Source organism: Natrix helvetica (assembly GCF_964273705.1).
Source record: "Natrix helvetica genome assembly, chromosome: 6".
Classification (NCBI taxonomy): Eukaryota; Metazoa; Chordata; class Lepidosauria; order Squamata; family Natricidae; genus Natrix; species Natrix helvetica.
Genome location: NC_138553.1, coordinates 28,333,040 through 28,477,218, shown reverse-complemented (window position 1 = coordinate 28,477,218; position 144,179 = coordinate 28,333,040). Strand labels below are relative to the sequence as shown.

The window sequence follows — 144,179 nt, the reverse complement described above, 5'->3', positions numbered from 1 at the left end:
ATCACATTTCCACTCTTGGCTTAGCTTTATAAGATGATAAATGTCCTTTGCAGCACACCAAAAAATAATGGGAATGGGTTTCAATTATTTTTCTGAAAAAAGAAACCCTTTGAATCTTAGAATTAAACCAACGTTGATACTGTGTAATAAATACAAATAGTTTTAGTAATGTGAAAAAATAAAGTGGGTGGGTAGGAGGAGCTAATTAGGATCTCACAGCTGCCATTCGCACAAAACAGCTCTTTGTTTTTGGGAAGAAAACTTCCAAATGTGTCCATGGAGCTGTCCTCTTGGTTTAATTAAACGCTTCATGGAAGATGGAATTGTAGCAGGGCTGGAAGTGTTTACACTCCCCTCCCTTTACCGATATGACTCTCCCCCCTGTTTTACTTATTTGAATCTCCTTGACTAGGAATGACAAAGAAGGAAAAGCTTATTGGTTCAGCCATGTTGCCCTCCCAGAGGCTTAAGTTACCCCTCTCCTTTCCCATTCAGAGTGTAAATCTCATTTATTTATAAACATTTAGAAATAACTATAGCAGTGGCGATAAACTACACATAGCCTCTAGTACTGAATTGGAGTAAAATAAATCAATATGATGACCATGGCCACATCTCTTTTTTCATGTTTCATTCAAACACTTATAAATATAGATAAAGGTAAAGGTTCCCCTCGCACATATGTGCTAGTTGCTCCTGACTCTAGGGAGTGGTGCTCATCTCGGTTTCAAAGCTGAAGAGCCAGCGCTGTCTGAAGATGCCTCCGTGGTCATGTGGCCGGCATCACTAAACACCGAAGGTGCACGGAACACTGTTACCTTCCCATCAAAGGTGGTCCCTATTTTTCTACTTGCAGTTTTATGTGCTTTCGAACTGCTAGGTTGGCAGAAGCTGGGACAAGTCACGGGAGCTCACTCCATTACGCGGCGCTAGGGATTCGATCTGTCGAACTGCCAACCTTTCTGATTGACAAGCTCAGTGTCTTAGCCACTGGCTTCAATTGCATTGTTGTAACTGACAGCTTGGTTTTGTGATACACCCCTTCCAGATACCCCTGGTTATTCCACTATAAGCCATTCATAGCATTTGTAAAATGGTATATGTTGTTACATTTTCTCCATCTCTCTTGTGAAATTATGTGACTCAACATCTCACTGCCAATGCTGTTGAAAGTATTAAGTATTAAGATAAAGAAGCAGTGGAAAGAGGAGAGAGGAGAAGGAGAGAGGAAGGGGAAGTAGAGAGCAGAAGGATGACAGAGGGAAGAAAGGAGGTAGGGAGGAGGAGTGAGGGAGAAGCAAGTGATGGATAGGGTATGAATATGCTGTATGGAGAGCAGAAGAGCCAATAATAGTTCTTGGGGGGTTGATGGTAAAGCGAATTGACATAAATATTTAATAATACAAAATAGTGTTGGGTATGTAACAGTATACATGCGGTTATTTGTATGAAAATGAAAAAAATGAAAAACTTTATTATATAAAAAAAGAAAGTATTAAGTTCTCTTTTTTTCAGGAGCAGTATAATTTTTGCTGGGATCCTGTTGTCCACTTCTGGCAATTAACACTTTATGAACTGATTAATCAATTACCTACAAATTATATTACAACATGGGGATGCATGAGAAAATGCCACCAAAAGAGGTTGGGAGGCTGTCATTTTCTGCCACTTCTTTCTCCCTGCTTCCAGGCAGAGGGAACACTTTTTAAAAAATGTAGCATAAGGAAGATTGGAAGACTGATTTTCAGTCTTCCCATCCCATGTGCCTGAAGTGATAGAGATGACATTCCTAGAAAGGCTCTATTTTTACTAAGCCATTCTAGGTTTTAATCTCACTCTGAGGAGAGTTAACAAACACACACAGAGAGAGATCAGTGAGTAGGGCACTTATTGCAACCCAATTAGGACTAAATCTAACCCCTTCAGGATTAGCTGACTGGCTTAATTGGAGTTCCCATAACAAACTTTCTTCCCCAGTGACCTTATTAAGTGTGTCATGGAAACAAGGCGGCTGAATCACAAATTACCTAACCGCATTATATCTTAGACAATGATTGTGTGAACCAAGCTTATCTATAGAAAGTCTTTATCCCACTTGCTCAGTTTAAAAATAGGCTTATAGCTGACACTTTAGAGAATGAGAGTCTGAAACCAAAGCACAATCATTTGAACGAAAGGAATCAAAAATTGCAATAACCAGCTTCTACAATGAACAGAATATGTAGCAAAAAGGGAAAGTTTTAGCCAATTTAACTAAAGCTTACAAAAGGGGCTAGCAGACACACTTTATCTGAGGGATTGCTCCCAGAATTTAAAACCATTGCAAGGCAGGCCCATGTTTTAATCCTTACAGTACAATACTCAGTGACCTTAAGAGTTGTGGAAAGACATTTAGGAAGAGATGCTTCTTCAGATAACATGAGACTTGTGCCCTTGTGGTTTTAAATGGAGAAACCAGCCCTTTGAATCAGACCCTGAAAACAGGCTGGCAATGAAGATGAGAGTCAACATTATAGGTCATATTGTCCATAGGAGTTGTTCTGCAAATACCGTAATAATCAAGTGTTCACACAGATGTAGAGACAGGGAAGGAGAAGGAGTAATGAGAGTGTCAGAAGCATCCCCAAACCATAAATGTGCTCTTTGCTGCTATTGATTTATATTGTGCCAACCAAAAATAATTCCCACACAGGTGAGAGATCCCAGGGATAAGGTAAGAGTTTTAGTTTGATCTGGAGAAAGCTTAGACCACAGTGATGAAATAAAGGAGCCCTCTAGGGGACAGGGGTGCCCTCTGCTGGCCGCTTCTAGGCTGCTGTGACCTTCCATTGGAATGCAACGATGATTCCCCATCAGGCTGGTTCACCATGATCCTGGCATCTAATCAGCAATAGCTCCACTGATCCATTAACCTCTTTGCCCCTCCGTACTTTCTCCGCCTGGCTTGCAATCCAAGTTTGTGTCCTGAGGTTTAATGTCCTGACAACTGGTAATTATCTGCTGAATACATACTTGGCCCAAGCTCTGGTTCCCTTCCTTCCTTCCTTCCTTCCTTCCTTCCTTCCTTCCTTCCTTCCTTCCTTCCTTCCTTCCTTCCTTCTCTTGAAATACCGACATGAATGCCCCTCCACCACTCCCTCGTTCTCTCAACTGTTATTCTTTTACCCATCGTTCCTTTTTTTTAAAAAAAAGAATCCTTTTCGTGCCTCAGAGCATTTTTCTACCTCTTTTTATGTTCAACTTTTTCTGCGGGGGAGAACGAGATTAAAAGGAGAGTAGAAAGGAGAGGGGAGGAGGAGGAGGTCCCAGCCCACTAGAAACACACACAAAGGCAGTTTATCTATTGCACAGTTTTTAATTGGTGGCTTTCTGACAGATCAGCCATTTTCCTGCTGATGAAATGGAGTTTGGCTGCTCCTTTACAAAACCTGCCTTAGGTTCTGATGAGAGGTGAGGAGGTGATTAAATGGAAAGCTGCAGAACTTTCACCCCTGCTAGTAGCTTGCTGGGAAGCAGTGTGTGTGTGTGTGTGTGTTGTGTTGTGTGTGATTTATTTGTTTATTTAATCAATTTATATAGCCATCGATCTCGCCTACATGACTCTAGGCAGCTTATAATAAAAAAGATATGACATATATCCAGTACAGTAGAAAAAATAAAAATACAAACCAGACAAACATTGAAAGACAAAGACCAACATAGCCAGGGGAAATAGCCTCTGTAACACATGGGGTTGCAAGTGTGTCATAGTCTCCAGTTATTTGTATTTGCCCATCACGAGTAACAGACCTACCCACACCATGGTGGGTCTCTTTTTGGCTGAATGGGCGCAGAAGTCTTGAACCATTTTACTCAACCTGGTGAGGATCATATATTTATACTGCTTTGGTGAGAACACACTTGAAATACTGATCCAGTTTTGGTCACCACAAAAAAGATGTTGAGACTCTGGAAAAAGTGCAGAGAAGAGCAACAAAGATGATTACGGGGACTGGAGAATAAATGCAATAACCGTTTCAGGATCTGGGTATGTCTAGTCTAAACAGAGAATAGGCCTATGGGAGACTTCATAGCAGTCTTCCAATATTTGAGTGTCACAGAGAGAAGAGGGTAAACCTATTCTCCAGAACAAGCAAGAACAAGAAGTAATGGATAGAAGTTTAATAAAGAGAAGTCCAACCTAGAATTAAGGAGAAATTTCCTGACAATGAGAACAATTAATCGGTGGAACGGCTTTCTTCCAGAAGTTGTAAGTGCTCCAACACTGGAGGTTTTTAAGAAGAGATTGGACTGCCATTTGTCTGGAATAGTATAGGACCGTGATGGCAAACCTATGGCATGCGGAGCCGTTTGTCAGGGCACGCGAGGCGCTGCCCTGTCAGCTGGCAAGCGCGCATGCGTGCGCTGGCCAGCTGAGTTCACCTTTTTAAAAGCTATTTTTCACCTTCTCCAGGCTCCAGAGGCTTTATAGGAGCCTGGGGAGGGCGAAAACAGCCTCCCCCGCCCCCCTGGAGGCTTCAGGGACCGTCCCTGAAGCCTTTGGAACGCTTAAAACCACCCTCCGAGCAAACCGGAAGTGACTTCCGGGTTGCTCGGAGGGTGGTTTTAAGCGCTCCGAAGGCTTCAGGGAAGCCTCTGGACAGTCCCTGAAGCCTCCGGAGGGCCTCCGGGGGGTCGGGGGAGGCTCTTTTCGCCCTCCCCAGGCTCCTATAAAGCCCCTGGAGCATGGGGAGGGCAAAAAAAACATGTAAAAATGGGGGGTCGCGCGTTTTGCGTGCATGCGCACTGGGGAATCGTGCGTTGCATTATGGGTGTGGCACGCCTGCACTCGACCCCCCTGTGCTCCCCCCACTTGTGGCACGCGAGCCAAAAAAGGTTCGCCATCATTGGTATAGGATCTCCTGCCTGAAGACCTCCAAAGTCACTTCCACCTCTGTTATTCTGTATTCTATTCTGGAGGGATTGTAGCTGCCCTCACTCCAAGCATAAATGACCTTGTTATGATATGCATGCATTTACCATTTTGTATGTTTGTGTGTTTCCTTTATCTAGAGACCTCTGAAATTTACCAATGTCTTCCTTTGGGAAAGACAGAGGGACAAAGGTGCAGAATGCTATGTATCCAGAGGTGGGCTGCTGGAAGTTTGCACAGGTTCGGGTGATCCTCTAGCTAGGATTTTGCCCAGTTCGATGAACCCCCAAATGCCACCCCTGACTCGCCCCTCTCGCCCCTCCAGGAAACTCCCTGTAGCCCATTCATCATGCCAGGAAAGTGCAGGACATGGAGGCTCAGGGAGTGGGGGAAATGGGCCAACCGGAGGTTCTGGAAGTCCAGAAATGGGCATGTTTCCAGCCTCTGAAGGGCCTCTGGAGCCCAGGGGAAGCAGTTTTTGCCCTTCTGGAGGCTCGAAAAAAGCCTCTGGAGCCTGGGGAGGGCAAAAACCCCTGACTAGCTCACGCCCACCCAGTAACGGGGCAGTGAACCCATTGCTGCAATTTTTGAAGCCCACCCCTGTACATAGCCCTCCATTCGACAACCTTTCACCCTCAGTCACTTGACCAGAGAGGTCCATAATATTATTAAGGAGGTAAGATAAATTCCAGGATTCAGGCGGTAAATGCTTGCTACCTTGTTTTATTTTCGTCTGTTGGTTGACCCAAACTGGATAAAGAATGGGATTTGGAAATATCTGTTCCCTCTGATTTATCATATTATCTATCTCTGAAAACAGCACAAGAAGGCTGGCATTTTCAACTTAGTCTATTTCTTCCAAGTAAAGCGTAGAATGTCAATTGGTATACGTTGTGGAGACACCTACTCTAACTCACTCAATGCAAGATCAGGTACACTACCCCTGAGAGATGGTCAGCCACCCTCTGATTAAATAACGTCAGGAATTATGTAGTCCAAAGCTGAACTTCAATGTGGCAGTCTAAACTGTGACTTAGAAAGTGATTTCTGGGATATCCGCCTGTTAAAAGGATAGCGTCATTACAACAGACAGTTCAACGGGCCTGGATTGATGAACAGACTATTTGTGATAGACTACTTTGACCTGTGTTTTTTGCAGTGGATTGTGCACTCTGAAAACAAACAAAACACTGAAAAGAAGAAGCAGTGGGGTGAATTTTTGATGTCTCGGTGATTGTTATAAAACCATCTGCAATCCTTGAAAGAGGGTTTTTTTTGTATTTTTACTCATTTGTGCTGTCTATGTGTGAAATGGTTGAGTCTGAGAATTTCACACCAAAGCAGTCACATTGTTCTTCTGTCTATCTAGGAGCAATGTGGGAAGGTGGGTTTCTTTCTTGCAGAACTCATTTCAGCCAGTGACTCTGTAGCATGCTGGGCTGGCTGCCAGGAGGCTGCATACATTATTCCTTCATTGGGGGGAGGGGGGTGTCATTTGTGTAGCCAACAGCAACCAAAGCTCTGTTTTTCATGTTGGAAGAGAAAGTTGATCACTTTCTCTGGAATTTTGGAATTGGACTTTCTTCCATGTGGATAGGCAAGTGGCCATTTTCCATGTAGATAGGCAAGTGTTAACAATATTTGAGATGCTGTTACAGAGAGGAGGGGGGGTCATGCTATTTTCCAAAGGACCTGAAGGCCAGACAAAGGAATAATGGCTGGAAATTGATCAAGGAGAGATTCTACTTAGAAATAAGGAGAAACTTTCTGACAGTGAGAACAATCAACCAACGGAACAGCTTTCCTACAGAAGTTGTGGGAGCTTCATCACTGGAAGCTTTCAAGAAGAGACTGGACTGTCACCTGTCAGAAATGAGCAGGGGTTTGGACTCGATGACTTACAAGGTCCTTTCCAGTTCTGTTATTCTATTCTATTCAAGTATAATTCTGGTCCATATGCATATTTAAGACTTCTAGTAAATGAAAGCTAAAACAGCACAATTATTACCATTGGTGGTAGCAATATTGCAGTCAGTGGTGGGCTTCAAAAATTTTAGCAACAGGTTTTTTGCCTGGTAGCTGGGTGGGCATGGCCTAGTTGGCCTCCTGCACTATGGCAGGGGGAGAGCTTTTGCCTCCCCCGGGCTCCGGAGGCCTTCTGGGAAGCCCCTTTTTCCCCCTCCCCAAGCCTCCGTACTGGCCCTGCACTTACCTCGCATCCAAAACAGGCTGTGTGGAGACTCCTGGGAGGGGAGGGGAGGGGTGGGCAGGGCCAGCCATAGAAGAATTTGGAAGTTCTCCGAACTAGCCATAATGTTAGCTACGGGTTCTCCTGAACCTAGGCGAACCTGTAGCATCCCACCCCTGATTGCACCCCTGATTAATAGCAAGAAGACTGAAGTAAGAAGATGACAAGGGTGCCATTAGGCAACATATGATATTCACAAATGGGGTTCTTTTGATAAGATACTCAGAGCAAGAACACCTAATTGATATAACTTCACAAAACCTTACACACAGATCACATTCTCCATATTTTTCCAATTATTCTTTTCAGGGGTACAACTGGGGAAATCCTTTTTAAAGGCAGCTGTTCCTGGGAGTAAGAAATCCTTGATGTTCTAATTAAAATTATCCAGCAGTTTACAGTAGACCTTTGGCTACGTTCTGCTTGAGTGAAAATGCTGCCTTATCCTAAATGGAGAAATTACATTTGGATAAATTACATGTTTCCAAAAGTCAATCAATCATATTTCCAATTTCTCAGATTCTCTCCCCCTCTCCCAATTCCCATGCTTTGTATAACCATAATTTGTCAAAGATCGTTTTGGGAAATAATTCACTGTCATATTAACATGTTTAAAATTTAGGGGTTTCCTCATAATTCTATCTATTGAAATGCCATTCCAAAAAGGTACCAACCACTCACCATTTCAGATTATAGGAGTCAATGACCCCTGAATTTGTTTACATGTCCAACAAAAAACATTCAATCTCCGTCTTTTCAAATATTTTACACTCTTTGGGAAGACTAGTAAACACAAAACACAACTTGAATCACTTATAGTCTGAAATCCAATACCACTTTAAAGTCTTTGTGATTGATATATATCATTAGCATCTACTTTTGAAATGTTAACTTTTGCTAAATATACAATACTGTGTTTCCCCCAAAATAAGACCCGGTCTTATTTTTTGGGGGGGGACTCTAAAATAAGCACTAGGGCTTATTTTCTGGGGATGTCTTATTTTTCCCCATGTACACAGAGGCAGTTTTTCTGCTTCGTCACAGCACAATAGGACAGGAGGCCACAAAAAATGCCAATGCTGCTGCTGTGAAGTGTGGGGAAGCTGCCCCATGCACCTTGCACTGACTTACCGCATGGCCCTGCACCTAGGGCATCCATGCCCCAACACCTGCCTTGCCTTGTGGTGGCAGCTCCAGCAGCCCCATCAAGCAGGGTCCCACATGGCCGCTAGTCCACTTCTTCTCCTTGCTCATGGCCACAACAGAGCAGGCAAGCTGAGAGCTAGTGGGATGAAGTAGGTGGCTGGTTACAGGAGGCTCATCTTTGTATGGTGGCACTCACAGCAGACAGAGATAGAGGTGCGGGGAGGAAGGCATACAATCTGGACATGCCATGTGGGTCGCAGGCAAGTTGAGAGATGGTGGGACAAGGTGGGCGGCCAGCCACAGGAGACTTGTCTTCACCCTTCTTTTTTTTAATAAATATTTTTTTAAATTTTTGAATAAACACAAACAGACAAAACCCACAAAAAAACCCACAAAACCATCTTCCATTACAAATTGTAGAAAGTGTGTTGATTGGTTACAAAAACCTCCACAGTCATCACTTCATTTTATACATAATGCTCTAAATTTAACTAAATTTGACTTAATTGTTTATTATAACCTTTCATTACATCAACCTGTGTCTTTCCAGCAATAGTGCAGTCTTATGTCTCTTGCCATTTGTGGCATTAGTATTCTGGTTATTTCCTTAGTAAGTTTTGTATGGACTTCTCTTCACAACTTATTGCTTATTGCATATCTTGTATAAGCTCGAAACCCTCCATCTGCTTCGTCAATCAGCTTGTCTTTGGTTATCACTAGTGCTTCTGACAAAATTTCTCTTCTTAGTTCCATCAATTCTTCTCTTTTTTTTTCTTCTATACTTTGAAATCTGGGGTAGAGCTCCAGTCCATCTATCTCCCCTTTCCATATTCCACTCTTTCCATTTCCAACCACACTCAGTTCACTGTCAGTATCAACAATTTTCTTGTCTCTTTGTTTATTTTTTCCTTCAGTTTTTAGAACTCTGATCTCCACTTTCTTCATTTGATGAACATCCTCAATTTTTCCATCAAATTTTACTGTTCTACGATCTATGTTCTCCAATCTCTTTTCAATTTTCTCTGTTGCTTCTAATAATTTTTGAATTTCAAACACAATCTTTTGCAAAGTGAAGGTTTCTTTTTCATGTTGCACCATTCTTCCAACTTGTAAACACTGCCACTCTGGCATTCAAAAATTTTATTAAATTTAAAGCAAGTTCATTTATAATCTTTCAAGACAAGACTTTGTTTTCACTCCACTCCAGCTGCCAATAAAGCTCCTGAAGAGCACCTCTATAAACAACCCATGCTCTTCTCACTATCACTCTCTGTAAACAAGCTGAGGAACCTTGAAATACAAAGTCAAATGATCAAAGAGAAAAAAAAAGAAAAGACAATATTTCCAAGCCTTCCAAGCAAAAACAAACAAACAAACAAAAAACCATCCAATCCAGCATTATAAAATAAGGAAAAAGATTTTAATCCATAGGTATAAAAAAAGAATATAAAAAGTAGAAGAAGAAAAACTAATTCATTCAATTTAAAGAATAGGAAACATTTGCAAAAGTTCCATCCGTAAAAGAATTTTTTTAAAAAAGGATAACACATTGTCTAATGTAGCTTAATTTCGCCACTTGTTCTCTTCTGTTTTCAAATTTAATTTAGCTTTAATTTTTTTGGGGGTAGTCTCTTTTATAATAATATTTCCTCACCAGATGGACACACTTTCTCTTTCTGTTTTCCTCCCAATCCAGAGCTGGCCTAACTTCAGCAGCTTCAATGGCTGAACTTCTGTCGCCGACAAAAAGATTCTCCTGAATCAATCAGGGACCTGAGATCAGCAGGACACACTCTTCCCTGTCACCGTCTCTTCAGGATGGTTTAGGTCCAAAAGAACCATCCAGTGCCAAAAGTATCAACTGCAATTTTGGAGCTCCAAGATCGCATGTCATAACGTTGCGACGTCAGCTCCTCCTTCCCTAGTCTTCACCCTTCTTGGCTTGCTTGCAGCCTGCATGGATCATCAGGATAGCCTGTCTTCCCCCCTGCACCTCTGCCTCCATCTGCTGCCAGTGCCACTATGGGAGATGAGCCTCTGTGGCTGGCTGCCTTCTCTGACCCATCAACTCTCAGCTTTCCCACGGTTCTCTCAGCACGGCTGGATTGCCTGCCTCCCCCTGCCTCTGCCTTCCCTTGCTGCTTGCATAGGCAATCAATTCACCTGTGTCAGCCCCCAGTGCCCTTGCTCACTTTGATGGTGGACATGTCCCCCAGGCTGATGGCAATCTTCACTGGGGCTTATTTTGGGGATGTGGCTTATATTAGGTGCATGCTTAAAAAATCAGGGTAGGTCTTATTTCGGGGAATTAAGAAGCCACCTCAATTACCTCTGAAGTGGCAAAGACATCTGACTCATATTGGAAGACTGATCTAATACAGTCACATTTCAAATACTGAGAATATGAAATGTGGAATTTAAATCTGATATTTGCAAAATATTCATTTAGTTAGGAAATATAGGAAATTCACCCAATAAATTTCAGACAAGACAAAAACTAGGATTATGGAAGAAGTAAATATTTAATATAGTAAACATATATTTTTAATTAATTAAATGCTAATTTACATAAATTACATGTCCCAAATCTCCATAAAGGTCAAGGGCCTGGTACTTGAAAGAAGCAAGGCAATTTCTTTTAAAGAGGAATAGAAACATAAAGATAGAAACATAGAAAATTCATGGCAGAAAAAGACCCAGTGGTCCATCAAGTCTGCCCTTTGATTTTTTATTTTATTTTTTATCTTAATAATTTATAATTTAATAATTATATAATAATTGAACAATTCTTTTAATAATACTTAGAATTCAACAATCAGGTAGGGAAGCTTTCGTTCTCTTTTTCCCATTACGTTTGAGACTGTGGCATATTTCATGTTGTAGTAACTCACCACAATCAAAATAAATAAAAACATAAATGAGCTCATGATGTGTACACATTCCAAGTTGAAGAGAGACACACACAGGTACTAAATTAATACAGTGCAACCAGATTGACAGTTCTGGTGGCTTATCCTTTGCTAGCTCTTTCTGCCCAAAGGAGAAGGAACCATGTTCTTCTGTTTTCTTCCCTTTGCCTTGCAATCATTTGAGCAGAGAAAGGGTGCTGCTGATGCTCCTCCTTCTCTTCTTTCTACTCATCCTCATCCTCCTTCTTCCACCTCTACCCCCCCCCTCTCTTTTGCATGTTAGAGGTAAAGCAAAGCCCATTTTGTCTTCTTATCTCTTGATGCTATTATTGATGTAGCTACCCAACCTGTTGCCTTTTTCAAGCAGGGCTGCAGCATCAGGTGCAGTGCTTTTCCACCAGGCTCTCACAAATATATACTTGTTTTCCCTTTTAATGTACCTTACATCACTTAGTCACAAGCAAATTTATTATGGCATCTGATTTCACTGGCTCAAAGCTCTCCTGGGTATATTGTTTTGAAGTGAACTGTAGAATTTTAATGCATGTAAAATGCTTAGAGACATGGTATTTGTATAAGAGACAGGGGAGGGGGAAAGAAAGAGAGAGCGGGGTGGGGGGGAGAGATGAAGAGAGAGAGGAAGGGAAGGAATGAATACACCAAAGAAAATCTAACCATTTAGGCCATTGGTATAGGATTTCATGGCTGGTATCTGTTGGGCTGTGTTGGGCTTCAGGCAGAGGTGAGCTGTAAATCCTGGCGCTACTGGTTCGCTCATGCTCCTGTGTGTATTTGCTCATACGATGCTTCTGCACATGTGCGGAAGCGTCCGGGCGGGTGGGCGGTGCCACTACCGGTTCGCCCGATCTGGGCCGAACCGGGAGCAACCCATCTCTGGCTTCAAGGTTTCAGAGAACTTTAAGATCTCTCTTTATGCATGTAAAAGGCTTACAAACACCATAATATATAAGTGTGTAAGAAAGAAGGTGGGAATGTATGAATGAACCAAGAGAAATCTAACCATTTATACCATCAAACTAATATAGGCTTTCACTGCTAGTATCTGTTGTTAACTAGAAATTGTTGTGTAGACCATGGTTGCTAAACCCTGTTTATGAATGGTAAAGAATGTCTGGCCGTCATAAAATATGAGTTCTTATGACCATAGTGCATGCTTAATGATTGTGGTGATGCACTTAATAACCGCCACAAAAATGACATAAAATTGGGTCACTTGGGTGCCTCAATTTACAGTTCTAATGTCTTACTAACAGTCATAAGTTGAAGAATTATTGCATCAGAACTCTCATCTCTATAACACTAGACTACAGTTTCATAATTACTAATCAATATGACAAATGGATATATTGGTTGGAAATTTCACTCCCATTGTCTTTTACTTGTTTGGGAATAGCACCAGAGGTGTGTTCCTACCAGTTCGGACCAGTTCAGCCGAGTAGGTAGTAACTTGGTCTGCCACGCCCCCGAACTGGTTCTATTGGCAATGGCGCCATTTTGATTTTTGGTTCTGCGCATGCACAGAACAATCTTCATTGCAAAAATGTAATTCCCCCCTTTTCCTAACGTTGTGCGCATGCACAGACCTTTTTTAGCTGCAAATGTGCACGCGCCCCGAACCGGTAGTAATGCTGGCAGCAACCAACCCCTGAATAGCACATCATTCTGACCGAGCTACTATTTTCTGATAAATCAGCCTTAGGCTTATGCTGGTTATGTGAACTCATCCACTCTGTAGGTTTGTATGTTATATGAAGGGTATACAGCAGGTACTATTGTAAGGCAGGAAGAAGAGTAAGTAGTAGGGATATGATGAAAGCAAATATGTCTTAACAGATGTTCCTATCAATTTGGTGCAATTAGAGAAGGCCATGAGATGTATATACACATGCACGTGAGCCAATTAGAAAGGGTGTGTGTGTGAATCCAATACCCCTGCTCAGCATCAGTTATTCCGTTGTGCAGCCTCCTTCCTCTCCTGATATTCAGCCACCCGTCCCCTGCAGCCACCGTGCTCTCTAATGATCAAGGACGGTGACAGATAACAACCTCTGCATATCAATTCCTCCACACCAGAACACACTTCTCCCCCTTCTTCCCCAATTCCTGCTCTTTCTTAGTTGCCATAGTAGCTGACAGAATTACTGGGTCCTGCCTTCCTTCGGGACCACAACAATTCCAGCAGTAGAGAAATGTTTTCTAGCGTCATAAAGCTCCCCTGTACTTTGCTACTATAAGACACCCCTCAGACCAAGCTTAGCACTATGCCAGGCGTTACTTTCCCATCTTTCCTTTTCTCTGCAACACATGCTATCTAATACAAGGAGATTGAGAGGTTCAAATTCTACAGAGCTTTGCTGGAACTTGGGTGCGATGAAGAATCCATTGCATTGCATAGCACTTTTCTAGAATTTGGAGCTCTTGTGATTTCCATGTGTCCAATCATAGTTACAGGCTGGCCAGCACTAATTTTCATATACTGCGGATGGGAGGACTGAGACTAAGAGAGCACAGAACTTTAAGCTTCATAAAAAAAATGCTGCTGAAAGATTTCTAGTATACATGTGCTCCTTCAAAGGATAAAACTATATGGTGCAAACTTTAAAGAAATAGATGTTGCCCCAGGACAAACGTAACGATGTAAGATTTTAGACAGTGAAACAGATTGCTTTGTAGCGTAAAAGGTTATCTTAATTGGGCAAGAAGAGTTATCTGCATCCAAAATCCAATGAAGTATCTGAAATCTGCAATGCATGTTTTTTTTTAGTAACAAGTAAATCATGTTAACATTATTTGTTGCATATCATAAGTCTACCAATCAGCAATACAGATTCATTTGTAATTGCTAAGCTCCTGAGTGGACAAGGAATGCCTATGATATTCTCATATGAGTTCTCTTTTATTCTTAGAATTTGTCCATTTCTTTCTCTCAGAAGGAAATTAAAAAAAAACACACACATATATGTCTACCTTCCAATATCATTAGGAGCAGTTGAACACAGGGACTGCCCACTAGGTTGGTTTGGGGTATAACTAAATAATAATAAAAAACATTGCAGTTTAATTTTGGAATAAATTCCGTTAACAAAAAATTGCGTAGCATACCAGTCCATGAATTTCACATGTGGCATGGACCATTTATATGAGCATCTGTAGCTTACCTACTCTTACTATATAAACACTCATCATCTTGACTATGTGCTAGACTGCAAAACCAATGGCACTTCTAACAGAATGGAATAATAGAATAACAGAGTTGGAAGGGACCTTGGAGGTCTTCTAGTCCAACCCCCTGCTCAGGCAGGAAACCCTATACCATTTCAGGCAAAGGGTTGTTCAATCTTTTCTTAAAACCCTTCAGTGTTGGAGCACCCACAACTTCTGGAGGCAAGTCGAATTCCACTGATTAATTGTTCTAGCTGTCAGGAAATTTCTCCTTAGTTCTAGGTTGGTTCTCACCTTGATTAGTTTCCTGTTCTGACCCCCCTTCCTCCTTCGCCCACACAGAACACGCTCCGGAACAATACGAATGAACAGTGTTTATTTCACAGACAGACAGAAAGTTCTGTGGCAGTAAACCACCACGACAAAGCTCACAAACACAAGACAGGAAAGCAGCTATCCAGCTTGCTACGTTTTCAAGACCAAAACTTCTTGCAGGAGTTCTTTGTTGACTGCTGCAAAGGGCGTATGCTCAGTCAACCCTTTTATAACCTGAAGAGGAGTCTACTGATCAGCAGCTGAGAGCCCTTACCGCCGATAATTGCGCCCTTGCTCCTTGCGTCTATGGGCGCGGTGATAACGGGCAACCAAGAACTCCCTGCTGATCTCTGATTCACTGTCTCGTGACTCCTCCCCACTGCTCCAAGGCATGGCATCAGGAGCCCCCCTCCTCTGGCTCTCACCGCTGCTCCATGCCTCAGGCGCCTCCTGGTGGCCAACCAGACTGTCCAATCCCTGTCCAGGGTCCTCCACATCCTCCTGAGCCGACTCATAGGGACCCTCACTCTCGGAGTCTGGTGGCAGCTGCAACGGCTCCTGCTGGACCATAACAGTTTCCGTCCCTTGCTTCTTGTCCTTCCTTCTGTACACTGACCTCTCTCTTTGGGATCCATTCTGAGGCATTTCTCTGTTCCTTGCCTCTTGAAGCGCTTCTCAATTAAGTGAAATCAAGTCATGATCGCATTTTGTTCTTTAAGAAAATTATCTTCCTAAAACAGCCTTCATATGATGAAGCAGAAATCCTCCTCAATGGAGCAAAGGTTTTCAAGCACATGCTCATATAGCTAGAGCTGCTGTACAGGAACACGATGGTGATGTTGAGAATGTATCAGCCGAGTAAAAGAGTCTATAACCAGCAGGAAGAATCTCTGCAAATCATGTTGCATCTGCTGTCCACTGTATATTACATATTTGCTCTCTCTAAACCATCTGAGGCAAACAACTCGCCTCCTTGACAACTTGCTTTAATGAACACATATGGACCAGCTAGCAAAAGCCAGAATTTGATTTAACCTGGGGATACTGAATGCCAAGCAAATTGATATTTCGTTATAGTAAAAGCTATAAATCTGCTTAGCTTTAAAGTGCTGCGACTCCGATATCCAAAGTATTTTCTAGAGTTATGCAAAGCTTTGTATGAAAAAAGCAGCTTCCGCATATACTCAGAAACCCTTTTTTCAGATACAAGTTAGCCTGTCAGGACAGATTAGCCCCTATTTCATACTTTTAATTAAGGTATTGAGGCGAACTGCAGAACTTCCAGGGAGCAAAACACATTGGCAGAATCTACCTACCTGTGCAGGTCTAAGCATTTCCTATGGCAAATGCAAGCAGGCAGAATCATGTTGAATCTTTGTCCAGGTTTCTAGAATGTTTCTAGTTATCTCCATACCAGAGGTGGGTTGCTGCCGGTTTGGCCCAGATTGGCTGAACCGATAGTAGTGGCGGCAGGAGACTCCACCCACCCAACCGGATGCTTCTGCGCATACGCAGAAGCATCACATGAGCACACCCAGACCACTCACCTCTGCTCCGTACTAAGATGTGATCTTTCTCTGCTGCTGAATTCCTCATACATACATACATACATACATACATACATACATACATACATGTTGTATTTGTGCTGATAAATAAATAAAGGGAGACTAGTATAGATCTATTTCAAGCTATTTAGCTCTCATCAGCTAGCCATACCCTTACTGGGATTCAAACCAGGGCTGTATTACATATTAGGCAGTTGTATTAGCCACTAAGCCACAGGCTCTCCTCCTTATCAGCTGAGCCAGGGAAATAGGTACGTATTTGTGTTACAACCCCTGGTATGCCCAAATATGGGAGGGAGCTCACTACTCCCTCTTTCTGTCCTTCGGCTCATTACAGAAGACCATCCAGGCAGAAAACCATATTTAGTGGCTAATACAACTGCCTAATATGTAATACAGCCCTGGTTCGAATCCCAGTAAGGGTATGGCTAGCGGATGAGAGCTAAATAGCTTGAAATAGATCTATACTAGTCTCCCTTTATTTATTTATCAGCACAAATACAACACAAATATAAAAAGGCAACATTAAAAATAAAAATATGGTTTTCTGCCTGGATGGTCTTCTGTAATGAGCCGAAGGACAGAAAGAGGGAGTAGTGAGCTCCCTCCCATATAGGTTGGACATCCCTGACCTACATTGTTTTGGATAATTCAAAACTGGAACTCAACATCCCTGCACGTTCAGCTACAGAATTCCCCTTTTAACCCATTTCCTTTTGCCATAAGTAGTGAAGCGTGTTCTTGGAAGAGAGAAATCATAGAAGAGAGTTTTGCAATGGTTTTCTGAAACTTGCTTAAGTACAGATCCCCACAGATCATAATTGCATCCACTCTTATGGCACTCTTACTGAGCAACACTTACATTATGTCATCATGTCAGAACTAATAGGTCATAGAGCCATGAACCCCAAAATATTAGCTGATGGGGAATTTTCTTTTCTAAGCTCTGATGCCTCCTCATTCCAAACACTCAAGATCCTCAATAGTTTCCTATCCATTCGGTTAATGAAACAGCATCCTGATCTATTTGCATACCATCTGCCTGATTAAAAACGGTCAACCAGGCCAAGAGAATTGCACCATAATTGTAATTACCAAAATTATAAGTTTTCCATCATTGTTCAGTCCCCAGTTCTTTTGATTATATGGAAATCGCCAAAAAAATATATATGCAAAAGGTGAAAGATTATAGAAATCAATGGAACCCAAGAGATTAAAGTTTCACTGGTTTCATCTTCTCCCAAAAAGACACAAAGCTAAATTATAATGAGAAGCAAGGATTAAAATATAAAGCAAGTATTATTGTTGCTATTTTGTGGAGTTCTAAACTTTTTCTATCCATTTTGTGGCAATTGTTAGGTGTCAATAGATGGCCTGCCAATGTTCAGACTTGTGCATGTCACATTGCTCTTGGCAATACATCCAACAATCCTGCATAATGGGATTTCATTTCTGAATTTTTGATTATTGAAAGATTAAAGACAAAAATAGGTACTTTTTTAAATCTCCAAGAGCATGTCCATTTCCACTGTTCCTTTAATGATCTTGCTTTAATGTTTCTATGAATTTTTGGCAGTGCAATCTCACAGTGCTCTGGTTATACAAATTGGAAACTAGTGGCCCCATGGGGGTTTGCGGTGGGTTATTACTGAAGCAAGGCTTCTTTTCTGGCAATTGCTGCAGGCTGAATTAGAGCATCATCCACATGGTGCAGGCTATGGTTATGGCTAGTTATGTGGTATAGCCAAAATGGATATAAGCAGAGGTGGTATCCAGCAGGTTCTGACCAGTCCTGGAGAACCGGTAGCGGAAATTTTGAGTAGTTCGGAGAACCAGTAAATACCACCTCTGACTGGCCCCCTCCCCCATCTATTCTTTGCCTCCCAAGTCCCAGCTGATCAGGAGGAAATGGGGATTTTGCAGCATCCTTCCCCTGCCATGCCCATCAAGCCATGCCCATCAAGCCATGCCCATACCACGCCCACCAAGCAATGTCCACAGAACCGGTAGTAAAAATATTTGAATCCCACCATTGGACCTAAGAAGCAAGGTCAAAGGCTCTGTACACAATGAAGAACGTGTACATTGAATGGACTTCTGAAATATGACCTGAAAGACGTGAAGCAAATGGAAGTTGGATGGGATGGAAGAAGAATGTTCCATATTGGACACTGTATAGAAGGATTTCTAATTGTAAAACTTTGTTTCTACTTTTACATCTGATATACAGAGGTTGCTTGCAAAGTCTTCTAGAGTGGACTGGGTTCACTTCTGAAGATGTGCGGTAGAAGGAGAGAAGGTGAGAGACAGGATTAAGGGAAGAAAAGGGATGAGAGAATGGCAGGAAAAGGCAGATGAGAAAAGGGAAGAAGGAACAATTATTTACATGCATCATATTCAAGCAGAACCTGTTGGCTCCTCCCCATCTTTAGGGAGAAGGTTCATTTTTGCTGATTAGAATTTATTATAAAATAAAAACCCTTTAATTGAAAGCAACCACAAGCTATTTGTATTAATAATGGAAGAAATTATCAAACAATGGAATAGTTTAAAACCTATTAGTTTGCTCCATGTGAGAGAAGAAAGGGCTGATTATTTGCCATACATTGCAATGAATAGCGAGCTCAACTTTCTAGACCCAAGTGCAGATTAAATATATAATTTATTGAAGCAATTTATTTTCTAGTGCAAATTGTCTTTCTCTTGGTGTGTGGGGGAAGGATTAAAAAAATATGATTACGGCTGCAATCAAGAGTCAGATTCTTAATTCACTGACCTGCCTCTTATCTGGCTTGTTTCAATCTTAAGGAATGTATAATTTCTTAGCTGGTTAATAAAACTGCAGGAAAAAACAGGGAGGTTGATGGGAGTGCAGATGTGCTCCAAAATGAGGCCCCTTACTTACCTCTCTAGATTTGTACCATTAGCTACAGCAACTGCAAATCTTGCATCAATGCAATCAGGATGTAGGAACATTGATGTTTATATCAACATCTTGGATACGTTTGAGGAAATAACACAGTTCTAGGCTGCATAAATAGAGGGATAGAATCAAGATCACGTGAAGTGTTAATACCACTATACCACTATACCACTTCCCCTAATCATCTTTGTTGCTCTTCTCTGCACTCTTTCTAGAGTCTCCACATCTTTTTTACATCGTGGCGACCAGAACTGAATGCAGTATTCCAAGTGTGGCTTTACCAAGGCATTATAAAATGCCTTGATAAGGCCACACTTGGAATACTGCATTCAGTTCTGGTCGCCACGATGTAAAAAAGATGTGGAGACTCTAGAAAGAGTGCAGAGAAGAGCAACAAAGATGATTAGGGGACTGGAGACTAAAACATATGAAGAACGGTTGCAGGAACTGGGTATGTTTAGCTTAAGAGAAAGAAGGACTAGGGGAGACATGATAGCATTGTTCCAATATCTCAGGGGTTGCCACAAAGAAGAGGGAGTCAAACTATTCTCCAAGGCACCTGAGGGTAGAACAAGAAGCAATGGGTGGAAACTAATCAAGGAGAGAAGCAACTTAGGAGAAATTTCCTGACAGTTAGAACAATTAATCAGTGGAACAGCTTGCCTCCAGAAGTTGTGAATGCCCCAACACTGGAAGTCTTTAAGAAGATGTTGGATAGCATCTGCCTGAAACGGTATAGGGTTTCGTGCCTAGGCAGGGGGTTGGACTAGAAGACCTCCAAGGTCCCTTCCAACTCTACTATTATATTGTATTGTATTGTAAATATAAAATTGTAGCTAATATCTGTCAGCCAGCGCTACTAGGTTAACCTATGGCTACTTGCTTTGCTCCTTTGCATTTAGTGCTTCTTCTCTGAGACTTATATTCCTCTGTTTCATTAAGTGTACTTTGCTGAACCCAGGCCAGGTCTCAAAGGCCAGCTGGAGGCTTCAGCCGGTGAAATACATACATATATCCTGACAGCAGCAAGTCATAGTGATCTAATTAATAGCTTCAGATTCTACTTTTCTAATTCTAATGGGAGGCTGGAGTCAGCTTAATCAAAGACAGTGATTAACAAGTGAAATGCCTGCTTAAATAAAGAACTTCCAGTCATTTCAGGAAAAACCTGGTTATACAAGAGTCAGCAGATTCTCTAGGGCAATGAATCTGAAGACTGGATTGAAGAAAGGCCTGGTGCACTTCATTACAACTGGATGTCTTTGATGGGACAGTGAGACAGAAGCTGACCTTCGGGTGATCTAAGTAGACAGCAAATATATTGCTTTACAAAGCCTAACTTCCATACAGAGCATTGAAGGTGATTGTCTCTTGGGATCTTGCATATAAAAACAGTGGTTGCAGTTTTTATCTGCATTGGATCTCTCTGTGACCCCCAGGACAGTTCAAGGACTGAAAAAGTCCAGTCCCTGTTTACATTCACCCAGCACAGTTGTGGCCTACTGACAACTACATTTTACCTTCATTTTATCTCACCCTATGGCTAAGGCTGCCCAGTGATCATTTCTCTCCTAGCATTTACTGTCTTCATTGATAGTTGGTTTCCCAAGTCCTTTGGATACCACACAACCCTTTTAATTATGTATTATTGTACCAATGATGTCATCAGTTCCAAAAAGAATCTATGAGCCAGTGGTAGGATTTAAAATTTTTACTACTGGTTCTGTGGGCGTGGCTTGGTGGGCGTGGCAGGGGAAAGATACTGTAAAATCTCCATTCCCTTATCATGGGGGTACTTAGGTGCTCCCATGTTACACCCCTTTTAGGCAGCCTGCACTGGTTGCCGGTTGTTTTCCGGGTGCAATTCAAGGTATTAATTATGACCTTTAAAGCGCTCCATGGCTTAGGCCCAGGGTACCTGCGAGACCACCTACTGCCACCAGTAGCCTCCCACCATCCAGTACGATCCCACAGAGTTGGCCTTCTCAGGGTGCCGTCGGCCAGACAGTGTCGGCTGGTGACCCCCAGGGGGAGAGCCTTCTCTGTGGGAGCACCTTCCCTCTGGAATGAGCTGCCCCCGGAGCTTCACATAATCCCTGACCTCCGGTCCTTCTGATGTGCCCTAAAAAGTTGGCTTTTCCAGCCAAAAAGTTGGCTTTTCCAGCAAGCCGGCCTGGCCTGTTAATTTTATTTCATTTTTTAAATGTTATTGTCCTATTAATTGGGTTTGTTTTTTGGATATGTATCTAATTTCTTTTTAACTGTCATGATATGTGTTTTTTAATGTTGTACGCTGCCCTGAGTCCTTTGGGAGAAGGGCGGCATATAAATCCAATAAAACAAACAAACAAACTCCAGGGGAAGGATACTGCAAAATCCCCATTTCCTCCCAATCAGATAGAACTCAGGAGGCAGAGAATAGAAGAGGCCAGTCAGAGGTGGTATTTACCAGTTCTCTGAACTACTCAAAATTTCTGCTACTGGTTCTCCAGAACTGGTCACCACCTGCTGAATACCACCTTTGCTATGAGCCCTACAAATACAAAAACAATCTTATAAAAATAATGAATTCCCCAGCTCAGCAACAATTGGTATTCCAAGGGAAATAATCACACTAGCAACTATAATTTTTTTGTAGGGAGGTGACCCACTGCATTTTCCAAAGGATACGCCTAACTAAAAAAGTGCATGATATAGTGGTCCCTAGTGATAGTAATCCTTCAAGGAAGGAATGTGAAAGGTGATTACTCCAGTAGATATTAAGAGGTGGATAGAAAACACTGGGGAAAAAGAATGACACAAATCTCAAGGCCCTGGATCATGTAGATCAGAGGTGGAGAATTATGCCAAGGGGGCATAGTACCCCACCCCTATATAGAGTTCTAAAGGTGAAAGTCCAACACCATGAATTACACCCAAAAGCCAACTGGAATCAATACAGGTCTTGCAGTAGTAATATTACTCAGGCAAGTAAGGAAGTGTCCTTAGCTAATCAAGCTGCTTCATTCTTTAGCCTCCAGGTAGTCTTTAAGAGCAGTTCTCTGTAAGATGAGTTGAAATGTGACTAAGATATAAATGACTGTAAGCACTGCGTGGTAATCCATGATTGATTTTAATTGGTTCACAAGATGGAATTACACAAAGCCCTTCCAGCTACAAATGCAATATTCTTCCTCAAGCAGGAATTGTGAATCCAAGAGGCCCCCTAAGTTATAGACTCATTCAGTCTGGGAAGTGTGCGACCCCATCTAGAACTAAAGAATGATGATTACAGGCAGGTCTTACTTGATGTCCATACCTTTAGTATTGGTAGGATTGAGCCTGAATCTGCTTTTCCCTGTCCAGACCAGCACAGTCTTCAGGCATTGGGATCACTTCAACTTGGAAGGTCCCAAAAGTGCTTTTTCAAAAGGATTTCATTTTTCCTTCCTTCTTGTATGAGAACTTTTGTTTCTCATACAAGAAGCTTCTTCAGCTGTGACTGAATGGTGGAGGATGGGAAGATTTATATTTCTTGCAGTCACCTGGTCATTAGCACTCTTTCTGAGAGTCGTTAAGGCCACTTGGAAGCTTATCTGTGCCCTCAGAGTCACCTGAATAGTGCAAATGTGGAACCTTCTTGGAACTGCTAAAAGGACTACCATATTTTTCAGAGTATGAGACGCAACCCCCCCCCCCCACAAAGAGGCTGAAAATTTGACTGCATCTTATACTTCGAATGCAGCTTTTTTGAAGCTTTTTTTAGCCCTAATGAGGCACTAACAAGTGAAGCGATCTTCCAGCTTTGCCTGCTTTTCTCAATGCTGCTCCCTCTGACAATCAGCTGTTCTTTAGAAGCTGGTTTTTATCTCCAACAAGGGGATAAAAAGCATGTGTGCACTCAAAACCAGCAAACTTATCTGCTGAAGCTGACTAAGGACGCTAGCCAGATGAATACCTGGTAGGCAGAATTTTTTCCCCTATTTTCCTCCCCCAAAACTAAGGTGCGTCTTATACTCTGAAAATATGGTAATACTGTAAACAGGAGATAGGTGGTGTCATATCCCTCCCCTCTGTTGAGAGAGGGCTGTTCAGTCTTAATGTAGATGGGCTCTTTCACCCCTCTTTCAAATCCTTCCATCCTCCACCATTGTCTCAGATATGTTTTTGTTCTGGTTTGGTTTGGTTTGGTTATCAGAATGCTGCCTGGGTAGACTCACATTCTTAGCTGGGTGAGCATATAATCTGAATGAATAAAGATACTCCACAAACTATTTTTAAATATCTCTCCATTGTCAATCCACTGCAAAAGTAGCTTAAAGCTGTTCCAATATTAAATTTTCTCTTCTCCTAACACAATCTTTTCTTTTACCATGGATGCAATCTACAACATTTCCTTAACAATGTGGTTAATGATTTGATCTTCCTGACTCACACTGGACACTTTAGGTAGCTGCAAACATAACCTTCCAATTACTGAGCAGTTCCCTCTTTGATCTGTGCCCTGTCCAAAATACATGTCCCAAAATAGTTTGGGTGTCTGGTCTCAGAAATAGCAGTAGAGTAGCAATGAGTATCAAGGGCACTGGCTTCTGATTCACCCAGTGCCTCTCCACCATATCCGTGACCTGACATCTGTGCTCCATTTAAACACAGATCTTATGGTGAGCCACAGGGATGATCTTGAAGAAATTACATGATGACAGTTACAAAAAAAGTTTTAAGACTTGGAAATTAAGAAAGAAGCTCTGCCTTCATTCTTTGGAAGGAAAGAAACTCACAGCCAAGATTTAAAGATTCTGTTACTTTGGCCTAAATCAATAAAATAGAATTCTAGAATTCTCATGGAGTTTCCTGACTTGAATACTTCAAAGGATTTTTAGGTCTAGCACTCTTCTAAGTGCTAAATCCTTGTTCAAAAATACTTGGTTCCATTTTCCCTGCATCCTAATAGAAACTGAAAAGTAGATAAAACTTCCATCCCACCCAGACACCACCTACATTCACCCAACCTTCTCAACTGTACATTATTGAGAGTGATCAGTGGCGGTTATTCTCACCAATAATTTCATTTATTAAAAGGGTGGTGAAAACAACTATAACAAGTGTGTCAACTCATGAAGCTTTCCTGACCTGCTCCTGAGTTGCCATAGGCAGGGTGTGTGAAAATCACACCTTGCCAGCTGCACTGAGAAATTTGCACCTCAGTCAAAACAAAACACATCCTAGCTGGCTGAAGTCAAGGCCATCTCCACAGAGACCCACAACGGCCAGAGGGAGTGACTTCTACGACCTGCAAAATTGCTTTGATGGAGAATGTGACTGGTGACCCACCTTAAGGGGAGGGGGAAACAGGGTCAGAGGCAAGGTGTGAACTGGGTGAAGTCAGAGCTGGCTTCACTTGGTTCGTGCCGATATGGCACTGCTAATAAACAACTGTTGTTTTTTTCTGGAAAAATGGCTTGAGGCTCCTGCTTTTATAAGGGCATCGGTCGGAACCCTGACAGCAAGCTAGCTCTCCCAAAATTAATAAAGAACGACCTGGATTCCTGAGCCCCGGACTTTCCACTTTCTCTCCGATACCTGGGTTGCGTGGAGAGAAACTCAGGCCACCATAGCAGAGGGTGGAATCTCTGAAGATTGTCTGATCCTGGCAAGCCAGAAGGAGGCAGTTTCCAACACACACACACACACCCCAGGGAACTCGAGGAACTAGTAGTCCAATCGAAACCCAAGTGCAGCCATCTCTGATCATGGAAACCAAGACATCCGGGATGCCCACCTCACTGACCGAAGCAGAAAGGGATGAGAATTGGTGGGGAAAAGTCCCTAAAGCGGTCCAGGAGCTGGACTCCCCTACCCTAGCTCCCCTTGTTTGGGGCAACCCATAAGTGAACTAGGAAGACTAGCGTTTGGCAATAGAGCAATACTAATGATTGTGCCATTATACACAATGTTTTTGCTTGTGCTCCCCAGCTGAAATAAATAAATAGCTAGGCCATAAATAGCTAAGAAACTATGCAGCCTTTTGTGAACAAATGTAGCCAGCAACATAAGAAACTAGGTTTAATTCATGGAAAGTATTCATATCCATCCATTTGAGATACATTGACAGAATTAACCCAAGAACCAAAACCAATGTCTAACTGCCTACAGGCAATGATGGAAAAGTCTGTGTTCACATAATTCTATGTGCACAAAACATAACTGTGCCTCTGCTTTCTGTTCATTAATGCGACCCCTTTCCTCCCTTGGAAGTCACTTATTAAAACCTCCATATTTCTTCCCTGGATCTTTCTCGCCCTCCCCTGCCTCACAAGAAGAGAGGAAGCTTTGGTGAAGCTAGACTTCCTGGAAGAAAACCACCCAATTTAGTTGGAGCGGAGGAGGACGTCCCAGCTTTAAGCTCCGCCGAGAATCAGCAGGTCTCTGCTTGTACCTTGCAAAGGGTTTGGTGCGAAGTGATAAACTAAAAGGCCTCGCATTTGAGGAATAAATGAGCAGCCCTGTATATTAATTGCGCCTCACGCTGGGAGTGCTATACAAAGTCCAGTTGAAACAGTCCCACAAAGAGGTGAGTTACCTGCCTGCCACTTTCGGTGCCTTTTATGGCTGCCTGACTCAAGGCAGCTGAGCGCAGCTGGGCTCAACAGCCTCTGTTCTTTGCAGCCATTGTCGTTCTGTCATTTGCTTTGCCCCCTGTAGGCTGTAAGGGGAGGGGGAGAAGGGTGTGTGGGAGCAGAGAGGGCAAAAAGCACATCCCCCCCCCTTAGATTTCTTCTCCTAGATTTCCATCCTGTGGTTTCTTTCTTTCTTTTTTTTGTAATTTATAATATCATAGTGATTAAGGCCTTTCAAAAGCAGCCGTATGTGGGAGGGGGTACTTGCATTCTTTATTTGCATGCCAATCAGGGATCGGCATGGAGTCACTGGCACAAAAGGAAAAATGCTCAAGGCTGGAAGTGAGAGAGGCCTTTTCTTCTTTTGCCACGCATCACATCCTGATTGGTGATAGAACCTGAATCTATGTTTTCTTCTTTAAGGCTTATGATTGCAGTTTTCCTCTTTATTATTCTAATTGAAGTGCCTGAGCAAAGAAGGTAAGACAATGTTTGAGACAGACCCAAAGTGAATCCCCTTTTTACAGAGCAGAGATAGGTAACAGAAAGGAGGCGGAACGACGCTTAATTCAGAAGTCTGAACAGAACTAATATTTTCTGATCATTGTGTTTTCCACGAAATTATTTAATTTATGACATTTATGACTCCCACAGCTCTAGGAAGCAAAGGAAAGCTTAAGTAAAACCACAAGTGCAGTCACAGTTTCACTTGGTGACTGCTTTGCTTAATGACCAAGTTTCCGGTCCCAATTGTGGTCGCTAAATTGTAGTTTGCTCAACCTTGGGAATAGAACTGCACTATTTGCTTAAACAAATGCAAGATCCTAAATGGTTCAGCAGACAATTTGCTATTCCATGGCCTTCTTAGCTTCACCTTCAATTTTGGGAGATCCAACTGGAATCCAAGATGTCAGATATTTGCTCCCTGCCAGATATTTACAAGATGCTAGCTATTTTTACCAAATAATAGACATTATGAGCTCTGTAAATTTGGGTGACCTCATACATATTATCTCATCCAGCTAGATATTAATCTTCAAAGCAGAAGACAAAAGTAATAGATTTGTACAAAATTAGCTTATGCTACTAGGTATGCACATGTTCAATTAGGGCAGAAGTCAGCAACCCACAGCTCTGGGGCCACATGTGGTTCTTTCATCCCTCTGCTGCGGCTTCCTGTTGCTCAAAATATGCGTCACAACCGCCGATATGTGGCACCCGCTGGCACATGATTTACTGAGCTTTTCAGCCTCCAGCATGCCAACCATAGTTAAATCCAAGGAAAGAAAAGTTTCAGAAGAAAACAGAATGTTTAATTCAACTACATATACTTGTTTTGTGGCCACTCAGGAAATAGTCAGGCACGGGAAGGGTTTTGTGTCTCCCGGTGTTTTCTTTTCTGTGGGAAACGGGTCTAAAAGTCTCTTTGTGTGTTTAAGGTTGCTGACCCCTGAGCTAGGGCAAGCAACACAATGCCCATAATATTCTTATAAGGATTTTTCAGCCCACCAAACTTCAATAAAATGAATGTGTATACACGAAAAAATTAAACTTGGTTAAAGTTGATACATCCCATGAGGTTTCAGTTTTATTACATGAGATTGTTGGAAGAAATGTCCTTCTGGGTTCGGCTCCAAGTGGGGAAAAAGACATTGGAGACCTGGAGGCTGCTTGGAAAGATGGTTTTAATGGTGGACAGGACCACATGGCTTGAGTCCTGAACAGAAAAGGTGATCACATGCTTCAATGTTGGGGAGAAAAAGAGAAGGAAAGGGAAGTGGCTGAAGAAGGGCTTGCAGGGCTTTTTATAATCTGTTCGGCCCCACCTATCTGTTTCCTGTTCCTGTGTAAGAAATGTATTCTGATTGGTTGTCAGACTCACGTGGGCCCATACAAGGGCAACCCTCTAGGCTGAGTTTTGAATCCAGGTTTGGTTGAGTTCAGATGCCATGTGGTCAGTTGAGTAAAGGCTTATATTATCATGCCTTCATTCCCATCCCCCCTGGAGCTGATGGGGAGAAATCTTTTATTATGTAAAGGGACTGGCTCAGGCTTTAATGGCTCATGGACAAAAGGTGGGGGCAGGAAGCTGCAGGGAGAGTTACCTTGTCTTTTTGAAACATGTTTCATTTCACATCCAGAGAAATATTCTGCCTTTTTCAATATTTCCTAGGATATTTCATTTTTCTGGGAGAGGGCTGGGTGATAACTTCCTACAAGATCTTACAAGGTTTTAGATGTTAGACATTAACATCTCAGATGGGAATGCCGAAATCCCAGCAGATTTTGAATTCAATCTATAATACATAATATGCCTGTCATATGTTTAAGTTTATACAAACCTTGTATACATGGATTCCAATTCAGTAGCCATATTTAAATGTTACAATAATTCACTATTTTTTCCCGGCTAAAAAGAGGAAACGTCTGATATTACTCAGAACAAAATTTTAATTTTATGATCCTTCCTGCTATATGGAAAAAGAGACCACATTTCCAAAATAACAATGAACTAAGGTTTGGGTTGTTGTTGGTTTTTTTAAAAAAAGGAAAGATCACAAACTCTGACTTACTGCTCCTCTTCTTTGCTCATTTTTGTTATCTGGTTAAATATAAATTTTAAAAAGAGTAATTTTAATATGATATCTTGCAAGCCTTGGAGCCAAGCAGATATTGCTTAGACAAGGACTTTTCACAAATGTGGCTAAGTGAAAAATGTATGTCATTGAGATATCAAAGGACAATTCCAGTCTGTAAGCATTTAAATCCAAAGCCTAGAACCTAGAAAAAAATATATGTGTTTACCCTGATTATTTTCCTTTACTTTTAATGTGATCTATTTTACTAAAAATAGCTGTCATGTTATTCTCTTTCATGGTAAGCAATGTTATGCAAAATACTGAGAATATATAACAGGTATTAAGGGAAAGAAATTGGCAGCAGAAAGTAAGAGAAAAGAAGATCTAAGTAAATCCATTTAGTGTATTTCTCTGTAACTTTTTAATCCACACATACCATCCTTCCTTCTATTACATCCAGACACTGAATTATATAATGCTTTTTGTTCTTTAAACTTCTCATCTCTTGCTTTATGGAATATCTCATCAAATCCACCGAACCATAAATTTCTTTGTTTTCCCTTTTCTCTCAATATGTTCATTCTTTTGTATACCTGTATTTATTTTCCAATTTAATCTTTAGTCATTCTCTTTATAAGACAGTTACCTCAATATAACTTTTTCATACTCATTCCCACATTTCCCTGAATCCAGCATCCTCTCATCCCTTTCTCTTTTTGGAAACTTTATTTTCTTATTTTATCACATATACTGGTTAAGTAACCAAGTCCCTTTGACTGCCCTTAACTGCAAATTTCTCTTGATATGCACAATTATTACTGTCATATATAGACATTTCTTTCTTTGCAACAGACCACATATACTATCTCCTACATTTTTAACATTGCACGTCTTGAAATTTCTCCATCAATTTTTCCATCTTTAGGGATCATTCTACTAAGGTATACAAATTTGTCTACGTGTTCTATTTTTTCACCACTTATGAATAGCTTGCAGCTGTTCACTCCATTCCCCTGTCAAATACAAGTACCTGAACCTTCAATATACATTAATTTTCAATTCCTTGTTGCATTGTATAAATTATCTGGCATTCACAAGAAATTATAAAGCTGCTTTTTTTCATGAATTGCTTTTTTGCCATGGGTTTGAAAGTTTGCATAAAATTGGATAAAAGTGGTTTTTCTTTGGGTATCGACACATAAACCTCTTACCCAATCACAAGAGGGATGCTTAAGTTGTCTTAAGGTGTTTTATCTACATCATATATAAAGGACTTTCTGATAAGCAGTTTGAGGTACAAAGAAAAGTTTGTGAAGCACCGCACTCTATGCTACTTATCATCTTTTCATTTTGCATATTTTTATTTATTATGACATTGCTGTGCCACTGCATTTCAAATGACTGAGCAGCACACAATACAAATAAGGATTGAAAATAGAAGAAGAAATTGAGAATAATATAAACTATTAAGGCACAATCCATTATAGTGATAGATCTCCAGTAGTGGCAGATCTCAAATGTTGCATTCTGTAAATGGTCCTACCCAGCCTTTCACTTTTCTGCAAAAGCTCATTGGGGACACGGGACTTCAGGAAAAGCTATGGTCAATTAAGACAGCTTCATTTTTCATATAGCCAATGAATGCAATGGAAAGTGAGTTAGTGAAGGAACCAGTTCCCAGAATCCATTTCCAGAGGAAGGAGATGACTTGGGATCACCCAGAATGCTCCTTAATGGACACTCTCTGGGATGAAACCACAAGTCAATGGTGGGATTCAGCCAGTTCGCACCCATTCGAGAGAACCAGTTGTTAACTTTCTAAGCAGTTCGGAGAATCGGTTGTTGGAAGAAATCTCATTTTGCTTTTTTCCACTTTACAGGGCTAATCCTGTCAGGAAGGCAGGAAGGAAACATTCTGCTGTTGTTTCTAGCCTAATCTTTATTGCTCTGCATTGTAACAGCTAAGGCGAAGTGCCCATCAACGTGAGTGATATTGAGTTGGCCACGGCCACCCAGTCACATGACCACCGAGTCCCGCCTACCCAGCTGGTCATTAGAGCAGAGAACTGGTTGTTAAATTATTTGAATCCCACCACTGCCACAAGTGCAGCGATCTGTGGCAGGTTTTAGAGGTCTGAGAGACAGAGAGACGGTTTTAGCCAAACCATTGTCAGGAGACATTCAAATGGATGCCTATTTCACCTCTTAAACTATTTTTATTGGAAATGGCTTATACATTGGGTTTTTTTAGACATTAAAAGCCTCCAGGAGGACATGTTTCATTATACTAGATGATTTTCCTCCAATCCTAACTGAAAGAAGATTTATGTAATTTTAAAGCTTAAAGAAAAATTGTTTTTATTTGGAAATAAGCAGAAAAAAGGGTGATTGGAATGTTGATTTAGGATTTTTTTTAAATGGACTAGGGGGCTAGATTGTGTGGAAGTGAGAACTTTGAAAAAAGTTAGAAAAATACTTCCTGAAGTTGTTTAAAATCTAATTAAAAGTATATGAAGGAGTTTAAGCATAAAAAATCTCTCCCTGACAATATGTTCTGGATGAGAGACAAGCATGGTAAGATGTTGGTTACTAGAGGCAACCAGAAAGAATTAAAAATTATAATTAGAAGACAATTCCCACTAATACTGTATAAAGAAAAATAAAAGAAGAGGAGGAGGAGGAGGAGGAGGAGGAGGAGGAGGAGGAGGAGGAGGAAGAAGAAGAAGAAGAAGAAGAAGAAGAAGAAGAAGAAGAAGAAGAAGAAGAAGAAGAAGAAGAAGAAGAAGAAGAAGCTATTCTTTTAAGCTGCTGCTTCTCCTCCTTCTCTTTTTCCTTTTTCTCCTTTTCCTTTTCCTTCTCCTTCTCCTTCTCTTTCGGCTATGGATTTAAAATTGATAGAATGTGAGAATGATTTGAAGACCTGCATATGACACTGACTGAAGTTTAATAGTTAAAAGGAACACACAAATAACAAATTAAACAAAATAACTTGGATATGTTAATTTTAATTCGAAAGAGTGACTTGGACAATTTTTCTCATTTTGTATTTACAAAAGAGATATGTTATACTTGTGAAAAAAATTCCTGAGAAAGGGAAAAGAGAGAAGCAATCAGCTTCTGGGATATTACCTAAAAGGAATAATCAAAACCTTTAATACTAAAAGAGAAGTATATATGGTTGGCTTATTTGATCAAGGTTAAACTGAATATGATCCTCCTTTTCCTAACAGCTTTTAACAGATTTTTTTATTTACTAGTACTGAATGATGCTTAAAGACTTTTTTAAAAAAAATATTAAATTTCAATAAAAGCTAAAATAGAACAAAACAGAAAAATAGGATTTAGAAAAAGAAAAGGTCAGGAAAAAAAACAAAATTAGGGGGAAATAGAAAAAAAAATAGCTTTCAATTTTATTCAGTACAGATACACATATAAAATACATTAATATCTTACTCTAAAATCAAAAATACTACACAATGTTTCTATAGCCATAAACAGTTGTACTAATGTTCAACAAGAGTTTCATTTCTTTCAAGCAACAGTGGTTTCCAGGTAGAAACAAAGCTAGACAAACTATTTTCTTTGATCAAAGTAATACATTTTGCCATCTTAGTCAATTCTATTAAGTTCATCATCCATTTTTCCATTGTAGGAATTTGTAGGTCTTTCCACCTCTGCAAATACAAATATCTTGCTGCCGTTATTTATGTATGTATGCATGCATGCATGCATGCATGCATGCATGTATGTATGTATGTATGTATATTTTCCCATGTTTTCTTGCAATATGTTTATTTATCAAGCCTAAAATGAAAGAATCTGTCTTGAATTGTACATTTTAATCTCTGGATTAAAATACATATCCGATCCCAGTATTTCTTAGCCTTCTTACATCTCCAACAAAGATGATAAGGCTTTAAAGATTTGTTTATAGATTTATAATTTATAGCTGTTTATAGATAGATAAGATACAAGAAGACGAGTGTATTGTTATATTTTTAGAGACTCGGAGGAGATGAAGAGAAGATGATAAGAAATTAATTTACGGAACATCTTTTGAAGGGATTAAAGATTAATATTTTTTTAATTTGTTGTTTCTATTAGCTCTTAATGGGATTTTTCTTGATTAAGTTTGAATGATGAGGTTTTAAAGTTTTGTTCATACATATGAGATAAGACATGGGAAGAAGACATTCTTGCCTTTATCTTTTTAGAGAAAATGATCCCCAGGCTGCAACCCACTACCTGACCTTAAGCATTTGGTACCAGACTGTGGAAGTGGCAGGTGAGCGCAAGCATCCCCACTTGTGCGTCTGGTGGGCACACATGCCCTCTGCTTGTGGAAATGGAGCTGCATGCATGAACACGCTTGCCCATCACTTGTGCAGAACCTCTCCCACCTTTCACCAATCTGCAAAGGTTGGGGAGCTGTGGTGTAAAGGAAAGGAAGAAACATAAAATTGTTTCACAAAAAAAGTTGAGATATGGATAAAGAGACTTTTGACTAAAATATTAGAAAAGATGTTGATCTATAGAAAATGTTTGTATGTCTCTTGATGAAGAGGGAAAGTAATTTCTTTCTATATTTCTTTTTTCTTTCTCCCTATCATATCTCTATCTCTCTATCTGTCTATTTCCCTTTCCCCCTCCCTTTTTTCCTTTTTGTACTTTCTATTTTTCCCTCTTTTTAATATTCTTTTTAGTTTGTATAGTATTTATAAACTTCAATCAAAATATTATAAAAGAAATCTCATTGGGGACATGCCTTGTATGCATAGAAATAGATGGGGAGTGTAGCTTGTGATATACTATTGAATTTTTTATATGTATCTTTCACTGCAGTAAAGATATTTGATATGTAAATTGTGTATTTCACAGAAGAGATGCCACAGTTCAGAAGGCCATGTTGTGGCAATTTAAGAAGTAACCTATTTTCTAAAGTTATGTACATACTCAGTTCCCTCAAAGGAGTTAATTTTCAGTTCCCTATCATCCAGTTTATCTGAATTTCTTTTAAAACATAACTGGATCTGGACACAAGGTTTAACTAATTATGCTTTTGCTTGAGATGTGATCTAGGCTATTCATTGTCTTCCAGACCTTGTTGTACTTGAATTCTTCATCTAAGATTTTAAGAACTTTAGTTAATATTTGACAAGTAAGTTTTATTGGTTTTATTCAAAATAAAAGAAACAGGGGGAAAATGTATGTACGGTTTCTCAAGCAAGGCAAAATGCTAATTGGCGATAAGAGAACACACAGTCATTCACTTTCTAGTTTCTTCAATAAAGTAAAAAATTGTCCCGCCAGAAAATTTGGAGAAGATTCTTTGGGTGAGTTGCATTATGCAAGGCCATGTGGAAGCAACTACTGGTCTGATTCTGAATCTGGGTCTGTCTGTCACAATATAGGTCTGAGAGATCCTACGTAAGTGCCAGATGACTAGAATAGGGGAATTGTATTCCTCTCTTCAAAAAGAGGAAAATTGGTGATTCATAAAACTAGAAATCATGCCAGAATGATTTCCAGAATGCTGACAGATTAGTGACGTGCAGGCCAGATGGCATAAGAATCAAGTGGGATCACAGCTGGCCATTAATACTCCTTAAAGGTTCCTTATCAAATTGGAGTTTGTGATTGGATTGGAGGCAACAAGGTTCAGTTTTAGAATCTGTAGTCTTCCACATTTGTATTAATAATTTGGATGAAGAAGTGGAGGAATGCTAATTTCCAGAGATATGACATCATATGGAATGTAGATAGTCTTCAACTTACAATCACAATTGGCAGCAGAACTTCCATTGCTAAGTGATACGGTCATTGAGTTGCATCCAATTTTATGACTTTTTTGCCATAGTCATAAAGCAAATATATAATCAGTAAATGAATCCAGCTTTCCTCATTGACTTCACTTGTTAGACGCCCCCTGGGAATTTCACCGATATCGATCGTGTGATGGTGGTTGCCAAGCACCTGAATTTTGATGGTGGGGATGTTACGATGGTTGTAAGTGTGAGGACCAGGTCATAAGTCAATTTTGATGACTTCCTGGACAAGTCTCTGCAGTTTCCTTGGCATGATTATTTGGAAGTGATTTGCCAATGCCTACCTCCTAGAGCTGAAAGAGAGCGATTGGCCCAAGTCATCCAGCTGGCTTTGTGCATAAGGTGGGAATAAAACTCACATTTTTCCAGATTCTTGTCTGTTGTGTTAACCACTAAACCAATCTGGCTCTAATTAAGGCACTAGAAGACACTATTTTTAACAAAAAAGATATTGATAAATTAGTGAAATGGGCTGAAAACAACCCAATGACATTTGAGAAACAAATCTAAATTTCTTTACTTGGGAAATGGAAATCAAATACAAAGAATAGACTAAGCCTAGGCATACCAGTGGTTAATTAGTTAGATCCCCGTAGAAAGTTGACAAGCAAACCTGAGGATAATAACATCACTGGCTAGTTCTCAGAAACTAATATTTATAAGCCGGCTATCCCCAGTTCTAAAGCTAGTGTATAGCCAGCCTAGCAAAACAACCCAATGACATTTGAGAAACAAATCTAAATTTCTTTACTTGGGAAATGGAAATCAAATACAAAGAATAGACTAAGCCTAGGCATACCAGTGGTTAATTAGTTAGATCCCCGTAGAAAGTTGACAAGCAAACCTGAGGATAATAACATCACTGGCTAGTTCTCAGAAACTAATATTTATAAGCCGGCTATCCCCAGTTCTAAAGCTAGTGTATAGCCAGCCTAGCAAAGCTGTTTCCTTTAAGAAGTCAGTAGTAGCAGAAACATTCTTTCGGCCATCTTCTCATGAGACTCAATTTTTAAACTAATTGAGGGAATGGAATCCAAAATAAAGGTGATTTTCTGCTCTGATCAAATATCCTGAGGTCTTGTATTCCCTCCTGATGCCAAAGCCACCACTCTGACAGCCTATTAAGTGGGTTTCAGAAAGGCCTTGACTCAAGAGCACACACAATTCTCCATCTAGTTCCAGAGCAGAAGTGAGTGACAGTTCCTCTGATTGAAAATGCATCAAAGATTGTTCAGCAGTAGAGACCCACTGTTCAAGATCCAGGGGAGCCATCTGCTGCCCAGAACTCAGATTGAGATAAGAGATTCACAAGAGATTCAGTGGTAGTTAGCAGATGGTGGATCCTAAGGAATTTTCTCACAAAGTAATGAAGTGATGCACAGATCATTTGTATTTCCCATTTGGGTTGAGTAGTGAATGAATACCTGCACTATCTGTCTCTATGATCATCTTATTAAGCAATGATTGATAGCAAAGTGAACCTAGCATATCAGTTTGACAGTAGTAGCATGAGAAGTGATGTAATTAGGGACTTTACCCCAGGGTTCATATATACATGAATTGCAAGTGAAGTTCTTGGCAACTGCGGGGTCTCAAACGCAGAATTTTATTAGGGTAACCTCATCTTGCATTTGACATCTTCCCAAATTTTACATCATTTCACCCATCTTTGCTTCTTTCTACAAAAAGTAATTGTTAAAAGGAAAATAAATAAATATCAGCATAACATATCTGAATAATAGTAATAGAACCCATCTTCCTGGTGTCTTTGAATCATGGAACTATGTATATACAATACATATTCTGATATGTATGGTATATGCACTCATACACAATATAGGCAACCGTACATTGTAAATGTACATATTACCCATTGTAATTCATACTTCTGCAGTAGTATTACAGCTAGCCCTCAACTTACAATCACAATTGAGCCCCACATTTTTGTTGCTAAGTGAGACAGTTAAATTGTGCCCCATTTTATGACCTTTCATGCCACAGCTGTGAATCACTGCACTTGTTAAGTTAGTAGCAATAGCAAAAGCACTTAGACTTATATATCTACAGTGTTTTGCAACCCTCTCTAAGAGTCATCATATTGCCCCCAACAATTTGGGTCCTCATTTTACCCACCTCGGAAGGATGGAAGGCTGAGTCAACCTTGAGCCTGGTGAGATTTGAACTGCTGAACTAACTGCAGGCAGCCGGCAGGCAGCAGAAGTAACCTGCAGTACTGCACTCTAACCACTGCGCAACCCGCAACTCATATAAAATTAACACAGCTGCCTTTCCCATTGACATTGTCAGAAAGTCACAAAAGGTCTATAACATGGCCCCAGGACACTGTAACCGTCATAAATATGAACCAGATGCCAAGTGTCCGGATTTTGATCTTGTGACCAGGGGGATGCTACAACAGTCATAAGTGTGAAAAATGTTCATAAGTCACTTTTTTCAGTGCCCTTTTAGCTTCAAACAGTCACTAAAGAAATGGCTGTAATTAGAGTTACTACCTGTATTCCTAAAGATAAGGTACAAATCAGCTAAAATATATAACCTTATATAGGACTCATTGTAGTAACACGATGAACTTCATTGTGCAAGTATGTTCACTGCATTAAATAAAAGGACAACACAAATTCTGCACCAAGAGAAAGCTAAACTATGCAATCTATGCATTGTGGAAATTGGCCATATTTGCTTCTTTCTGTCGTATTGTTTACCTTTATCTTTATCTCGCATCCTTTATGTTTTGCTATTGATAACAGTAACACTGATTGCTTAGAATAGGCTGTTGCTATTATTTTGCTTTAAAGAGATGGCTAATTAGTGGCTGGGACTTAATTAAAAAATGTTAATTTCCTCAGTAATCGGTCCATAATTCTCAGTAAAAGCCGTAAATTCTATGAAGGATTGTGACCAATAGCCTCTACTAGTTTAATTTCTTTCTCTTTTTAACTGAATTTTTATTTTCCTTATCTGATTAAGAGTCCTTGGGAACTTGAAAGCCCACAACTCCTGCATAAATGTTCAATTAGCCTTTTAAACTATTACCTTAGGAAAAAAACTTTAGTATTTTTCCGCAATTTTCAGCTTTTTAATCTTTCCAACTCCAGAAATAAATTATGTAAGGGGGCCTCTATCCATTTGTCTGTCTGTTAGCAGAATAACTCTCTGAAAACGGAATACAAGGTCAAATTTGGCATGGTGGGAGAAGCCGCAAAAGAAAGTTAGAGTTTGAAAATGGGCCAGATCCAGTTGTGAAGGAGACTATTTCAAAAAATATTTTTCCAATGCATCCCTTGGAAAGGGAGTTGGACAGTGGCTCAAAAGCCCTCGATGTCTATGGAAATTCTCAGTCACCTGGATCATGGTTGTCCCCAAAGTGCTTTTCTTCAAAACGTACCTGAACTTTTTGGATTTTCCTTGAAACATTTTTGCTTCTCATCCAGTAAGTCTTCCTATTAAGATTCTTGAGAAAATATTTGGAATAGAAGAGTATATAAGAATATGTCAGTTAAAGTTAAGGAAAATAGATATAAAGTGATATGGGGGTGGTACCTAACACCACGTAAATTAAATCAAATAGATGGTAAATATACAAGTATTTGTTGGAGGGACAAGAAAGAGGTTGGAACATATAAACATATGTGGTGGGACATGGCGTTTACAGAAATTAGAGCACTTTTGAATGTAAATTTAGACATGTCACTGAGAATTACTGCATTACTATTGCTGGTGGAAAAGCAGGATATAAATGAAACAATAAAAGAATTGATTGTAAATTTGATAATGGCAGCTAGATTAGTGCTGGCTAAATATTGGAGACAAAATTGGGATATTCAAAGAAATGAGTGGTATAATGAAATTTGACGTATGGCAACAAATGACAAATTAACAACAGAAATTACATTTTAAAAAGGGATGATCAAAGCAAATAATTATAATGAAATATGGGGGGATTTTATAAAATCAGTGTTGGTGGAAGGAAAATGGAATAAACCTACTCAAAAATATATGTTGTTTTGGAAGGGATAAGGGCACAATTGGAATATATTGTATATCTTTTAGTTTTTATAGATGAAGAAATATAAAGGGGAAAAGGGATCTCCAGGGCATGGGGGTGCACTGTAATATTTTAGTTCCCCCCCCTTTTTTTGTATTTAGATGTATATGCACTATATTTGTATTATTTGTAGGTAAAAAAATAATAATAAAAAATACTTTTCCTCTCTTCCCTCCCTGTCATGTGATTCAGACCAAAGCCTAATGATTCACAGAGCACACCCATTACAAATATAGAAAGGAGAACAAGTGGGAAGAGCAGAAACATTAAAGTTGCAAGACATTTCTCTGTTGCACAGAGGAAAACATAGGGGCCTTGTATGACCACTGCTGGTGAAGAGAATGGAAGGAATTCCAGATATCATGATATGTAGACTTTCCCTATCTGTTTATTCTTTCCAACCCAGGAGAATGATAGAAATTATATGAAATGGATCAGATTGCAAACCATCTATCCATCAGAAAATTAGCAGAATGGGCACAAATGCAATGATAGAGGAGATGTCAGCCCAGAAAAGGCTACATTGCAAGATCCAATCTGGGTTGGCCACTGGGACCAGAGGTTTAGTCTTCCGAGCTTTTAGATTCTTGCTGGAGCCCATCTTCAGGAAGCTTTTCTCTTGACCAATGAAGAATTTTATTCTGTTCTGTTCTGCTCTGCTCTTCTTCTATTCTTCTTCTATTCTTATATTCCAGTAGAGAGAAGTTCCCTAAGGATGGGCTCCAGCACAAGCCCCAAAGCTCAGAAGACTGGGACCACTGGGTCTGGTCCCAGTGACATTATCCTGGGATACAAATATTTGCCTTCTGTCAGGCATGCCTCCATCAATAACCAAGAAAGAAAACTCTCAACTCCATTGTTAGTGAAATTAAAATACTTTTACTGGTTATGAAAAGATAGCAGCAAAAGTAAAGCACAATCTGAGCCAGAAAAGCGTGAACAAGTACATATCAAATGATAACCCAGCCCCATCCCTCCAACGACCCCACCCCAGTGTCCAATCTGCAATCCCCTTAGGTGTCATGTAGGATGCATCTCCAAAAGGCATCATCATGTTGGAGTGCAGGACGGTTGGCCTTGACCAAGTCCAAGCACCACCATGCGCAGAAGATGGTGAGAAGAAAACTCCCTTTTCCATATTACTTCCTGTACCATTTATTTCAATCCCAAATACCATGCCCCCACCCTCCCTGTTTCTATGGCAGCTGATAGCAAGTAAGCGAAGCAGAGGCTGACACCTTCATTTTTTTAGTGTAGCCTTGGCTTGGGGCTGCCAAGAAAAAAAGGGGAAAAAAACCAAGAAAATTCCCACTGCATCCTATAAGAAGGGGTAATAGTTCAGAACATTGCCAATTCCTCCATTCAAAGATTCTTTTCCTGGTCGTGTGACAAACATTAAAACTACAATTAAGGCTGGAAAGAACTCTAGAAGCCATCCTTTGTGTGTGATCCCCTACCTTGCTGTTCTTTCCATCCCAACAGAATATGGGAAAGAAATTATGTGAAGGACATCAGGTTTTTCTCTGTCTGTTGTCCATGAGCAGGGTAGTTCTCCAAAAACTGAAGAAACCAGGACTAAAGTCAACAAAAGAAAGTGTGAGTGGGGAAATAGGCTGTATCAGACTGGAGGCATCTCTATGGGCAGGGCTCAGGATCTTGGCGGTTCTATTTTAAACCTCCTCCTTTTTGCTTCCTGGGAATATGATCTAGGACAGAATTCATGGTGCTTCACCAGTGCTTTCCAGGATATACACACTTAGATGTACAACACTAGCAGTGGTGGGTTATGTCTGGTCTGCCCTGGTAAGGGCGTACCGGTGCCTGCCGGGAGCACTGGGTACCATTCCGGTACAGTGCTCCAGAGGGCCCGTCCACCCGTTACCTGTATTTGAGCTCTTTGGGGCTTCCGCGCACATGCACAGAGTGTACAGCGCCTGTGCAATGCTCCACCAAAGAGCTGGAGCATCACAGATGGTAAGTGTGCGTGCACACATTGCGCATTGGTGCGCACATGCTGGGTGCGTTCATATGGTGGACGCCGGGCCCCATTGCACCGTACCAGTTGCAATGGGATCCAGAACCCACCACTGAACACTAGGGAAGGACAGAAACATACACGTATAATACATTTTTTTATTCCACAAAAGAATACTTCCTGCAATGATGGCAAAGGGATTGGGACGACTTTGCGAAGATCTTACTCTGCTTGCTTTCCCTATTGCTAGTCTTTTTTTAAAGTGCATATGGGAAAGTCCACTTTAATCCACATCAACAATTGTAAGCATAAGATGCTGGAGCTGGGGTGGGGGTCAGGTAGGGTGTGTTTCAGGGCACCTGAAATAAAAATCCATGACCTGAATTCATAAGATTCTATTCTCGCTTTACAAATGCACGAATGTAGCATAAACTGTCAAAACTAAAAATCGAACAATGCAGATATGATTTATTGTGGAAATATTAAATCTTATAAAAACCTCGTATAAATGTTTCTCATAAAAAAGATCCCAAGAATCCCAATGCCTTCAAGTTTAGACTTTTATTGGAAGAAGTGAAATTAAGTCATTTCTCTGACAAGTCCACACACATTCAACCCTAACTGATGTTTATTTTTTGCTGTATGCAGCATCTACCAACAATGCAAAAAAAGTATGACCTGAATGGAAGCAACATGGAACTGTATTCCTGGAGTGACTATAACTGGAAATGCTAAGTGGCAACCTGAAAAATCTATTAATGGAATATTAAATGATTATTAGTCTAAATAAGATTGGTTGCAGGAAGGTTTGCCATAATGAACAATAGTAAATACTTGGAACCAATTCTTGGGATATACAAGGACAGTTATATAGAAAATTAATATACACAAATAATTTAATTATTTCTTGCACTGGCCTATCTAGCATAGCATTCTGATTGGCTGCGTATCTCCAGGTTCTTTATCATCATCATCATCATCATCATCATCATCATCATCATCATCATCCTTCATTTATTAAACATGAAGCTCAGTCAACTGAACATTCAAAAATGTATCAAAAATACCATTGACTGGTGTCAATGGTTGATACGGTTTGCTGCCAGCATCCTAGGTATCAACCAAGTACCTTCTTAAAATATACGATGGTCCGAGTAGCACAGTTTTTTGCAGTTCCACTGGTGTTATTGCAGGAAGCTGCAATTTGTTGATGTACAGTATCTTATAAAATTCTTGGACATGGTACCAAGTGCCCCGATGACAATTATAATAATAATAATAATTATTATTATTATTTAGGAAGCTCTAAATTTTGGACTATAGCCTCCTTTTAGATGCCAGCTTTATTCACTTCACAATATGGTAAGCTGGCTTTTCTGCATTTGACACCATTGCTGTTCTTTCTGCTATTTAAAGGACTTATCTCCAAAGACCTGTCCCCATTTATCAGTTGCCTGAATTTTGGGGGCTGGAGATGCCAGAATTTGGGCTTCAGCATGCAAGCATGTATCCTAATGTTCAGTTTTTGGCTGGCAGAGTGGTGCTGGAGGCTGTGGAGGCCTAACACGGGCCATGCGGGAGCCTCGTGGTGCCTTCGTGTGCCCTGTTTTTGGCCGACAGAGTGCTTCAGGAGGCCATGGAGGCCAAAAATGGGCCACGGGGTGGCTACATGGGCTTCCCCCGGCCCATTTTGGCCAGCAGAGGCACCGTGGGCCAGTCCTTTGCTATTTCCAGGCCAATCCCATGGGCCAGATTTAAGCACTCCATGGGCTGAATCTGGCCCATGGACCTTGAGTTTGACACCCGTGATATATGTGGAATGGACCATAGCTGAGCATTACAACACAAGCTTCCATGTTGAAGTCCAAATTCTGGCATCTCTAGCCCCCTCCAATTGAGCTAGTAATAAAAATGCTTAAATCTAATGATTCCAAAGACTGATCTCTCAACCACTCTGTACATGATTAGTAAGGTTTTTTTAAATTATTTGAAACAGAGATGGCCAGCTGGCAGTCTAAAGTGTAATTGTGTCCAAACTGAATTTTATTTATCCTTTGGTGAATATACCAAATTTTAATCAGTACATGATTTTAAAAAATAATAATTTAGCTTCATCTGTAGGGAAAGCTGGATGGAAGAAATACTGATAAGAGATTTGTCACATCTTCTGCTCTTGGAGTTATGAAAGAAGTTGTATGTCAAGCCCCAATCATATCTATGTATATGTGCTCTAAAATTATGAACCTCTTTTCTGGTAGATTATTACTTTCTTATGACCCAAATTATGAAGACATCAAACAGCAGTAAAAAATAGTTGGACTAGTGTATGAAAAACTGAAATAATGTCTGAATATTTTTTAAAAATGGTTTTGACAGTATTATGCCCCCATAGCTCTGGACTACATCAACCAGTACTCATAGGATGTAAGCCATGATGTAGTCCACTATACATGGAGAAAACTGCATTGGGAAGGCAGTTATATAATAATAATAGCAAGCCACACACTGTGAATTTTCTACAGCTAAAATGTTACAATCTGCAGACAAGGAAAAGTCAATTGTTAAATAGATCAATGATGCCCGAGCTTGCTTGGGGGACATGAGATATCCAATTAAAGCTGAGATAGACAACAGAAAGGAAGTTGGATTCACATTGCATCTGACTTATTATGTTTTTCCTGACATGCCGAACGTTCACCTCTACGTCACAAAATTGGCAGCAGCATACTCTTAAACACAATCATTATCACTTATTTGACAAACCACTCATTAGTTGCAATAAATCACATACAATAGTACCTCTTACTTTTCTACCAGCATTTTGACATCTTAAATTCTTTTTCATCTATTTTCCTATCTTTTATACATTCCTCCAGTTGCTCTATCTTTATTTTAACATTATGTATAACTTGGTATTGATCTCCAATTTCCCTGTCAAACACAACCACCTCAGTTTTGAATAAATTAATTGTTGGACCCGTGCTCTTCTTTGCCATATAAACCCTACTGAACCTGTGTTCAAAACCAATTGCGTTCTTATCTAGGAACTCAGCATTGAAGGAGAATCAGGGAGGGGAATCACTTAAAACTCCTAACTCAAATACCTAGGGAAAACAAAGCACTGGCTCAGCTACATGGTATTAAATTGGACAAATACTTCATCACAGAAGCACCTTCCCAGGTAAATCAAAACTCTCAGTTCAGGCATAAAATATTTAGAAGCCAAAGGAATGCTGATAAGCTGGGAAAAGCTACTGGCAAGTGAGTAGAATTGTGGGAAAATAAATAAAGAATACTTCCAAAAAATGGGAATGGATATTAACAGCTGGGAAACTTTGACCCCTGATCATTCAGTTTGGAGGCTAAACACACAGCATGGCCTCCTCCAATTCGAAGAGACACTTGTTCGGCAGGCTGAAGCAAAGAGGCAGCCCTGGAACTAGTGAAATCTGCTGATGGGCAGGGGACAAAATGCATCTGCCCTCAGTGTGAAAGGGATTGCCCCTCTCGAATTGGCCTTTTTAGCCACACCAGATGCTGCTTTAGGACCTCTTTCCAGAGCACAATACCATAGTCTTTTGAGACTGAAGAATGCCAATGCCAACTTCCAAAAAAACCCTGTGTTCACAGAATACTGCCTCTTTGTTCCCTATTGTCTTTGGAGTTATGCCCCATTGCTTCATAGTTACACCCTAATGGTTTTCCTGACCTTATCAGATATCAGCCTCACCTGCAGAGATAAGATTCTCCCTCCCCATGCTCTGACACTCTTTCATAAGGTTCTGAAGAGATGGTTCAGCCAATGGGCTTGTGGATCCCAGAGCGATACAGAGCCCATCAAATGGCTAGTCTGATTGTTGAGGAGGTGGGAAGATGTTGATTTTATATTGAGGTTATATCCTTTTAAGCCACCTGGAGTCACTGGAGTTTGTCACCCATCTACATTTTCTTAATGAATAGATAAATAAATATGATGTGTTATATTCAATGAAATACATGGCTATTCTCATTTATGTACAGCCAAGGACGGTAATAACCCAGCTCTTCTTAGCCTGTCTCTGCCTTATTTCTGTCAATAAACCATTTTCCCTTCCAATATAATGTGTCCTGGCCTCTGGTTTAAATGAATCCCTTTCAATGCCAAAACTGGAAGCTGTTCATGCGATAAAAATATTGTCATCAGGTTCATGGTGGAAAGCTTTCAGAAGAGCAGTTCATCTAATTGGGAAAACTTTGGCATCTATTTCTCTCTCTGTTTGTGTATGTGTGTGTTGCAAGCAACACTCATTAAAAAAAAGTTGGCAATCCTATTCTATTTCTTCCCAAAAACTAAAGGAACCTGTTTCTACAAGAAATAATATGTGTAAAAAATATTTTTACAAAAGAAATTAATCAAATGGATGTAATTTAAATGACAATTAACCTGGGTTTGCTTTAATTAAACTCCAATTACTTCTAAATGAATAGATTAGTTTTAGACAAATTTTAATGACTAAAATGTGAATCAATCTATATTTATATTTCAGTTTCTTTATGCCTTTAAATGCTATGGACTAGTATACCAATTTGCCTTTCCTCCAAAGGGAAACTGTTCATTGAGAGAACAAACATGGAAAATAAACAGGAATTTGCCAGTATAATTTTACAAAAGGAAGAAACTAGGAAAAGGGACGGAATAAAGAAACTGTACGTTCTAAGAAACTTGTGTGCTCAGCTTTGAGGACTAAAAAGGTCATCTTCTGAATAGCTGCTGATTGCAAATTGTCTGTCTACTGACTTCTTCCTATTGAGAAAAGGAGAAGTAGAGTAGACCATAGAGGAGCAGAGCATAGTAGGAACATAAAGCATTGCAGTCCCAGGAAGTTTGCAAATTGGAGATTGTGGGAGGAATATGGAGTGGTTTTCCCTTTAATTCAAGAGTTTGTTCTTGGCTAACCTGAAAATCTAAGATGAAACTAATGACAAATGAAACTCTTTCTACTGATGGTGCCCTGAGAAGAAAAAGTGATGATGGATGAACAAGAGTATGCAATTATGAGATATTTGTGTTCCTGCCTGGAAACAACCTGTCACATGTACAGTAAGCAGCAAATGCAAATTCACAAGAGTCCTTAAAAACAAGACAAAAGATTTGAGCAGCAAATGGCCACACTTCAGCTGTGGGGAAAGATAGCTCAAAGAAAAGAGACTGTACAACAGAAACTGATAGTTTAAACAATAATGTATAAGAAATAAACTCAAATCAGAACAAGCCAAGTGGGTAGAAAAAATGTCTGAAAACAAGAGACACAGAGGATATTCTGCAGTGCTTGAATTCAGAGGTGATTTTTCCAGATGAACAGGAGCAAGGGAAGTAGAAGAAACATTGCAGAATTGGTGGGTCCTTAAGTGTCAGAGAGGATACAATTATGTCGTATAAGAAGACAAACAGAAGAGTCATACTAACATATAGTCATTATTATGAAGAACTGAAACAAACAGGGGTGGATTAGGGATATAGTTCGTGAAGACATGAATCTCATAGAAATAATTCTGTACCATATTGTAGAGGTGTTGCTCAAATTATTAAACCACAAAGTGAAAATCACACTGGGTCACAGAGTCCATTGTCTTCACCATCTATATGCTAGATCTCAGGGCATAAGAATAAAAATGATAGTCTTGAGCTCTTAATCCAGAAGGATACATCTAGAGGGATGACTGATATGACTAAAATACGGCAATTGAATAACTTTTTTCACTTATCCCAAAATCCAGATTAATGAACTACTTAGCAAAGCTGTAAAAAATGGTTGATTATGTGCCATAAATTTGGTGCCGACTTTTAGCAAACACATAGATTTTGTCCATGTCGACCTTGTCCTTCAGATCATCCAATCTTTCACTATAACTGCATCCATCCACATCGCATATAACGTTGTACAAAACGTCAGGTCTTCACATAATGTGTCTGAGAATACTCCACAGACCTTCTAATTTAAAATAAGCGAAGGAATAAATAAAAGCAATGTTCTTTTATTTTCAATTATTCTTCATCCAACCATGGAGAAGAAGTGGATGATGCCTATCTTTCAAAGAGACAAAGTTCTCTGTCATTCTTTCATACCTTCAGCACTGGAAGATAAAACCATCCACTTGTGTCCGCCACTTGCACAAATGGTATGTGCTCTTACCCGCTGCTTTTGTGGCCTGGTAGTGGGCCGAGGCACAGAGATTGGGGATCCCTGCTCTAGGGGGTTGGAGATGAGGACGTCAATTATATAGTTTACCCAGGCAAACAAGTTACAGAGAAGTCAGCTAGAGAAACCAATACAACTATTATTTTTTATTTTTTATTTGTCAAGCATATATAAGATAATAGATATAAGTGTAAACATGACTATGAACACATGAAATGGATACGAATAAATGGGGACATTAGGACAGGGGCGGTAGACTCTTTGGTGCGCTTATGCAAGACTCTTACAGATCTCTTAAGAATGGGGTGAAGTCAACAGTAGACAGTCTAAGGTTAAAGTTTTGGGGGTTTGGGGAAGAAACCACATAGTCAGGTAGTGCATTCCAGGCATTGACCACTCTGTTGCTGAAGTCGAATTTTCTGAAATCAAGTTTGGAGCAGTTTAATAGTAATTGTATATTAATTACTATTAATAGTAATTCTTGGTTTAATAATAATCAGTTTACAAGGCTGAAATGAGGAAATGAGCATTGCAGGGACACTGGGGGGAAGTAATATGTAACTAACATTGAAGTTCTTGATTTTAACAGAAACTGAAGTAAATCGTAATATTTAACTTTGACTAAAAAAATCAGATAGATTCTGACAAAATAGGATCCCAGGGAAGGATAAATTAATCAGAAAATGAGCTCAGATTGAATGGGAATTTCTGAATAAGGGATATTGACTTGCAAATAATTCATAAGGGGAAAAAAGGAAGAACAGAAGAAGGAGCTGAAATGGTGATATAGCTTAGAAAAGTTCTTGTAAGTGTATGTGAGAGAGAGAATATATGGAGGGAATGAAAAGGCCAGATCACAAAAGATGAATACAGACAGGTAGCCTGGAACTGTAAAGCTGGTGCCAGAAAAGCAAATGCTCAGAAAGAGGTGAAGTTAGCAAAGGGGGCAAAATGTGACAAAAAGGCTTATTTAGATATGTTTAAAATAAAAGGCATAGAAAAGAATCAGTATAGCGACTGGTGAATGAAAACAATCAAGTGCTAACAGATAACAAGGAAAGAGCAGAGGTACTCATCTCCTATTTCAGTTCAATCTTCTCTAACAAAAGCCATGTATTGCACCAGAAAATTTTGATGAGCTGAAGACAGGGAAGATGGATGAAATTGAAAAATCTTAAAGGGATTTCTCGTCACTCTGAGTGAGCTACAGGATCAGATAAATTAAATCCTGGAGTACTGAAGCAACTAGGTGATTCTCTGGCTGAAACATGATGTATTTATCTTGGAGAAATCCCGGAAAACTGATGAATTACCAAATGACTGGAGGTAGGCAAATGTTGTTCCTATCTTCAAAAGGGAGAAAGAAAGATCAATATCAGTTAGTCTGACATTGATATCTGGAAAGATTCTAGAGTAGCTCATGAATCAATCGATATGTAAGCACCTTGAAAAAATGTGGTAGTTATTAGAAGTCACCATGGATGTTTCAAAAACAATTTTTATGCCCGATTAATTTTATATAATTGTTTTGATCAAATAGGTTTAAGAATAAATTGTGAAAATACTGTAGAAATACTATATCATGACTTCAGCAAAGTATATAAAAAGCACCCCTAACACTCTAATTAACAAGAATAAGTTAAATAAGATGTGACAAAGCTAGCTCAAGTATGTAGTTATAAAGTGTGATGATCCTTCATAAAAATAGAGGTAGGTATCCAGTATTGTGCCATAGAACTTAGTCTTGGGTCTTATAGTCTTCAATATTTGTTGTCAATGATTTGGTGAAAAGATAGAGGAAAAGCTTATCAAATTTGCAGTTAAAAAGAGTGGCAGAGCTAATACTCTAGGCAAGCCGAAATAATATTGAAAATGAACTTGATTAGGTAAAAAGTAACAGAATGAAATTTATCAGAGACAAACCCTTTGCTTAGGCAACAGGAAGCAAATGCACGAAGAGAGACTGGAGCATACTTCACTTGGTAAGTAATACAGGCAAAAATGGTATTCTAATCATAGCTGAATGAAACTAAATTCAAGCCAAGCAGGACGTTGCAATTTCCAAATCACAGGAAGTTATCATTTCACTTTATTTTGCTTTGATCAGATTTCATGTCAAGTTTCAGGTTCCATACTTCAAGAAATATGAAGTAACTATAAAAGGTTCAGAGAAGGGCAATGAAGATAATTAGAAAATTAAAAGCTTAATTCTACAAAGAAAAAGAAAAGCTTTAAAAAAAAGAAAGAGAAAGGTAAGATACTCATTAGGATCACATTCTTCTAATATCAGCAGGGATATCACAAAGAAGAAGGTCAAGACCTATCTATCATTCTAGAATTCAGGACACATAGAATAATCGATTTAAATTAAGGAAAGCTGTTTCCAATGAAATACTAGATTATACCTCTTAACAGAAAGATCAGTCTGATAACAGATCCAGTTAACCAGAGATGTACTCACTGGAATGATTCAAAAGAAGGCTAAACTACAATGTGACATCAATGCTTTAACCTGGATCCCTTCCCTGAACAGAGATTCAATTCATTAGATTGAATGGTACTTTCCAGACCTGTGATTCTGAGGGCCATTTTTGCCCATTTCGTATTATGCCACATTGTTTCCTCTCATTCTTTCTGCTTTTCATTTGCTGAAATAAGTGGAACTTTAATTCATATTGAATGAAGGATGTGCCCAAGGATAATATGTGGAAAAACAGGTATTGATATTAATAAAGCTTCAGGTATATTGTGTTGGTTGCAATGTAGTAGTCTAGCTATACATATATTCCAGAAGTCTAACATTGAACTGTATTGTGAGACCATATCACCTTCACCCTGACCTTATCAAACATGGTTTCATGTACTTGCATATTTGGCAAAATTCTTGCAGGACCATGGAGAGATCTTGAGATTACCCATATGTTTTCCATACAGCTGCATTTCGATGAATAGAGTGGTCTCTTGTGATCAGCTAGCAGTTAACAGGATTCCATTAAGCTGAGAGCCATTAATATAGTCTTTTTTATTGACCCACGTTTCAGCCAATCCTCATCTTTTTAAAATCACTTTGGATTTTATCTCCCTCCCTCTTATCTACATACTATTAAAACTCTGGTTCCTATAACTCCTTTAACTGGGAGAAATGGTGCATTATAAGCAAAAGCTTTTTGAACCAAGTTATCTCAAATGGGGTAAATTTACAGAATGATTATGGTTATTCTTGATAATGTTTAATTGGGTATAAGGGAAATAATTTGTAAAGTTGTTGTTTTTGATATATGAACAATGTGTTTCTGTTTTCTGATGATATTTAATGAGAGGTTTTTTTTATAGGAGTAAGATGTTGGGCTATGTTTGGTAATGTTTAATTGGGGTTTTTTTCTGACTGGGATTGAATTTTGATTATCTGAAGACAGGGATAAGGAATGTGTCTCAACAGAAATGGAGATATAAATATTTAAATATTTATTTATGATAGCTTTTCTGGACTTTTGCTGATTAATAAGGAGAGTTGCAAATTTAGAGATGCACTTATAGAAAATGGGATGAGGTATAGAAAGAAGAAATGTTTGGTTGCATTTTAAGAGACAAGTGATAAATTGTTCTGTTGTTGACGTGCTGTCGATAAAGAGGGAAGCTTCTTTTTAATTTCCCCCTTTTTTTCTTCCTCTTTTCCTTTTGCTTTGTTATTCTTCTGCACTTTTTATTATTAATTTTGTTAATTCAGAAAAAGTATTTTAGTATATTTCTGTATTATGCCATCACACTAGATGTACTTAATATGATTCTTAATAAATTTATTGAAAAATAATAGAATTATATAGTGAATACTTAATCATTCTTTTAATAAAGCATTTTGTAGATGGCTTTGCTATGGTCTAACAATAGCAATAGCACTTAGACTTATATGCTGCTTTGTAGCCTTCTCTAAGCGGTTTACAAAGTCAGCATATTGGCCCCCAAATAATCTGGGTCTTTATTTTACCAATTTCTAGGTGCAAATATAGCTGTAGCATTTCCCTGATCTGCTAAGCTAGTAACTCTATTAAAGAAGGAAATAAGATTAGTCTGGCACAATTTATTCACAACAAACCTGCGCTGACTCCTATTAATTACAGCATGTATCACAAACATGCTGATTAATAATCTGTTCAAACATTTTGCATAGCATAGACACTAAACAGACAGTCCTGTCATTTCCCAGTTCTTTTTTCTTTCTGTTATTGAAGATGGGGATAATTTTTGCTCTCTCCTATCTTCAGGGACCTTCTCTATTCCTTTCAATACCCTAATATGTACTCTGGAGATTTGAATTCATTTACGTTAGCTAAGTGTTGTTTTTTTACTCTCTCCTTGTCAGTCCTTAACTGCCGCTTTCACCTTCTCCTGGTGACATGACCAACATAGACTCTCCTTCCCTTCTAGGATAAAACAAATGCAAATAGGCTTAAGAAGTTCTCCTTTCTTACCATCTATCATCAGTTCACTATTTTTTTCTTTGCAGTAGACCTATATCCTATAAGAGCCATGATGGCGCCATGGTTAGAATGCAGTGCTGCAGGCTAATTCTCCCTGACTGCCAGCTGCCAGGAATTCGGCAGTTCGAGCCTCATCGGTCTCAAGGTTGATTCAGCCTTCCATCCTTCCAAGGTCGGTAAAATGAGGGTCCAGATTGTTGGGGGCAAGATGCTGACTTTGTAAACTGCTTAGAGAGGGCTGTAAAGCACTATGAAGAGGTATATAAGTCTAACTGCTATTGTAGGGCTATCCTCTTTGGCTTCCTTATTTTTTCTAAGGCATCCAGAAAACTCATTTTTGTGGGGGGTTTTGGTACTTTTTACAAGCCTCCAATTGTTTGATTGCAATTTTGTATCTCATTTTGTTGGATTTCCTATCCTTCCTAAACACTTTTCTCTTTCAGGACATAAAGGGATTAGAACTAATCTATCTTCCCTCACAGTTCATCAAAAACTGTTTTTCTGAAACCAAAGATAGACATTTGACTCTTCTCAGATTCTTCTTTCCTGGATATCAGGAATTCAAAAATAGCATGATCACTTTTCCCCAACGTACATGTCACCTTCGCTTCAAGGTACACCTCACCTTCAGTTCCTCCCTATTGGTGAGAATTAGGTTTCGGATAGCCAACCTACCTTGTTCTTTATTCCAATATCTGATAAATGAAATTGTCCTCAAACGTGGATACAAATGCTTTGGATTTCTGACTCTTCAAAGGGTTGGATTCCCAGCTGGATAATTGAAAGCTCTGAGTGACTTATCATCTGATGCAGAAAGGCCTCACACATATCTTCTATCTAGACAGTTCATAATAATCTTCCCCAAAGAAGAATGTTTGTCGCTCGCTTATCTTACAGAAATGCTTTTAATAAAATTTCCATGCTCCAATTCCAGAATTACTGTGCAAATATATTTTATTATTTGCACAGAGTGCAACACCCCTACATAGTCTTATAGGTCTATGACGGCTGTGCTTATTTTGAATAAGTTGTAATCTTCCAAACTATGTGGCAATCATGAGTAGTATTTCACCATGTTTCATTGTTGCCCATCCTATCATAACAGTTGGAATCTCTAGTTGTTTCCTGTACCTTGGTTCAGGAACATCTAAAATGTTTATCACCTAAAGACTTTTTCTGCGAAATTCAGTCTTATAAGTAAGCAACTGCTCCTTGCCTTTCAAAAGTTAACTAGAAAGGTTAAGAACACATTTGCCCAGTATATATTTTTTCTCTTCTTAACTACTGTTATAGAATAACAGAATGACAGCGTTTGGAAGGGACCTTGGAGGTCTTCTAGTCCAACCCCTTCGCTTAGGCAGGAGGCCATATACCATTTCAGACAAATGGTTGCTCAATCTTTTCTTTAAATCTTCCAGTGTTGGAGCATCCACAATTTCTGGAGGCAGATTGTTCCATTGATTTATTGTTCTATCAGGAAGTTTCTCCTTAATTCTAAATTGTTTCTCTCCTTGATTCGTTTCCATCCATTGCTTCTTGTCCTGCCTTCAGGTCCTTTGGAAAATAGGTTTACTCTCTCTTCTTTGTGGCAACCCCTGAGATATTGGAATACTGCTATCATGTCACCCCTAGTCCTTCTTTTCATTAAACTAGAGGTACCCAATTCCAGCAACTGTTCTTTATATGTTTTGTTGCTCTTCTCTGCACTTTCTTGAGTATCCACATCTTTTTAACATTGTTGTTACCCACACTGGATGCAGTATTCAAAGTGTGGCCTTATCAAAGCATTATAAAGTGGTATTAACACGTCACTTGAGCTTGATCCTATCCCTCTGTTAATGCAGCCTAGAACTGTGTTGGCTTTTTGGGCAGCTGCTGGGCAGCTGCAGCACAGTTACTTTTCCCACTACATTCAAAGAGAATTCATCCCAATAGGCTTTCTCAGTGGTAGCTTTATTGTCACCAATAAGGAGTAGTCTTGCCCTTCAAGGTTGGCAAATTTCTGTTTCCCTTTGTGTCCCATCTCAGAGCTCTTACATCTTATAGATGTAATGTAAGTTCCAGTCCAGTCCTCATCAGACAGCGCTACAATTTTCTACATGCATATTGTCTCCTGGCCTATTCTTTAGTTTTTGACTATGAAAGTTTTTTTCCCCCTCTTTCAGAACCTTCTCATTTTTTAATAGTAATCCTGATGAATGGGGCCTTGCTGGGAATGCAAAAATGATGTGGCATATCATTTAAATGCCAGAACAGGAGTTGAGTGGTATTTTTTCAAGGCTGTCTCTGCAGATACACACACATACACACACACACACACACACACAAAACCTCTTGTTATGATGGAATATGGGAATGACCTTGAAAGACTGAGTAAAGAGATACTGCAAAGGGAACAGTCAGATACAATACAGCAGAGCCTCAGAAGAGTACGTACGTATTCATTCATTCATTCATAAATTCATTCATTCATTCATTCATTTATTGGCTGCCTATGAGGTAACTCTGGCCTGCTTACAGATATAAAAATGCATGCGCATTAAAACCTAAATAAAGTGAAAACAAAGATTAAAATCAGCGACACGTAGGAAAGGTGGGAGTAGAATGTGGGGGGGAGGAGTGGGATCTATTGTTACTTGATCAACCACATCCACTGTGCTGTTTCCCCCATTGGGGCCCAGACGAACTAGTAGAGCCATGTCTTTAGGCCCTTATGAAAGGATAGGTAGGTTGGAGCCGACCTCCCTACTCTCTTGGGCTGTGAAGGAGACAGGATGAAGGGAGAGTATTGTATTTTCAGACCTGCAGGATCCCGTCAATGTAGCTTTGCAATAAGGTAGAGTTAGCTCATCTCGTTGTGATTCCTACCTTGTTTATTTTGGGAGGCTAAACCCAGACAACATCTGCTGTTTCTTTGCAGATAGCTTGCCAAGCAAGGGAACTCTCACACTAGTTACACAGGAGGTGTTTGACAATGTGGTTCTTCTGTTCCCCTCAGAGACAAAACGAGGGGTACAGGAGACTTTTCCCAACCTGTACAATTCTGGCATGTGATCAGCTCCCTTCCAAGTCAAACATTGGCATGCAGCCTTATTGGTTTTCTTATTTTCATCTGTTGCTGAATCACTAGAAAGTAACAGGCTTTTTAGTCTTATCTGCTTAGTCCTGTCCAGTGACGTGCGGTGAGGTTTATGGTTGGTGAGGCTGGTGACGTCATCAGCGTGAGCCGCGGTCCCCTTCATGTTTTCTCAGGAAGGCGGGGAATGGGACCACATGTGCAGGAGGCTGAAGCTGCCTCAGCCTCCTGCACACGTGGTCCCATTCCCCTCCTTCCTGACTCCTGAGTCAACATGAAGGGGACCACGGAGTGCGCTCCGCGGGACTGCGGCTCACGCTCCGCGGTCCCTTTCATGTTGACTCAGGAAGGTGGGGAATGGGACCATGTGTGCAGGAGGGAAGTTGAGGCTAGAGGAGCCTCCTGCACATGTGGTCCCATTCCCGGCCCACGTGTGCAGAAGGCTCCTCAGCGCCTTTTCCCTTTTCCCTTTTTTTATTTTCATGATGAGAGTGGTGAGGCTCTGCCTCCCCTGCCTCCCCTGACCGCACGTCCCTGGTCCTGTCTTTAATCTGTAGTACGTTCTTCGTTTCTGGAATTTACTGATTTGGGATAAGCTATCAGTTCCTTTCTGGGCAAACTGTCCTCAAGAATCCTTTCTAACTTCTGAGTCTGAGATCTGGCAATGAAAGAAGATTCTGTGATTGAATAAGGATGTGCAAATCTACCAGCATTTGTCTTGATACGGATACTATTATTTTCATAACAGTTTGCTTGTTTTGTAATCAAGCACATACTAAAATGTGTATGTATTTTGTGTGACTATTTATTTGGGCATAGAGTACACATATTTGTTTTTTGCCGATAGTATTCACCTAATAAAATGCATTTTATATCTTTAAAAAGTATATGTGTCTTTGGTATAGACTTTTCTCTCTGATATGCTGCACATAGTTTTCTAAGTGGCAACTACTTATTACAAAATTATGTGTGTGTATATATATGCACAACTCTGGAATGCCTCGAGCAATTTCAACCAAACTTGGTACACAGATGATTTACTCTCTGGATAAAAATACTGTGGGGGAAGACACCCCTAACACCCCTCGGGGTGTGTGTTCTGTTAAGATACAGCCTGTTGTGCCGTACTGCTGTATTGGCTTCTACTGTACAGCGGAATTGCCATGGTAATGGCTTCACAGTACTCCACAAGGGGGCTCTCTCTGGTAAGGGGAGAAATTATGTTTGGTCTGGACATTTTCCCCCTATGAATAAATACCCAGGCAACATTGAGTTATTGACAAATGTGAAATAACATTTTAGATTGGTTCAAGAAAAGTGACAGTGGAAGTTGCATTCAAATCTGAATACAAGATTCCTTGGCTGAATCCTGGCAGAAATTAAGACTTGCATTTCAGAAAGTTGGAAATGACTTTCCAAAACTATGATTCAGGGAATGAGGAGTGAGCAATTTGGAGATGTCAAATTTTCAAGCCATGGTTCTTGATTTTGGTGGTAGGACAATTACATTTCCCACTAGTTTACCTCTGACTTTCTGAAAAGCAATATGTTTATATAATACAAGAAGTAGCCTTTTGTTGGACCTTTGGCCATCACCATATTGCCTGGCAGTCATTCTGGAGGTGCCTTTCCAAATTGTGCTTGAAGATGCTGGAAAACATGATTTTCTAACCCAAAGATGGGCCCTAACTTTGAACTATCGTTCTATCAACAGCAGCTATAAGGCTGACGGTGGAACTACATTGCTAACAACTTTGTGCCCTCTTCTCTGAAGCTTTACGTTGCTCTTTTTTCTCCTTCCTTGGTATGAATATTAAAGATCTACAATGAGGTGTGTTTAGATTGGCCCTATTCTATCAATATGCAGGGACACTGACTAGAAATAATTTGCTGAGGCTACTATAGCTGCTTTTCCTTCTCACTGAGGGGGACTGCTCTCTGGTATCAAGGAGCGCATCAATGTGTTTAAAGTAGTATCAAAAAAGCTGTCATTAAAAAAAGATTGTGTGCAAAGTGGCTGCCTGCATACCAAATCAGATCAACTGGTCCTCAAAGACGTTTTAGCAGAACAGAAGTGCCATCATGTGGTTTCTTTGAGTACTGATTGGAGGGAGGAGACTGCTGAACCCTTCAGGGCTCATACTCCAGGGTGTATTTGAAGAGAGGGAAGTATCACGAAGTTAGTTTGTTAGAAGAAAAAAAATATTAGGAATCTTATTCTGCACAGAAGCTAACAGACTGCTGCATGGGTTTCTAAATGGATTAAAACCCATTTCATTTGAGGCAGTGGGCTCTAGTCCGGGAATTGCTTACACCACTAAAATTCTATTAATCTTTATTAGGCCACTAAACTTTTTGTTGCTCTAATTATAATTGACAACAGAGCTATCTGAGAAGCAGAAGGAGGTTTGAAAGATGTTCTTCATTAAATTGTTTCAGAGTGAGCAAACTGCAAATTATGTCCTTATATAACAACCAGGATATGCTGTGGGGCATCTCCTTCTACATAAAATGATTAGAAACATGGAAAGTTATCTGTAAAATAGGAGGCAGGCTGGATAAGAGTTGGCAATTCAAAAAAATGGCATCCAAGAAGGGCTTGCAGCTAATGGATTGGAAAGTTATTAATTCATACCCCACAGAAACAAGGAATTCAAGGAAAATAAAAGCATCTATACTCAGATGGAGGCAGGCAGGCATCTAATCTTGCAATTCTACTGCAACATATTGAGAATGGGTCACTAATGAGCTTAGAAATAGGTTACGGAAAGTTTTGCACTTCCATACATAGTTGGAGAAGCCAGCTGTGCAAAATATTCATGACCCTTTTTTGTTTGTTTCTCTGTTCCTAATCATGAAAATACAGAAGTGACGAAATGTGCTGTACTCTTTCACACCATACTGTAATGTGTGTACATTTATAAAGGGTGGAGTTTACATTGCCACATTGTGACACACATGTTATCACTTTTCCTTCCCTCTCACCTGAGCATGCATACATAATGCATACTAAAGTATAATTTGCTTCCGTTTGCTTGCATTTTCTACGAGTTAGAGAGTTATAGAGGTTTCAGTTATTACTGGACAAGGAGAAAGTTATATTCGAGATGAATATCAAATGCATTGTCAAATTTCACCTGACTTAGTCTTTTTCAACTGGACCCCCTCTAATAGATCATATATAGCTCTAAGCTGGGACTGATACAAAATAATTGAACATATTGACAGAGCACCAGGTTAAATGAATTGTCTTAGGCAATAGGCAGATGGAAATCTGGTGCTAGCTGTGCTTAATGAGACTGAAAAAGAGTGTCCATAAAAGTGATTTCCACACTATGCTCTATTTGTATTAAACAAAGTTAACTCAACACTACTTATTTTAAAGCAAGATGGGGTTCAACTGATTATGTGATGTTTCAGGTCACAAGAGAATCTGTGAAAGAAAATGAAATATATAGTAAAGAGATGAGAAGACCCTAAAAAACATGCCAGCCTTATCAAGAACTACACATTTTAAAGGAATTGTTATGTTTTGTGTCGTTGCTCATGTATAAATTATGCTAATGTCGAGGTTGAAGGTATGATTTTAAGGCCACATCTCATCCCCAGACCATATGAAGCAGCGAAAAAGTGAACATTTGACTAAAGACATAAGAGTACTTTTTGTCCATTTGCTGAATGGTGATAATATTTAAAATTTATAAGAATATCATTGAGGATTATTTCAACAATGTTCCTTACAATTCTGTAAGGTAAATCAATCTTAACTATCCCTTAACTTCTGGAGCCCTATATTTGGTTGGATATGAAATGGGATACAAGTTTAATGTTGGTGCTATAAGAATGTCATCTACTGCAATGGTAGTAGCATCTGCGTCTTCCAATGCTTCTAGCGCTCCCTGACATTTGCATTGGGAGCCAGAATCAATGGTCTGATTCAGACCAATGGTAGGACCAGTGCTTCTTGAATGCAACTCAAGACACATGATGTTTGAGGAAAGAATTCAATAGTTCACAGATAAAGTATCTTGGCCATTGTATTAAACATGCTCTCGAAAAACCAGCAGTCACTATGTTACACCAGTCTTCATGAGTCATACACTGACAACAATAATCAGTTATCCCAGACTAGATTTTCATGCTTTAAGGAATGTTCTTTCATCCTCAGCAGGTTTCATCTTCAAAAATGAAGCATCAGTGCTTCATTTCTCTTAGTTCATGATTCAGATTCTTTCCGGCACAATTCTCTTTTGTTTTATTGATCTGACAAGCATGCTACAAACAATGGTTTCTTGAAGTACCTGCTGCAAAAAATAACCATTCTTCTCTCATGACACATAATCATAGTGCTTCAACAAACTTTTTTTTTAAAAAAAACCGATAAAATGTGATCATCATGATGGGGCTTGTCCTTGGGATAGATTTCAAATGAAACAATGACAGAAAGGTAGCAGACCTTCCATTTTGGTGACATTCTCCAATCTGATGCTGATCAAATGAACTGGACTATATCAAATATTGCTCAGAATTGAATGCCACTATGTTTCCAATAAATGACATTGCTTAATCGAAGGAACCCACGGTGTATCAATCCTGCCAGATCCATCTGGCTAGGTAGATTCTACGGGAGATAGATGATCCTTCAAGAAGCTGAGCCCTATGACATGTAAGGCTTTATAGGAAGTGAGTGACCAGGATCACACCCAGAAGCAAACTGACAAGCAATGTAGCTTGCAAAGATGGGTGTTATAGGCATGCCCATCACTATTCATGCCACTGTTTCCTGGACCACCTAAAGCTTCTAAAATCTAGATGATCTACAAGGCAGCCCCATGCATCACAATAGCCAAGCTTTAAGGTGACTAGGCATGAGTGACTGCCTGAAGGGCTGTTCAAACTAGATTAATTGTACTATCCAGTTCTATGTATCTATCTCATTATGTTCAGTGCTACTTATCCATCGCTTTAGAGCCCTCTCTGGTTTTTTTTTTAAAATGGATCTCTATTTCTAATGGCAACAACTTTGGATAGTAAGATGAACAATATAATAAACAAGCAAACAAATCATATATCAGTGCCTCTGCTGCCATTGTAAAAGTAAGCACTCAGAAAGACTGAGATAATACATCCCATCTAGCCAAAATTGTTCTTTTAACCCAGTGGTGAAATTCAATTTTTTTTAAACTACCAGTTCTGTGGGCGTGGCTTGGTGGGCATAGCAGGGGAAGGATATTGCAAAATCTCCATTCCCTCCCCACTCTGGGGCCAGCCCAGGGGTGGTATTTGCTGGTTCTCTAAACTACTCAAAATTTCCGCTATTGGTTCTCCAGAACCTGTCAGAACCTGCTGGATTTCACTCCTGTTTTAACCTTAGCTTTCTGCTTTTATCCAGCCGCTATATTTGGAAATAACAGCTTATTGCTTGGTATGATGTGGAAATCTAAACAATAAACCTTGAATAAATGTGGCCTTCTCCAGCCTGTGGCCTCTAACAGCAAGTTGCCTCCCGTATTCAGAATTCCCAGACTGTACGGCCATTATTGAGAATTGGGAGACTGGAGTTCAGACATTTGGATTGGGACGGTCTGGCTTAATGGAGTGTGTGAACATAGTGACTATGATTATCTTAAGTGAAAGTACCCATAAATCAGGAAAGGTTCTAATATTAAAATTAAGTCAGCCTTTCCTAACCTAGTGCTCTCCACAGCATAGAATGTTGATGGAGAACTATGACATGTGCAACGCAGGTGACACATCATGTTATTTTCGGTGACATGTTGGAATGTCCATTTTTGCTCAGTTTTCTGAGGTTGTGGAGGCTACACAAGAATGTGGTGTGCTCTCAAGCAGACTCCAGTCCCACTGGAAGTCATGTGACAGGGCTGTGCTCTTGTGGCCTCCAAATAGTACACAAGAATGGACCACACTTTCCCTCTCTTTTCAAAGGCTGCAAAGTTCCCAAAGTGAAGGCCTCATGTGTCCCATAGCTGCCTCAGATAGCTTCCTATCCCACCTGAGATTGGGGCAAAATGTTCATTTGACGAAGTATTGTACCATTTCAAACCATAATGAATTCTTCAGAAGTAATCATTTCAAACAATAATGTATTATTTCAAGCCCAATTAACAGTGGGCATCCTGTATTGCTTTCTCGGTTGTAAGTCACTCTCTTTTCTTTCAGATTTTCACACTTTATTCTTCGGAATAACTCCAGTTTTCCTTCTGCTCGATTAATATGATGTTTTAATATGAACTCATTTAATCATGAATCTGCTTTTTAATTATTATTTTGCAAGTGTTTGAGTTTGTTTTATTCATGTTTCATTTTTGTAATCGTTTAATATTTCTCTAGGTAATGTATAATATCTACGATTTGACTGTATTTTTCTTAAATAAATGAATATGTAAAGAATTGTTTCTCCTTTGTAAGGTCTGTTTGGGTGTGTGCGAGACACACCATAGAGTCAAGTTAGGCATTTTCTGAATTTTTGACATACTAAACTCAAAAAGTCCACCACCATTACTACAGGGTATCTTTAAACAAGCAAGAATATACATTCAATAGACTTCCAATTTACAGAATTCATACACTGACTGTGAATTTGACAAATTAAAGGCAGCACAAATGGGGGCTACTCTGTTAGAGAATGCTACACTAATGCTACTTGTACCTGAATTGGAGGATGGGGTTTTGGGCACTAAAGAATGTATTACAAATTTTCATTCCATGTCATCACATAAAACTTAAGGGGGTCATATTGCCTTTATTTTATTTATCATTTTTCATATTTCCCATTCTTGCTTTCCTGCTTCTTACCCTGGCCCTTCTCTGTCCCACTGTGAAGCAGACAAAAGTTCACAGTGTCCATTTTGTTGGATATCTGATTGTCCTCCTTTATATTTAATGTCAAATGCTGAAGCTTTCAGAAGTGAGAAGAAGAAGAAAAACTACTTCTCACCTTCTCATGTTCTAAATGGAAAGAGACATACTGCAGAAGGAGTTCTTTTTATGCAAAATATTCTTGTATTTTTCAGGCAGGAAACTGAAGAGAAAGTTTTAGAGGAGGGAAGCTATGAGATGGTACCCTTTCAGTGGTGGGATTCAAATTATTTTACTACCGGTTCTGTGGCCGTGGCTTGGTGGACGTGGCAGGGGAAGGATACTGTAAAAATCTGCATTCCCTCCCCATTCCAGGGGAAGGTTACTGCAAAATCCCCATTTCCTCCTGATCAGCTGGGACTCGGGAGGCAGAGAATAGATGGGGCGGTGCCAGTCAGAGGTGGTATTTAGCGGTTCCAAGAACTACTCAAAATTTCCGCTACCGGTTCTCCAGAACTGATTAGAACCTGCTGAATACCACCTCTGTACCTATCTCTAGTGCTGTAGAGCCCGTAATGCTCTGCGGGCAGGAAGGGTGCAGAAACCTTTCAAGCATTTTGTCATTTTCAATTTAAATTTCATATTGATGGCCATTGCTTTAACTCCTTTCCACTTTTTCACTCTCTTACCTTTCTACAATTTCAGTTTGCTTCTTATCCTCTGTTTAATTTGCTCTATTTTTGTTTTTGAAAGCAACAGCTACTGCTCATCCATTCAGAAGCTACATGCCCCCCGGAATCCTATCCTTCCTTGGGAAGGGTCATGCCAGGGACCTAGCACCAGCTTTTCAGGCAAATGTCTCTGGTTCACAGGGTGGCATCTTCAGGCAAGGCTGAGTAAAACACCTGCTCCAAAGCCTAGAAATCTCCTTGGGGTCAGTAAGGGTTATATACTGTCAGATTCATATGTTTATCTCTCTGTAGCATTACCATCCTGGTCTAATATGTTTATATGTACAGCATTAAGAGTTGTATATTTAATTTTGTGAAGCTTTCTTTCTGGAAACATTGTATTGCTAACTAGGGCTTATAAAAATTATGCTAGACCAATCTTAGAGTATTGTTCAATTGTTTGGAATCCCCATCATATATCTGACATCAGTACAAGCGGTTCAGAAGTATTTCACAAGAAAAACTTTGCACTTTTCTGTACACAATATAATTCACTATGCTACTAGGCTCAAAATTCTCGGTTTGGATAACTTAGAACTGTGTTGCTTGCAGTCAGACCTAGGTATTGCATACAAAATTATACATAGTACCGATAATGCTTTACCTGTAAATGACCTTTTTTTGTTTTAATCGCAATAATACGTGTGCGAACAACCGCTTTAAACTCAATGTGTATCGTTCTAAACTTGACTGTAAAAATATGATTTCTGTAATAGTTGTCAAAATCTGGAATGCTCTACCTGATCCAGATGTCTGAGCTACAAATTTTCATAGTTTCAGTCGCAGATTGACTCCTGTGGACCTTACTTCATACTTAAGTTGGTCAGTAGAGGGGACATGCATAAGTGCACATCGTACCTATTGTCCTTGCCATTGTATTTTTTTTTAATTCTTGTTCTCATTTTTTGTTTGACAAATTCTAATAAATAAAATAAATAAATATGTATACATATATGTACATACATGGATGTGGATGTAGATGATGCAGAGGTAGAAATAAAGGTATATGTAGATGGAGTGCGATGGCTCAGAGGTCAGAAGATGAGCAACAGGGTGAACTCCCATTCTTGCCCCACCTCCTGCCCACCTAGTGGCTTGAAAGCATGCCAATGTAAGTAGATAAATAGGTACCACTTCGGTGGGAAGGTCACAATGCTCCATGTGCCTCGGTGTGTAGTCCATGGTCCACATGACCATGGAAATGTCTTTGGACAACTCCCTCAACTAAGAAAGGGAGATGGTCACCAGCTCCTAAAGTCAGACACAACTGGACAGGGGAAACCTTTACCTTTATATGTATATATCAAATAATTTTAACAAAGTTAAAAGATAAACACAAAAAATGAAAATAAACAAGAAAAATAGAAAAATATTGAAAACAATAGAATGTGGGGAAATAAAAAGGAAATCAAATACTTAAAAATGCAACATCCAATCTTCTTTACCACAGTTGTGGACATAGTGAATGCCCCATTCAAAACTACAGAACAGAGTTCCCTTCTCCCATGTGCATCTCCATTTTTTAATTAGTGAATCCAAAAATCACCAAATTATTTGTATCCATTTTCAGCCAAAAGTCCATAAAAGGTTTCCCAGTCTTTTATCAAAGTAGTTATCATTCCCTCCAACAAGTCATTTCGGCTATTACCACCATGATCTAATACATTTATCAATTCATAAGAGAAATAATAGTGTTCTTGTTTTCTTTTTATCTGCTTTTTGGCAAGATCACATGCCTAAGCCCCAACATATCCCCCCTAACTATATACTTCATCTTTGGAAATACCTTCTCCTGTCAGCTGCACTCTAAGGTGCACATTAATCATAAGGGAAGACATCCTTCTTCACTGGAAAAAATACCTTTAGAAAAACATAACTGATCTGTCATAGCTTTCCTCCCCAGGTGCAATTTGCAAAAGAGCAGATGGAAGCTATGAACCCTTCTATAGTACCGTCAATCCTAGCCAAGCTTAATTGAACATCTCTTTGATGTCAGTAGGACACTGGATAAAATTAGACTGAGGTAAATAAGGAAAGGATTAGTGACCCACTCCCCTCCAGAAAATATTACATCAGAAATCAGACATAAGCAACTTACAAATCTAGGGCATCTTACTGTCATTGGATAATTAAAAAAAACTTTAAAAAGAATCATAGGTCAAAAGAATTTGACCTCTGGAAAAAGTTATCTGTCTTTTCTTAGACACTACATTGTGTGAAAAGGATCATAGTAGAGCTGCAGAAAAGTATTATTTGAGGAAATAACATTGAGACAAGTATTCTGTTAGCTGCTCGTTTCCACCACCCTTCTTGTCTTCTCATGTGACTAATTGTTCCGGGAGTTTGACAGGTCATCTTTCTCATCCTTGCTTTTACACCTTATCTCGGTTATTTACACTACCCATGGCTAGCGGTGAAGGTCATGTCTTCCATTTTTAGACTGTAAACAATTTATGCAGTGAGAAGTTATAAAAGACAGACGGATCCCAGGGATACCTTTTTTTGAACCTCACTGTACATTAAGCTTGGGAAGCTACTCACCTGTCATAGATCCAACCTCCTGCTCAGCTATGCTTCTCAGGAAAAAAGGAATGTAAGATTACTTTTCCATCACTATGAATAGTCAAGGTAAAGTAATATGTTCATCTTACTCATGGAGACATTATTAAGCATCCATTAAGAATCTGTCTGCACAGCTATGCATTATACTTACCTACCTTGATTATACTTGATTACTTTTTTTTAACTAATAAAGGGTTCTCTCTCTTCTGCAAATGGTAGGATTAATTCATGATGAATTTCTGGGCATATATGTGCATCTGTTCTCCTACTCATAAATCTGATTCCTAAAAATCCAGATCTAAAATACTTTATCTGTTCATGTTAACAGCAAGGGTAATCACTGAAGGCATCAGAAAACTCTCTTCAAAAATGAGAAGCCATCAGGGTGCTTTTAGGCCAATCATTCTTTCTCTCAGCCCAACCTACCTAGCAGGGTTGTTGTCATGGGTAAAATAGGAGGAGGAAACAGCATTATGTATGTTTGTTGCCTTGACTTACATATAAGTAGCAAAGTATAATAATGAAGCCAAGTCAGAGTGAAGGTAACAATGTATTCTAGCACAGGATCCCCCTGGGCTGCAGTCCGGCACCAGTCTGTGGCCTGCCAAGAACCGGGCCGTGCATGCGAGTGAAGCCTCATCTGCGCATGTGCGGGATCCAGGTGGTGTGAGAAACCACACTGACCTGTGGAAAAACTGCCCTCCATGGAACTGGTCCCTGGTGCCCAAAAGGGATGCTACTCTACCATATTCTGAGTAAAACAAGAACAAAGGAACAAATCTGACACTATTCCATAGTTGATGCTATAGAAAATTACAGTCTGCAGCACTGAAATGGAGGAGCGGTGTGCTTTATTTCAGGGTGGAAAAATAATGGGATTGTATTTTGATTTAGCATTAGGCACACCTTAAAAACCCATTTCCCAAAGCTAATTGAATTATTTGCATGTGGGAAAACATATTTGCAGATACACCAGGAAGTTTACAACATCACTGATATCCCTGCAAACACATTCTTTAGATTGCAGGAGAGGCAAGTTGGTTAAGGTACTTAGACAAGATAAGCCAAGAAAATGAGTTCTAGTCCCATCTTTGGCATGAAAGCCAGCTGGGTGATTTGGGGGCCAGTCACTCTCTCTCAGTCCAGCTCACTTCACTTCACAGAACTGTTGTTGTGGGAAAAACAGGAAGAAGAAGAAGGAATATTAGGTATGAGTTATTTATAAAAGTAATAAAAGTGGGGTTTAAAAAACTCTAAAAAAAAGAGGAGCTTCCTATTAGTACTTCTTCTAAACCAGGGGTGTCCAAACTTGGGAACTTTAAGACTTGTGGACTTCAACTCCCAGAATTCCCCAGCCAGCATGGCTGGCTGGGGAATTCTGGGAGTTGAAGTCCACAAGTCTTAAAGTTCCCAAGTTTGGACACCCCTGTTCTAAACTGTTGTATTCCTCAACCTACGACCGGGGATTCCCTGGCTGTCAGCTAGCAACAGCCAAGCCCCGTCTGATTGGCCAAGATGCAGCTTGGCTGAAGAGCGGGCTGTTCCTTCCTTCTGATTGGTTTCCCTGCTTGACAGCTCCGTATAAATAGCTGTCAAGCAGGGGAACGCGCACTTCTCTCCTGTACTGCTGTTGTTGCTGCTTGTTACAATAAATCGTTAAATTCACCTCAGCTGTGTCCAGCCTCATCCTTCGCCCACATTTAATATAAACAGTTAATAAGCTTTTGGCCCAAAAAGGATAATTCAGACAGAAGCAATAGGGAATAGAACCGAAGCAGTGAAACCTCTGAAATATGAAGAAGATTCATTTTTTCACACAGAGCCGACAGCCATCAGATCTGATAGTGTGGAACAATCTTGCCCCTTGGTTCTGATTCATCTTAGACCATTATTTAAAAAAAGAAACTGTTATCAACAAATGTGCTAGCCTCACTTGTCTTCAGAGGTGGGCTGGTTCACCTAAGTAGGTAGCAACTGGGCCTGCCACGCCCCCGAACCGGTTCTACAGCCACCGCCGCCATCTTGATATTTGGTTTTGCACATGCACAGAACAATTTTCATTGCAGAAATTTATTTTTTTCCTCTCTTCTAAGGTTGTGCGTGTGCACAGTCCTTTTTAGATGCAAATGTGCACACCGAACTGTCAGAAATGCTGGCAGCAACCCACCCCTGCTTGTGTTTCCTTGATACAAACAGTCATTGTGATGTCTGGTTACCGGTAAATATTACTGTATTAACAGGATCAAAACCAGTGTTGGCAGAGAAGACATGAGTAGATAGCTGTGGCATCCTCACTAGTGGCTCCTTTCTTCATATTAGGATTAATGTCAAGGCATCTACAATCTCATTGAATTCAGTCTTCTGAGTGTTTTGCAGGACTGAGCACTTGAATGTATCCGGAGGCTGATTTGCCCCCCTCTGCATACCAAACTTCCAGCAGCTGAAGGAAAGGAACCCTGCTGATCCCAGACAAATCACTATAATCTTTGCTTTCCATTCCTTCCACTTGAGGAAAGCTATGTTTCTTTCCCATTTAAGTAATAACCATCTGTTGGGAAAGCTTCCAGCATTGATAAAAACGATAGGGAACTGCAGGTACTGTGGTGTTTTGACTCAGATTTAGTGGTGTGCTTTTGAGTGATAATGGAAAGGCTTTTCCCCCCCTCTCCTAGAGGCCTCCCAGTGCTCCTCCGTTGTGACAAGAAGACAGACTCTTAGTACCTTAAGTGCCAAATCTGGCACTTGTGCTGTCAACTGAAAGGACTGCAGCTGCTGGTGCTGCCAGGATGACGGGTGCTCCTCTACCAACAGAGCTGCTCAAGAACAAAAGGTAATAGAGAAATATGTAGTGTTAGAACTCGTGACTGGGGCTTCTTGTCTGGACTTCTTCTAAGGGCTAATATCAATCTTGCAAGTCCGAAAATACATCTCACCCCACTTCGCTTTTACAGCCTAAGAAACTAGGGAAGGTCCTTTCTGAGATGTTTGCTACACCCCCCCCCCCAATTGCTAAGCTGCTTCTTACTGCTTATCCTATGGCTCTTCCTCATCCTCTCTTTCAAAGACCATTACACTTCTTTGCCCTTCTGAACCACTGAATGGGGGATAAGCGTGGAAGGGAAAGAGAGGGGAAGGGTCACTGTTTTGCATGCTGTGCTCAAGTTCAGACAGCAATACAGGCAAAAGACCGAGACTGAAGGCCTGATGGAAGCTGACTGAGTATTTGAGGCCATTTATTCTCTCTCTGAGCCCAGCCAATTGGAAAGCACTCTGTGTGTGTGTCACTTTGAGCACTTGAAGAAAAGACAGGCTATAAATATAATATAATAAATCACTACAAAGTTATATTCTCCTAGGCCAGTGATGGTTAACCTTTTCGGTACTGGAGTGCGCACTGGCACCCAGAAGAGAGTAGCTGGCTGGTGTGAATGTGCACGGTGGCCAGCTACTCCTCTGGGTTCCGTCGCATGCATGCGTGCCACATAGCTGGTCGGAGCACATGTGCATCGTCCAGATGCTCTCTTCAGGGGGACAGCTGGCATGCGCCTGCCAGAACCCAGAAGAGAGCAGCTGGCCGGCGTGTATGCATGTAACAGAATCTGGAAGAGCAGCTGGCAATGGCACGTGTGCCCCCAGAGAGGGCTCTGTGTGCCTCCTCTGGCAGACATGCTATAGGTTTGCCATAACAGTCCTAGGCTAAAGTGAAAAACAACTACAAAGGGCAGCCTGCCATGCTTGCAGTTAGTCACATTTCCAGATAGGAAATGATAGATTATTTCTGCAAAGTTTTCAAGAGAAGCACTGTTTCTCCAAAATTTTCACGAGGGCAGGACACTCCTTTAGGTGTGGCAACAATATTGCTCCTGAAAATGTTTTATGGGGGATCAGATCTTCCTCAGAGAACATGAGAAGCCAAGGAGGCTTCAGACCACTGAAGACAAAATCAACAAAAGACTGAGTTAGATGCATCTTGGCTGATGAAATGAGTAATACAACATTGGACTTCATTTAAGATATTGTTTCCTTGGAAAGAATATCTATCCCCTTTCATTAATTTGAATTGGGATTATTAGTGGGAGGGGGAAAAAGATGATATTGCAATAGCATTTAGACTTATATATTGCTTCACAGTGCATTACAACCGTCTTTAAGCGGTTTTAGAGAATCAGCATATTGTCTCTGATAATCTAGGGTCCTCATTTTACCGACCTCAGAAGGATGGAAGGCTGAGTCAATCTTGAGCCTGTGAGACTTGAACTGCTGAACTTCTGGTAGCTGGCAGCCAGCAGAAGTAGTCTGCAGTCAGTGGTGGGTTCCTAACCGGTTTACTACCGGATTGCTGACAGAGGGTGATTTGCGTAGTTTACTGAAAATTGTTCTGCGCATGCGCAGAAGCATGCCGGCAATGGCAGACGAGACCGGGGAATTGGTTCTGGGGCATGGCAGGCCTGGGTCACTGCCAGTTCCAGGAACCCAGGCTGCCAAACCACTTTGGCTAAATCGGTCCGAACTGGTAGGAACCCACCACTGCCTGCAGTACTACATTTTAACCATTGGCCACCATGGCTCTTGTTGGGCAGTGAAAGCTAGACAGCTTCATAAGCCACACTGAGGAGGGATCAGGGGTGGGTTTCAGCCAGTACAGAATGGTACGGGCATACCGGTTGGTGAAATTTAGCGTGCCTTAGCATTCCGGTTCTTCCGGAGGCCCCCAACAAGCCCACGTGGCGTGCGCTGCCCTCTTCTCTCTGATAGCCACCTTGTTTCCAATGAAGGTGGTGAGGAATCCATGCAGAGGGAGGAAATCACATAGATTCCCCACCCCCTTCATTGGAAACGAGGTGGCTGTCAGAGGAGAGAGCAGTGCACGCCGTGGGCTTATCCAACAAATCCTCCCCTCCTGTTCCTTCTTCTGCTGTTTGAACAAGCCATGCAGGGCGCGCTCCCTTGTCTTTCACAGCCATCTCGTTTCCAATTGGGGTGGGGATCCATGGAGAGGGAGGGAAAAGTTGAATTCCTCCCCCACCCCCAATTGGTAACGAGGCGACTGTGAAAGACAAGGCAGCGTGCCCCGTGTGGCTTGTTCAAACAGCAGAAGAAGGAACAGGAGGGGAGTTCCACGCGGGACTTTTCAAACAGCCGAACTCCCCTCCTGTTCCTTCTTCTGCTGTTTGAATAAGCCACACGGGGCACGCTGCCTTGTCTTTCACAGTCGCCTCGTTACCAATTGGAGAGGGGGGAATCCATCTTTTTCCTCCCTCTCCATGGATCCCCACCCCAATTGGAAACGAGGCGGCTGTGAAAGACAAGACAGTGCGCCCCGCATGGCTTCAGAAGAAGGAACAGGAGAGGAGTTCCACGAGGGGCTTTTCAAATAGCTGAACTCCCTTCCTGTCCCTCCCATAATTTCTGGTGCATTGGGGGAAACTTCATTTCCACAGCATATAAAAGGGGCAGAGAAGTGGTCTGGATCATAGCTGTGCTGACTCTCTCATGTTTCTAATGCTCTTACGAGATCAAACATGAGGTAGAAGAGAAGGAATTAGGTAATGAGCAGCCTGCCCTCAACTTGATATTATCCTTTTTCTTCTAGAGAACAACTTCCTATTTGTGTTACTTCTGTAACTTCAGCCTACCCTCATAAAATTAAGAGACACTCTATAACGAAGATGCCAAGAATATATGCACGCATGTCTTTCCCATATATAATCTCTTTCCTGTCTACCTTTCCTTTCTACCTAGGCCCCATTCATCAACATCAAAAAGAGAAAGGCAGATTGGAAATGGCACAGCAAGATTAAACTGCGGCATATCCCTGTCACAGTTGCTTACAGTGATGCCTTCACTGGCATTTGTTCTTCAGCCAATGGAAATACAAAATTGGGGCCACAGTGATAATGGTACCCATAAGAGATTTTTTTAAAGCAGGGTCAGGTCAGGGGATTTATTAGATTGAGATAGAAAGCAGGTATGTTGAATTCCATCATCCATCAATCAACATAGCCAATAGTAATGGCAGGAGCTGCAGTTTAAAAAAAACAAGGGAAGGACCATTGATCTCTCATACTATGCTAGAACATGAAAGGAAAAAAAGAACAGTTGAAGATCTCAGTTGAAGAACTAACCAGCATTCCATGGGCTTTTCCTCTCCAGCAGTGTAATAGTGACTAGTGGCACTCAGGTATTGGGGCTTTACTGTACATTTTTTAAATAGTTATTTTCCCTCCTAAAAGAGTTCAGTTTGTTTTTCAATTGAATGGTATAACTTATATGTCATATTAAAGATGGAAACAATTCTGAAGTGATTTCTCCTGGTCTCATTTATTTTACGTCTCAAAAACATGGCATATTAAGGTAAGGGTAAAGGTTCACCACACGCATATGTACTAGTCATTCCTGACTCTAGGGGGCGATGTTCATCTCCATTTCAAAGCCGAAGAGGCAGCGCTGTCCAAAGATGTCTCCGTGGTCATGTGGCCGGCATGACTAAACACCATAGGTGCATGGAACCTTCCCACCAAGGTGGTCCCTATTTTTCTACTTGCATTTTTTACGTGATTTCGAAATGCTAGGTTGGCAGAAGCTGGGACAAGTAATGGGAGCTCACTCATTTATGCGGTACTAGGGATTCGAACCGCTAAACTGCAGACCTTTCTGATCAACAAGCTCAGCATCTTAGCCACTGAGCCACCGTGTCCCTATGGCATATTAACAGGGGTCAAAAATTTAACAGGGGCTTAAAATTCTATACCATTATACCTCTCAGACTATAAAGATGGACCACAGCCTGAGAGAGGGAGATGCGTACTGCTTTTCAATGCAGCAGAAGAACGGTGTTTTCCACTTAGCTTCCTATGATAGCAACCATCAGTGTTTCCCCACCCAAAGCAAATGAAGGAAAATGTACACAATATGTGCTTAAATACAGAGCAGCAAGGTGGTGATGGGGACTAGAAGTTTTGTTTCTCCGTTTTCATGTAGATTAGAAGTGAGGAGATCTTCTTTGTTTCTCTAACTGAGGTATGTAGTCTCATGTTTTATTTTCAGTTCATACAGTTCCCTCATGTCTTCAGAATTTTGAGAGTTCCAAAACAGTGATGGGATTCAGAAATGTTTACTACCTGTTCTGTAGGTGTGGCTTGGTGGGCGTGGTGTGACTTGGTGGGCGTGGCTTGGTGGGCATGGCAGGGAAAGGGTACTGTAAAATCTCCATTCCCTCCCAAACAGCTGGGACTCAGGAGGCAGAGAATAGATGGGGGCAGGGCCAGTCAGAGATGGTATTTACCAGTTCTCCAAACTACTCAAAAATTCCGCTACCGGTTCTCCAGAACTGGTCAGAACCTGCTGAATACCGCCTTTGTTCCAGAAGTGAAAATTAACACAATAACTATAATGAATCAGGAGCTTGAAATGGAGTAGTCTGAAAGTACCCACAGTTATTTGATGCATCTGAAACAATTCACAAACTGCAGCATTTTCTGAGGCTTACCTACTCCAGCAAGGGAGCGTCTGTCTATCTTCATTCCTTCCAAAGATCATAGTTACGTCAAAATTTGGCGGATTGCAATCCTAGGTTTGAAAAGTCTGGTTTGTTTTACTATAAATCCTTGCTTGGAATTAGAACAAGAATCCAGATGCAGAATCTCAAAGCTACTGACTTGTTCTTGCTGCTGTTCCACCCCCCCCCCCCTCCAACTTTGCATTTCCTGCTAGTGTGCCTCTCCAAATCTTTTCTGAAGTCTGCAAATAATTCCTGGCTGGTTTTCCAGTTTCAGTCTCCCTCACTGGCAAATGATTTCTTGAAACCTTTTAAAATTGTATCATCTTTCAAAAGAGGAACTGATAAGCTAAGATGGAAAGGGAGGGACAATGCTAGAACTTGCCATATTCCTGTTTTATGCCCATTGCTTCCTGGCCTTTTATGAAGATGTATAGGCATTTATTATGAAAATAGATTACCAGCTGCACTCCAAAGTCCTTGATAGGAAAAAGGCCCAAAGTGTCAAGTTTCGTTTTCTCCCTTCAGACATGCTTGTGCTTCCAAGCACAGAAAGAAGCATGTTAGCCAACCAGCAATCTATCAAATTTACGACAGTGCATTGCACACCTAGATAGGAAAGTGTCCATTTGCATCGTGAGGAAAATTTTCTGTTGAATTAATGATGAAGGGTCAACACAGATTACATCTTGAGTCAAAGGGTGAACATAGTGAAATATGAATCTAAGCTGGTCAATATTCTACTCCAGCCTGTTTATAATGCCCGAGCTCCTGTTTATGAAGAAAAATGTTCCAATCAAATGCATCAGAAATTGTCCTCATTTTAATTTTCCAGAATGCCCACTATTATTTCAAGGCATTTTGGGAAACTGAGACTCAGAATCCTGCCACAGCCTACCTGTTTTGACCTTGGCTTCCCGACAAAGCATAAATCATACTCTTAGTCCCCCAAATCCTCTTTTATTTAAACGGCTGTGAATTATGGTCATTCACAGCCCATAATGATTCACAAATAATCTGTGAAGAGTCCGACAGATGTCTGCTCGAGTTGCCAAAGTCTTTCAGGGTAATGTTGATAAGCACCCTCCCTTGAAATGCTGCCAGAGACCCAACTGCCAATTAGTTTTTCAAGGGCAAACGTGGCACCGTCAAACAGAGCTTCTCAGAGTTTGGACCGACCAGAATGAACTAATTGCTGCAAAGGCTCACATCCGTTTCCTACAATACAATACAATACAATACAATACAATAGTAGAGTTGGAAGGGACCTTGGAGGTCTTCTAGTCCAACCCCCTGCTTAGGCAGGAAAACCTATACTGTTTCAGACAGATGGCTATCCAACATCTTCTTAAAGACTTCCAGTGTTGGGGCATTCACAACTTCTGGAGGCAAGCTGTTCCACTGATTAATTGTTCTAACTGTCAGGAAATTCCTCCTTAGTTCTAAGTTGCTTCTCTCCTTGATTAGTTTCCACCCATTGCTTCTTGTTCTACCCTCAGGTGCCTTGGGGAATAGTTTGACTCCCTCTTCTTTGTGGCAACCCCTGAGATATTGGAAGACTGCTATCATGTCTCCCCTAGTCCTTCTTTCTCTTAAGGTGAGAGCTCTTAAGCTCTCTTAAGATCTTATCTTCTTTTATGTCTTATGGGAGGGGCCAATCAACTCCAAGCCTTACTCTTTTTTCTTAGTTGTTCTTGCCTTCTGACAGCTCACTTGGAATAACCCCCCCCCCCTGTTCATCTGCCTCACTGATGTCTGGCTCCGGAAGCTCTGGAGGCAGCACATCACCACCAGATGGCCTTGCCCCCTCTCTGCCTCCAATGCAGAGCCTCATCTGAGCCTTCCCCAGACTTCATTTTAACCCAGGTCTCGTCAGGGCTTTGCTCTAGAATCTATGGTATTTGGAAAGGAGCTTGGATAGAACCCTGGAGCATAAGAAATAAGCATATGGATTTAGGAAGCTGCCTAATGCAAGGGAGTACGAGCTTCTGCAAATAGGATTCAGTAAAAGAACTTTCCTACCATGTAATGTTTGCAGGGGGAGGGGAGGGCATGAGCAAACCTACAGACACTGTGGTTGGAACCTGATTCATTCTATATGCAAAGCACTGTGATGCCCCTAATCAAAAGTGGCAATCTACAGCTTCAGAATCCTGGGGCCTTCGGCTTGATTTCAAAAGCCCTTTGTAAGTAATCAACTCAGATCACATCTTTTCCAAAAGCAATTTATCCTTTTCTTTGCAGCGGAAGAAAAACAAGTGTGTGTGTGTGTGTGTGTGTGTGTGTGTGTGTGTGTGTGTGCGCGTGTGCTTGACGTCTCTGTCCACATCCACTTTTTGTCCCTTGCTCTGCCCACCAGTGCCACCTCTAGCAGATTACCTCTGTAAGAAAATAGCTGTACAAAAAAAAAGGCTGCATATCTTTGTCTTAAATAAATTGGATTATCCCCCATCTTTCATTGTCCCAGATATGCATAATCTGCATAATCTTCAATTCCTAGTAGCCACAACTAACCTGACCAGGAATGTCTAGCCCATTAACATTTGGAAGATCAGCTATAGTTCTGTGAGATTATGGGAAAAGAGATCCTGTGCTAAAAAGGGAGACTTTTAAAACCTCAAACCTTTTTATTTTCAGATTAATCTCTTGAGATCTATTCCCAGCTCAGACAATTGCCTCTAAAATAGCTAAAAGAAATAATACTCTGGCTTACTTCCTCCTCCTCTTTTAATTTAAACTTTCTCTCTGCTTTTATACATATCAACTAGCATAGCAATACAATCCCTCACGTCCTTCCCATTACCAGTGAAAAGGTGGAGAGCAGTAAATCACCAACCCAGATTCAATCTATATTGCTTGCTTAATGAAGCTAAGTTACCAGAGATAGTTTAAAACATTAGATACAGTATTATATATATATGCATCTGCAGCTGAATGAATCACTAACAATGTGTAGGGATTTTCTGCAGGTATAAATGACCCTTTCTGAACCTTTAAGGTAGTAGGAAATATGAAATTATATCAATTTTATATTCAGTACAGGAGAAAATATAAGCAATGTCTGCAATGGGGATGAGGGGAGATTCTCTACCGTTTAAAGGTACTTTTCCTTCTACAGCAGCAGCAATAACTCTTACCCATTCCTAAAAATAATTTTTAAAAAGCAGCTACCTAGTTTGCACCATGTTCAAGATCCTTAACCAAATTAAAGACAAAGCAAGTCACTTCTCAGGCAGCAAACTTTTCAGGACACAGGCAGTGCTATTTCCTTCAAGGTGATGAGCACAAACTGGTCCTAAATTTTAAATATGGGTAAACATCTTATAAACATTTTATGTGATAACAAAAACTTTGCCCATTGTGGCAGAAATCCTTCAGATTTGGATAATTTGATTCCTTTTAAAAAATATATTTAATTTTGGAGATCCAGTTAGAGTTGTGGGCATTATGACTTCTGTAAATGCCACACTATCAAGTTAGCCATATTCAAAGACAAAATATCGCTCAAGCATATTTTGAAAATTTATACTAAGTGGCCCAGATCAGCCATATTACTGGGTAGGGCCAAGTTGGGAGGGTGTGTGCTGTGATAATACAAGAAAAATTATAACAGAACATTTAATTTGTTATGATAAAACACTGGTAGGATTTTTTCACTTGGGTACTAAAATGATATGCAATCCTGCAGATTGATTTGAAGAGAAGAGAGCCTTATTTGGGTCCTAGTTCCTGAAAACAAAATATCAAGAGCTGGCTGAAATACTTTGAGAGGACAGAAAATTGAGAAATTGAATTGAAATGGCTCGAGGCTGAAATATGAGGTTCTTGGTGCTCTCTGAGCTGAATTGTTTGCTGGCACATGTTTCACTCCCTGACTAGTAACATCATCAATGTGCACGTAGGTTTACTGCCTGTTTATATATAATGCATTGCAGCAAACCCCATATTAAGAGCCGCGGTGGCACAGTGGTTAGAGTGCAGTACTGCAGGCTACTTCTGCTGCCTGCTGCCTGCCTGCCTGCAATTTGGCAGTTCAAATCTCATCAGGCTGAAGGTCAAGGTTGATTCAGACTTCCATCCTTCCGAGGTGGGTAAAATAAGAGCCCAGATTGTTGGGGGCAATATGCTGACTCTGTAAACTGCTTAGAGAGAGCTGTAAAGCACTGTGAAGTGGTATATAAGTCCAAATGCTATTGCTAAGTGCTATATTCAGTTCAGTGACATGCGGTGAAGTTTATGGCTGGTGAGGCTGGTGACGTCATCAGCGTGAGCTGCGGTCCCCTTCATGTTGACTCAGGAAGGAGGGAAATGGGACCACGTCAGCCTCCCTCCTGCGCACGTCCCATTCCCCGCCTTCCTAAGTCAACATGAAGGGGACCGCGGAGCGTGAGCCGCGGTCCCGCGGCTCACGCTCCGCGGTCCCGCGGCTCACGCTCCACGATCCCCTTCATGTTGACTTAGGAAGGCGGGGAATGGGACGTGCGCAGGAGGGAGGCTGAGGCTAGAGGAGCCTCCTGCATACGTGGTCCCATTCCCCCCCTTCCTGACTCCTGAGTCAACATGAAGGGGACCACGGAGCGCTCCCATTTCCGACCACGTGTGCAGAAGTCTCCTCAGCGCCTTTTCCCTTTTCCTTTTTTTTTTAAATTTTCATGATGAGAGCGGTGAGGCTCTGCCTCCCCTGCCTCCCCTGACCGCATGTCCCTGATTCAGTTACACTGATGTTGTTACCTAGTTGGGTAATGAAATGTCTGCAAGCAAAACACAAAGTTCAAAATGCACCAAGAACTTCACATGATAGAATTTTTGCCTGGCATAACGTTCTTAAAGGCTTAAAAATAATTTCTGGTCATGTCGAAGGGATTTATTCATTTTACTGAGGAAACATTGTGGAGGGAGTAACTAGAAATAGATTTCATCTCATCTGAAAGAAGCTCCAAAGTAGCTTACCAAGGAGTTCTGGGAAGAAACCCAGCTGGAATTATTGCATACCTGAACATTTATTCTCTTTGCACATCCTCAAGTATTTGAACAGATGGTACAGACCAAGTCCTTCTTGGAGTTTCTGTTGTGAGCTAAATTGGTTAGAAATCTCCTGTCATATATAATCTTTTCAGAATATTTGATAATTTATTTTCATTTTCTGTTCAAAGCTGCCTCTCCCCCCCTCCCCCGAGATTTCTTCATCCTCTTTCCATGGGGAGATGTATGATACATCCTAGTCAACTAAATAAATAAATAAATAAGCAAACCCCTTGGAGAATTGTCCCCATTAGCAAAAAGGAAGAGCAATACAGGTGCCTCATTCAAGAAAAACCTTCACATTCATCTCCTGTGCTTGCACATGATTTGACTCTAATATCTATTCGCTGTGCCTGCTGGAATTAATTCACCTGCCCTGTTGCAGTGCCAAAGAGAGAGAAAAAGAACTTGGTGTCTGAATTTCCTTGTGCACGGAGCCCTCTTCAGGAAGAAAAGAGAGAAAGAAGAACCACAACTGGAGATAAAAGAGGCTAGATTATCTGCAAAAAAAGAAAAGCAAGACATGGAATAGTTACTGCTCATCCATACTCAAGAAAAAAGGAATTGCTGATTTCCTAGCTGTAATTCATTATTATAATCACCATGCACATAAGTAATCCACCTTCTAAATTTAGCTACCATCTATACATTATGCAAATAGCACCCACAATTCCTCTTTTGGATTGTTCTGTCTTGCCCAGCTTAAAGAACAGCAAGGAAATGCAGAGGTCACCGCAGCCTGAATTTTGCACTAAATGTTTGTTTAAATACTAATTTATAGTACAGTATAGCATAGTACTTACAGGACAAGGTAATTACTGCAATTAAAAAGACAAAGTAATCCAATTAAAGCATAAGAATAATAATGCATAAATAATTCAAGTAAAAAGTAAATATAACAATGGACACTAGAATAGATTATATATTAGCTAAAACAGAGGGTGCTAGAACAGAAGGTGATTGTACATAGATTGGCATCAATAAATTTTTATTTCTACTCTGGTATTCACACATTTCCAGGCTTATTTCAGAATTATAATAGCTCAGTGCTACTACTAATGATATTATTCCAAAAAAGTACACTTTATACACTTCTTCCTGCATAGCTGTGGAATTGCTACCAGCATCAAACCTTGAGTATATTCAATGTTATCTATAATTTGTTTGGAGTTGCTTGTTAATATCACAGACTTTCTATTATACATATTCCCAATAATCTGGGGAAATCACTTCATGTATGTCCAATTATAAGATAAAAAATTAAGCCAAAGGATCACACTAGGCATGCTAAGATTCCTCACATCCGTGAGCTTAAAAAACAAATTGTGAAAGATTTGTAAACTAGGTAGGTATAAAATATTATTTTTTTAAAAAAATGTTTATGCTTTTCCTGCAAAAATATAAAAGAAAATAGTAGGAAAACAAGGAAGGAAAAGTGGAAGGGAAAACTGTAGGGCAAGAGGGAAAAAGAAAGAGAAGGCGTTGACTTCCAAATCCCTTTGGTGCAGTAAAATAAGATAGCAACATCAAACTTCAACTTTTACATAATAATATTATAAACGTCATTTCTATAATAACAAACCTATTAATTGGTAAAACCCAAAATCAAAGTTTCATTTTTTTCCCACCTCAAGCACAAAGTCCAGAAGAGGTTTCCAAGTAGAAACAAAAGTGATTGTATGTTTTTCTTTTAATCAAGGAAGTCAAGTTGGCCATCTCTGCCAACTCCATCAAATTTTGGAACCATTCATCCATTGTAGGAATCAAAGTGTCCTTCCATTTTTGTACATAAAGTAATCTTGCTGACGTCAACCTATATAACATCAACGTTCCTTTTTCCCCCCCATTTTTTTTCCCATTAAACCCAGAATAAAAGTTTCTGGTTTTATCTTTATATTCACTTTAAGAATCTTCTGTATTAAGATGTCAATCCCACTCCAATATTTCTTTGCTTTATCACATGCCCACCATAAATGATAAAAAGCCCTTTCTTTACTTTTACATTTCCATTCATTTGAAATACCTTTATACATTCTTGACAACTTATTTGGTGTTCAATACCAACAATACTTCATCTTATAGTTTGTTCTTTTAAATTAAATTTAGTGTAAATTTTAGATCTTTCATCCACACATTCAGAACAAGAAGCAATGGGTGGAAACTAATCAAGGAGAGAAGCAACTTAGAACTGAGGAGAAACTTCCTGACAGTTAGAACAATTAATCAGTGGAACAGCTTGCCTCCAGAAGTTGTGAATGCCCCACACTGGAAGTCTTTAAGAAGATGTTGGATAGCTATTTGTCTGAAACGGTATAGGCTTTCCTGCCTAGGCAGGGGGTTGGACTAGAAGACCTCCAAGGTCCCTTCCAACTCTACTATTGTATTGTATTGTATTGATGTTGGATAGCCATTTGTCTGAAATGGTATAGGGTTTCCTGCCTAGGCAGGGGGTTGGACTAGAAGACCTCCAAGGTCCCTTCCAACTCTACTGTTGTATTGTATTGTATTGATGTTGGATAGCCATTTGTCTGAAATGGTATAGGGTTTCCTGCCTAGGCAGGGGGTTGGACTAGAAGATCTCCAAGGTCCCTTCCAGCTCTGCTATTGTATTGTATTGTATTCTCCCATTGTTCCAGTATTACACTACATCCAAAATTTCTGAATCATACGATGCTTTACATATTCATTCTCCAAAATATTCAAATTCAGATAAATATTCCACTCACAAGCCAGTAGTTGGCATTCATTGTTTGTCCCTTCATTGCTGTCTGGTCCTCTCAGCCATGCATGAACTAACCCATGATGGGTTCATGTCTTTTACCTTATTCCCCCCCAAATCAGCTCTACTACATTCAGGAAGGGCACCACCATTCTTCAAAGTGCTATGTCTATGGAGATTCTCAGTCATCCAGGTCATGGTTGTCTCAAAAGTGCTTTTTCAAAGGGCAACTGGGCTTTGTTGTTCCTTGAAGACATTTTGTTTCTCATCCCAGAAGCTTCTTCCGTTCTGAAGAAACTTCTTGGATGAGAAGCAAAACGTCTTCAAGGAAAAAGAAAATCCAGGTGTCTTTTGAAAAAGCATCTTTGGTTCCTCAGAGCAGCTTCCTTTTTGCAAAAGACCTCTCAACCTAATCTGAGAACGATGGTGTCAGGCCTGCAGCTGGTTCCTTTTAGGATCTTTGGCCTGCCACACTCTCTATTATTTTACTATGCTTTTTCATTAGTGGGGAATTGGGAGGGAAGAATAGTAAGGTGTAGAATGTGTTGTTGTCAAAATAAAAAATTCCTTCCTAGAATCCCAAGGTCATTCTTTGTCTCTGCACCTGACCGGAAGTGGATGGGTGGAAATGCCAGTGTGGCAATGGAAGATTGGACCATGTGATGGACTTGTGGGTGTGGGGGCAAGATCATGAACTTTCAACTGGGTGGAAACCCCAGGAAGTTCTCAGATTCGGGTTTCCACAGATGTACCAACATGTCTCTCTCAATAAATTGGAATTTAGAGCAAGACTTTGCCTTGGACTCTGATTTAATTTTGGATGATATTTGGAACGCTGACAGATGGATGTTTCCCGTCAGAGAGGTTATTATTCTATTCCTAAAATGACAGAATTGTAGGCACTTTTCTAAATAAAGAAATCAAATTTAAAGGATGTTAATTCAATCTCCCTGTATGAATTATTTTGATAGTGATCGTACTTCATTCATCCATTACATGTATGGCTTTCCTGCAAATCTCATTTTATTCTGTAACAATTAAAACAAGCAAACACATGTTTCTTCCATATACTGGAATTATTACATACTATACAATTTTTATACAAGATTGTATAGAGCTCCCTTCTCCAAAATCCACTTAAAGTCTTGGATTAAAGTCAGATCGTATGAACTAATTCACTTTGCAGTGAATTAGTTCATACGATATACTTTAGAAATGCTGGATAAGACTCAAAATTGACTTGGATAATTTTTGTGCTGCTTATATTCCTTATTCTGAATAAGAGTACATCTTCTATATCCTTGAAGGCCATCAGCTTCCAAACCTGTCAATGTTAATATTAGAAGCTATCTTATATCAAGTTATTTGTTGGGCCATCCAAGCTGGACTTTCTTACTTTGAATGAATTTGCTTTCTCTGAAAAGGGTTGCCATTTGGTGAGTTTAAGACTTTTCACATCTAACAAATCTTTGGCATTTTTCCAAATTGTATAATGGGATTCATAAGAAAAGAGAAAAGCAACAGAGACATATAACATACCTCCTGCTTCTGTTTTATGTTGATAAAATAAAAACAAAACCACAAGTGTAAAAGACCTCAAGATGTTTTTCTTTTTTTTTTTCATTTGAAAAGAAAAAGTGTTATTTCTTCATCTGTTTGAATCTGTGTGGAAAACAACACACCCAAATTCTGGCTAAGTGTGCATATGGGAGTGTATTTTAATAGCAAGCAACTCTTTACATCTCCTTAAACAAAAATATTGTACTCATTAGTATGTAGGCATCATTCTTATAATAATCCAGTTCTTCATAACCGCATTAAACAAATTGTATTATTTTACAGAACTCATTGTATAGATGAAAAATTCAGAGGAGAAGGGGAAAAAACCCCTAGCTTTGATCCTCTAGGCCAGTGGTTCTCAACCTGTGGGTCGGGACCCCTTTGGGTGTCGAACAACCCTTTCACAGGGGTCACCTAAGACCAGGGGTGTCCAAACTTGTCAACTTTAAGACTTGTGGACTTCAACTCCCAGAATTCCCCAGCCAGCTGGCTGGGGAATTCTGGGAGTTGAAGTCCACAAGTCTTAAAGTTGACAAGTTTGGACACCCCTGCCTAAGACCATCGGAAAACATATATTTTCGATGGTCTTAGGAAGCGAGACACATGGTTGGGGGTCACCACAACATGTGGAACTGTATTAAAAAGTGGCGGCATTGGGAAGGCTGAGAACCACTGCTCTAGGCTAATAAATGTTTCAGAGGAGGAGAGAAATAAACAAATATCCATCTGTAAACATTCTTTTCAACTGTTCCAACACTGATGGAACAGCCAACTCAAAGAACATAGGAACTAACAACTCATTGCACTGATTATTGTTTACATTCTGACTTTGGCTGGAAGATTCTGTCCTAAAAAAAACCTAACATTCAGTATTATCATCAACTTGCCAATAATTCCCAGATCCAAACCAGCCATTTGCTAAGCTCAGCCACACAGTAATATGTGTTTATCCTGGCCAGGTTTCACCGCATCCCTTGAGTCTATTAGTTCACTTTCTCCTTCATCCTATTATTCCAAGTAAATTTATCTCAGATAGCATCATTATTCAAGAAACCTCAAGGCTGTGAGTCAGAGGAGGCAGGTGTCAATGTAGACAAATCTAGTCTTACAGGTATAAAAATACTGTTGAAACCATTCCCTGGTTTCCATCATCCGTACCAAGGCACACACACACAACCATATTCTGCTCCATTTACTCAGAAATCTGTGCTTGTTTTCTGTACAGAAATAATTCCTGCACCAGTTTCTGATTCTGCATATGTTGACTCTGGAAAATGGAAGCAGGCCGCTGATCATCCTTTCATTCACTTGTCTGTCTCAGAGATGGTTGAGGAATTTCGCCATTTCAGACTTCAAATAAATATTTTCTTGGTGTTAATCGTCCACCAAACAAGGTGGCACAAGCCAGAAGGTTCATTTTTTGCTGGTAACTTTTTTCTTACGGGCAGCAACCAGGTCATAGAAGGGATCTCTAGTGATGCTGGTCCTAAAATAAAGCAAAATAGAAAGAATATTAAGATTTGGCTGTTAGCAAAGCACTGATTGCCTCCTTCACAGAACACAAAGGGCTCTTTAAGCTTGAAGCTGGGAAAAACAACAGACCATGTGATAGCTACGTACTTCCATGTTTCCACATACTTCCAACATCTTCCATGTTTAGAGGTAATGTGTCATTGAAATTATACAGGCAGGAAGGCTTGACAATGGCCTTCATATTCTTTCTAAGGAAGCTTGGTGGATACTGGGTTTAGAGAGCTCTTCTCATGCTTAAAATGATCATGGAAATGAAAGTAGGAAATAAGGAAGAGAGCCTTGCTGAAAAGAATATAAAGCATTATTGTTGATATTTTTTATCAGTGTTTGAAAGTACTCCAAAGTAAATGCAGTCAGGCGGTTGATGTATGCATGTTTCTTACTTGATGATTGCATAGGACCGTGATGGCAAACCTATGGCACGTGCGCCATAGGTGGCACGTGGAGCCATTTGCTAGGGCATGCGAGGCGTTGCTAGGGCATGCGAGGCGTCAGCTCCAGCTGACTTTGGCCTTCTTTTGAGGCCGTTTTTGGCCCTCCGGAGGCTTCCTTGAAGCCTCCGGAGGGCGAAAAACCAGCCCTATGGGCAAACTGGAAGTTCAGGAATGGACTTCTGGTTTCCTCGTAGGGCCATTTTGCGCCCTCCTGAGACTTCAGGAGGCTTCCCTGAAGGCTCGGGGGGGGGTCAAAAGGTCCTACAACAAACTGGAAGTGACTTCAGGAAGCCTCCTGAAAGCTCTGGAGGTTGAAAAACGGCCCTACGGACAAACCGGAAGTCACCATTCCCGAACTGACGAGTTCCCTGTAGGGGCATTTTTTGCAGTCCGTAGACTTCAGGGAAGCTCCTGAAGCCTCTGGAGGGCCTCCGGAGTGGGGGGTGGAGGAGGCTGTTTTCATCCTCCTCAGGCTCCTAGAAAGCCTCTGGGGAGGGCGGAAAAAGTTTGCCAAAAGCGGGGAGAGCGCTGATCGTGCATGCATGCGTGCTGGGGTCACGTGCATAGCATTATGGGTGTGGCACGCTGCGCACGACCCCCCTGCCCTCCCCCTGCTTTTGGCACGGGAGTCAAAAAGGGTTAGCCATCAATGGCATAGGAAGTCAAAAACACCAGAGAGAGAATAATCCAATAATTTTGAATGCAATATCTCACAGAAGAGCAGTTTCATGAAATGATGATAGGTGCCTCTGTTAAGCCCACACTAGAATATTGTGATATTCCTTATTACTGAACATTTATCTCCTTCTGGGGCCTTCTTTCCCATGTCATTGTTATCCCGCCGTAGAATGACAGCCTTTCCTCCTTACCGTATGGCTTCAATCCATAGGTCACGGTCCTCCTGGGAGGCTGCAGAGATCTTATAGGATTGGTGCTTGCCTTCAACCACCCTTCCATCCCCATCAGTCTTGCAAGCTTTGATCTTCTGCCCTTTGCAGTTTGCATTGAAGAGCTCAAAGCAATTCTGAGAGAGAAAAAAGATGGAAAGCAGTGAGAATCAACAATACTATCTCCAATATCTGATATGGATGTGTACATCTCTTTTGTGCTGCAGGTGAGAAATATCTTGGACCTCTAGGTAGAAAACAGTGAAAATCAACAATACTACTCTCTCCAATATTTGATATAGATGTGCACATCTCTTTTGTGCTTTGGTGAGAAACATTCTAGACCTCTTTATGACCCAGGACAAAGATCCTAAAGGGCTTTCATTTACCTTGACCTGGATAGCTGGGGATGATAGGGCTGCTTATCCAATACATCTGGAAGAGGATGCTATTTGGCACACTTGTTTCATTTACATTTGGATTTATGCATTCCAACTGGTTTCACCTAGTCCTCCACTTATGGACTAATATGCAGAATGGAATGCAGTTAGTTATTGCAATTATTATCTTATAAAATGAGAATTTTGCATTTCTCCAAATGATGCAGCACAGTTCCTAGACCACCCCCATATCCATAAAGTACCAACATTTATTTTATGATGTACATTATAAGAGGATATTGGGAGCTAATTAGATTCAGTTCCAATAAAATGCTAAATCATGGAAGATAGTACATGGAGTCCTCTGCTCAAGCACTTTCTCCTTTCTGTTTTCCTCCCATGCTTTCCTTCTCTTCCATTAGTCATTTGATGGATTTCAGCATACCCCAGTTTTAATTGCATTTTACCATTCTTGTATTAGCCACCTGAGACCATACAAGGAAAAGCAGAAAATAAGCATCTTAAATAGATCAATTGATTACTGCTGGACCGGCAAACTATGGTACAAGCGTATTTTGCAGACCAGGAATAGATGTTACATTTTTGTTCCTGTTTTCTAACCTTGGGTTTTTATTTGCTGAAAATAAGGAAGTAACCAAACCAGAGAGTGAAGGGATAGTAAGATAAGGCATCAAAATATAAATAAGCTCGTATTCATTGGATACTTATGTGAATAGATCTGAAAATAATCAAAACAGCCTAGATCAGTGATGGCGAACCTATGGCACGCGTGCCACAGGTGGCACGCGGAGCCATTTATCAGGGCACGCGAGGCGCTGTCCTGTCAGCTGGCCAGCGCGCATGCGCACGCTGGCCAGCTGAGTTCACCTTTTTAAAAGCTATTTTTTGCCTTCCCCAGGCTCCAGAGGCTTTATAGGAGCCTGGGAAGGGCGAAAAGAGCCTCCCCCCGGAGGCTTCAGGGACTGTCCGGGGGCTTCCCTGAAGCCTTTGGAATGCTTAAAATCACCCTCCGAGCACACCGAGCACACCGGAAGTTTCTGGGTTGCTCGGAGGGTCGTTTTAAGCATTCCAAAGGCTTCAGGGACCGTCCGGGTTGCTCGGAGGGTCATTTTAAACGTTCCGAAGGCTTCAGGGACCATCCAGAGGCTTCCCTGACGCCTTCGGAGTGCTTAAAATGACCCTCCGAGCAACCCAGAAGTCACTTCTGGTTTGCTCGGAGGGTGGTTTTAAGCGTAGTCCCTGAAGCCTCCGGAGTGCCTCCGGGGGGCGGGGGAAGCTCTTTTCACCCTCCCCAGGCTCCAGACACTTTATAGGCAAAAAAAGCATGTAAAAATGGGGGGGGGTCGCGCGTTGTGTGCGCATGCGCACTGGGGGGGGTCGCACATTGCATTATGGGTGCGGCACGCTTGCACACAACCCCCCTGTGCTCCCCCAACTTGTGGCACGCGAGCCAAAAAAGGTTCGCCATCGCTGGCCTAGATCCTATGTTGAGTCCATTTTTAGATTCTCTTCTTAAGATTTGGGTTACAGAGAAACTGATTTTATGGGAAAGGCCATAGTTGAGGTTTCACTTGAAGCCCAGATCTTCAGAATGCTTGTGAACTGGGAATATGTCCATGCTACATCACCCAATCTTATGCTGATTTTTTAAAGCAACTCTAAATGAGTAAGCATGTGTAGGATTGGCATAGTGTCAGCTATTTAATGAAAGGAAAACACTGGCGAGGAATTTGTTTTTGATCATACTTAGCTGGTCCTTGGCAAGAATCAGTCATTTAGTCTCCTTAGAATTATCCATCCCAATTATATGTAAGAGGTTAAAAGATCTGATATCAGCTTTGTAAGGCAGTTTAGCTGCTTCAACTTGCTCTACTCCTTTAATAATTTTCCAGTATGGCATATGGCATTCTGTATAATTGATGAAATTTCCTTTCCCTTCCATTCTGATGGGTACACTAGGAGACAAAGTAGGAAACTAGCTTCTGGTCTGGTACCAGTTTTTCTCCAGTGGAGTTTTCTGATGAGGTCACCCTGACCTCTGTGAAGTCTGTATCTTGGGTCCTTGATGAGTCCAAACATTGAAACAAAGGGCTTCTTCTCATCTTTTGAAAGACAATTTTAATGTAGAGTTCACAAAACATTATGTCAGAAGCTCCACATTGAAAATATGGAATAGATATAAACACAGTGTGGCTGAAAATGCGTTTAGGGGTCTCAGTACAAGAAGCATTTCATAAGAAAGAAACAGCAGGTAGAGAGAAATTGTTAACTTATTGAGAGCTGTTCGAACAAGAGCTTGAAGAATATAAAATGAATCCAAGAGAACAACTGGTTGCGGAGGGTTTTAGTTTTAAAAGAGTTGTTTTTATCATGCTTGGTAGACTTCTAAAAAAAGCCGTAAAATTGGACTTCCAGATGAGGAAATGGTGGGCTGAAGGTGGCTCCACAAAAAGAAGAAAGACAGAAGCATAGAGTCATCATAAGGCTGGAAGGGGACCTTGAGGTCTTCTAATCCAAACCCCTGCCCAAGGCAGGAGAACTTCTACATATCAGACAAATGGATAGCCAATCTTTTCTTGAAAGCCTCCAGCAATGTAGCATCCACAATTCCAGGAAGCAAGCTACTCCATTGAGTAATTGGTCTCACTGTCAGGAAACTTCTCTTTAGTTCCAGCTTTGGCTCTCTCTTTAACAAGCTTCCACCCATTGTTTCTTGCCCTGCCCTCAGATACTTTGGAGAATAAGACTAATCACTTCTTCTTTGTGAATGCTCCTAAGTACTGAAAGATCTCTATAATGTCATCTGTAATTCTTCTCTTTATTAGGCTTGTTAGATCGGGTAATGGATAGGCACACACAGGCAAAAGGCAACAACATCTCTTTATTAATACACAACAAGTAAGAACAATCCAGCAAAGGTTGAGTCTGACAGCAGCCCTTTTATAGGGAGCTGTCAGACCTTTCGACCAATGAGACCTTGGTGGAAACCACTATAGTCGAAGCTAGTATGTAACATGGCTAGATATACCTACTTCCCAGTGACGTGCGGTGAGGTTTATGACTGGTGAGGCACTGACACAGTGCTGGGTTTCAAATATTTTTAGACTTGTGGACTTCAACTTCCAGAATTCCACAGCCAGGCATGCTCAGTTCCAATTTAAAGCGACAGCATTTGTTTTTCTCCTTTGCTCCTTCTTTCTTTTTCTTTTTCTTCTCCTTCCCCTCCTTCCTCCCTCTCTCCCTTCCTCCCCCTCTCTCAAAAACACACACACACACAGAAGTTGGATTGGACTATCTCTCCTACCCCTTCCCTCTCTCACTCACTCTCAAACAAACCCCCCCACACACAAAAGTTGGATTGGATATCTTTTCCAGTGGCTTGAAAGCAGCTCCTCTGCCATCCCCCACCCCCATTCCCCTGCTGCCTTTCCCAAACACCTCCACCATTGCAAATGCAGCCTGCTGTCTGGGTGGGAAATGCCTGGAACACAATAAAGCCCACCCACCATCTCCTGCTGGCAGGCTGGGGTGAGAGGAGAGGCAGAGAAGCCGGAGGGGAGCCGAGCCGAGCCTTCCAAAAGAAAGAGGCTGGGGGGAAGTGTGTGTACTACAGCATGGCTCTTTGCCTGGCTTCCTGCCTCCTCCTGTGGTCTCCTCAGTGCTCGCTTGTGCTCTCCCTCCCCAAGTGTAGTTTGATTGCAGGCGGAGCCACATTGCCTTTTCAAACTTGTAATCAGTGAAGCTGGGCTAGATTTTTATATAGTTTTATCCAGCTGGGTGTGTGAGAGAGAGAAATGAATGGGGGCCTGGGGAGGAAGTCACTACACTTGGGGAGGGAGAGCACCAGTGAGGTTAAGCAGAGTCATCCACGGTGAGGCAGCAACTAGCTCAGCTTTTTCCTTTTACTTTTTTTTTTCATGATGAGAGTGGTGAGGCTGTGCCTCACCTGCCTCACCTGACTGCACATCACTGCTACTTCCTTTAACTGATCATTGTACAGTTTAGCCTCCAAACTCCTTATCGTTTTGTTACTCTACAATGATCAGTTAAAGGAAGTAGGTATATCTATATTTTTTCTATATCATGGCAATCAGAACTGGATGCAATATTCCTAGTGTGGCCTCACTAGTGCAGTACAGAGCAGTACTATCATTTCTCGCGATCTTGAAGCTGTCCCTCTAGGACTGCATTGGCTTTTTTGGCAGCTGCATATTCAAAAGGATTAAATCTGAAATACCTTGTCCACCCCGCCCCGCCCCTCCTAGGAGTCTCCACGTGGCCCATTTGGGATGCCAGGTAAATGCAGGCCCCGCGGGGAGCCTGGGGAGGGTGAAAAATGGCCCTACCAGAAGTACCAGAAGTCTGGAAATGGGTCCGTTTCCCGTCTCCAGAGGCTCGAGGAAAGCCTCCAGAGCCTGGGGAGGGTGAAAAATACCCTCCCCCATATTGCAGGAAGCTGACTAGGCCACACCCCCATGGCCACGCCCACCCAGCAATCGGGCAGAGAACCGGTTGCTAAAATTTTTCAATCCCATCCTTGTTTATAACCCCTGGAATTTCCAGTATGACAACATTGCTGAATTTTGAAGATGAGTCCCGCCCATTGTTATAATCCAAACCCAAAGAGATGTCCTGAGAGGCAATCTTGCCCACAGATTGAGGAAGCTTGAACAGAGAAATAGCAGTAAGCCTGAATTGAAATGCTGTGCAGTACAACATGTTATTTCTGATCTGCAATACATTGGAATCCTAAATCAACAAAGTACAACACAGGAAGAAAAGGAATTTAGGGACTGGACTCCATAGACTTCATGATCATGACTAACTTCTAAAGAAGAAAGGTGTTGATCTGGGGGGAGGGGGAGCGCAGTATAACCAAAAAAAGGAAGCAAGTAAATTCTTTCTAATTTAGTGAGAATTAAATGGTTCACATAACACACTAAATTGTAAACATGGAATAATAAAACATAATTGTTGAATTTCCATATCATGCTATGCCCAAACAAATAAAACATGTATTTAACATAATGGTCTTGTTCTCACATGCTATTTATATATTTGTTATAATATTGATTATATTTTTATTTTCTGTGATAAAAACATAATAAATTAACAGCAGTGAAAACACAAAATTACAATAAAAATATAATAGGTGCTATGGCAGTATCTAATAAAACTGTGCTCCTGCAATACACTGAAGCAGAAATTAATTTATTTTAGTCCAATCTAGCATGTTTTACAAACCCAATGGCAATGACTTACTGGTTTCTTGAGATCTTCTATTGGTTGAACTGATAGGTTTTCCAATGGGATAATCCCCAGAGGCTCTTTGTCCTAGTAAACAGCAGAAATCATAAGTGAATTGTCCCAGTGTGCACATAATATCAGTGAAATTAATGTAAATCTTAAGTCTCCATTTCAACATGTCTGGTAGAAGACTTTATTCCTTTTTCTTGCATGGGATTCAGCTCAACAACAACAAAAAACTTTCATCTTACCAAAAGCCCTACAGTTGGAATGGGAAGCAGAATAAATGATTTCTTAAGAGTTTGGAATTAAGATTAAGACTAACCTTTATTGTCATTTTTTTACTGTGAGCACACTAGCATACATTAAGAATGAAATTCTATTGCCTACATAACACACATAATGTATGTATGTATGTATGTATGTATGTATGTATGTATGTATGTGTTACAACCCCTGATATGCCCAAATATGGGAGGGAGCTCACTACTCCCACTTTCTGTCCTTCGGCTTATTACAGAGGACCATCCAGGCAGAAAACCATATTTTTATTTTTAATGTTGCCTTTTTTATATTTGTGTTACATACCTATACATACATACCTATTTCCCTGGCTCAGCTGATAAGGAGGAGAGCCTGTGGCTTAGTGGCTAAGACTCCTGCCTAATATGTAATACAGCCCAGGTTCAAATCCCAGTAAGGGTATGGCTAGCTGATGAGACCTAAATAGGTTGAAATAGATCTATACTAGTCTCCCTTTATTTATTTATCAGCACAAATATATATATAGTATTTATACATACATACATACATACATACATACATACATACATACATACATACACACACACACACACATACATACATATATATAGTTGATAAAGGAGGAGAGCGGGAGGAGGGAATGGAGTTGGCAGAGAGAGAGAGAGAGACAGAGACAGAGACAGAGAGACAGAAGTGGAGCCTGGGCCGTCCATCGCCCTCAGATGGAGAGTCAACAGCCCCCAGGTCTGGAGGTGGCTGATGAGGAAGAAGAGGAACAGCTGGGTCCAGTGCCTGATGCGCAGTTGTGCAGAAGGCAGAAAAGAGGATACCAGGGGGAATCTATGGGCTGGTCCTTGGGATGGAAGAACCACCACTGCTAGCAAAGCCCCACCCTAGCTCTGAGGATAAAAGGCAAGGGGTGGAGATGAATAGATGTGGCAGACAACTATTCATCTTCCAGCCAGAGGGATTTGTTAGCCTGTGACAAGAGAGAAACTTTTTGCCACTCCTAATAAAGGAATGGAATGGAATAGAATGTAATAGGATAGGATAGGATAGGATAGGATAGGATAGGATAGGATAGGATAGGATAGGATAGGATAAAGGAGTTGGAAGGAAGGAGTTGGAGATCTTCTAGTCCAACCCCTTGCATAGGCAGGAAACCCTACATCACTTCAGACAAATGGTTATCCAACATCTTTGAGTTAACTTCAGAGGGTTTGTCGTGTTTGGGCAGCTGGGTCAGAACACAGATATTCATTCACCTCGCCATGAACTGAAACCATGATCTCAGGGTCATGAAGGATTCTGCATCCTTTCATCATTTTTTTTTCTCATGTTGACTGCTTACCTCTACAACCATAAGTAGTGAACCAAGCATAACCAAACTTGAAGTGTGGTAATGTGGAAGATCATAAATCTGGAAGACTTCTGCTTGGATATACCAGCAGGATAAAGTCAGGTAGTGGGCTTTCCTCCATACTCTTCCTGAATACAGTTATGGCTCAACAGAGCGGTCAACGTGGAACTTGGACAACTTTCGGATTCACCTAAGCTCTAATTTCTAGCCAAGAAATCTTATACATCGAAGATCAATCCCGAAGATGCTCTTACCGTGGTGTATTCAAAATAGTAGAGGCAATTATCTGTTAGAATGAACCAGCGGCGTTTCCAGGTCTTCACTCTGCCTCCTGGAACAAAAAGAGAATGAAATGAGCTAATTAGGGTTTTTTTTTCTTTTTAGATCCATAGTGATAAACCTTCTTGTTACACATCCCTGAAAATTTGAGGTACTATATATATCTCAATATGAATTAACGAACAAACAATATTTGCAGTAGCTAACACAGCCAAGGGTCAGACACTTCATCAAAACGTGAAAAGATAATTGCAAGTTTGTTTGTTTGTTTGTCACATTTCTGAACCATCCATCTCCCTCAAAGAAGGGCTCTGGGCGGTGTATAATGAAACAAGGAAATACAAAGTAGTGTATAAAATTTAAAAGTGTTAAAATTAAAAGTTTTTTAAAAATTAAAAATTTTTAAGGAGGCAAGAATGAAACCCTATTAAAAACTATTTGAAGGCAAAGGGAGGGAAGGTTCTCATGGCACCAATGCATGCCACAACTGTGTGCTCCTTTGAGCTCCCCACACAAGGCCGCAGAGCAGTGGTGAGTTCTGGATTCCATTCCAACCGATACGGTTGGAACGGGCTTGGCGGCATCCACATGGACATGCACATGCATGCAGCGGGCACATGTGTCTTAGCACCTCCGTGAGCCTCCGCGATGCTCCAACTGCTCCATGGAGCATCAGGCAGGCGCCGTAGGTGCCATGCACATGTGCAGAAGCCTTAAAAGACAGGTAAGGAGCTCAGGTGGGTTGGAGGGCCCTCCGGAGCACCATATCGGAACAGTATCCAGTGCTCTGGGCAGGCTCCGGTACACCTGTACCGGGGCACACCACCTGCAACCCACCACTGCCGCAGAGCCATATTTTAACCCTGTTTCAGAAGGCCAGGAGAGTGGGAGCCTGCCTCACTTCAGAGGAAGGGGGAATATTCCATGGGGCAGGGGGCAATGGCAGAGAAAGGTCTCGTTTTAAAGCCCACCAGTTGGAATTTTCAAACTGATGGAATTCGCAACATATGTAATGGGATGAAGCCAGTTTCTTAGATAGCCTGGTCCCATGTAATGTAGTGCTTTACAGATCACTTTGAACTGGACCACGAACAGAGGTGGTATTTAGCCGGTTCTCTCCGGTTCGGGCGAACCGCTGGCGGTGGTTGCAGGAGGCTCCGCCCACCCTCTCCGTCATCACACACAAGCACTGCGCATGCATAGAAGGCAGTGTACATGTGCAGACATGATGTACACGCTCACATTTGCGAACTGGTAGGGCAGGTAGGTCAATCCCACCGTTGACCCAGAAACAAACTGGCACCCAATGCAGTTTACGGAGCATTGGCCGTTGCATGTGCCCTTCCATGGGCATCCAGTATAGCTCTTGTAGCCACATTTTGTACCAGCTGAAAGTTCTGATACTTTTCAAGGGTGGCGCCATGTAGAGCCTGTGGAAATAGTCCAGACAGAAGATAACCAGGACATGAGTGACCAAGTGGAGAGTCTTCCTATCCAGGAAAGGGATTTTGCCTACTTCTGATTAAAGGAGATGAAATTAGAATTCTGCCCTATAATATCCTACATTTCATGGCACAATGTATAAAAATGTGTTTCTAGGTCAATATATTTAAAACTCTTGCTGTTGTAAAGCTATTTTTTTCAGCTTATTTATGCTAGTTAAAAAAACAAACAAACCAGAGTGTTGATTTAGGGCAGAAACGGAGGAAAAATATCCATCTCAAGAGCCAAATATTATTTGATATAGGTCCGTGATAGCGATAGTGCCAATGGTGGCACTCAGAGCCCACTCTGTGGGCATATGCACCATCACCAGCTGCTCTTCTGGTTACCAGCTTTGGGGCCGTTTTCAGGCTGTTTTTTGGGCCATCTTCAGGCTGCTTTTGGGGTTGTTTACAGGCCGTTTTCAGGCCTGAAAAATGGCCTGAAAACAGCCAAAAAACAGGCATGTGTGCACGGCCAGCTGGTCTTTGGGTTTCCGGCACTCTGGTGCGCATACATGCACGCACATGCATGTGCGTTCTGGTTTGGGCACTCAGTGCCAAAAAGGTTCGCCATCACTGATATAGGTAGTCCTCAACTTTCAAACACTTTGGCCACCTAATGAGAAGGAAGGACTCACTGGAGAAGAGCCTAATGCTGGGAAAGATTGAGGGCAAAAGAAGAAGGGGATGACAGAGAATGAAGTGGCTGGATGGAGACACCGAAGCAGAAGGTGTGAGCTGAAATGGACTCCAGAGGATGGTAGAGGACAGGAAGGCTTGGAGGAACGTTGTCCATGGGGTTGCGATGGGTCGGAAACGACTTCACAGCTAACTAACAACAACAAAGCCCTCAACTTACAACCACAATTGAGCCCAACATTTATGTTGCTAAGTCAGAAATGTGTTAAGTGACTCTTGCCCCATTTCACAACTTTTCTTGCCACATTTGCTAAGTGAATCACTGCAGTTGTTAAATTAGTAACATGGTTGTTAAGTCAATGTAGTTTCCCCATTGACTTTGTTTGTCAGAAGGTTGCAAAAGGGATCACATGACCCCGGGACTCTCCTGTGAGTCAGTTGTCAAGCATCCGAATGTAAATCGGGATGCTGCTGTGGTCATAAGTGTAAACAATGGTCATAAGTCATTTTTTCAGTGCCATTGTAACTTTGAGCAATCAGTAAGAGAACTGTTGTAAATCAAGGACTACCTGTACTACCTCCAGAAAAATAATTCACCTCACAAAATGGCGCCAAAGGCCCTCCAAGCCTATCTCCCAGATCCCATTTTTTTCTCCCCTAGATATCATCCAGTTCCCACAGTGATATTGAAGATGACACTGTGTTAGAGAACTAACACTTGAAAAGTTTCACAAAAACATTCAAAATTGTTTTCTTGAGAGAGGGCAGGTAGCTACAGTGGCTTGAATCATTCCTTTAGAGATCACTTGACGTTACAATGACACTGAACAAAGTGATCTATGGCTGGTCTTCTCACTTAAAACCATTGCAGAATCCCCATGGTCATGTGATCAAAATGTGGGCATTAATGACAGTTGCAACATCCCAGAGTCAGGCAATCATCATTATAAGCTTTAAAGCAGGGGTGTCCAAACTTGGGAACTTTAAGATTTGTGGACTTCAACTCCCAGAATTCCCAAGTCCGCAAGTCTTAAAGTTCCCAAGTTTGGACACCCCTGCTTTAAAGGCAGCTTTCGACAAGCCTAACCAATGGGGAAGCTGGATTCATTTAAACTGCATGATTCACTTAACAACTGAAGTGATTTGTTTAACGATGACAAAAAAAAAAAGGTCAGGAAGCAGGTCAGTTCTTGACAAACACTTTGCTTGGCAACAGAACTCTGACTTAAGGTTTTAAGTCTAGGCAGGGGTGGGCTTCAAAAATTTTAGCAAGGGGATCTCTGCCCGGTTGCTGGGTGGGCGTGGCCATGGTGGGCGTGGCCTAGTCAGCCTCCTGCAGCATGATGGGGGCGTTTTTGCCCTGCCCATGCTCTGGAGGCTTTTCTTGAGCCTCCAGGAGGGCAAAAATTGTTGTGTCCTGTCAGCCCCGGCCACCAGAGGGCGTTCGGAGAAGCACCTCTGATTGGCCCAGGAGTGCCTGCCGGCCGGCGGGAAAAATACTCTCTTCCTATTGGTTCCCCATCTGACAGCTACACCAATAAATAGCTGTCAGATGAGTTCAGTTGTTGTTCGTTCCAGTTAGATAGTTCTGTTAATAAACGTGTTAGCCTTTACAATTATTGCCTCAGCCTCTCATTACTTCAGGCTACAAAAAAAATAGCCTCCCCAGGCTCCGGAGGCCCTCTGGAGGTTCAGAAATGGACCCATTTTCAGCCTTCCCGAGCTTCCAGTAGGCCCGTTTTTTGCTCTCCCTGAGCCTCTGTGTGCACCCTGCACTTACCTGCATCCAAAATGGGCCGTGTGGGGACTCCTGGGAAGAGCGGGGTGGGCGGGGCCAGCCAGGAGTGGGATTTGGGGGTTATCTGAACTGCACAGAATCTAGCTAGAGGTTCTCCTGAACCCCTGCGAACCCCCCAGCACCCAATCCTGACAGGGATGTCAAGCTCACATCGTCATGGCTGTGTCAAACGACCTATTGGGACTTTTCCCCCCCTTTGTTAAAACGGGTGTGGGCACGGCCAGTGCATGATACATCCGACCTGTGGGTCGCGAGTTTGTCAGCCTTGGTCTAGGACAGTGTTTCTCAAACTTGGCGACTTTAAGTCCTGTGGACTTCAACTCCCAGAATTCCCCAGCCAGCTATGCTGGCGGGGGGATTCTGGGAGTTGAAGTCCACAGGACTTAAAGTCGCCAAGTTTGAGAAACACTGGTCTAGGACTACCTGTACATTTCTTTCCCTTTAAAAAGGTTACGGAATGGCAAAGGTTTCACAGTATCGCTTGGCTTCTCGGTGAAAGAAGAAGGGAGAGATAATGTTTAAGTAAAATTGGGACTTTGCCCCAGGAAGCTTATGGATCTGATTCAATTGGAGCCAAAAATACTTTATTCTTTCTTTATGGCTTTTGATTTATACTTTTGAAGAGCACAGAGGAGGACTTCAAAGAGCAGCCAGGAAGGAGAGTGCACTGTTAATCAGAAATAAGCCTCACCGGTTTAATCCTAATAAGCAGGTTGATGAATTAGTGAAACAAAAGTATACGGATGAGAAAGGAAAGAAAAGAGCATTTCATTAAATCATCTCTCTTTGAATGGTGAGCTGCTGTACAAATTAGGGGTTAAATTACTGGTTCTTGACAATTCCGGTTCGGCAATTCCTGTTCATAAATTCTGTTCATTATGCAAGGCTTGGAACGCCTGTCGACATAGCCACATAGCTTTCAGTTTATCCTTTGAAAAAGTGTCCCCAGCATTCTCCCCAACAACTGGCCCTCCAGGTGGCTTTCCTCCAGCCCATTAAGCGATGCCAGTCAAGTTACCCAGGCCAAGTGAGGAGCAAAAAATCAGCCGCTCTGTTATGGCCTTGTGCCGTTTGCAGAAGTCTCTGGAGAAATATATACCAGAACCAAACACCAGGGGTCCTTCTCACCCCACAGCTGAAGACTGGCTGGCTGATTTCTGCTGCTGCAGTCTTCTGCTACAATAGGAACACAACCCTTTTCCTTGGAAAAAAGACATTTGAGTAGAAGTCAGGAGCAAGGCTCTTTTTTCCCCTCCCTTATTAGCAAATTACAAGCGGGTTACCTAGCTTGAGGAGCCAGCCTTCCCGACTAGGGTTGAAGAAAGTGTGGGTGAGATCATTCCCGTCATCCTCTGGGATGGAAAAGGGTTCATTTTTGATACTCTCAAATAAATTCTGCCATGGAAAAGAAGAAGAGAAAGCAAGGGGAAATCATGATGAGTTTTAATATTTGGTGTACCAGATCAATGTATTGGTATTGGTTACGGTTGGTATCAGTCCGCTTCGCGAACGCTTTGCCAGGAGTACCAAGAGCAAACCGGGAGCAACCACCGCTGGTATAAATCTCTCCCGGTTTGCTCCCGGTGCTCCTGGCAAAGAGTTCACAAAGCGAACCGATACCAACCAGAACCAATACCAACCAGTAAACCCCTGATTTATACCCTCTGTTGGGCTTTGAATTTGAGCTTGTATTCTGATTGGTTGTCAAACTGCCATGGGGTCATGCAGGGCCAACTCTGTAGGCTGTCCTGAGTCCCAAGCTTGGTTGAATCTTGCTGGGTGATGATGTAATGAAAGGGCTTTGGGATTCCTATTATGGCTCTGCCTGAAGGAGGTAGACTTTGTTATGTAGAATAGACTGGCCCAGGCCTTAATGGCCCATTGACAAAAGTGTGGAGGAGCTGAGTTTCTGCCTCCCTTTTAGGGAAAATATTCTGCCCTTTTTAATATTTCCTAAAATATTTCATTTTCCTAGGAGAGGGGTGGGGGCTAACTTCCTACAGACAAAACCAACCTGAGTCACTAAACATATGTTATATAACGTTGTATTATTAGGAGTACATGTACAGTTTTGACTAAATCCCCAGACATCTAGTATAACCACTGATACAGTGGAGTCCAAACAAACTTTGTCACCCAGCAAAATGAGATAGATATATGTTTTGCAATTTTCTAAAAAAAAAAAAAAAGAAGGAAATTAGTTAAACCACTTCATTCTATCAGTTCTTCTCTTTACGTATGTGTCTGTGTATATCACTTCCTGCACTGAAACTATGTTTTCCTGCCATTCCTCTCAACCTAATGTGAAACCACATTCATAAAGCATATGCTGTGAATCACACATAAGCCCCACCAGCATAGTCCTACTAAGTAAGTTGAAAGAAATGGATGGAAAGTGAAAGGAAAGAGCATTTCACCACTACTGAAAAAAAATTAATTTATTCTATGCTTGAGAGCCGGTTTGGTGGAGTGGTTAAGGTATCAGGCTAGAAATCAGGAGATCGTGAGTCCTAGTCCTGTCTAAGGCACAGAGTCAGTTTGGTGATTTTGGGCCAGTCACTCTCTCAAAGCCATAGGAAGCACACAATGGCAAACCACTTCTGAAAACTGCAAGAATTTATCCAGTCAGTCTTCAGGAATTTTTTTTAAAAAATGACCTGAAAATAAGCACAAACAAATATGCTCGGGAAGTGTATTTCCATTTTATAGCATTTTCTTAAATCTGAGAGAACCATAAATTTTGCATATGTGCATGTAACTTATTGCTAGGTTTCTGGGATTTTAAAAAGTCCAATGAAGCAATAACATTGGATTACTGGGATATGACGTCATATATTACGTAATGTTCCTGCAACTTCCTGCAATTGCTCATTCAGAAAGCTCCGTTTTTACTCACAAAGTCATTTCAGATTCTTTTGCAAAGTTGCATAGGAGTGTTTCAAGATAATTTTTGAAAGCCGATACTGAATTTATACAGGTTTGCAAACTTTTACAGAAAATACCTGTAGCTCTATAGTACAAATCAAACATGCTATGAAACTCGTATTTAAGAGCCTGAGCACGGCAAGAAGAAAAATGAAAAAGATTGTATAATTCCAACACTCGCCCACATTCAGTAGAAAAGTGGAAGGTCATATATAGATGCAGATATAACTGTGATAATCAAGAGTTCCCATTAATCCAAGGAGGCTTATGTGTATACAAATGTTTACTAAAACATAGCTGTGAAGAGCATTGCTGATGGGCATGTTCATTTATGGCTATCACATATGATTCTGTTTGTCTTTCATATAGTTGATCAATGCACTACAAAATAATCTGAATATCCCTATCTAGTTTAGAGATCATAGAATAAATACAAATATCACCACAAATATTACAAATCCTAGTGATTACATGGGCACATCCAATGTCATCTTCTGAGCAACAATTCAGAAGTGTTTTTACATTGATTTTTCCAAGTTTTTTTTTTTTAAAAATCCTTATCTAGCCTGCACCCTCGTACTTTCTTAATGTTCCATCCAAATCTGACAAATTTTTAAAAAAAACCAACCTAAAGATCATCTTTACTTGAATATGTGATGATTTTCTTTTGTGTCTCATCTCACGTACTCCCTTCGTTTGTTAGGATTGAATGTAATTAAAATATACCAATCTGGTCTACAAACTACGAATACAAAACAATCCATCTAGTTCTTTGGGTTACTTGGCAATAAATTAGTGCACCTTCTTTAGACTTATGACAGTGTATGTCTAATATCCTCACAGTAATTTGCTTTTCCTTAGCAAACAATGCTATTTATAGGTACAATTAAGCAAATTCTCCTATCACTCTATGAGTATGCTGGGGATAACTGAATTTCTGAACAGAATAGTACACAACAACCATTAAAACCACCAAAAATCTATTAGGAAAGGTCTGTTCATATCAGTAAAATGGATGACAATTTTAGTTGATTTTGTTACCTTACCTTCAGAAGCACTTCTTGAAGATCTGCTCCATTATTGATGCCTCTGTTCATGGACATGAACCGCTCAAATGGGGGCTTATCTTTGACATTTGGATTGTGGAGGCTGGTATTCAACATGATGACTGAGAATGAAAGGATGTAGCAGGCATCTGCCAAAGAAAAATGTAGAGTTAACAGCTGACAATAGTGGATTGCTGAGAGAGAGAGAGAGAGAGAGAGAGAGAGAGAGAGATCAGTTTAATTAGCAGAATGATACGTTGAGAACCAGGCACTTACCTTGATACCTCAGCTGGTAACCATTTTCTCCAAAACATTTGTCATCACAAAGGCAAGTTTGGGTTACATGTTTTTGTGATGGCCTCATTTTGTACACATTGAGATTTTATTTATGGGTCAGTGCAATAAAAATATTGGGACTACTACATTAAAAAGACAGTAACAAAGCTTAAGCAAAACAGACCAGAGTCTTCTGAAGCCATAATAAATGTAAATAAGTAAAACAGTAACAAGTAGGTTCTAACCAGTGGTGGGATACAATTTTTTTTACTACCGGTTCTGTGGGCGTGGCTTGGTGGGCATGGCTTGGTGGGTGTGTCAGGGGAAGGATACTGTAAAATCTCCATTTCCTCCTGATCAGCTGGGACTTGGGAGGCAGAGAATAGGTGGGGCGGGGCCAGTCAGAGGTGGTATTTACCGGTTCTCCGAACTACTCAAAATTTCCACTACCAATTCTCCAGAACTGGTCAGAACCTGCTGAATACCACCTCTGGTTCTAACCTTTTTCAAATATATTGTGCTATCTCATGTATTCTCTGCCCAACTTGGCACCTATTTATTTCTTTTTGCCTTTAGATCCTTAATGGCTTTTATAATTTTCAGAAAGTCCCTTTTTTATTTTAGGGGTGCAGAGCATACTCTTTCACATTAATACTTATCAGGATGTGATCAGTGTTATTCTTGCCTTGTTTGTTGGTTTTAATTCCTGCCCTAACAATGACTTGAAAGTAAGGTAAAGGTAAAGGAATCCCTGCAGGTTTTATTCCACTGGTCATACCTGACTTCAGGAGTGGTGCTCATATCCATTTCTTTAAGCCATTGAGCCAGCATTGTCCAAAGACATTTCTGTGGCTCATGTGGCCAGCATGACATCACATTGCAGCATTCCAGCAAAACATGGAACGCTGCTACTTTCCCACTGAAGTGGTACCTATTTATCTACTCACATTTATATGCTTTTGAACTGCTGTGGTAGGTTGCAGAAGCAAGTGATGGGAGCTCAGTCAGTGGTAGGACTCGAACCACTGGAGTATAGACCTTCCCCAGCATCTTTTAAGCCACTAAGCCAATCATTGAAAGGCAGTGCAGAAAATATACATTAACTGAAGCAGCTAGATCTTGGGCTTGAAAGTTAGTAGATAATACAGAAATGTATTATAGACAGATTGATTTGAAGTACAGATTGAAATCAGACAGGCATATCTATCCACTCTGTTAGGACTAGTGTTTTAGGATCTTAAAAAAATATCTCCATCCACCCATTCACCTGTTGACTGAAAAATGCCTGGGTTACAATGACAATACCAATTGGCAAAAGCTTCCATCATGCGGTCAATCTTCTGGGCTTCTCCAGGCAAACGGAAGCTCCACAAAAACTGTCTGTAAAGGAAACCATATCTTCAGAATCTTAGGTCAGAGTAAAAAAAATTCTGCCATAGACAATAGAGATGAATACAAATTCTACCCTTATGATGTTCCAGACATTAATGAAAGCATGGTTAGTCTCTCAGGCCTTGGTAGAGTTGGGACCCTTTTTAATTAACCCCAGTTTTGATTTTCTGGTGAGACAGTTTCCCTTTTATATGTATGTATTTATTTTTTTTCTGTTACAAATAAGCTGCCCAGACTCACTGAGGAGTTAGGTGGTCTTAAAATTGGAATTAATAATTACATTAACAATTCTACTACTTCGGGTAATGTTTTTCGTCTGATGATTTATTAATTGCATAGATCTTTTTACTTAATTGAGATGAAGAGGACAATCCTTTCTTTTTGCAACAAACTGAAGCTCGGGTTATAATTGAGGCTTCACACATGTGACTTAGGTTTTTCTTCATACAAATCAGCTAAGTTCATCTAAGGATGCATAACCACTTCAGATGAGTCTAGATTCTAAAAGCTAGATTTCCACAGTATACTCAAAATTGGGTTCGTTTTTGTGGCTTGGTTATTTATTTTGTGAACTTGAGCCATTTGGATAGCTTCTGGTTCAAGTTATGATACAAGGTCAGTAAACATTTTGTGTGAACACAGCACAACTATTGGATGGATTTCTCTTCCGTGCCACAAATTTAGAATCATTTTTCACAGTGGTAGAGTCTTGAATCCTTACTGGCTTTGTATAGCAAGGCTGGAGTTTATCTACATACCGTACATACATAGACACATGCATAGAAATGGAACAAAAACCACTTAAGTGCATGAGAGAATGTATCCATTTGATTCACATTGGCAGATCTCAGTTGGTTCCCCTCTAGAGAAGAAAAATGACCATCAAGCTCAAAAGAAAGCCATAGAATAACAGAGTTAGAAGGGATCTTGAGGTCTTCTAGTCCAGCACCCTGCTCAAAAATCAGACCCTGTAATAGTAACAATCCAAACAAGTGGTTGTCCAGAATCTTCTGAAAAGCCTCCAGTGATGGAGTACCCACAACTTCTGAAAGCAAACTGTTCCACTGGTTAATTGTTCTCACTGTTGGAACATTTCTCCTTATTTCTAGGCTGCTTCTCTCCTTGATTAGTGTAGCACCTAGCCTCAATATTTGAGTTACTTTGCATGTTTTGGAACTTACCGTAGTGCTTGCACAAGATTGAGATTGGCAAACTGGTGACATTCTACAAAAGCCTGCAGAACCTGGAGATTCAATGGATCCCTGGCAAGAGAACAAGACCAAGATGAGAGACATGGATTTTTTCCCCATACCCAATATTTTCCCCTGTGGCCTGAAGGCCGGAAGTGAAACATAGATGTGTTTATTCACTGACAATGCACTTACCTTTGTCCCAGGTAATCTCCTATGGCTGTTTTATTGAGCCCTTCTCCTTGGTAGAGAAATTTAGCAACTTCTTCTGCATCCAAGGAGAGTACCTTGTGCTCAACCAGATATTGAATACCCTGTTTGGGAAAATAGAGGATCCCTATGAGTTAACTGTGAATGAATTGTTGATTCCAAGAAACAAACAAGAACTTGTGAAATAAGGGACTGTAAACAATGAGTGATGGTTATTGCTATAGATGACAATATATAATCAGTGTCATATATATTGTCATATATTAGGAATGTCATGATAGTTGTCTTCCAGTATTGAAGGGCTGTTACAGAGAAGAGTGGTTAGGGTTCTAGAAGTTGTGGATGATCTACCACTGGAAGTTTTCAAGAAAAGATTGGACAATCCTTTGCTCGGACCAATAGAAGGTCTCCTAATCAAACAAGAGGTTGGACTAAAAGACCTCCAAGATCCCTTCCAAACCCTGTTATTCTATGTTCTTTGTTCTATGACTTGAATGTATTTTAAGCCATGAATTATCCAATGTCTCAAGTCTCAGGAATATTCAGTTGCCTAAAGAAAGCGATAATAGGTTGTATAACTGGCTAATAATTTCTTCTCTAGGTATTTTAAGATTTCCAATGGTTTTCTTTCTCAAAATTCAGCTGCAACAGTTGGGCCATATGTTCCTTATAAGCAAGGTATAGCCGGATTCTGGAGCTCTGCTTTAGGCCCTGTGATTGTGGGAAATCAGAACTGAGATTTCTTAGGAGATTTCTCTATGATGACATTATAATCATAGGATTCTCTTTCACACATATGTAACTTCCTTAATTAATTGCATCAATTAAGTGAAGATATTTTGTTCCACCAGTTCCTTATTTTATTGTTCAAGGTGTTCAACTGTCTTCAACTTGCAGCTGTGTTTACAATACTACTCCTCGATGTGAAGGTAAGTGGGAAATGGCTCTCACTGTCAATGTTTTAGTGTTTATACGCACATTCTTATTTGAAGAAGAGTTTATTTGAAGAAGAGGGGTTTTAAATAGGACTGGATATATTTTCTAGTTGAACTAGTTTTGCATGGGTAGGTCCTTGAATAACCTACACATTGATCAGAAATAATAATGCAACTAATAAAGTGAGCTTAAAACACAATGGATATCAATCATCCTATCAAATTGTCCTTTGTGTTTTTTCCCACTAAAGCCTTGTTCATATTCAGCACACCTTTACCCCATTGTAGTAATGTAGGTAGCTGCTTTTCTATTAAGAGTCTAACTACCATTTAATGATTGAATGATCACTTTTGACTGTAGTGTTGTTAGTAAAAGGAAGTAATTACACTGAAAGAAAGAAATAGTTCAGTGTGAAGTGCAGTTCACAATGGGTTACACTTAGTGGAATGCACAGAGATAATTACATCAAGAAAAGAAAGATAAGGATAAAGACAACTTCAGTTCCATCTTTGTATAGGCAAGTACACAAAGTAGATCTGGTTGTGACAAATAGAAAGAAATAGGGCGAAACCAAAACATGGGCATGTATAAGATCTCCAAGATGAAATTAGCTGCAGTCAACATAACTGCTTATTGGTAATTTTGGCTTTCCTTTTTCAAGCATAAGCTATCAATTCCAAAGAAGAGAAAGACAATTGGAGAAAATACCAATGCGCTCTCCATTCATTTGTTTGTTTTAAGGAAGCGGCTGGTGGGAAGGATGAAACTGGACCACAAAAATGCAGAATATTTTGTGTATGTGTAGCATTTTTCATCAGAAAGAGGACCTGGGTTGCTTTCTGATCATTCGTTAGAAAGAGGATCTGGATTCCTCAGAGCTGGACCTGTCGTTCATCATATCGCTTATTTCATTTCTTATAATTTCATAGTGATCTCATTACTTGGCTTTCAAAACTTGCATTCAAGTTTTCTCATCTCTTCCATTCTCTTTTTCATGTAATATATTGTACATAAATGTCTATGGAGATTCTCAGTCATCCAGGTCATGGTTGTCCCAAAGGTACTTTTTTTCAAGAGGCAACTGGACTTTCTGGTTTTTCTATGAAGATGTTTTGCTTTGCATCCAATATATGTATATTGTATATAGTTATAAAATTTGGCTTAGCTAATAATGGGTGTGTGGTTTATTTAAAAAAAGAAAAGAAACCAAGAGCCTTTCTCCAAGGCTGAGTTAAAGTGTGGTGTTAAAATTGCTGCACCCATCAATTCCCTATTGTTCTATTGGCGCAATGCTACCAAATGGGGTCACCCTTATTTATTACCCATGGGGCATATTAAGAAAGGACTTTGGATAATTTCCTCCAAAGGAAGAAGTTTTCCCTCGTCTTAACATCATCTGATTGAAAACAGCTATCAATTACAATCTTTATTGGGGGATAGGGATTGGAAGGAGTTGAATTTTTTTTACCAATGGCTGGTCTGGCAGATTTAGTAATCTTTAGTCAAAATTTACTCTGACTTTGAGCAAATATTTTGCATACCCGAGTCCAACAGGAGCCCAACTATTATCAGACAATGGGGATCCTTTTGACATGCACTAAATCCATTCTCAAAAGAAACAAAAGCTTTAGTGCTTTTCTCGAAGACCATTAAACCAGGGGTGAAATTCAGCAGGTTCTGACAGATTCTGGAAAACCGGTAGCGGAAATTTTGAGTAGTTCGGAGAACCGGCAAATACCACCTCTGGATGGCCCCAGAGTGGAGTGGGAATGGAGATTTTGCAGTCTCCTTCCCCTGCCATGCTCACCAAGCCACGCCCACAGAACCAGTAGTAAAAAAAATTGCATTTCACCACTGCATTTAACCCATATTAAAAAGCAGGGCAAACAATAGATAACTCAGTGGGGATATGCCAGGAAATGGCAGAGAGAAAGAGAACTACTTTCTCTCTTCCTCTTAACCATCCAGCCCAAGTACCATCACCTTTGTTTCAGCTACTATTTGAGTTGATTCCTGAGATGCACATTGGATTTGAGACATGGTAAGCACAAAAGTAATTCCTTCCTTCCTTCCTTCCTTCCTTCCTTCCTTCCTTCCTTCCTTCCTTCCTTCCTTCCTTCCTGAAATTAGCTGTTTGAAACATGAAAGCTGAGATTGTCAAGGACCTAAATCTTAAATTAAATCTCAAAGACTTGTTCCTACCTTAACAGGATCCATATTAAATTTCTTCCGTCCAATGCTCATGTTCTTATCCCTTTGAATATGTTTGCTGCAAATATAAAGATAGGATCAGAGCACAGGGGAAAACAAAGGAAAGCCACCTTCTGTTTTTTTTCTAGCTGTTTGCTGAGTCCCAGAAATATACACCAAACTTCCCCCATTGGATGCATCCAAGTTCAGTTTATACAGCTGGCTTACTTAATTTCAGGCACATTAAATCTCAGTCACTTACTTGTTTTATATCAGACAAAATATAGATACAAATTAAACATTACTAATTTATGAAATAAAAGGAACAATATGAAGCAAAGTAGATCTCCCCTGGTGTTGCTCTGTGCCCATCTTATGGAGCTTATCATGCAAAAAGTTAATTAATTATAAGTAATATTATAAGCAATAAAACCAGAGTCAGTTTGCTCTTGTGCTTAAGGCTTCAGGGTAGAAAGGCAGAAATTGTGAGTTCTAGTACTGCCTTAGCCATGAAAGCCAGCTGGGTGATCTTAGGCAGTTACTCTCTCTCAGCCCAACTCACCTCATAGGGTTGTTGTTTGTGAGTAAAATAGAAGTAAGAAGGTATGTTGGATATGTTTGCTGCCTTGAGTTATTTATAAAAAATAATAAAGCTGATATATAAATAAATATTTCTATTCCATTATATACTACTATTCTACTACTACTACTATTACTACTGCTATAGTAAAGGTAAAGGTTCCCCTTGCACATATGTGTTAGTCGTTCCCGAATCTAGGGGGCGGTGCTCATCTCCGTTTCAAAGACGAAGAGCCAGTGCTGTCCGAAGACGTCTCTGTGGTCATGTGCAAGCATGACTAAATGCCAAAGGCGCACGAAACACTTTTACCTTCCCACCAAAGGTGGTTCCTATTTTTCTACTTGCATTTTTACATGCTTTCGAACTGCTAGGTTGGCAAAAGCTGGGACAAGTAATGGGAGCTCACTCCATTACGCGGCGCTAGGGATTCGAACTGCTAAACTGCTGACATTTCTGATTGACAAGCTCAGCATCTTAGCTACTGAGCCACCAAGTCCCTACTACTACTACTATAGTATAGTATAAATAAGACATATGCTACTCTTACAGCTAAGATTACAGCTCTCTGTAATCTTATGTTTCAAATCAAAGTTTCTATTACATATATTGTTTAGAAGATCGCTTTAAGCACTTATTTGGCTAAGTATTTTCGTAATTTTGGCTTAGTAATATTTTCAAGGAAACTGGGAAACGCTGTATGATTGACTTGTCAAGTTGATGACATATAATTGTTCATAAAGATACACCTATCCTAACCAAATAAGCAAACCAAAATAGCAATTTGAATTTAGAATTTAAAGAAGAAATGTTTTGCATTTTTGACTAGTCTGGCTTGAAAAAACCACTTAGATTGCTTGTGTTCCTTGTGCATATAAATTCCAGCAGTTTTTATTGGATCAGTTTCTAATCTCCCCATGGAGCTCTCCCCGGTCCTGAATACCTGCGGGCAGCCTGTAACTCGCTTTTTTAAAAAAACAAAAAACAAAAAAAAACTGCTGTTACAAATTGTAGGCAGTGTTAAATGACAGACTGGCAATTCTCATTTCAGACTGACAGATTAATCAAACAGAAGTTAGGATGCAAAACAAGCTGTATAATACTGAGTGCTCTTAAGTCTCGCTGCTGCTGCTGCTTTTCCCTTAGCGTATGTTGCTTAAAGTGGCTAATTCAGTGTTTTTCAAACTTTGGCAACTTTTAAAATATATGGACTTCAACTCCCAGATTCCCCAATTAGCATTTTGGATCACGGTTAAACTCAATTCTTCACTGATTTAACTAACATAGTAAAGGCTGTTAGCTGCAACAGGAAATACCCTTTTTATATGAATTATTCTCAAGATCCCTTGTATTTATAGGTAGCATGAAAGAACCCTCCTTTCCCCTTTTAAATCCAAAGAGAACTTCTGTGTGGAACATCCAGCATTTCCTAGTTTTGTTTTATATATATTTACTGTATGTATGTATGTATGTATGTATGTATGTATGTATGTATGTATGTATGTGACTGGCACCTCACCATGATTGTGCTTGCTGGAAATTGTCAATCTCCAGAAATATTTCAGCAATCTCTTGATTTATTTTCTGGAAGCAAGAAAAACAATGAGAATGAATATAGGGAGAAAAACAATGACTTTCCAAATATTCTGTATAGAAGATTAGGTGGTGAAAAAAAAAAAAGACCAATAATTACATGGCAAGTAAACAGATACTTGCATTTTTTCAGTCATTTCCCTTAGATGCAATATACACATTTATTTATCCTTAGAATATATGTCAGGATATATTGTTATTATGTCGATGATACAGATGAAAAATATATATGGAAAGGTAGAGATTCTCAAGATCAATAAGCCAAGGCCAAGTAGAGATGGTCAGATGGTACTTCTAGTAATAATGCCAAGAGTCTTTTCCCAGAAGCATAGCTATTATCCAAATATATTGTTCTATCTCACCGAAAAATAGTGCTTACTCAGTGCAATACACTTGACTTTATAAGACTTTTTCTACTACCTATAACCCTATTAAATCCAGGGTCAAACATTACCTAGCTGCATTATTGATTCAGATAATCCTTTGCTTTCTCTCAGCCATCCCTAACCTGGGGTAGTCCAAATGCTCTTGACTAGACCTCCTATAATTTCCACTTCACAGCCAATAGGCATGTGCAAATTGCAAATTGTAGTCTACCCCATCTAGTTTCCAATTTCATTTTAAACTGTATCTTATTCCAATTTCATTTTAAATTGTACTTTAGCCAATTCCACTTTAAATTGTTTTTTATCAGATTTTAGTAATAATTTGTGTCTGGAATGCTGCACTTTGATATGGCCCAAGGGCTAATCAATAAAGTAAACTCAACTCAACCCATCTAGTTGGTGAACGAAAGTGATGCCTACCTGAATGTCTTCCAGAAAGTTTTCCTGAGGCTTCATTATCTTTAGGTCAGCCTCCTCAGTGTCATTCAAGTCAGATGAATCTGAAAGAGAGACACTTTTTTATTCCCACTATAAAAGCCAGTGCAGTAATAAGCGTAAGATCCTAGAAAGTTTCAGGGGACAAAATTGTTAGATTACTCCAGAACAAAACCCATGAGTTGTCTTTAACAGAACAAATAATATAAAGTGCTCATAAGGAAAGAAATTTGCCAGACCACCTTGGAGTCAATGAATGAGAAGTCCAGGGCAAATGGCAATGCAGTGTTGAAGTACCAGTACAAGGCCTGAAATAGATTGATGATGTTGATCCAAGAAACTGAATTTGCATTAGTTAGAAACTTTTATAATGAGAGTTTTTCTGGTTATGCTTCTGTTTCAGCTATTCCTCAGATAAATGACACCATATGGATGTTATTGGAAAGTCTGTTTATGTGTTTTTCATTGTTGAAAGCAGAAGCTGTGATGCAAATCCATGCAGATGCTGCTATTCCTGAGAATTTAAAAGGAGTTCCAGATTTTTTTTCTGGCTTAGATGCAAGGCAAGCTAAACTGATTATTCTTTCCTATTGTTACCATTTTTAGAACATATCATGATGCCTGCTGAGCCACCTTCTCTGAATAGATGTCTTCTTCTAGAGAGTAAACTTCATGACTGAGTAGGGATTTGAACCCAAGGTTCTGAAGTCCTAGCCTGTCACTTGAATTATTCTACTACATTCTATCTCCCTACCCACTTCATCTTTAAAAATTAATATTGTGGCAATGACAAACCGGTTTCCACAAAACTGTTTCAAATTCACTTGAATTAAAAACTTAATTTGGGAATTGTTGTCATCATATCCTAATAAAGTGAGTGGTTAAAATCAAAAGAATGCTAGCAAGAACATTCCCCGCGTGGAAGTAAAAGTTGGACTTTGGAGAAGCAGGCTAGAAAGCATACTGACACTTTTGAATTCTGATGTTGGGGAAAAAATCCATCACAATATCATGGACAGTGAAAGAATGGATCATTGAACAAATCAATCTAGAGTTCTCACTCAAAACACATAGCATCTGGTTGAAATTATCTTACTTTGGACTCATTATGCAAACATCTAGCTCCCTAAAGATGTCTTTAATCCTGGTGAAGGTGGAAGGAAGGAGAAGAAGAGGATGATCAGCTGCATGATGGGTGGGTTTTGTTACAGTGGCAATGGGTGCATCCTTGGGAGATCTGAAAAACCTAATTGGGGCAGATTTGTCATGAAGAAAACTTTGTGTTGTTGTTGTTGTTAGTTGCAAAGTTGTGTCTGACTCATCGCGACCCATTGACAACATTCCTCCAGACCTTCCTGTCCTCTACCATCCTCTGGAGTCCATTTAAGCTCATGCCTACTGCTTTGGTGACTCCATCCAGCCACTTCATTCTCTGTAATCACCTTCCTCTTTTGCCCTCAATCTTTCCCAGGATTAGGCTCTTCTACAGTGAGTCCTTCCTTCTCATTAGGTGGCCAAAGTATTTGAGTTTCATCTTCAGGATCTGGCCTTCTAAAGAGCAGTCAGGGTTGATCTCCTCTAGGACTGACTGGTTTGATCGCCTTGCAGTCCAAGGGACTCGCAGGAGTCTTCTCCAGCACCATAGTTCAAAGGCTATTGAACTTATGTGGTTACTAAGAGTCCAAAATTTGATGGCACATAGTCAGTCAATGAATCAGTCAAAATGAGAGATTAAGCAGAATAATCCTATGGACACTTTTAACTCAATACAGCCTTTTTGAATGGGGAAAAACAGGGGAAGAGAACAAATAATGAAATGGAAATTACAGCAATACATCTAGTAAATGATCAAGTACTTTGTGTTATGAGAATGACTACCTATAGCTGTGGAAGAAGAAAGCTTGGAGTTGGGGGGTCTCTTTCTCTTCCTGCCAGGTGTGCTTATGCAGACATCTGCATAAAAATCAAGCAGGCTTTAGCTTTAGTGGAGACAGTCTACAAAAAGGTGAAGGCCGGATGAGTTGCTGTGAGTTTGAGCTGGTATGTGCTCCAGTGGTGGAATTCAAATTATTTTACTACCAGTTCTGTAGGCATAGCTTGCTGGGCGTGGCTTGGTGGGTGTGGCAGGGGAAGGCTACTGTAAAATCTCCATTCCCACCCCACTCCAGGGGAAGATTACTGCAAAATCCCTATTCCATCCCGATCAACTGGCACTCAGGAGGCAGAGAATAAATGGGGGCGGGGTCAGTCAGAGGTGGTATTTACCAGTTCTCTGAACTACTCAAAATTTCCGCTACCGGTTCTCCAGAACTGGTCAGAACCTACTGAATACCACCTCTGAATTCTGCTCCTGTTTGCTCCAGTAAATGGCTTTAATCTTCCATGATTGCTTTCAAAGAAAACAAATCCTCTGTGTGAAGTGTTTGGGTCCCAGAAAACTCACAACACGGAGGACTGAATGAGTAATTCCTTAGCGTCATTTCCATGTATATCCTGAAAGTGGTCCAAATTGGGCAACTATTTTGTTGAGACAGTATACATATACAATTACAATGAGAGCACAAAACCTAAAATTTATACCAAGACACCTGTTGCAATATCCTTATCTACATAGATCTTCCTCCCCACTTGAGGGGAGATTAAGATGGTAGAAGATTTTGAAAGAAAGGGAGGCCTTATCAGAAGCTGTCCATAAATCTTACTCTAGGCTGTGAAGAGTTTCTGTTTAATTCTCAGAAAAGGGGTGGCTGATGTCAGAGATAAAAGCCACAAAATGGTTTACTGAAGAAGCAGAAGTAGGCAGGGGGCAGGGTGGCGGTGGAGGATAATACTATGGTTAAATCATGAATGCTTAGCAAATATTTGTCTATTAATGAGAAACAGCTATTGTAACTGCAAATAAATGTATTTATTTGATGTATAAATTGTACCATTTATGAGGCGTTCACTCTAATGGAAAATAAAGGTATCACAGAAACTTATCACACAAATGTAAATGTCAGATCGCTCCATGAAGGCTGTGTTTTCCTTTAGCTAAATCCTGACATTCAGAATGGACCTTAGTTAGTTTGGGGAAATTAATGTTTAGCAGGGGTCAGGATTAGTTCTTCCATTAGAGAAAATGAGATGGTTCATTTCCAATAGGAGTTCTGCAAATTTAACTCACAGTGGTTATTGTAATTATGAGGACATTTTTTAATCGCACCCACATTGATTTATTTGATTGGTCTCTGCTACAGTAGAACAAATATTCTTTGCAAGTAAATTTACTCAGTAATTTAGCAGCAGATCATTTTAGTTTTTTTCTCATTTTCTTCTGTCAGAGTAGAAAAAAGGAAGTTTAATCCATTGCTCCTGGAAACTCTTTCTCTCCATTTCACATGCAGATTATTGTTAAATATGGTCAGGAAAAGGGAAGCCACCACCTAGACCCAAGGTGACATTTGGATAGGAAAAGGGAGGGAGAGGAACAAGAATCCCATTCAACATGCCCATTTTTTTACTTGGCTAAATTTTTAAAAGGAAAAAGGAGGAAGGATGATGTGCAATTATTTTTCAGAGCCCTGATGTGAAGCCTGACAGAAATGGTGATATCAACATAGAAGAATGACTGGGTTTTTAATGAACCTTTGTCGCTGGGAGAGGCTATTGATACATGACATCTTTAAAAGAAAACTCTCCAAGTTTGTGTTTTTCCATTTAATTTTGCAGCATGATTTCTGAACAAAAAGATGTTCCAAATACACTCATAGATTGCAGAATCTCTGTTCTCGAGCAGGAAACATTTAAAGTCTCATATTTTTCATCAGCATTCAGAGATAATTCATTGCCTAATGATTGCCTCAACTTACTATGTCACTTCCTGATAGTACAGTACTAACCATATGTAGTGCACTCATCTGGTAATGCAGAGATATAATGTTTTAGCTACAGCTGGGATGAGCAATGGAGTCAAGAAAAGATACAGCAGGATGAAAGATACAGGAACTGTGGTGGCGCACTGGTTAGAATGCAGTATTGCAAGCTAACTCTGCCCACAATCAGGAGTTCAATCCGGATGGGCTTGAGATTGTCTCAGCCTTCAACAGTACTCAACAGACATAACAATAAAATGTGAGCTCATATTTCTCAGGGAAATATACTGACATTTGTAAACTACTCAGAGAGTGTTGTAAAATAAGTCTAAGCACTATTGCTATACAAAATTTTTGCAAAGCTGACTTAACACTTGGACACATGGATTTTTGTAATCAGATGCAAGTTGTAAACAATGAGTGCCAGTGGTGCAAAGCTGTTGCAATACCAGGCAAGAAACTAGGAGATGTATGAAAATCCTGCCGGTCAGCATCACAATTTTGACCGGAGCTTCCAGTTGTTTGGGGGGGGGGGGTGAAGCAGGGCGTGCCAAGAGGAGACTCTATGGCAAGGAGTGGATTTTCTGGTGAGCTCCACAATTGATAGGGCTTTTGGTTAGGACAGGTAGAGGAAAAAGGACGTCATGCTAGGAGGAGACTCTGTGGTAGGGAAACTGGACTTCCGGTCGGCTCCAGAATTGAATGGGTGGCTTCCGGTTAGGACCTTTGTGCTCTTTGAATGTTTAAGGTTGCCAACCCCTGTTCTACCCAGTAAATACGAGGGTGGCAGAAAAATGTACATTGAAGGTACAGTGGCAAGATTTCCTAGGTGAGCCTTTAATCTGGGAAGATCAAACCAGAGTGTTTGCAAAAAAAAAAAAAAAAACCCCAAAGTAGAAAGGCTAACAATGAATAGAGTTAATATATTAGAATCCCCAAGCCAGTGAAACATCCCATCCAGTACATGGACTCTAATCACAGATTGTTTAGTCCAACTGATAAAGAATTTAACCATTCTTTCAACTGGCAAATTCTACCCCCCCACCACACACACAAAATTATTCTGAACGCAAATCTGAGGCTGGAATCCTATACAGGTAGAGTAAGTCTTTTGGAGATCGCTGGGATTTCTTTTTCAGGAGAAACACAAGCTCTGTGAATGCAAATTTTAGTGAAACTAAAATGCAGAACAAGATGCAAAAAAAGGAACAGAATTCTTTCAACAGCTGAGAGGAACATTTTACGCATAGCTACAGCTGCTAACTTTTTGATGGTGTAACTATTATCTGCCGTATATTGTCAATAGTATAACTATTGAAGGCACTGAAATACTTGTCCTCTTTTCATCTGGCCACATTGGGAACTATGTATTACATTACAGATTTACCACCAGCTACACACATGAGCTAGAATTCTCCAACCCCAGGGAGAATAAATGTTAAAGAGAAAGATTTGGAAATGTTACTGGCTCATTTAAAGTCTCTGTACTTTAAAAATAACTGTAGATATTTATTTAGTAAATGGGCAGGCTGCCTATTTCATATGCATAACTCTGGGTGGTGCACAATTAAAATAACAGAATAACAGAGTTGGGAGGGTACTTTGGGGGTCTTCCAGTCCAACCCCCATCTCAAGCAGGAAACCCTACACCATTTCAGACAAATGGTTGCCCAATCTTTTCTTAAAGACTTCTAGAGTTGTAGTACCTATGATTTCTGGAGGCAGGTCATTCCACTATTAATTGTTCTGTCAGAACTAAATTTCTCCTTAGTTCTAGGTTGCTTCTCTCCTTGATTAGTTTCTACCCATTGCTTCTTGTCTTGCCCTCAGATGCTGTAGAAAACAGATTGAACCCCCTCTTCTTTGTGGCAGCCTCTTAGGTATTGGAACACTGCTATCATGTCACCCTCTAGTCCTTCTTTTCTTAAACTAGATATATCCAATTCCAGCAACCTTCTTTGTATATTTCACCCCACCCATTTGGGGGGTGAAATCCAGCAGGTTCTGACAGGTTCTGGAGAACCGGTAGTGGAAATTTTGAGTAGTTCAGAGAACCGGCAAATGCCACAAGCAAGTATACATATGTATATACCACTGCCACACATCCCAAACCGGTTCTCTGCATGATGCCACAGGCACCACCATCTTATTTATCACTTCTGCACATTCACAAAACAATTTTTATTGCACTGCGCAAACACATCAAACACGGCTGCAGTGCACCCACAAGCCAACTGGCAATAGTGCCTGCCCGAGCCCACTCCTGGCCTGTATGTACGTATGTATATACGTTCTAGCCGTTTCACATTCTAGGGGGTGGTGCTCATCTCCGTTTCAAAGCTGAACAGCCAGTGTTGTCCGAAGACGTTTCTGTGGTTTCGAACTGCTAGGTTGGCAGAAGCTGGGACAAATAACGGGAGCTCACTCCATTATACGGCGCTAGGGATTTGAACCACTGAACTGCTGACCTTTCTGATCGACAAGCTCAGCATCTTAGCCACTAAGCCTGTGTGTGTGTGTGTGTGTGTGTGTGTGTGTGTATGAGGGGCAGGGTGCAATATATATATTGCAATATATATATTGCAATATGCTATACATGAAGCTACGTTTGATGACTAATTGGAAGCAGCAATCCATGAAATTTATTACAGATGACCATTAATGTGGCCATTTCACTGGCTCCCAGTAAGCCTCCAAGTGCAATTCAATGTTCTGGTTTTGACCTCTAAAGACTTAAATGTCCAGTTCTTAAAATACAAACAGGACTACCTTCTCTGTCTAGAACCATCTTATATTTGCTTTGACTGGAAATGTTATGGGTTTTGACTTCACATGAAGTGAAGCCATGGGTGGCCTCAGAATGGTGTTTGTTGATGGTGGCCCCTGCCTTCCCTGAAGATCAAATCAGCAGCGACCCTGGCTTCATTCAGAAATGCAGTGAAGGTTGGGATATTTCAAAGAGCTTTTGAAAATGGAGGAATGGGTAATAATTCCCAGAATGGGAAAGTTGCACGTGGATCTGTTCTTTACTTAGGAAGTAGAAATTCAACCCACAAGCAGGGTTTGGTGATTGTGTTTGTGAAAAAGATCTCGAAATGGTAATAGATAGCCAAATGAATGTAAGTCAGAAGTGTGGTATGGCTGCAAAGAAGAGAAATAGAATTTTAGATTGTATGAACAGAACTATATTTCCATGAACTCAGTTTAAAAGAAGGCAACTACGTGCTGGGGGGGAAATCACTTTGTGACAGTAAGAGAAATTTAACAGTGGAACCAATTACTGAGAGTTGGGGACAGGGAGTTACTAATGATAGTTGCAAAAAAAAGAGGAAGAGATGTTTCTCATTGAATTACAGTCACCATAGTTCATATGGTAGCATTATGAGTAGAGTAGCAATGTATTCCAGATGCACAGATTAAAAAGGCAGAAACTTTACACCATATAAAAGTAACCACTTGCCACACACTACACATTCTTTGCTAAGTATTTATGAGTAATGTATTTATAGCGCACTTTAAAAGATGTACTTTCAGAATGAGTTGACTATATCTTTTGTCCACCAAATAGAAAAGGACCTCCTGACCCCACACACAGACACTACAATATTTAACAGGAGGAAAAGCTCAATAGCAAATCAGGTATTTTGCAAACGAAAGGCTACTCCCTTGAGTTTTCAGGGCACAGAGATACAGATGTTATATTACATCACAAAACAATTTCTGGCTAGCTGTATTGGATAATTTAGGGAAACCAATCACATAATACCTGCCTCCTGGTGGTCTAAGCATACAGTCAATCAAAATCATTTTCACTTAAAAGCATAGGATAATAGATGATAAGAAATATATTTGCCAAAAACCTGGAGAGCTATCACTGGACATTTAGAATTCTTAGTTCTGGTTGAGATGAACTCTGAGATAAGAGTTACCATGAAGCAGGATGGGCACCTAATACATTTTACAAATAAATAAATAAATAATCTGGCCATAGCTGAATTGGATTTGTTCTGATAAAGCATCAGTTGACTGGTCAATATAAATATAATGTTGTTGTTGTTAGCTGCGAAGTTGTGTCTGACCCATTGTGACCCCATGGACAATGTTCCTCCAAGCCTTCCTGTCCTCAGGCGTCCACGCCTACTGCTTTAGTGACTCCATTCACTTCATTCTCTGTCATCCTCTTCTTCTTTTGCCCTCAAACTTTCCCAGCATTAGGGTCTTCTCCAGTGAGTCCCTCCTTCTCATTAGATGGCTAAAGTATTTGAGTTTCATCTTCAGGATCTGACTTTCTAAAGAGCAGTCAGGGTTGATCTCCTCTAGACTGACCGGTTTGATCACCTTGCAGTACAAGAGACTCACAGGAGTCTTCTCCAGCACTATAGTTCAAAGGCATCAATTCTTTGGCACTCAGCCTTCCTTATGGTCCAACATTCACAGCCATACATTGCAACTGGGAAAACCATAGCCTTGACTATATGCACTTTTGTTGTCAGGGTGATGTCTCGGCTTTTTAGTATACTGTCTAGATTTGCCATAGCTTTCCTCCCAATTAAAAGCGTCTTTTAATTTCTTGGCTGCAGTCTCCATCGTGGAGCCCAGGAAAATAAAATCTGTCACTATCTTCATTTCTTCCTCATCTATTTGCCAGGAATTGAGAGGGCCAGATGCCATGATCTTACTTTTTTTAATCTTGAGTTTCAAGCCAATTTTTGCACTCTCCTCCTTCACCCACATCAAGAGGCTCTTTAGTTCCTCTTCACTTTCTGCCATTAGAGTGGTATCATCTACATATCTGAGGTTGTTGATATTTCTCCCGGCAATCTTAATCCCAACTTTTGATTCATCTAGCCCCATCTGTCTCATGATGTGCTCTGCATATAAGTTAAATAGGCACGGTAACAGTATACAACCTTGCTGGACTCCTTTCCACATTTTGAAACCATCAGTGGTTCCGTGTCCTGTTCTCACTGTTCTCACACTGCATATAGGTTTCTCAAGAGACAAATAAGATGGTCTGGTACTCTCCTCTCTTAAGAACTTGCCACAATTTCCTGTTTCCAGTCTTATGTGGAAAAACTCTTTTGGGAGCATAAAGGACCCCTGGAGAAATGCTATGGATGGAATTTATTTTCCAATAGAACTCAAAAGAGCGAAAGATGTAAAGAAATAAAACAACGATAGTTCTCTTTCACAGAGAATTATCAGAATGCGCTAATAGAAATTCATTGTATCAGCCATGCAAAGAAGTCCTGACAAGAAGCGCATCCAGAAGACCTAGTTCTATTTTATTAAGGTTACGTTAATTGCAGGTCTACTGGTTACTTTAACAGAAATTTACAAGTTTGAAACTACGTCTCTCTCTTGTTACCTTTACAGCCCAAGAAATTAAGGACAGCCCCTTCTGAGATGTTTGTCATATCCACTTTTCTGCTATCAGCTAAACTTCCCTTTATCTGACTGTTCCGATTGCAGTTCTTGTCTCTCAAGGTCACTCTCATACCGTGGCATAAAAGACTGTAATAAATGCAATTTTCTATCACCTCCAGATAGAGAGGTTTACAACATCTAGAATATATTCCAAAATGGTGCATAAAATCAATAGATGTTTTAGAAAGCTTAAAATATATGTCAAGTTTTAATACATACTATATAAAGTTGGCTGCTTTGTATATAACAGAGCAGTCATAAAGGTCACATAGAAATACTTTTAAATTACAAGGGGGGGGGGCAGGGGAACAGACAACATCCCCATGAAAACAGCTGCAAATAATGCAATGGGAAAGTTGTCCGAATAAAATGTAAATATATGTGGCACTGCATGGGCCACGTTTCCACCAACTAGCACGTTGTATGTGGCACTGAAATGGAACCAGACATAGTATAGTGACTTTGGGAGCAGGCAGGAAATTAAGGAAGAAATATGTGGAGATTACAGCGAATCCACCTTAATGTGCTGTTTTGCCTCACCAAAATGCATCATTGCTTTGATGCGTTGACAAAAGTGAGACATTCTGCTTCCTCCAAGCAGCGAGCCAAGCCCAATCTCACTTGATCTGCTGCCTCATTCCGGTGAATGCAGATTCTGAACATGGACTGCTTTATACTTTCAGAAATCTTCTGAATCTCTTCTTATTGGAATTTATGTCTAAATCTGAGCTGTTTAATGTTCTATCCCTACCGCAAAGAAAATGTGATCCTGTAAATTACTGCATATTACATTTGTTCTATTTTGCTTTGTAATGTCCAGATATTGTTGCTGGCTAGAGATACTGGGAACATCTGGATATGGACCAGCCATAGTGGGGACTAGCTTATTTTTATCTAAAATCAGAGATAGTATGAAACTGCATCTTAGCATGGAAATAAGGCCTTCCGTTGTCTTTGCTTAAAGCAGGGGTGTCAAACTCACCTCGTCATGGCAGCATCACGTATTGGGACTTTCCCCCCCTTTGCTAAACTAGGCATGGGCATGGTCACAATGACACATCTGGCCTGTGGATGGGAGTTTGACAGCCCCGGCTTAAGGCTTTTCCCATCATTAATAAATGTCCTTTTTATTTGAAAGGCGGAAGAATGTCTTGACTGAACAAAATTCCTGGTCACATTCGAGCAGGGGAGAAGGATTTGTTTCTCAGGCAAGATGGGGTTTTTTTCCCTGTAAGAAGCTGGTAATAAATAAAATGTTTGATTCTGTTAGAGGCAGTAAGTTCTGTCTTGAAATTTGGGAAATCAAGGCACTTTGGAAAGGTACTTCATTTAGAGCAGTGGTGGATTCGACCAAACTGGAAATAATTTGGCGGCTTGAGTCGCTAGAACCAGCAGTGACCCAGGCCTGCCACACCCCCGAATTGGTTATCCGGGTAGCGCTGTAAGTTCTGCCATCTTTCGTTTTTGCCTCTGCGCATGTGCAGAACATTTTTTATGAACCGGCAGTAGTGACTGCCAGAACCCACCCCTGATTTAGAGTACTGCTGAAGTGAAGCTTTATTTCATTTGGATTTGCTTTTGTAAGAAGCAATATTCCTCCGGGCATGTCTTCAGCTGATAAAGTTGTTTTTAGTACTGGCACCACAGGCCTTACATAAATGTTTTTACGTACAAACCCTCTGTTCCTCAAGCTTTCTGTATTTTAATAATCTAATTTAGGAAGGGGACATGCATTTTATTTTCATTATTATTAAACCAGCGGAAACCCTTATTGGAATCTGTCCACCTTCTGCCCATCAAGGGCCTTAACGTTTGCTAGGAACTATTTTGTTTAGTGAAAAACCATCACGAAAAGGTGAGATTAAAATACTTACGCTTTAACAATCATGCTTATAATTTAGTGCTCTGCTGCAAAATTATCCAGTTTTTTTTTTTAAAACAAACAAACTATTCTAATTTATTCTGATGAGGGAAAAGTATTTCCAATATAGAAAAGAGGGGAAGGTTTCAGAAAACCCTGATGGCTGGAGTACGGGATACCGTATTTATCCGAGTATAACGCGCACACGTGTATAATAATAATAATAATAAATATTTATTTCTTAGCCGCACCCTCTCCCGAAGGACTCGGGGCGGCGTACAACAAAACATAGGAAATAAATATATCGACATACATATAACAAAACATATACCAAGACATATATACGACATATACAAGGAGGAGGTGAACTGATAGATAAAAACAAGTAAAAACACAATGTTTAAAAACCCCTAAATAAATTGAATGCAATTAAAATACCCCAAATAAAAAACCCGTCAGGAGCGATATAGTTGGATCAAAGTGGAGCCAGGCCAGCAACTTGAAAAAGGTGGGTCTTGAGCTTTACACGAAAGGAGCGGAGGTCAGAGGTATTCCTACTATCCGGGGGGAGGTCATTCCACAGGGCTGGGCCCGCCACAGAGAAGGCTCTACTCCTAGGCGCCGCCCCTCGACACTGTCTGGTGGACGGCACCTGGAGGAGGCCCTCTCTGTGCGAGCGGATTGGTCGCAGGGATGTATGGGGCAGAATACGATCCCGCAAGTAACTAGGTCCTAAGCCATGGAGCGCTTTAAAGATTGTTATCAAAACCTTGAAACGCACCCGATAGACCACAGGAAGCCAGTGCAGCTCGCGCAGGAATGGTGTCACATGGGAGTACCTAGTACTCCCCATAATTACCCGCGCGGCTGCGTTCTGGACCAACTGTAGCCTCCGGGTGCATTTCAAGGGAAGCCCCATGTAGAGAGCGTTACAGTAGTCCAAGCGAGACATCACCAGCGCATGAGTGACTGTGCGTAAGGCGTCCCGGTCCAGTAGGGGGCGCAATTGGCGCACCAGGCGAACCTGGTGGAACGCCCCCCTTGCCACGGCTGTCACATGGTCATCCATGGACAGCCGGGCATCCAGGAGGACGCCCAAATTGCGCGCCCGCTCCACGGGGGCAAGTTGAATGCCCCCGATGGCCAATGATGGAATTAATTGGCTGAACCGGGGAGCCGGTACCCACAGCCACTCCGTCTTGGAGGGGTTGAGTTTGAGTCGGTTGTCATCCATCCAGATCCGTACGGCTTCCACACACCGGGACATCACTTCGATGGCCTCGTTGGGGTGGTTCGGGGTGGAAAAGTACAGCTGAGTATCATCAGCGTACAGATGGTATCCCACCCCGAAACCACGTGTACCCCCTAATTTTCAATTAAAAATCGGTATAAAATTTTGTTTCACACCAAGCATTGTAAGGGTCTATTTATCTATTTCATTAACTTTTACTGAACCAATGCAAGTACTATTATTTTAGTATAATTCTCATTAGATTTTATTTATATGCTAAATGTATTATATCATTTTGTTTGCTGTCCTATATCTCACGGAATCTTTTAAAAAATGATTTCCTTTTGATTTTGTTGCATATGCAAAAAGAAATATTTTTGATTGAATACATGTATAGAATAGAAATTTGGAAAATGTCTAGCTTTTTAAAGCTTAGAAGGAAGATGGGTTATTAAGGAAATAGGTTATTAAGGAAAAAATCCCACTGACAATGTAGTGAAGCAGAGGCACATGGAGAAGAGAAAATATGACATCAGTATAATGGGGAGAAATTATCTTTTACCACAAGTTCTAAGAATCACTGCACCTGCTACTCCCAGTAAAATATCTGCGTGCATTTATGCTATAAGTAGAAATTCTGTTGCAATTGCCCCAATTGGTTCACATTTAAGGGAAATAGGACCCGTTCACAGGACCCGCCTCTCACCCTCGTCTTCCTGCCGACTGGAGGAAGAGGGTGAGAGGCGGGTCCTGTGAACGGCGGCAGCAGCGGCGGCAATAGTCGCAACTCAGCTGCCTGCTGCCTTTCCCCTCCTTTGTCTCCCAGCCGGGGCGGCCCGCCGCCGAGTTGCGACTATTGCCGCCGCTGCTGCTGCCGTTCACAGGACCCGCCTCTCACCCTCTTCGCGGGTCCTGTGAACGGCGGCAGCAGCGGCGGCAATAGCTGGGAGACAAAGGAGTGGAAAGGCGGCAGGCAGCTGAGTTGCGACTATTGAGCACGGCGCGGCGCTGCCTGAGGCCGGGATCGAGGCTGCAGTCCGGAAATTTACAATTTACAATTCGCCTGCGCCCTCAAAACCCCAGCCCTCGTTTATAACGCGCACCCACACTTTGATTCCTTTTTTTGGTACAAAATTTTGTGTTTACTGGGATACTAAATGGGAGTAACCTTGGTTCTTTTAACCATTCAGAGAGATGGGCTGAAGCTACCCTGCCTTCCCTTCAGTTATATTCTAGGAAAGTAAATATGAAGGAACTTTTCTGGGGCCTTTTCAGAACATCAGTGATAGACAACCACAAAGAATCATGAAAGACAAAAGAGAAGGGGAGGTGGGGGTAATTGGTTAGAAAACTGGAAAACAGTCTAGCTGGCTGTGAAAGTCCTCTACATTATTTGCCACCCATTGTAGTGATTGATTCTCTTTACTTGCCTCAACAGGAAGAAATGTAATACCCTCCTTGCAAAACTAAGACTCATACTCAGCAGCGCTATTAGCTACAAGAGGAATGTTCAGGTTTTTTAAATTCCCTTTCTCAGATGGATAAACCAAAGATTTTACAGCTTAGAAGAGAGACTAACCTTCCATTCCCCTGAGTAGCTGCCCTGCATGCAGCCAAAGAAGAAATGAGGCTTTTGGAAGAGAATCAAGATTGTGAATGACCCAGCAATCAAATAACTCTCCATTTCACAAGCACTTTCCCTATTTATTTATTTATTTATTTTTATTTGGGGCAGGGAGCACTAGCTCCGGTCTTTGCATGTAGACTTGTTTGGTTTTTAAAACTTCCTCAAAAGGATCAAGTTAGCCATTTCAGATATCTCATTCTCAGAGAATGAGATATCTGAGTTTTTTTCTGTAATTTCATATTTTCTGATCTGAATGATTGGCATAAAACTCCATCTCTGAACAGTGCCTTTATTAGAGAAATAAAACACTTGGCAGTTTGGACTATTTGATTAGTTCTTCTCCAATAGTTCATCTTTTTCTAAGTTCTTGGCCAGCATCCTTATAACTCCATTTCCAGACATTATATCTACCTATCACTATTTGCAAGTCACAAGGAGACTTCATTAAGGGCCAAGTTAAAGTACATCTAAGCCTCACCTGCTGAAAGCCTCCTTTCTATATCACCCGAGTGGAGATGAATGAAAAGACAAAATACAGAATAACAGAGTTGGAAGGGACCTTGGAGGTCTTCTAGTCCAACCCACTGCTTAGGCAGGAAACCCTACACCCCTTCAGACAAATGGTTATACAACATCTTCTTCAAAACTTCCAGTGTTGTGGCATTCACAACTTCTGGAGGCAAGCTGTTCCACTGATTAATTGTTTCAACTGTCAGGAAATTTCTCCTTAGTTCTAAGTTGCTTCTCTCCTTGATTAGTTTCCACCCATTGCTTCCTGTTCTGCCCTCAGGTGCTTTAAAAAGTTGTATCAAACAAGTCTTCCTGGCCCTTTAGTTCTTTTTTACTTTTGCAAAGGTTTATATATTTTTCCATCAATCATTAAACTCAAATAGTGATCATGTTTTATACAGTGATACAAATATCCATGAGAACACATGCAAAATAACGAAATGATATAGCAGCTGGAATTGTTTCCCTTTAACATATCCTTGGCTGAAATTAAGGGAGCAAAACAACAGCAAACATCCATCAAGCCAGTTGGACAAACTTATATTCTACCCTGTTGTCTCATATATTCTTGGTACTTTAAGCTGATGAAACTCCTATGAGACAAAAGTTGCAAGACCTGGGGGGGGGTTCCCCCCCCCCACGATATAGCTGTCAAAATGTTCCATAACCTCTTAACCCCTTTTCCCTTGTAAAACTTTTAAAATCAATAACAATTTCTGACAACAGAAACTCCTATGAGACAGATCTCTCAGGAATCCCATATATAGAAAGCCAACACCAAAGTTCTCTATTTCTTTTAAGAGAAGACTTACCAATGGGACAAGCATCCATCCTGAAGATGTCCCAAGAGCAAGGCAGCAGCTCCTCCGATTAGTCTTCCCTTTCTTCAAGCTTAAGGTGACTTGAACATCATAATAACTAAACCAAGTGACTCCACCCTTTTGTTTCTGGTTCCTCCTTGAGAGTTCAGATAGACAGAGGAAGCCATTTACCCACAATTTAGAACTGTGTACAAGTAGTTTGGTTATTTCCTGGAAAAAAAATTGCAAACACACAGCACTGTTGCTCACACTGCAATGAATGTATTTGTTAAGAGAAATCTTGAATCACAGAAGTATATTCCTCTCTTAGAAGTGATTCCCACTCAGTTCAACATGATCATTTGTAAGTGTTCTTATAGTTAAAGCTATCATGCTCAGGAAGAAAATGGTAGCAAACATATGAAAAACCTCAAGCAATATGATAATTAAGGATACTTTCTGGTGTTGCTAATTAGACTAAAAACTATCTGTTTTAGGTTTTGGGTTCCTTCCAGGAAGCCAGAACTAGAAATAAAAGAATGCATCTCTGAGTATTGGGTTTTTTTGTCAGTTAAAAAGAATTGGGGGCTTATATGTATAACTTATTTTTATTTCTTCAGCATGAGCATGCCTTTTTAAAAAATCCTGTGTAGTGTGTTAACATTCAGTTGTGATAAAATTGTACTGAGCTCACGTCTCTTCCCCCATTTCGGTCTATATTTGGAGCCACAAACTCCAGGTTGCTGTTGTTTTGTAATCCCTTTATTCCTCATTCGAAGCAAGTCGAATGTATTGGATGCTTGCATACTTTATACACCTATCCCGGGAAAAGAAATGTAGCTCCACAAATCCCTAAGCAAGGAGCCCTAGACAAAGTTCTGACAAGTTGACAAATATAACTGTCTGTTTGAAAGTGTATGCTACATCTGGCTTCCTTAACAGACTAAGGGAAGCAGAAGACCACACTGTACCTTTAATTACATATGTATCTGACATTTCCTCTTCTCTGCACAACTGTGAAGGGGACAAAAGCTCATATTTTGCATCCCGCTTCCTAGATTTCTCTCTAGCTCAGGGGTGTCAAACTCTATTTCATTGAGGGCTGCGTCCGGGTTGTGTTTGACCTTAGTAGGCTGGGGTGGGTGTGGCCAGGATGGATATAATCTGCTCAATGTCACTCATGTAGGGGGTGCCTATGGCAGCCCGATCACTCTGCCAGTGAAAACTGGCTCCCGGGTTCCATTTCCAGCTGCGACAGCCTCCTGCAACTCTGCCAGCGAAAACTGAGTTCGGCAGGGCAGCCCTCACTAGCTCAGTTTTCATTGGCAGAGGGTTGCAGGAGGCAGTCCTAGCCAGAAATGGAGCTCAGGAACCCATTTTCACTGGCAGAGGCACCGCCGGTCGGTCCCTCACTGTTCCCAGGGTGGTCCCACAGGCCAGATCTAAGCACCCCATGGGCCGGATCTGGCCCCCAGGCCTTGAGTTTGACACCTCTGCCCTAGCTGATTCAATGAACCCCTTCCCCACATCTTTTCATTCCATCTTACAAGAGTGTTGTTTAAAAGGCAATTAAATGGAGCTAGCAGATCAAAGAATACTTCTGCTTCTCTTTCACATCTTACTCAATCAGCAAGGGTGGAAAAAGGAAATGCTCAAAAGGAAGCACCGCCTTTTTTTTCCATTTCTTCAGAATAATCCAGAGAAGCTGCACCACCAGCTGGAAAGAAAAGAAAAGTACAACAATTACAATTCAAAGAAATCAATTTCCCAAAGTTTCCATCTTAGGATCTTAGCGCAGTGATTAGGACAGTAGCATGTAATAACATGTATTGGATGTAACAATCATAATAATATGTCGTTATTTTGCATCTATGCATATAGTGAGTTCATCTGAAGAAGACATGTTAAGTGTCTCACATCTGTCTTGTCAGGGGAAATTTCACCCTGAGCTAATGAGGTCTTAGACCGACAGCTTTTCCAAATAGCATATCTTCAAGAAAGTGAAAGTAAGATCCAATAACAAGTTCTAATTAAAACAAACTTTTAATATGAAAATAATAAGAAAATAAGAAAAGAAACAAATCTATCTAATTGTTACATTTTGGTAAGAGCAAATTATCGTCCATCTTCTTGGCAGACGAACAAAGATCAAAAGGGAAGAAGTCTCTGGAATGTGTGATGTATTAGAAACGTGTTAAGCATGCGCAGTAAATCATTGCTGATAAGGGCCTATGACCTGCGCAGTAAGTCTTCAGTAACTATTCAGTTCAGCTAGCAAACAATTAACACAGTGACATGTCTGAACTGATGAGGATATGGACAAGATGGTAGGCCTTCTCTGTGGCCACTACCACACTCTGAAATCCTCAAGTTTCAGAAATCCATAAGTTTCCTTCCACCTTGGTTTTTCAGGAGATTTTTCTTGAGGTGGAAAAAATGAAGCTTTGATTTGGGGTTTTACTGATTAGATAGATCTGTTGTTATAGAAATGGCTAGTTTATGCTATTATGCTATTGAGCTGCGGTGGCACAGTGGTTAGAGTGCAGTACTGCAGGCTACCTCAGCCACCTGCCTGCAATTTGGCAGTTCAACTCTCATCAAGCTCCAGGTTGATTCAGCCTTCCATCCTTCTGAGGTGGGTAAAATGAGGACCCAGATTGCTGGGGGGCAATATGCTGACTCTGTAAACTGCTTAGAGAGAAAGCACTGCAAACCGGTATAGAAGTCTAAGTGCTATTGCTATTATATAAAAGTAAAAAATTGAGGTTTGATGGCTTAGTCTATTGCACCAAAGAGAGTTGGAAGTCAATGCCTTTTCTTTCTTTTATCCTTCTCTACACTTTTCTCTTCCTTTTCCCTCCCCTATTTTTCCTATTATTTGCTTTGCATTTTTTGTATTTTATATTATAAAGTAATAAAAAGAATTGATGATTTTCAGGAGATTTTCAAAAGTAGACATATTTCATCAGGCTTTCAATGCTGCCTGGGGTTTTTTGTCTTTCGATTTGGGAAGAAAGGGAGGAGGAGTGGGGAGGGAGGGGGAGTGGGGAGGGAGGGGGAGTGGGGAGGGAGGGAGGGAGGGAGGAAGGAAGGAAGGAAGGAAGGAAGGAAGGAAGGAAGGAAGGAAGGAGCAAATTATATAGCATAAAGTAGATGTAATTGTGGAAAGAAAATAGGAACTTTTTGATGCATAATTTGTTTTGCACTTTGTGTTTAACCTTACATTTCACCTTTTTTCTTTAAATCAGAACTGTAATGGTAAATATTTGAAAATAATGTTCCTGTCACTAGGAAGACACTATAGTCAAGCTTCATGAGCATATTTATTTTTAATTCCTGTTGTTTATACACAAAGAAGAAGAAAACAAAAAGAAAATCAGGAATCTGTCGTCACAGTTCAGACTTACAAATCTTATTAAAAGGCATAAGTTGTCATTAGCTATGTGAAAGCTTCTGCTTTTTGGCTATTATAGATTAACTAGAGCTCTGTTACAATTTCTTGAATGGTTAACAAAACAAAAGCATTCAAACAAATTGAACAAGGAAACTACTAATAAAATAGCACCATTAAATTTATGGAGCATGACAACAATTCTGCACACAGATACCTGGAAATAAGCAGCATTTAACTCTCTTGGGCTTACATTTGAGTACGGAAATGTTTAACTTGTAAAACAGTGAGTTTTAACAAAAGATCTTTGGGAAGCTCAAACATCACCTTTAGCTTTTAATTAAAAATGCAAGCAATCTTTTAAATAATGCTTATAAGTAAAGCAAAAACTGTTATGTTGATGGAGAAAAAAATGACAATACCTTTATTCAGCCAACACTTTTGTCACTTAGCTTTTAATTTAAAAAATGCAAGCAATCTTTTAAATAACTCTTATAGATATAGCAAGATCACTTATGTCGATGGAGGGAAAAAATGACAACTTTATTAAGCCTACACTTAGTCACCATCATGCAAATTGCTGAATATAGAGGCACAGAGAGACAAAAGTGTGTAGCATGGGGGAGGGGAATATATGATGCCTATGAATCTCAACTGATAAATAAAGAAGAGAACTTATCAAAGGTGAGGAAAAAGTAGACAACCTTTACTTTACTTTTCTATTTTCTTCGTTCACTGATTATTTTAATGGTAAAAGTAAAGGTTATCCTCGCACATATGTGCTAGTCATTCCCGACTCTAGGGGGTGGTGCTCATCTCCATTTCAAAGCCGAAGAGCCAGCACCGTCTTAAAACATCTCCATGGTCATGTGGCTGGCATGACTAGATGCCAAAGGCGCACGGAACAGTTACCTTCTCACCAAAGGTGATCCCTATTTTTCTACTTGTATTTTGACATGCTTTTGAACTGCTAGGTTGGCAGAAGCTGGGACAAGTAATGGGAGCTCACTCTGTTATGTGGGCACTAGGGATTTGAACTGCTGAACTGCCAACCTTTCTGATTGACAAGCTCAGTGTCTTAACCACTCACCCACCGCATCCCATATTTTAAAGGTAATATCACACATTTGGATGAAACGTGAAAGCCTTATTAGCACCTCTTCTTTTGCAAAGCACAGAGCGCTCAAGAATTCTACTGGTGATCTGTCAAATGATCATATCATGACTCATCTTAAGAAAAAGTGTGCAGTTTGGTTGATAGTGCATTTCCACTGTATTTTTAAGCAAATAAATTCTAATCATTTAAAAATGTCTAAGAGTATAGAAATTATTTTACAACTGCAGTGCCTCCACAACTGCTTTCAGCAATTTGAATTTTCTGTCCCAATAGTTTGGAGTCCCTTTTCAGAGCTTGGGGTTTGCCAAGAATTTACTCACCGAGCACAGAAACAGCAAAACATGTAATCTGCCACTATCTCCTATAAACTGTGAAAGGAAAAACATTTTTTTTGCCTTTTTCCTGGCTGTAACATTTGATTTTAGCCTTGATCCATGGCAGTCAGTAGGCCAGAAAAAGGGCTGAAGTGGTGTCTGTATGATAAAAGAGCTAAATAATAGCTAAAATGTGTTGTCTGCTGAGCGTAGATGGAAAGAAAGATTGCAAGACAGAAATCTTTAGAGGGTAAGAGAACTGCAGACTGAAGCATAAGTCAGTGGAACAGGAAGACAGATTGAGGGTAATTTAGCAATTTCCTCTTGTGCTGTATAATAATTGCTTTGTTGTTACAGTCTCCTCTTCTAAAAGGTGAAGAATACCACAAAAAGCAGTGTCATTCTAAAACTATCTGAGGATGCCAGTTCATTGCCCCTCTGCAGTGGCAAAATTACCTCCATTTACTTCCATAGCCAACACACGATCAAATGATAACCGGCAGTCTTCTTCCATAATTCGTTGGTATGATAAGAGGAAACTGCAATAATTAATCATGTGATAATTTGATGTTAGCAGGGCAGATTCATGGCTAATGAAAGAAGTTATTTAAATGATCAAATGATATAGCTTCAATTATCATATTAATAATTCATTCCCCTAGTTAATATACCCATTTGCCTTTGATGAAATATAGTTCAAGCAGAGGCATATAATCTTTTCTGGGGTTGTTTCTTTTGTCGGTTCCTGCAAAAAAGGGTATGTACAGCTACTCAAGAGTGAGGAACTATCAAATTCTCTCTGGGGAATGGGTGGGAAGATAATGCAAACAGGAAGAAGTTTGGTAAAAGTAAAAAGTGCAGCAATTTAGTGGCTTTCCTTGGTGTAAGTCTTTACTCACAATCACATCTGTAACACAGAGAAATGGCAAATGCTGCTAACTCAGTGTTGTTGTTGTTATTTGCGAAGTCATGTCTGACCCATTGCGGCCCCATGGACAATGTTCCTCCAGGCCTTCCTGTCCTCTACCATCCTCTGGAGTCCATTTAAGTTCACGCCTACTGCTTTGGTGAATCCTTCCAGCCACCTCATTCTCTGTTGTCCCCTTCTTCTTTTGCTCTCAAACTTTCCCAGCATTAGGCTCTTCTCCAGTGAGTCCTTCCTTCTCATTAGGTGGCCAAAGTATTTGAGTTTCATCTTCAGGATCTGGCCTTCTAAAGAGCAGTCAGGATTGATCTCCTCTAGGACTGACTGGTTTGATCACCTTGCAGTCCAAGGGACTCACAGGAGTCTTCTCCAGCACCATAGTTCAAAGGCCTCAATTCTTTGGCTTTCCTTATGGTCCAAATTTCACAGCCATACAATGCAACTGGGAAAACCATAGCCTTGACTATATGCACTTTTGTTGGCAGGGTGATGTCTCTGCTTTTTAGTATGGTGCCTAGATTTAGATTTGCCATAGCTTTCCTGAAAACCCTATGAACAGTACCAAAAGGCTAACTCAGTAGACAATACTACCAAGTTTTGAAATGTTCATAGTGGACAGGGGTCCTTTCAAAATATTGTTGATTTCTGGTAACTGCCTGGACAAATTCCTGCAGTGATTTGGAAGTGTTTGCCATTGATGTGTGTGTGTGTGTGTGTGTGTGTGTATTCATTCAGAAATATGGTTTTGATTAATAGACAGATTGTAGAAAGAAGAATCATATGATGTAACTTTAGAGAGAGAGTTCAAAATATATTTGCATTATAACTCCATGACATTGTAACTGCTGTGAAGAATATTGAAAGCCACTTTTTATACTTACTTTCTTTTCTATTTTTATTAAATTTGCTTGCTTTTTTCTTTAATTTCTTTCTTTTGCTTTAGTCTGAGTTAGCTTTTATCTTGTTTACAAATTTTAATAAAAATTATGTACATAAAAATGGAAAGTTTGTGAATATTATTCCAAATTCAATTTATTGTACACTTACAAGAAAAGGCTAGTATGTCTGAGACGTATTAGCTAAGAAAAAGACAACATACACAGGATACGATTCAGATCGATAAATTCATGTGTGGTTTGCAGACATACCAGAGGGCATCCTATAAAAATGTAAGCAGTGCCTGCTGCTGGATGAGATGTGTGCCTCATCTGGTCCAGGAATCTGTTCGCACAGTGACCAACCAATTGCTAAAAGAAGCCCACTAGTCTCCCAGAAAGCAGCTTTCCAAGGCTGTCATAATGTCACCAAAGTTCCCATGATTGCCATGGATTGGTCCAACTCTTTCTATGAAGCCACCTGAGCCTTTAGTCAACACTACAACTGGTAGCAATGAAGCTGACTAATACAAAAAGTTGAGTTTATTGTCCAGGAAGTGGCTATTTCAGCCATCATATCACCCACATTGAGCCATTCAGGGTATGAGTATAATTCAAGAGAAGTTATCAGTTGGAAGAACAATAGTTAATGAAATATTATATAGGAAATTTGGGAGAAGATCTTAACTGGGAGAAGATCTTAACCTGCTTTTAAATAAGTCTGATTTAAATAGCGTGGCTCTCTATAATTTTGTAACAGGAACTAAGTAAGCATCCACAAATATCATCATCTGCTGTTATTCTGAATCTATGATTCAGTAGTATACTCAGCACATCTGAGGCCATTTTTAGATCTAACTCCTCCAAGAGGCAGTTTGGTGTAACGGTTAAAGACACCAAGTTAGAAACCAGGAGACTGTGAGTTTGTGTGAGTTGGAAAAAAAAGTTTCCACTCATCTGCTTGAGTACAGATTCCCCACAAGGCTGTGTCTTGAGTCCGCTACTGTTCACCTTGATGACCCCTGACTGCTGTGCCAAATCTACTACGAATCATATTGTGAAGTATGCAGATGACACCACAGTGGTGGGTCTTATCCGGGATGACAATGAAGATGCTTATAGGGAAGAGGTGAAGGCTCTGGTGGACTGATGCAATAAAAGTAACCTGGTTATAAATGTTAATAAAACAAAGCGGATCATTGTAGATTTTAGAAAGAGCTGGCATAGTCATACTCCACTCAGTATCAAGGATGCAGCTGTAGAGGTGGTTAACAGTATTAAGCATCTTGGGGTGCAGATAACCAACAATCTGAACTGGTCTCTCAGATGTCATCCTTAGTGAAGCATACAAACCAGTGTCTGCATTTCCTGCATTGGATGAGGAGAGCACATCTTTCTCCTTCTGTCCTGGCTGCTTTTTACAGAAGCACACTTGAAAGTGTTTTAACAAACTGCATCACTGTTTGGTTAGGTGACAGAAGTGCCTCAGATAGAAAGTCCATAGAGAGAGTGGCAAGGACAGCCGAGAAGATTATAGGAGTCCACTTCTTATTATTCAGGATACTGCTTATAAGTGCTATGTGCTTAGAGCTCAAAGCATTGTTAGTGACCCCACACACTCACTTTAAGGTCTGTTTCTGTTACTCCCCTCTGGGAGGAGGTTGCGAAGTATTTCTAGCAGGACTACCAGATTCTGTAACAGCTTTGTTCCCTCTGCCATCTGTCTGCTAAACTTGCAAGATTCATTTTTTCTCCCCATGTACATGTATACATCTGAACGAGACGGTGTTGTTTCTCCATCACACATATGTGGGTATAGACATAATTCTGTATTTATTTTATCTTTGTCATGTTTCTGTAGTGTATATATGGGAGGTGGTGACCTTTTGAGATCTGTATGCAGCAAAATTTCATTTTAATGCATGCCAATTAGTGTACATTCAAAGTGACAATAAAGTTATGCTAACTCTAAGTCTCTTCTAGTTTGGCCTTAGGCACAAAGCCAGCTGGGTGACCAGTCATTCTCTTTCAGCCCTAGGAAGAAGGACATGGCAAGCCATTTCTGAAAAATGCTGCCAAGGATATAGGAGGCCGTCATCATGACTCAAAACTGACGTGAGGGTGCAATTTATTTTCCTCTGTTGCTGCCATGCTACTCACCTCTAAAAATATAATCAACATGCTGGCACCGGCCACCAATGCCGCACCTGCTTCTTTGTCTTCAGAAGCATCCCCCTTATTACCTGCGCCTGTACCGACTGCCACATACCACACTCCCTGGCACACCATTGCTGTGACCTATTCTGCTTCAAGTAGTCACTGTATCTTTTGTGTAATGGCTTTTTTCATCAGTTCTACCATTCCTCCTCTACTAACATGTCATCCAGTCCAGACTGAAATTTGGATATCCATAGCTCGGAAGAAGCTACCCTGTGTATCACAAGACTCCAATCTTCTCTTACTGGCCATAACACTCTCATAGTTTCTTTTGAAGAATTCCCCACCTGAAAAAAGGAAGAAAATGAGGTATCAAGCCCAGAAAGACTCACATCTTTCAGTAGGTGAACCAAGTGGTGCTGTGGAAGACAACAGCAAAAGGTGCATTTAATAGAGCCTAAAGGTTAATATGGGTCATCAGGCAGACTGCCTGGTTGACTTATACAACAGAGCTGAGGCTTATTAGCAGCTTCGGGACACGGGGACATGCTGCAAGACTCATGCTATAAACATTGCTTTCCAATATTTCACACTGCAGCAAATAAATTTGGTTCCAATTCTCAGCCCTTGCTCTAATTCAGTATCTCCAGATTGTGGACCTCCCCATTTCAGAGTTTTTTTCTGGCCACCTGTCCTGCTTCATCTATAATTTGATAAATTGGATTGCATCTCTTTCATTCAGTGACATAGGACTTCACATGTTTGTTTCTATAGGTGCTTTATTGCTGCCTTCAGTCATAAATGTGGCTTGTCAAGAGTTAAATGGTTAGCTTCTATTGGCAAATGTCATAGACATGAATATTATCATGGCTTGTGGAGCTGTTCAGCATGCATATCCTTATAATATATTCACTTTGCTTTATACATTGTGAGGTGGGGAACCAAGAATTCTGCATGGGCAAAACCAAGCAAAACATTTCACAATGTTTTCTGTGAATATCCAAGTTTGTGGAAAAGCAAACAAAATGTTCTTAAACATCAATCCTAAAAGGAAGACAATGAAGTCCTCTGTTTACAAAATGCACACACTTTGTTTTGTGCTAGACCAATATGACTTGTTCTCTCTCCCCCTCTCTTTGCAGTAAGACCAAGCCAAACAATTCCTCAGGAAAGCATCTTCTCTTACTAGCTGAAGTAGCTAGAAAGAAAAAAAGGGCCTCCTTTCTCTAAGCATCTCTCTACTTCTCCATCTGCTGTGCTGGGCAATCTAGGTTGGGGAGAGGATTCAAAGCAACCCTTTTCCCGACTGTCCAAAGTGTGGAGTCACAGATAAGAGGAAATGATGAACCATCTGGGATCTGCAAAAAGGAGTTCTGCTTTCAAATAGCAAGCTTGTCCTTCCCCAGCAAACACTTAAAGCTGCCTGGTAAAGGAAGAGATCAGTGGGCGGGCTGAGAAATATTCTCTCTCTTCCGCTTCCTCCCTAACCCACAACCTGCTGTTAATTCAGCTTCAGTTTTGACATATCTATAGAAGACTTGCCACCATCAACATTTGTTGAGCTGCTTCATTGCTCAAGAGGCTTCCTTAACTCCACGGTGCTGCTAGGCCGGAGACATGCAAGCTATCAAATGTGTGGTAGTAGGAGATGGGTATGTACTCTTCCTTTGAGAAGCAAGGAAGTGAGTGGGTCTTCTGAAAAGGGTTTGTTCTTTCTTAATCTCCATCTTTCTTTGAGGGGGGGAAGGGAGGGAGAAAGAGAGGGAAGGAGAGAGAGAGAGAAAGAAAGAGAGAGAGAATAGAAACAAGGAAATAATTTTATTTGTTTTCTGTGCAATATGAATGGGGGAAGTAATGCTTTTATTTTTCAGAAATGTGATTTTTTTTTTAAAAAAAAAGTCAGCCTGGATAGAACATATACAATAAGCTTAATTGTGGAATTGCCTACCAGATAACTTGTTACCTATCAAATAAACCATTGCCCCCTTTATTTAAGTACTTGAAGACAGAACCTCCCCAGCCTCCTGTTCTCCAGGTGGATAATTGGGACCGCAGCTCCCAAAATTTCCAGTCAATTCGCCCAAAGACCTCATGCATTTGAAGAGCAAAACCTGGTGTGTGTGTGTGTGATTTAATTACAGTAGTGTCATTATCGAGAGTTAAATGTTGCAAGCCTGAAATAATGTAACTATCTTTCAAAGGATTTAAAATGGAGATACAGGCCTTTAGGTTCATGGCTTTCTGCCTAGGTTGTGGTTTACTGGACCAGTGATCTTAGTAAGTTTTCATGGCTTTTTTTTTTTTTTTTGCTTATGAAACTAGTAAAATATTTTTTTTTATGCAGCCCTCTAAAACAAAGATGAAAGCAATTTTCTATGAAGCACTTGTCACCTGAGAAGGTCTATTTGTCTTGATAATATTTTTTAGATGTCCTTTGTGGGTGAGAGGCCAGGCTCAAAAGCAAACTGAAGTTGCCAAAGAATGTCTCTTAATGCAACAGCTGTTGATTAAGAAGCAGAAAAGGGGGCTACCATAAAAGATACTGTTTTTTAGGATTGCTGGGAGGTTGCTTTTAGGATAGAGTTGACAAAGGTCACTCCTTTGTCAACTCTTCCTTGTATCTACTTGTTGGAGGAGAGTGTCCATAATCAGATTATAGTATGACAGCTGCATAAGAGACAAGAAATCAGCATGAAAGATTCATAGAATGATATGCTGTGTAATAATGTGCTGAAAGCATTTGTAGTGGCAAAAACTTAGCAGCAGACATAAACTTCTTCCTGGTAATATGCTCCCGATGACTCAAGAACAATATTTTTTTCCATGATTTGGATTCAGCTCAAAAAAAAAAGTTTGGGTTCCCTACATGTAAAGAAAGCTTCTATGTCTACTAAGTAAGTTATGACAAGTTAAATTTAGTTTTGGACTTCCTATTAATCGTGCACTGAACAGCCCTCTCAGCTTCCTCCATTTTGGAGGGTCTTAAGCACAAATCTGCAAAGACCAGCATTATACTTTGGAGGAGGAGGACATCAGCTTTGAATGAAATTCAGCATGATCTCTTCATCCTAGGATTTCTTGCAGTTATTTACCCTGGACTGGTACAGACAAAGGAACTTTTCTAGTTTCTGCATTTCACCAGTATCTTTTCTTTTGCTGTAACCTCGATAAGGAAGTTTCCTTAAAGTGTTTGACACCTGTGATTTTTAAAAAAAAAAAACAAGCATGCAGAAGTTGAGGGAAAGGTTATATTTCAATGGCTCAGGTTTGAATTTCTCCAGTTAAAAAGGCCAAGTACTTAATGTTCCTGCAAATGAGAATTAGATCAGCCTTTCTAAATCAGAGACCACTCTGATAGTTCTATACTGCTGTTGGGAGAAATGTCCTTCTGGGTTCAGCTCCAAATGGGGAAAAAGACGCTGGAAACATGGAGGCTGCTTGGAAAGATGGTTTAATGATGGACAGGAACACATGGCTTGAGCTCCTGAACAGAAAAGGGGGATCACATGTTGGGTGAAGAAGAAGAGAAGAGAAAGAAAGGCTGAAAGTTTCTGGCTTTATACTCTGTTCAGCCCCACCTCTCTGTTTCCTGTTCCTGTGTAAGAAATGTATTCTGATTGGTTTTCAGACTCCCATGGGGCCATGCAGGGCAACTCTTTAAGCTTTGTTTTGAGTCCAAGTTTGAGTTTCCAGGTGCCATGTGGTGAGTGAGATAAAGGGCTAATACTATCATGCTTCAATCCCATCATTTTGGAGCTGAAGGGGGGGGGGGAGATCTTTGTTATTTAAAATAGGCTGACCTGGGCATCCTAATGGCCCATTAAGTGGGGGCTATTAAGAGTGAGTCTGTTTCCTGCCTAAAACATGTTTCTCCATTTCTGATCCAGGGAAATATAATATTCTGCCTTCTTAATATTTCCTAGGATATTTCATTCTTCTAGGAGAGGGGTAGGTGCTAACTTCCTACACCGCAAGGCTGGGGGACCTTGGTGGTTTTATGATTTGTGGACTTCAACTACCAGAATTCCCGAGCCAGACATGCTTCTGGGAGTTGAAGTCCACAAGTCATAAAAGTGCCAAGGTTCTCCACTCCTGCTATACGGGCTGGGAATATGAGGAATTATATAGCTAATTCAACTGGAAGGCTTCCAATTGGAATAGGCAATACTGGGTTTGATAGCTCAATGATGCCATGCCATGATGGTTGTATTCAAAGAAACACTAAGGCAATCATATGGCAATCTAGTGTGTTGTGTGAGCCTATCTATTTAATTAATAACAATTCACACAATGTGCACCCATAAAATTGGCTTAAAGGAATGTACTTTGTAAACACCACGTTCTCAATGATATTCTGATGGTGAAGTCTCACTATTTGACATTGGTGTTGTTCTTTTTGACTTTACAGCAACAGCTGCTACACTCAGCTACTAGATATCTTTGTCTATGAGATGATCCTTGGCCATCACTGGTAAATTCTTGATTGGGCCAAATCATTTTTGCTTTTTTACTTTTTCCTCCAAAGCTACATGGAATTTTCCATTAGAGTGGTTTCTCTCAAGTATCACCTATTATACCCTTCTCTTGGGTGCAAATATGAAGCCTATCAACCTGTCTTACTAGGTTTTCATCCTGGATGTTCTCCCATTGCCTAATTTGAAATCTGATTTGTGGGTTAATGTAGAGTTTCTTTATTTCATCTTACTCTTTTGTAATTCCTAGAAATGTTAATATTGTAATTCTCATGCACCATTCTCATGTTCATGTAGGAACAAAATGAGATCATTCTTTTAAAGCCAATTCCAATTATTGGTTAGAAACTCTACAAATATTTCAGCTGAACCCCAAGGAGGATTATCTAGGTATAAACTCCACAAATGCCATCCTACCGTATTTTTAATTAAGAGAGCTGAGGATGAATACCTTAGAACAGCTTTTCCAATCTGGTGCCCTCCCAAGATGATGCAAAAATCACTTTTGTCATCTCTTAGCATAGGGCGAGCTGGATGTTTTACAAGATTTTTTTTTTTAAAAAAATAACTTTACAGGCAGACAATTGATTAGAAACACATGTAGCTCTTTCTTCTAGTTTCTATCTAACAGCCATCATGATACCTTCTAGACCAGGGATGTCAAACTCAAGGCCTGTGGGGTGCTTATATCTGGCCCGAGAGGCTGCCCTGGACCAGTCCATGATGTCTCTGCCAGCAAAAACAGAGTTTGGGAGGGCTGCACATGGATCCTGCCGAGCTCCGTTTTAGTTAGCAGAGGATTGCAGGTTGCCATTGCAGCCAAAAACGGAGCTTAGGAGCCATTTTTCTCTGGCGGAGCGCCACAGGTGTTCTCGACATGAGTGACATTGAGCTGGCCACAGCTACTCCCCTTAGGTCAAGCCCAACCCTGATGTGGCCCTCAATGAAATCGAGTTTGACACCCCTGTTCTAGACTATGGACTGGTGGGAAATACCTTCTAAGCTACATTTTTCATTGGATCATCCTCTTAGCTCACCTGCCTTTTTATGGCCTCCGATCTGACATCATTTTTTTTAAACCAAATTTTTAGAAAGGCCTCTGAACATGGACAACATTTACTAATTGCACAGGGTTTAACAAAAGAGTGTTTCTGCATTCTCGGTCTTAGCATGCCTTCCACAACTGTGTGGAAAGTTTACAGCGTCTAATATAATGTGAATTGCACAAAGCAACTTTCATCCATATGATGGATTCTGGCACAGGTGGGTTCCTACTGGTTTGGACTGGTTCAGCCAAATAAGTAGTAACTTGGCAGCCTGGGTTGCTGGAACCGGTAGCGACCCAGGCCTGCCGCACCCCTAAACCGGTTCTCCTATGGTGGCGCCATCTTGATTTTTGGTTATGCGCATGTGCAGAACAATTTTCATTGCAGAAATGTATTTTTCCCTTTTTAACATTTTGCGCATGCGCAGACATTTTTAGATGCAAATGCACACACATGCAGAGCAAACAAAATTGTGTGCCGAATCGGCAGTTCCCCCCCCCCCCCCGGATTCTGGGTATGTTGAACACAACTGTAATTATCTGAAATAAGCATGGCCGGACTTGATGTGAGCTATAGACAACCATGTCTCAAGTGTGCCATAGAAGGCTGGCTTAAGCAATTGGGTGACATTTTTTTAAAGCTAAAGAATGAATGGGGAAGTGGCAACTTGCTTCTGGTTCCTTCCTGATTTTAATGAAGTTTATTAACTAGTACTTAAGCATAGAATAAACACGGCCCGGTAATCTCTTTCTCTCTTTGTTTCTTTGGTATGTTTTTTGGAAGATGCTTTCATCTCATTCCCACCTATATATAAGAGAAGTTGTTCTTATCAACATGCTTCATGTTTCTATCTTTCTTGTTTGACATGATACTGGGACAGTGTTTCTCAACCTTGGCAACTTAAATTCAATTCTGGAACACCATTGTAATACCAGGAACTTTATTCATATGCAAAGCATCTCTCTAAATCTACTACAGAAGCATATTTTTTAAAAAAGAACTGTCATTAAATGCCTTTTCCCTTTTTCCCCCCCCACCTTCAGAGCTGTAGGTAAAACTTGTCTCCTGATCAGCTACACCACCAATGCATTCCCAGGAGAATATATTCCTACTGTGTGAGTATAGAAATGGTTTAGCTTGAGATTGTTGGATTTGAAAGAGTTAGATCTCACTACGATTCCTGTTTCTGAAGGAAATGCAACTTTGCTGGGTAAATAATAACAGCACAATATAAGATCAGGTTTCCATCAATCAAGAGAATTCAGCATTGTAATATTCCTAGATGGGAATGTTAAGAAAAACAAATAGATTTGATTAAGAAATTGTTTGCACCCATTCTATGCATTTCGGGGAAAAGACAATAGATAAATTAATGTGCTATTCAAATTTCTTGGAATCAGAACTTTCAGAACAGGAGTTGTCACTGCCAATACATCTAGGAAAAGGGATAGTAAAGAGAGGTACAGTAGCTTCATTTTGGTATTGCACCCTCAATAGCTTCTAATATACTGATTTAATATAGAATTGGGCTTCACATCTTATGAAAATTATTGGTTTAGTGCCAGTATAATTGTATGCCGTGGGAAACTATTGCTTAAAAAGGGAAAGAACTAAAAATAAGGTGCATAAATATGCATCTGATTTGAAATGGGATTGCAAGCATGAGCAGTCACAAAATATCAATTTCCCCAAAACAGCTTAGAGATGTTAGGTGCTGTGATTTTTTTCTAGCCTTCCAGAAAGAGGGTGGGTGGATATAAAAAAACTCAAGATGGCAATCACAAAAATGCAATTTGAGCCAGGCGCTCCTTATGTACAATACACATAAAAAAGGAGCACAAAAGGAGTTTTGATTACTAAATGGTGCCACCATCTTGACTTAGAATAGAATAACAGAGTTGGATGGGACCTTGGAAGTCTTCTAGTCCAACTCCTGCTTGGATGAGAAGACTTCCTCCCTGTAGGCACCCTCATCTTCCAGATTGTTCACTAGCACTCCAGAATATTTTTGTTGTTGTATTTGCACCTGTTGTGGCCTGCCAGTGGCCAGAGGAGCTAGCAGCAGATTCGGACAGTGAGGAGGTTGGGGAGGAACATGGGCCAGTCCTGGAGTCTGGGGAAGGCTCTGATGAGGGCTCTGTGTCGGAGGCAGACAGGGGGCAAAGAGCCATGTGCCAGTTATCAGCTGACTTCAGAGTCAGATATCAGTGAGACAGACAAACAACTGGAGCCTGTTCCCAGTGTGCACATGCGCAGAGTTGCCAGACTAAGGGAACAGCTAAAGAACAGGGGTTGACTTGGGAGTAAGGCCAGAGGTGGACGATGAATGGCCCCTCCCAGAGGAAATAAAAGAGGAGCAATTTGGTAGTGGAGTTTGCAGGAGACAATTAGTTCACTTAATCGGTTTGTGAGTCCCTTTGGGGAGAGGGGGCGGTATAAAAGTCTAAATAAAAGTAAAAAAAGTAAAAAGACTCTCCGAGGCTCCTTTGCAGATATCGGCCTTTTAGCTCTCAAAGTCAGATAAGGTCTGTGACTGTAAACCCTCCCTTGAAGGACTTCATTGGATGTGAATGAGCAGAATTCACAGTAAATTAATAAAAGGGTTTTTTGTCAGGACAAGGAGTTGGCTTCATGCTCTTGAAAAACCTAGGTCAGAACAGTACCAAGATTCAAAGAAATCACTGCGATGAACCATCCTCTATTTTCACAGAATATCTTTGGAGCTTCATGCTGCATCCAAAGGTGCCAGTGGGATTTACAGAATCTGAACTTCCTATTTAATGTTTACCAAATAAAGTCAATTGAATCAAAGAGTCTGATGGTGCCAAGAGACATATCTGTTAGCACCTTGGAGAGAACCGTGTTTTTCTCCTGAATTAGGATTTCAGTCTAGGAAAAAGTAAAATCCCTCCCTCTAATGTCACTATAAACTCTGATATCTGTTACAGCTTTGATAATTATTCTGCCAATGTGATGGTTGATAGCAAACCAGTAAACCTGGGATTGTGGGATACAGCTGGCCAGGAGGATTATGACCGCTTGAGGCCTCTCTCCTATCCACAGACTGTAAGTCATGAATTTTCTCTGAAGCATCGTCTAATTGCTTAGGGGTGTTTGATATGGACTACAAAAATCCAATAGTTGAGACTACCAGTAGAAGCAAAGAGCCATAGTTCTCCTTATTTAGTAGACATCCAGGTTTGTTTGTTTGACAACCTTACATACCTCTGAAGAGCTTTGTTCATATTCCTTCTTAGCACACACATGACAGCTTCTAACGAGCGATAGCTGATTTCACCCCCAAAAAACCTATCTAGGAGTATAGAATAACAGAGTTGGAAGGGACCTTGGAGGTGTTCTAATCCAACCCCCTGGACATCAGAAAAATGGTTATTCAATCTCTTCTTTAAAACCTCCAGTCATTGTTGGAGCATTTACAACTTCTGGAGGCTAGTTGTTCCATTGATTAATTGTTCTAACTGTCAACAAATTTCTCCTTAGTTCAAGGTTGTTAGAATGAGTCAACATAAGTAGATCTAATCAACATTTGGATGAGACATAATCAACAAATCAGACTGTAGACTAGAGTGGAGATTTTAAAAGAGCATTCTGAAAGAAATCAATGGCAATAAGATAGCTCCACATCATCACCAGGAGATGATATTATATTAACGAAGTGTTATTATATCTGGGCCTCCAAAATCCTAATTACATTCGATGGTGGCAGTGCAAAATATTATAGTCATCACAGCTAAAAAAAAACCAGAATGTTTAATAGTTTTACCAGCTGATCCAGGACTTTAGAGAGCCTTTCCTCTCACTTTTTGAGATGGAAATAAGATTATATTTACATAATTTAAGGAGGTCCTTCAAGATTCCTGGACAAAATCCTCAGGCTTCAATTCAAGCATCAATTCAAGATTTTTCTGAGTTAATCTTGATTAGATAAATTAGCTAGTATTTTTCAGCCTGTGGGCATAGCTGTGAATTTGTTAGTAGTTCTTGTGGAAAATGGCAACCACCAGGGCATGCCTTATCAAAAGATGGCTTCTTCAACAGGTATTCTTGTAAACTAAGATAATGTGACACTTTGCTTTTTTTTAATATTGTGGATATTGATTTATTAATAGAAGAAGTAACTGTTTCATGTCTCTATAAGAGAACTTCTAGGTTTTGTACATTGTTCTTTTGTTTCAAAAGTTTTTTGTTTTCATAAAGCATTTGGTAAAGATTCAAAATTCCTTAGATGCACCTTTCAAACCAACAAAAATCACTGGACTAAATATTCATTAACAATACCAATGTAGCTTACAAAGTTCTTGTGAAAGTTGCAGAGATGTTCTGTAAAATGCTTTAAGCACCTGAGCAGCAATGTATATCAATATTTGGTACATTCTGCTTCATAATGTGACATTTTTCACATGATTTTTTTCACGTGTCTTTGCATTTTCTGCCCACAGGATGTCTTTCTCATCTGCTTCTCTCTAGTCAGCCCTGCATCTTATGAAAATGTTCGTGCTAAGGTGAGATCATCCGGGGTTCTGGGTGCAAGAGCAAGTGAGGCAAGGGAAGACTCAGTCTTGGTATTGCTGCAGCATGAAAAATATTGACAGTAAAATATTTGGATCCTCATACAATGTTTAAATTGGACTGATGTGAAAGTTTTCATTGAAAATTTTGAATGAAGACTCCTAATTTTTCCCATGACTACGTTGGATTTTCCATATTGCCTGAGAATTCTGGTAGTCAAAGTCCAATAAATCTGAAGGATGTATTGGATGAAGTCTGCTTTACATCAACACAACTCTTCAAATCTGTCAGAGGTTGCATCATAGTCTACAACAGGGGTGTCAAACTCAAGGTCTGGGTGCCGGATCCAGCCCACAGGGTGCTTAGATCTGGCCCACAAAGCCTCCCTGGAAACAGCGAAGGACCAACCCATGGTGCCTCTGCCAGAAAAAATGGAACTCTGTTTTCAGCCACAATGGCGTCCTGCTACACTCTGCCAGTAAAAACAGAGCTTGGTTTTCGCTGGCAGAGCCCCTGGGCCACCACAGGTGCCTCCGACTTGAGTGATGTCAAGCTAGCCACGCACACCTGGCCCCCTCAAGGTCAAACACATCCCTGATGTGGCCCTCAATGAAATCAAGTTTGACACCCCTGGTCTGAAAACAGGGTTCACCAACTCTTGAGTATGAGGCTTTGTAACAGTTCCAGTTCGTCTGGATCCTTCTTAAAAGTATCCAGGGATTAAGTGAGTTTTTCATTGTAATTTTTTTATGATCAGAGTTGGGTTTGTTTTCTGATGCCATTGTCTGGTTTTTTAAACCTAGATATATCTCCCAGAATTGCAATTGTGAGATGGGCAGCTATATAAATTGATCAAATCAATATACTTCAGTGGATGTAAGCCAAGATGCGTTTGTTAAATGTTTATTTATAAGATTTATACCCCCCCCACAATCAGAATCAATTCTCTCTGGTTCAACAGCTGTATTATATCCCGTGATTCATATTCATCTTGTTATCAACTGCTATTCCAAATTCTATTTCCTGTGTATCAGTGGTGGGTTGCCACGGGGCCCAGCGTCCCCCAGATGAACGCAAGCAGCGTGCGCACACCCGCGTCCTACCGCCCAGCAATGCCTCCGCAAGCCTCCACGCTGCTCCAGCTGCTCGGCAGAGCGTCACGAAGGGGCTTGTATCCACCAGGGCTGTGTATTATTACAAACCTGGGCATTTGATTTCTAGTCCTTATTTAAGAAGGCTGCATTGGTGCAAATGGCCCATCTGATTTTTTTTCATTGATCAACCCGCTGTTGTGCATCATTGTCTTTTTGTGTTATGTGAGTAAAATCTTGCGCTTTCTTTTAGTGGTTCCCTGAAGTACGACATCACTGCCCTAGCACTCCCATGATCCTGGTGGGCACGAAGCTGGATCTCCGGGATGACAAGGATACTATTGAGAAGCTGAAGGAAAAGAAGTTAGCCCCTATTACATATCCACAAGGTCTTGCCCTTGCCAAAGAGATTGGTAAGTGTTGCCTCAAGGAGGGGAACGGTTTGCCTTATGCAGTCCAATTGTGGATAGCCATCTCTCTCAAACCAATCAAATGCAGTCAGACATCCCTGTGCACTATTTAGACTAGGTTTGGTATTTATCTTCTATCTGTTTCTCTTTGGCTTGTTTATGCTGCA

General features: G+C 40.5%; 2 protein-coding genes across 2 annotated transcripts in view; one reads left to right on the top strand and one right to left on the bottom strand.

Moving 5' to 3' along the window:
* Nucleotides 1-81,450: 81,450 nt before the first annotated feature.
* On the bottom strand, nt 81,451-123,840 carry CYTH4 (cytohesin 4). The gene is made up of 13 exons (XM_081958431.1): nt 123,697-123,840; nt 108,360-108,439; nt 107,480-107,544; nt 105,396-105,462; nt 102,243-102,361; nt 102,039-102,119; nt 100,733-100,845; nt 99,190-99,338; nt 96,502-96,613; nt 91,273-91,349; nt 89,410-89,481; nt 83,729-83,883; nt 81,451-82,378 (listed from the first exon to the last, which is right to left on the bottom strand). The coding sequence occupies exons 1-13, from the start codon at nt 123,713-123,715 to the stop codon at nt 82,306-82,308; spliced, it is 1,182 nt and encodes a 393-aa protein (XP_081814557.1). The 5' UTR covers nt 123,716-123,840; the 3' UTR covers nt 81,451-82,305.
* Nucleotides 123,841-133,893: 10,053 nt separating this feature from the next.
* The window catches only part of RAC2 (Rac family small GTPase 2), a 15,976-nt gene continuing 5,690 nt past the window's right edge, over nt 133,894-144,179 (top strand). The window contains exons 1-5 of the mRNA XM_081958249.1: nt 133,894-134,115; nt 139,025-139,096; nt 140,930-141,047; nt 142,442-142,504; nt 143,856-144,015. Coding sequence (XP_081814375.1) covers nt 134,081-134,115; nt 139,025-139,096; nt 140,930-141,047; nt 142,442-142,504; nt 143,856-144,015 — 448 coding nt within the window. The 5' untranslated portion in view covers nt 133,894-134,080. The remainder of the gene's footprint in view (nt 134,116-139,024; nt 139,097-140,929; nt 141,048-142,441; nt 142,505-143,855; nt 144,016-144,179) is intronic.

What these genes read in the sequence shown, in the direction of transcription:
- CYTH4 (XM_081958431.1), bottom strand. An exon ending in AATCTTGTGCAAGCACTACG is followed by an intron (nt 100,846 to 102,038) that starts GTAAGTTCCAAA and finishes TTTCCTTTACAG; the next exon opens with ACAGTTTTTGTGGAGCTTCC. An exon ending in CTATGGATTGAAGCCATACG is followed by an intron (nt 82,379 to 83,728) that starts GTAAGGAGGAAA and finishes GCTTTATTTTAG; the next exon opens with GACCAGCATCACTAGAGATC.